Source organism: Lepus europaeus, chromosome 22 (genome assembly GCF_033115175.1).
Source record: "Lepus europaeus isolate LE1 chromosome 22, mLepTim1.pri, whole genome shotgun sequence".
NCBI lineage: Eukaryota > Metazoa > Chordata > Mammalia > Lagomorpha > Leporidae > Lepus > Lepus europaeus.
In genome coordinates this window covers 8363357-8498517 of record NC_084848.1, presented here as the reverse complement: position 1 = coordinate 8498517, position 135161 = coordinate 8363357, and the positions used below count along the sequence as shown (strand labels likewise).

Sequence of the window (135161 nt, the reverse complement as noted above, 5' to 3'; positions counted from 1 at the left end):
CCCCTTGCCTGCTCTGTGGGCTCAGGCCAGCGGGCCTGGGCTCCGTCTCTGCCCCTTGTCGGCTCGCTGCCCATCAGGTAGGGCTCCGCCCACCTTCCGGCTCTTGTGCTGTGTGATGGGGACACTCAGGAGGAGGTGGCCAGGAGAGGAGAGTGGGGCCCCTTCCTGGCTCAGAGAACAGAGAGCTGTGCTGCTGCCTGCCCCGGCCCCCTGCTCGGCTGCGGGAACCACTGGGACCTATGCTACAAACCACCCAGGAGCCGGCGTGGGCCAGCAGTGGTCCTCTGCGGGTGATGGAGGCCGCCCTCGTCATCCCCAGTTTCTCCCGAACTGTCTCCACCTACAGGACCCACATTTAATTTTTTTCTTCATTTATAGCCAGAAATTCTTATGAGGATGTACATCCACTTAACAGCCAACAGACTACTACCCCACACCTGTCTTCTAAGCTGTGCAGTGGACCAAGTCTCTCCCTCATAGGCTTGTGGGAAGAAATGTGCTTGTGCGTGTGAGTGTATGTGTGTGCGCGTGTGCAGGTGTGCGCACATGTGTGTGTGAGAGTGTATGAGAGGGCTTCAGAAAATTCATGGGAAAACAAAATGAAAAGATCATGTCCATGTTCCATCGGCTCTTTGAAGCCTCTCAAATACATGCGTGTACACGTGCACACGTGTGTGTTCGTACAAAGGCACACGTGTGAACATGTGTGTGCATGAGCACAAGTGATGCTAGAGTAAAATCGGCGGGCTTATTACAAAGTGCAGAACATCCTAAAATCTCAATGGCAACTTCTCCTCCCACGAGTGCTTTTCTGACATGTCTACTCTCTTGTCTTGTTCTGCCGTTACCCTAGAATCCGGCCCCAGCTGGGATGGCGTGCAGGGCAGACTTGGAGTCCCCGGTATTCCAGATGCAGTTGAAGAACTGATGGCAGCATGGCTTCCAAGAGAGGTTCCCTCAGACACGTCAGGTGACCCCGCGCACCCATCACCCATGGTCCAGGGCCGGAGGTGAGCAGCAAGGCAAAGGTTGGCTGCCCCAGAAACTGGGTGAATGCCGAGCCCCCCCCCCCATGTGGTGCCCAGCACGGGAGCCCAGACTCAGGGACCTCCCCGAGCTCGGGGCTGGGGTGGGGAGGCGGAGCCGCCCACAACAGCATCTGAGCTGTGTGGCTGGTGCTCCACACGCCCACCCCTCCCTGCCCCCAGGAAGGAATCTGGGGTGGAGGATTCCACTCAGAGTCACCAAGAGGTCAGGCCTGGGCAGGTGTAGAGCAGGCCTGGGCGGGTGTCGTCCTGGTTTCTGAGCAGGCTCCCCTCCCCGCTGCCTCCGAGGCCCACCAGCTGCCCAACACGGGGATCCCAGCCAGGCAGCCCGCGTCGAGGGATCCACAGAGCACCTACCGTGTACTAGCGCAGCCCCTTTGTGTTGGGGGAGGGGGAGCAGGGCTGAGGAAGGGAACAGCCAAATGGGTCGTTCTCGGGCGTGGGGCCTGCAGGGACGTTGGCCAGGCTGACCCGGCGGCAGGCGGAAGTGGCAGAGGCAGACCGGACAGGGCGTGGGCATCAAGGCCTGTGGAGTCCATTAAGGCTGTGGGGTCCAGGTGAACCTGCTGGGAAACTGGAACCTGCAGGACGAGGACAGACCGCTGGGAAGCAGGGAGCAGTTGGACCCTGGGAAAGCCAGGAAGAGTGACCCAAGGGGAGGCAGGCCGGGGAGCCCAGGCCAGGCTGGGGGTGTGTGTGCGAGCAGAGTGCCAAGGGCCCGAGTGGCCACTCAGGCGGGCGGGCGTCCTGCTCCCTTCCCCTGCAGGCTGGCAGCAATGCCCTGGGCCGTGGCACAGGCTGGCAGCAATGCCCGGGCCGTGCTGGCTGCCAAAGTGCTATAGCCACAGCTCTCGTTCGTGGTCTCAGAGCTGTTGGCTACAACGGCAATTCAGAACCGGAGGCTGGGGCCTTGTTGGTTTTCTGGCTATAGGAACCTCAGTCTTTGTGTATGTAGAATGGGCCTACATGCTGGCACGGTGGCTCAGTGGGTTAAGCTGCCACTGATGCTGGCATCTTCTACTGGAGCGCTGGTTGGAGTCCTAGCTGCCCTGCGTCTGATCTGGCTGCCTGCTAATGTACCTGGGAAAGCAATAGAGAATGCCCAAGTGCGTGGGTCCCTGCCGCCTACATGGGAAACCAGGATGGAGTTCCAGGCTTCAGACTGGCCCAGCCCTGGCCTCTGGGGCCATCTGGGGAGGGAACCAGTGAATGGAAGATCTCTCTATCTCTCTGTCTCCCACCCTCTCTCCCTGTCATTTTGCTTTTCAAATAATAAATAAATGAATAAATCTTATTTTTTAAAGATTTGTTTTTTGAGAGGTCGAGTTACAGAGGCCGAGAGAGAGAGAGAGAGATTTTCCATCCTCTGGTTCACTCTCCCAGTTGGCTGCAATGGCTGGAGCTATACTGATCTGAAGCCAGGAGCCAGGAGCTTCTTCTGGGTCTCCCACATGGGTGCAGGGGCCCATGTGATTGGGCCATCTTCTACTGCTTTCCCAGGCCATAGCAGAGAGCTGGATCAGAAGTGGAGCAGCTGGGATTGAACCGGCGCTCATCTGGGATGCCGGCACTGTAGGTGGTGACTTTACCTGCTACACCACACGAATAAATCTTATTTTTAAAAATCTTTTAAAAATGAATCTAATCTTACCCAACTTGTAAAGTTTCTGTGAAAAAGAATATATATTAGCTCTAGGATATATAATAGCATGTCAAAGTGCCCTGGCCTGCAGGAATACGGATGCAGAAGAAAATAAGACAAAGAGATCGAGAGGCAGGAAGTCAAAGCCCCCTCCGCATGTGCACGCGTGCGCACACACACACACACACACTTGCAAGGTTTCTATGCACAGGCCACGTCCTGACGTGTGAGGTCTCCCCCTCTCTGTCCTGCACTCACGGTCCATGTGGTCATTGTCCTGTCTGTGCATGCTGTCGAGGTGTGATACCCCATGGGACCGGCACATCCATGCTTCCTTTCATGGGGTCTGGCTTCTGTGTCGTTCCCGGGGCTTCTATGTCACTCCCAACCTAACCTTACTTATTATCTTAGGTTCTTTATATGGGAAGCTTTTCAGCATTTTATACTAAGATCTCTCCAGGGTAACCTAGGATCTTGCTCAAGATTACTTTGTTTTTTATTTATTTATTTATTTATTTGAGAGGTAGAGTTACAGACAGTGAGAGAGACAGGCAGAGAGAAAAGTCCTCCCTCCATTGGTTCATTCCCCAAATGGCCGCAACGGCCGGAGCTACGCCGATCCGAAGCCAGGAGTTGGTGCCTCCCCCTCCCGATCTCCCATGCAGGTGCAGGGCCCAAGCACTTGGGCCATCCTCCACTGCCCTCCCGGGCCACAACAGAGAGCTGGACTGGAAGAGGAGCAGCCAGGACAGAATCCGGCGCCTATATGGGATGCCAGCGCCGCAGGCAGAGGATCAACCTAGCGCCAGCCCCTCAAGATTACTCTAGAGTGTTAATTTTCTCCTGAATTGTTTATTTAAATCATTTGTTGATTTATAATTACCTATTAAGTTCCCCAGTTGGAGCTTGGACTCAGTGAATAGTTAGTTTTTCATTAACTCAGTTTTTTATTTTTAATTAATTAATTAATTAATTTTCATTTTATTTGAAAAGCAGAGAGACAGTGAGAGATCTTCCATTTGCTGGTTCACTCCCCCACCCCCCAAATTTTCTGCAATGACCAGGGCTGGGCAAAGCCGAAGCCGAAGCCAAAGCCAGGAGCCAGAAGCCAGGAGCCAGGAGCTCCGTCCAGGCCTTCCACGTGGGTGGCAGGGACTCCTATATCTGAGCCACCATCTGTTGCCTTTTGCATTAGCAGGAAGCTGCACTGGAGGTGGAGTGGCTACGACTCAACCCCGGGTACCGTGAGACGGATGCAGGATCCCAGGCCGGTCCTGTGAGACGGATGCCGCAGCTGGGCCCGGGGGTTAACAGCCTCCGCCTCGCTGCTCCGAGACAAGGCAGGATGTGTTCTGATGTGAGCTGGGCTCTGCAGCCTCTCACACTCAGGATCAGTGGTCCCCGTGGCTGCCTGTGGTGAGCATCAGTTGTGAATTTTGCAAACAACACGAGGGAGAAGTCACCAGGAAACGTGGAGATTACAACCTGGGACGGCGCTGGAATCACTCGCTCTCGCTCGCTCGCTCGCGCTCTCCATGCTACTGTCCGGCGGACATTTGGTTGGTTCTGCTCTGGGCTGGTGCCTAAAGCCACCTGGGATACTTCCCCAGATGTCCTTGTGAATCCACACACTCGCCTCTGTCGGGGACAGACCCTGAGGCCTGATTGGTGGGTCACGGGGTAAGCAAAAATCTCTCCAGAGCGTTTTTGTCAGTTTGCCCCTCCCCTCCGCCCACCCCGCCCAGTGTAAGAGTCGCACCTGCCCCGCACCTGCTGCTGTCATCTAGGTCACTGCAGCCGTCCAGGTGGGAGTGCAGTGGGGTCTGGTGGAGGTTTGCTTTGCATACTACCGATGACTGATGACCTGGGCACCTTTTTAGATCCTTTCATCCAAATACCTTTTTTGGTAAAGTATCTGTTTAAGACTTTTCCAGAGGCCGGCGCTGTGGCTTAGCAGGTGAGGCCTGCAGTGCTGGCATCCCATATGGGCGCCAGTTCGAGTCCTGGCTGCTCCACTTCTGATCCAGCTCTCTGCCATGGCCTGGGAAAGCAGCGGAAGATGGCCCCCAAGTCCTGCGTGGGAGACCCGGAAGAGGTCCTGGCTCCTGCTTTCGATTCAACGCAGCTCTGGCCATTGTGGCCCATGGGGAGTGAACCAGCGGATGGAAGACCTCTCTCTCTCTACCTCTCCTCTCCCTCTGTAACTCTGACTTTCAAATTAATAAACAAATCTTTTAAAAAAAAAAAAGACATCCAATTTTTTTTTTTTATTTGAAAGGCAGAGAGAGAGCTTCCATCCACTGGTTCACTCCCCTCATGGCTGCAACAGCCAGGGCTGGGCCAGGCCAAAGCCAGGAGCTAGGAGCTCCATCCAGGTCTCCCACATGGGTGCAGGAGCCCAGGCACTTGGGCCATCCTCTGAGGCTTCCCCAGATGCAGTAGTGGGGATCAAAAGCAGAAGAGCAAGGGCTGGAAGAAGCACTCCAAATGGGATGCAAGCATCATATGCAGTGGCTTAACTGTGCCATGAAGTCCACGCCCACGATTTCTTAAGTTCAGTGTTGTAGTTGGAGTGACCCAGGGTCACGGTCATTTTCCCCACTGAATGTCCAGCAAAGGGCCACCTTTTCCCACTGATGCAGTGGTGCCTCTGCCCGGAGCTGGGGCCCTCCTTGGGTGGGTCTGCTCCCTGGCGGATTTGTCTGTCTCTGTGCCAATGCCCAGCTGGCTCCACTGCCCGCCTATCTTTCTTGACAGCTGGCAGTATGAGAAGGCTGTGTGTAGAGGTTCTGGATGCTTCCCCTGTGCCCGGGAGGGGCTCACTTAGGGCGGGGACTCTGAGCATAACCCCCGAGAGAGGCTCTCAGCAGCTCCCTCAGGGGCCTGCGTTGCAATATACCAGGTTAAGCTACCACCCCAGTGCCCAGGGTCTCACATCTGAGCACTGGTTCGAGTCCCACCCACTCTCCTTCCCATCTGGCTCTGCACTCGTGATCCTGGGAAGGCAGTGGAAGATGGCCCAAGTGCTTGGGCCCTGGACAGAGCTCTAGGCTCCTGACCTCAGCCTGGTCCAGCCGTCCCTTGTGGCTGCTTGGAGAGTGAACAAGTGGATGGAAGATTCTCTCTCTCTCCCTTGCTCTCGCTCTTTCAAATAAATAAATCTTAAAGCAAAGTCAGAGCTCCCCTACCCAAGCTTTCTTCCCCATCAACTAAATCAAAATCTGCAGGGAGTGGGGATGCTCAGAGCATGGATCTCTGAAATCTCCCGGCTGATTCCATCACGTGGCCAGGACCTGGATGCCTGCCTTTGGGCTATTCCCACACTGCTGTTAAGGACCTGGAAACTCAGTCTCCATTCGAGTTTCTAGAGCTGTTAGATCATTTACTCACTTTCTTTAGGGGAAAGCCTCTCTCTTTTTAAGATCCATTTATTTATTTATTTATTTATTTATTTGAAAGTCAGAGTTACAGAGAGAGAGGGTGAGGGAGAGAGAGAGAATCTTCTATCCACTGGTTCACTCCCCAAACAGCCACAATGGACTGGGCTGGATCAGGCCAAAGCCAGGAGTTAGAAACTCCATCTGGGTCTCCCATGTGGGTGCAGGACCCCAAGCACGTGGGCCATCTTCTGCTGCTTTCTCAGGTGCATTAGCAGGCGGCTGGATCGGAAGTGGAGCAGCCAGGACACGAACCGGCACCCATATGGGATGCGGCGTTGCAGGCGGTGGCTCGGCCTGCTGTGCCACAACACTGGCCCCAGGCTGCAGCCTCTTGGATGCACGTACAGGCTCCTGCCTTCATTTTTCACCCTGGCCTCTCCCTGCGTGTCTCCGCCGTGGCAGTCTGTCCTGGAGCAAAACGTGTCTAGGGCAGAGGCAGGTGTGGGCCTCAGACTCACGGGCCTCACCCTGTCATTAGTGGGCCGGATTTTTCCGGTCCAAACCCGGGACGCCGATTCTGGGTCAGGTCCGCCTTGCTGGCTCTCACACGCCACCTCTGCGGCCTCAGCCCTGCTCAGACCCCTGCCCACCCGTCCTTCCTGCCTGCAGCCCCTTGGTGAACAGAGCCGGCCGGCCAGGCCTCCCGGCTCGGGTCTGCTGCCACGCAGCGCGCAGGCAGGCCTTGCTCCCCGGGCTGCGGGCGGACGCCGGTCAGGAGCTCTCTGCAGCAGCTCCAAAGCCCCATCTCTCCACGGCCTCCGTGGTCTGGGCCGTGACCGTACCAGGTGGTGGCTGAAGCAGCTTTGGGGAGTGAGCCAGGAGCACCTCTTTCCCAGAAGCCCCCGGGTCACCTGCTGTGCAGAGCCCAAGAGCAGCAGCCCCACGGAAGGAAAAGCCCACGCGTGTGTGTCCCAGGGCCCGCGTGGTGCTGTGGTGGCACAGTAGCCATTAGGAAGCACCACTATCTGGGCAAGGAATATTCCAGCGATTTTCTGCCCACTGGTGTTCATGGCAGGCTCACGGGGCTCGGCGCTCCTCCACGCCAGGCTGTCTGAGGCGTCGGGAGATCTCAGACATCACCAGCCTCCTTGTGTGTGCTGCGACCAAAGGTGACAGTCGCATGTGACGCTCAATCTTTAAAAATTAATTCTAAATTAATTCGATCTTTAAAAATTAAATTAAAAATAAATTCTAAATTCCTGCTCCTGAAAGTTTGGAAAAAAAATACAGAAACATAAGGAGGAAAAAAGCCAGAAGTGAAGCGCAGGCCACCTACCCTGCAGCAGGGCAAACCTGCGGGAGACAGTGACTTTGTCAAGCGCTCCCAAACGCTGAAGCGCGCGGCAGGCTCCGCCGGGGCCGACCAGAAACTGCAGTCCGTCCTCTGCCCCTGTTGCCCCAGGACTCACCGGAGCTAAGGGGTAGAGCTGACATTTGGGGCGCATGCGAAGCAGAAAAGGAGGAGGCGAGGGGTAAAGAGGAAGGGCCCCCAGGAACTGCAGTGCACAGCCGCACCCCTCCCCAGAGGCGGCGGCGCGGAACTTGGGCAAGGTCGGGCTCTGCGCGGAGCTTGGGCAAGGTCGGGCTCGGGCTGGTCCCTAGCAGAGGGTTCCAGCCTCAGACCCAGGCAGCAGTTGGGAAACAGCAGTTGCAACAGATCTGAGTGGACTGCATTAGGGAAGCCCCCGCCCAGCGGGCGCGGCCGGCACATATCTCCCCCAGGGAGGCAGCGCAGCCAGCTCCTTGGAACCTCGGCCGCTGGCCCCCGCAGGCCGGCTGCTCCTGCTGGCCTTTGCTCCGCGCCTCCAGGACGCCATGGCGGCCTAGCGCATAAAGCGAGACCGGCAGACCCGGTGGGCCGGCAGGCGACTTCTCCCGCATGCGCTGAGTACCAGCTTCTGATCGAGGCAGGACCCGGTGCCGAGGTGGGTGTAGCAAACGATTCCGGGGGAGTTTCTGGTTCTGGGGAACCCCTGGGGTTCGCTGGGCATCTTTGGGGAGACTTGCATTCCCTTCCAGGACTAATGTCTGGTTTTTGTTCTAGAGGAGAGAGTGGGGGGTGTGTGGGAATGGGGTGGTCTTGGGAGATGAGACAGCCCCGCTCCACCACTGACTGAGCTCTGGCCGGAGTCAGCCTGGCCCGCGTGGGCTGTTTGTGTATCTACCCCTTCCCAGGACCAGGGCTGTACCCACCCACTCGCGGCAGCACGGAGAGGGAGGCTGGACCCCCTGGTCCCCGCCTGTTGGCACAGTCGCCATCAGGGCCCCGCTCTGGGCTGTCACTAAAGCACTCGTGCCCTTGCCTCCTGCTTGAGCCCTCTGGGTCTTGGTGTCCCCCTTAGTGGTGCAAGAGGAAGCCATTGGAGAGAAGGGCATCGGGCCAGGCGAGGAGCTGGGGATTCTTGAGGGCTGGACACGTCCAGGGGGCAGCGGTGAGCGTGGCCTCCCAGGAGTGCGAGCTCTGGGCTCTGCTCCAGAGTCGAGGCCCATTGCCAGCCCAGGGTGCAAGTGCCCAGCCTGGCGCCCAGCAAGGACTCCAAGGAGTCCTTAGCCTGAAGGCTCTCTCACTGTCCACTCTGCCTGTCAAAAAAAAAAAAAGCCTGAAGGCAGAGACCCACAGGGTGAATCAGAGCTTCTGTGGGGCATCTAATGTTTTGATCCCGTCGGTCTGAGGAGGGGTCACAGCAGCTTCCCTGGTGGGTCAGCTGTGTCACAGCTGTGGGGGTGGAGAGGGAACCCTCAGGACGGCCATGCATGGGGCCTCTGAGGTGCACAGTGGAAGGCGCCGGGCATCGCGCCCAGCTCCATGGCACCCTGTGTGTTCCATCGCTTTGCGTTACGCTTCCCCCGACTGCTGGCTGCAGGTGGGAAGCACTTTCTAGAATAGCGAGTATTGTCACTGAGAACACTTGTACCTGTGGGTTCTCAGTCTGTGGCTTCGACCAAAGGGAGCACGATTTTATCTGGGGGAAAATAATTGTTCAGGTTGTTCCCTGAACAGCGCAGCCTAATCACTCCGTCCACAGCACGTAGATGCTGTCAGGTTCTGTAAGTCACCGGGAGGAGGGAGAGTCTACATGAAGAGGTGTGCCGGCTCCACGCAGGCACTTCCTCACTTCATGGAAGGGGCCTTCGCACCTGCTGTCTGGGCATCTCCCGGGTCCTGCAGGCAACCCCGTGGATTCAGGATTCGTTATAACTGCTGCCTCCTCTCACGGGCACTCTGGGAAGGGATTCCAGTGACTCAGGGTTTCAGAACAGAGCCTTCGGGGAGGCAGGGAGAGGGGCTGCCCAGGGACCCCGCCCCCCTGGGACCACCTCCGGTGACTTGAGGTCACCGGTGCTGCTTGTCCGGGGCTTCTCACCTGGCTGGGGTCTGTCTTCAGGAGGAAGGAAGAGGAGGAAACTGTTTTCTCCAACAAGTAGGGAGCCTGGGACCAGAGCTGTCAGAGCCAAACTGAAATGCCGGGGTCGTAGCTTTATCGGCCCATGGGTTCCCCACAGGGCTCAGTTTCTGTCTTGCTCTCTTCTCGATTTTATTTTCATTTGATGAATTACTTTTATTCTGCATGACCACCAGATACACACATTGCGACCTACAGAAACCAACCCAGAATTGCCCAACGCCGGAGAGCAAGCTGGCAACTGATTGGGAAATAACCAGTCACTCAGCTATTTTAATTGATGGAATAAAAAAGTAGCCTGCTCAGGTATCTAAGCCATCTGACAAATTTGGGTTAATTTAGGGCCTGTGTTGACAGGTGGAGAAGCCCAGGATGGGACCGGTGTTGGCACGGGGATGGGATGGGGGGAGGGGAGCTGCGGTGAACAGCCAGCAGCGGTAGAGTTCAGAAAATGCTTCTGGGGTAGAACTGTTGGCAGTTCCCTTCCCTGCTCTGGCTCTGCCCGCCCTGCTGACTGCTGGGCACGGCCTACGTCAGCTCACCTAACAGCCGTGCACCCCCGCTGGCTGGCAGACCCGCCGTTGAGAACGCGCTATCAGCTCCTCGAGTGACGCACCTCAGCTCCTCCATGGCTTTTAATCCAGGCAGCCTTTGTAAACCTCCAGCCCACGGAGCCCGGAGAGTGCGTCCTGTCCATTGTCTGGTTCTTTGTGTGTGTATTGGAAGCATCCTGCGTGAATCTCTCTTGTATAGCCTATTCTCACCCAGGCTTCCTTTTGCATCACCAGTGATTTTTAATTTTTATCAGCAGTCGTTAGGCGTGCAGGCTGCTTAGAGAACACCTTGGTTCAGATGGGACAAGTCCTTTCCAGAGTGTCGTGTGGCCGTGAAGGGGAGGGGTCAGAGCGCCGGACTCCTGGTCACTTGTAGTCCTGGCCTTGGGGGGGGGGGGGATTCTGGCATGTGTGAAGATGCTTTTGGCTTTGGGTGCTGACCATGGAAAAGTCTAGAAGTAGGGCAGGCTCTGGGTTCAGCTTTCGCAGCAACCCTGGCTCCTGTGTCTCTGCAAAGCCCTGTTTGCCCCACCTCCTGCTATGGCTTCGTCTTAGTGACTTTCCTGGTAGCCGCCTTAGTCCATGGCTTCCATTCTTCCTCCCTAAGGACTCCCAGCATTCCAGCCAGCAGCCCTGAAATTCACCCCCCCAGGTCCCTTGAGTCCTGGGGCTTGCCCCGATTGGGCTGGTTCTGTCTCTGGACTCAGTCACCAGCAGGGAGCTGAGATCGCTGTCCACAAGTCAGCCCCTCCCTGAAGCTGCGCATGGGCCCCTCCCTGTTCCTAGGGCACACGGGCTGCCAGAGGGCGGGGCTGACCACTGTGGGCAGAAAGGAGGGGAAGGGACCTGTTGTTGGGAAGCGGGATAGGAGAATGGGTGCTTGGAGCACACTGGGCAGTGGCCACAGTCCCGTGAACTCCTTGAAGTCCTGTGTCAGCCGTGACAAAGCTGCATCTACTGTGCCTTGCTTCCAAGGGTAGAGGCACAAAGAATTCGGGGGTGGGGGCCACTGCGAGGTCCAGGCCAGTGCAAGGTGATCCACCTGTTCATTCAGCCCGCTGGGAGGGGCCTGCTCGGTGGCAGGCGCTGGGGATGGGCAGCAGTGGGCCTTGTGGGTTTGTAGGGGGTTTAGTGGGAGTGGACCCTGCTCGTTTGTAGCCCGGGTCCCTTCCGTTGGTGGCGCAGTGAGGTTTGGCTGCTAAGAGCTCAAGACTGCCCTCCCCACTCCAGGAAACCGTCCTGAGCTCAGAGGGCCTCATGGCCTGGGAAGTCCTATACCGCGTCCTGCATCCCGGTGGCAAATCACAGTCCACAGCTGGCTGATTGCCCTCCAGACTCCTGGCCCTGCGGTCAGAGCGAGGCTGATACTACCTGGGACTGCAACCTGGCTTGGCTCCTTCGCTTCCTGTCCTGCTTCGCTCCTGTCCACACGGGCTGCTTCTAAGGCCACACCCTCCACACACCCGAATCCGGACAGGTTGGCCCTGGGCAACCTCATCTAAAGCAGTGGGAGCAGCCTTCACTGTTGAAGGGCTCACTCTGTTCCGTGGACTCCAGACGTGGAAAGGTGCCAACGACAGGGAGGGAAAACATAATGAGTGATGCAACCAGACAGAGAAACCTGCCTGGTTTTGCCTATAAGTTGGTCTAAAAGTCCCTGGCATCATCAAGCCTGGTGAGAGACAGCATCCTGGCTCTTCAGCAGACCATGCACCTGTCCACTCTCTGTGGCGCTAAGGGCGGGGATCAAGAGAAGAGAGTACTTGGTCTGCCCAGGGCTCGAGGTGCTGATGGGAGGTGTCCCAGCCGAGAGCGTGGTGGGAGCAGCACCCAGGAGTCAGACTTGGCTTTTTTTTTTTTTTTTTTTGACAGGCAGAGTGGATAGTGAGAGAGAGACAGAGAGAAAGGTCTTCCTTTTTGCCGTTGGTTCACCCTCCAATGGCCGCTGCAGCTGGCACATCTCACTGATCCGAAGCCAGGAGCCAGGTGCTTCTCCTGGTCTCCCATGCAGGTGCAGGGCCCAAGCACTTGGGCCATCCTCCACTGCCTTCCCGGGCCACAGCAGAGAGCTGGCCTGGAAGAGGGGCAACGGGGATAGAATCCGGCGCCCCAACCGGGACTAGAACCCGGGGTGCTGGCGCCGCAAGGCGGAGGATTAGCCTGTTAAGCCACAGCGCCGGCCAGACTTGGCTTTTGACATCATCCTGCTCCCTCCCTGGCAGGGCTGTGGGGAAGGAGTCTCGGCCCGCGGGCACATGCCACTTAGAGACCGATGATCTTAGATGAAGGGCTTGATTGTGGCAAATCCATCAGAATCCTTTTGGCTACAAGGAAAAACAAAAAAGAAAGAAAGAACTCAAAGCAGCCAACACTAAAAGGGAAATTTGTTAGCTCTTAAGACTTGGGAAATGGAGTGGTGGGTTAGTCTGTTTCTCATTGCTATAGCAAAACAGCATAACTTTAGAAAGGAAAGCGGTGTATTTAGCTCGCGGTCCCGGAGGTTCAAGGGCACTGCCCCCGCCTCTGCTCGCCTCTGTGCAGCCTCATCGGGGGTGGAGTGAGGGCAGCAGCAGTCTGGGAGAGGAAGAGGGTGTTCGCAGACAGACGGGAAGGCAGACGGCGGCCGGGGCTCAGGCTTGCTCCAGGACAACTCGCTCCCACCAGAACTAACCCAGGCTCCTGCGAGAGCTTCCTGGGTCTCTGCTGCGAGACGCTCTCCCCAAACAGCCAACTTCCACCGCCCCACCCCCACATGGCGGCCCGAGGCAGGCCTCCAGCGCGTGAAGCTGGGAGGACGTTCCATCCAAGCCAAGACTGCGGGCATCAGGCAAAGGCTGGCCCAGGGGCTCCAAAGATGTCGTCAGAAGTGCCTGTTCATCTCTCTGTCTGTCTCTCTCTACCCCCTCCTCTCCTTCCTTGAGTGGAAGTGGGGGCCACGATCAGCCTCAGGGCTGCATCGCTAACCCAGTCACCCACAGTTAGAGGCTTCGCCTTGCCTAGGAGAGGTGCTGATTGACCTGAGTTTGTTTGGGGATCTCTTGCTCCTTGGCCTGGGCCATTGAGGCCCAGCAGAGGGAGGGGAGCAGCTTCGTGGGGGAGGGGATCGAGACGCCATCACCTTAAGACAGGGGAGGGTGCGGGACAAGGGCTGTCCTCTGTGTCCAGGCCTGTCCTAGGTGAAACGAGGACACTCCTGTCCAGTCCCTGCTGTCACGAATGCCCCGGCACCTGGAAACCGCAGTGCCCCGCACGTGTCGGTGGGGACACGGCTTCTTCCCACGCAGCAGGCAGGGGCTGGAGCGAGTGAGGCAGGGGCAACGGCGCTCCTGGGTGCTTCTTTTCCGCTAACCTCAGGTCTGCCACTCAGCAGGAACATCTCCAAGGACGATGAACCTGACCCTGAGCCTGGGCCTGTTTCTGGCCGGCGTCCTCTCCGTGAAGGGCTTTCTGAAGCCCAGCCTCCATGGACAGAGCTTCGGATCTGTGAGCCAGGCCCAGGGGTGGCGGAGCAAGAGGATAGCCCAGGAGCTTGCCCGGCGCAACATGGATTTCGGCTTCAAGCTGCTCAAAAAGCTAGCCTCCAACAACCCCGGCCGGAACATCTTCTTCTCCCCCTTGAGCGTCTCCACGGCCTTCTCCATGCTGTGTCTGGGGGCCCAGGACTCCACCCTGGCGGAGATCAAAGAGGGCTTCAACTTCAGGGAGGTGCCCGAGAGAGACCTGCACGAGGGCTTCCACTACCTCCTGGGCAGGCTGAACCAGGAGAAGCGCGACATCAAGCTGCGAGTCGGAAACTCACTGTTCATGGACCGGAGGCTGCAGCCCCAGCAGAAGTTCCTGAGGGAGACCAAGAACCTGTACGAGGCGGAAACGGTCCCCACCGACTTCCAGAACCTGGAGCTGGCGCAGAAGCAGATCAATGAGTACGTGAGTGAGAAGACGCAGGGCAGAATCAGCCACCTCATCCGGAACATAGAGCCTGGCACGGTGATGCTTCTCACCAACTACATTTTCTTTCGAGGTAAGGCTCGGGCATGGTGGCACGGGAGGCAGGACGACCAGCAGAACGGGTTTACAGATCCGAGGCTGGCCGTGTGCTTGCTCCGGGACCTCAGGTTCATCTGTAGCAAGCTCTCGGAGCGCCATGCTTCCGTCTGTAAGACCAGTGCCGCGACACAGCATGTAGCAGGCAGTTACCGGGACTCACGGGGAACAGGCTGGGAGCTTGGCCACATCTCCATCCTTCTCCCTGCTTGCTTTCTCGCCGATGATCCTAACGCCACGGGGGTCCTGCACGGGGCCGTGGCACTCTTGTCTGTGTCTGAAGTGAGGAAAGTGAAATGCAGAGAGAGAGGCTCATTGAGCTACTCCTACTTACCAAGCCAGCCAACGAGAGAGGAACAGGTCCCCTCTTCCCCTGGGGCCTCAGGCCGGTGCATAGTCCACCAGGCCACGGAATGCGCAGGTTGTTGAGGACTCCTGGGGCGGGGCGGGGGGGGGGGGGGCTTTGGTTTCTTTATCAGATTTTGTCGATCGCCCAGATCTGAGGGACAGGGACTGGAAAAGAGGGGGGAACACCCCCATACTTAAACTTCATCTCCCACCACTGCAGATGCGCTCACACACCACCCGTGTACACAAAAGTTGGCCAAAACAGGTGAGAATCAGGACAAAGCCCCTCGACTTAGGTGCCCATTCCTCACTCTCATGGGCTGGCTTTGTCAGTAGGAGTAGCTCACTGCAAAGCTCACTGCTGAACCATCAGCCCCACAGCCCTGAGTATGGGAGTTCAGATCTCCTGGAATCCGCAGGGCGATGGGTGCTATGGAGGAAGAAGTGATCATGAGAACCTGAGGCCTTAAGTCCCTGCAGAGCGCACAGGGGGTAGCTTGCAGTCCCCCCAAGTCTCTGTGTTCCCCGGACCACAGCAGGAGCCACAGCGGAAACCACGGAACTGAGGGCGACTGGCATCCACGCAGCACTCTCTATGCACGGCTCCGAGCCACGCCGCCTCATCCCGACTCAGAGCAGCCCTGTCAGGGTGCCCATCCGGCCAATAAGGGTGCTGAGGCCAGGGCCATTAAAATGTTTCTCCAAGATCCTTCTTTCAAAACAGAGAAGCCGAGTTTAAACTCGGGGACCTAGCACTCAGGGTTCTGTGTTGGCAGTTTGGAGGTAGCAGGTTTGCGAAGACACAGGTCTGAGTTCATGCCCAGTGGGATCAAAGTATCCTTGTGGTCAGAAAGGGGACGTCTGGGTGCCTTTCAGCAAGCTCCAGGGCAGCCTGTTCCATTAACGTCAGGCACCTTCACTCATGCAAGGCCCGGTAACCCCCCATCGCTGTGATGCATCCTCTGTTGTTAGGGTAAGACCTGTGGGCTTTCCCAGCCCCAAGGACACCTGGGTTTAGGGCTCTCGACTGCTCCCCTCTCAGCCCAGCAGCCTGGCCTTGGCTTCTCCAGGGACCGACGGATGGGTCTGAGTCCCCGCCACCTGGAGTCCTCAGGTCACTGCATGAGAACAGGGGCTCCCGGAGTCCTGGCCTGACGCCCCTTGCCCTGCATCTGGGTGGCCAGTGGAATGGGGTCACCTCTTTTCCCCCCGGACGCTTGCGTCACTCTGCCCTTCTTCACTCCTAAGCCAGGTGGCTACGTGAATTTGATCCCAAAGCGACAAAACAGGAAGATTTCACAGTGAGCAGGAACAGGTCGGTGCAGGTGCCCATGATGTTCCGTGGGGGCTTGTACGACGTGGGCCGGGATGAGCAGCTGGCCAGCACCGTCCTGGAGATGCCCTACGAGGGGAACATCACGGCCACCTTCATACTCCCCGACGAAGGCAAACTGAAGCTCCTGGAGGAAGGCTTGCACGTGGACATCTTCGCCAAGTGGAAGAAGCTGATGTCGCGGAGGTAAGAGGGCGCCCTGCACAGGCAGCGTCTGCCTCTGCCTCCCTCTCCCTTTGCCTCCTCCACCCACAGTCACCGAGTGCTTCCCTCTCGGCCAAACCCTCTTCTGGGCTCCATGGGGAACTTGCGCTGTGGGCCATAGACTGGGCAGCAAGCCATAGGTGGCCCGTGACCTCTTGCTTCCTGAGGGGGTTGCATGGAAACAGTGAGAGCACAGTGGATGGAGTCTCGGGGTAAGGTGGTGGTCAGGGAGGGCTTCGCAGAGGAGGTGGGATTTGAATTAGAACTTCCAGGCCATATAGAAGGGAGAGGAGGGACCTTAGGCAAAGGAGATTGCAAGGATAAACGTTTGGGGTGTTGAAGGGAGCCGGGAGCTGTTCATTGTGACTGGAGTGGTGTTTTCCATGGTGCTGCCACAACCAGTGAGTGAGACGTGTCCCAAGGAAGTGACACTGCTGGTGAGCGCAAGACCAAAGCCATAGGGGCTTTTCCCTGAAGACATGAAATAAGAGCCGATTTCAGGCGAGCCTACAGAATCCCTCACAGGCACTTGCCTGCTCATAGATTTTCTTTGAAAATTAAGGGCTGGTGTTGGAGGTAAGCCCTGGGGACTTGGTCAGCACAGGTGATCCCAGAGCCTTGCAAGGGCCTGGCACAGTGCCGGGGCTACGGCAGCCGGGAGGGCTGGGGTGAGCTGGAGAGGGCAGTTTCCACTTGGGCAGGGACAGTGTCTGGATTCCGCCTGCCTGCTCCGTGCCTTCTCACCCTTCCTCACCCTCGCTGTGCCCCTGTGCTGTGAGGCGCCCAGGGGAGTCCAGGAGAGCTGGCGATGGCACTGGGCCTGAGCTGAGCCGCGTTCACACGGCCACACCCTGACGTCTCTGAGACCCAGAGTCAGCTGCAGGCTCAGAAACCGAAGCTTCTACCCGTGAATGCTTCCGATGAAGTCCCGGGGGGAGGCGGGGAGAGGGCAGGGGGAGGCGGGAGAGGGCAGGGGGAGGCGGGGAGAGGGCAGGGGAAGGCGGGGAGAGGGCAGGAGCTACATGGCAGGGCGTCCCAAGGTGGCTGCTGTCCCTTGAGCCCTGCACGCACCCTCTGTCCTCCCTGTTCCCAGAGCCGGCGGAGTCTGGCCCTGGGACAGGCGGAGGGGACTGGGTTCTAAGCTCGGCTGAGACCAGCTCTTGTCTGTGACATGTGGCCCCTGGGTGGCTGAGGAGTGTGGCAGATGAAGAGAAGTCAGAAAGTGACAAGAGTGCCAGGCCCTTCTCTCTGCTTCACCCAGAAGTCCCAGTTGGTGCATCTTGGCCCAAGATTGCATCTCCTCTAGTGCTGTGGTTACGTGGCTACAGAACCTCTGGCTGGTTTGCTGGAGCCCAGCATCCGATTGTTCCCCTCCCCCACCTCCGGTTATTTCTGTTCATGAATTCATGGCAGGCGCCTAGACCAATACCTGGTGGTCAGTAGGCTTTTGGCAAGGCTTGCTGAATGAATGAATGAATGAATGAATGAACAGGTAGATTTTGGCGTTGGACCTACCGAGGGTACTTTAGGGCTGAAGGAGATTCCTGGGAAGGAGGGCAGCGAGGGAACAAACATGGGAAAGAGACCAAGCGCTGAGCCGTGGGCAGCTTGGTCAATAGAGATGGACGAGGAGGTGGGGCTGGCCAGGGGCGACCTCAAGGCACTGGACTTGGGTTGGTGTGCACCAAGTAAAGGGGTCAGCTGCCCCCTGCTGCTGGCCATTGGCTGTAGAGAGCTGGAGGTCAGTGGCCACCCTGGAGAGAGGTGCTTTGCTAGAACATTGAGGTCAGAGGTCTGACTGGAGTGGCTTGTGGCGAAAATGAGAGACAATGCAGAAAGCTCTAGAGAATTCTGCTAGAACAGGAAGAAATGAAGCGGGCTGAAACCTGAGGGGTGACTTGGGCGAAAGAGATTTTTCGCTTTGTTTGGAAGACAGAGGTAATTCCAGCACGTGGTCCGCTCTTAAGAATGGTCAAACCCTTGCCAACTACAAACAGCACGGGAGACAGAGAGTGAGCGGGGCAGGAAGGAGGTCCTTGGATGGGTGAGAGGAAAGGGAAGCCAAGGTGGACACTGGGCACGTGGTTAAGACACCTGCCGTTGGAGGGACTGGGTTCGAGTCCTGGCTCCACTTCCAGGTCCAGCTCCTTACTAATGCACACCCTGGGACACAGCAGCTGAGGGCTCAAGTACATGTTTCCCCGCCACCCATGTGTCTAGCCCATACGGCTAAGTTCCAAACTCCTGGCTTTGGCCTGGCCCAGCCCTGGCTTGTTATAGGACAAGCAGATGGGATCTCTCTCTGCCTCTCTCTCTACATGTCTCCTTGCTTTCCAAAAAAAATGTTTTTAAATGAAGAAATGGTGTCCAGGACCAGGCGGACAGGAATCCGGGGCCAGCAGGTGCCTCAGGGATGCCTGGTCTAGGCTCTGGGCCCAGAGGACAGGAAACTGCAAGTCCCAGGGCCAGGAGGGCGCTGGCTGCTCATTGCCCACCTGCTAAGTGCCTCCCGAACATTCACTCTCCTCCTCTGTTAGGGCCGTGGGTGCTTGACGGTCACTCTTATTTTCACCCAGTGGCCTAGAGCACTAAGGTCATCCAGCCCCGGGATGGAGCTGAAAGCAGCTCTGCCCGGCTCCAGGCCTCGGGCCCTGCTGCTCCAGCATCAGGGCTGCTGGGGCAGAGTGGGCTCTTGGCCATGCCTGCCACGGGGGAATCTCCAGCGACTACGGCCAAGGGGTCCTGGGGTGGCAGACATGTGGGTGCACCTCCTGTGGATGAGGGCTGGGCAGGTGTGCTGGGGGTGGGGACAGAATGCAGAGGGCACCAGGTGTTTGGATCCCGGGGTTCCAGGGCCCAGGGGCCTCTCCCCGTTCTGTGGCTAGAGAGAGAAGACCTGAGGCTTCTGGGGCTGGGAGAGCAAAGCTCATCGTTGATCCTGGAGCCTGGCCCAGAAAACGGCAGGTGCCCCCTGCTCACACGTGTTCCCTCCAACCTGCCAGGGTGGTGGACGTGTCTGTGCCCAAGCTCCACATCCAAGGCACCTACGACCTGAAGAAGACACTGTCACACCTGGGCATCACCAAGATCTTTGAAGAGCATGGGGACCTCGCCAGGATCGTCCCGCATCACAGCCTGAAAGTGGGCCAGGTGAGCCCTCCCCACCCCGAACACCGGGGGCCTCCCCACGGCCGGGGCCAGACCCACAGTCACAGCCACGGTCCGAGCAAGGATCCCCCCCATCAGCAGGCCAGCCTCGAATCCACCCCTGGCCCGGACCAGCAACCCGCCCCAGTCCTCTTGCTCCCAGTCTTGAACACTGGGGAAAGCTCCTGCTGCTATTTCGGAAGCTGATTCAATGCAGCAAGCATTGATCAGGGCCCAGCTCATGGATCGGACCGAGGGCCGCTCTGGGCCTGACTCAGAGCCTCTCTCAAAGGCCACGGGCTTCTTAGTAAGTCGTAAACATGATGAGGAGATGAGCAAGCAAAGGCCCTGGGGCCAGGCAGAGCACCTGTCTGACTGGGAAGACAAGACAGGACCATGGAAGGGAGGGCTCCAGACAGAGACACCCAGGAATGTCAAGTTCAGATAACAGCGGATTTTTTTTTTAGTATACTAAGTACATCCCAGGCATTGCATGGGACAGGTTTTCACAAAAATATACTCATTGTTTGTCTTGAGTCCAACTTTGGGTGCCCTGTCTAGCAGCCCTGCCCTGGGCATACGAGGGCATGGGGAGGGAAGACAGCTCGGCAGGCAGACCTGGGTGTGGGTGGTGTCCTCAAGTGTGGGGAGCGCCATGGCTGGGGGCTGGAGGTGTGGACCTGGTGTGCTCCCCGGGTAGGGTGGGGGGGAGGGGCAGGTTCAAGCACACCTGGACCTGGGATGAGGCCAGGCTGCCCAGCCCAGCCCAGCCAGCCGCGCTGGATCCGGGGCAGCTTCAGCATTTGTCTTCCCCTTTGCGAGAGGAAGAAAGCAGTTAGCAGCTCCTTAGGGCGCTGAGTTTTCCTGCACAGACTTGCTGCCCGCCGTGCGTGCCAGCTCCCCTCCCTGCAGGCCGGCGGAGCTCAGTGGCTCCTTGCTTCCCTGTAATGGGTGTGCTGGCTGCCGCCGTAGGCCACTGCTGACAGTCACCCTGGTAGAGCTCCCTGAACTACGTTCTCATCGCTGGATTTCTTGGAAGGATTCTGATCACCTGGCCACAGGTGTTGCCTCTGAGGTGGCTCTGGTGCCTGAGTTGTCTCGAACAGGCAACCTGGGGCCCTGCTGCCTCTTAAGCACCTGTTGGGCGGTGATGGACGTGGGCCCGGGCTGCAGCTGCCTCCCTCCCATCTGGCAAAGCTCGGCAGAGCCCAGCCAGGACCCTTGTCGGAGCTTCCCCCAAATTCACAGGAAGTTGAGCCACGCCTGCTCCATGTCCCCCAGAGCTGGTGTGCCCATGAACCCTCAGCAATGACAGTGGAAGAGCCAAGAGTCCAGGTGGCTGGCAGCAGCCAGGTCACTCCCGTGCTGTCCCCCCCATCTGGGCCGTGGCCTCCGAGCGGCTTGGCGGGCACTGACGCGTGCTTGTTCCTGCAGGCGGTGCACAAGGCCGAGCTGCAGATGGACGAGAAGGGCACGGAGGGGGCCGCGGGCTCCGGAGCAGAGACGCTACCCATGGAGACGCCGCTAAGCGTCAGGATGAACCATCCCTTCCTGATGATGATTTACGAGAAGGTCACACCTTCCATGATCTTCTTGGCAAGGGTTGCCGACCCCAGCAAGTAATCAAGGAGGGGTTTCTGTGGGCTGTGGACCCCAACTGCAGCTTGGGCCCGAGTGGGGTGCATCTGCTGGGGATCAAGGCTCACTCACATTCAGATTCGATCCCGTGCCGTCGCCAGCTGCAGAAACCACCCAATGACGTCATCGCTGGCTCTCTGGGCTTCTCGCTTGCTCTCCTTCCAATGCCACTCCAAGGTCAGGATCTGTCGCCGCCCACCCCTCCCCTGATGGAGTTCTCTTCCCTGGGCAGGCTGAGGGCTTTTGTGATTTAATAAACAAGCTCTCCTGCCCCCCAAGTCTGCTGGCTGATAGGGGGTAGCCTGGGTGGGTGGGGGTGCTGTGAGTCACAGCAAAGGTTCCTGGGGTTGGAGAGAGGCCCGGGTTCAAATCTCAGGACGAGAGATCCTGGGGGGAGCCACATGGCCTCTCCTGGAGTAGCAGCTGGGGCTCACTTCTAGCTGTTTCAGGTGCAGGAAGGAGGCCCCGGGGCCCCTGTCTTCCTGCCAAAGGCAGGCGCTTTGCTTCGAACCTGCTGACAAAGGAGGCCCCTGCAGGGTCTGCCTCTGACCACCAGAGGGCCCTGGGCGCTGGTGGGGTTGCTTCAGGGACCAGGGTGGGGTGGGCCCCCTGGAGGGTTCCTTTGGGTCCTGCAATGACTTTTTCCTGTGCTGGGAAAGGGGGGACTTCTTCCGGTGCTGGGAGAGGAGGGCATCCCAGCTGGCTTGGCCTGAAGAAGCCTGAGCCGGCGCAGCTGGCGTGGAGTTGCTGTGTAGCCCTTCTGGCCCCTGGGCCCTCTGGTTCTGGTCACAGCCGCCCTGTGGGCAGCCAGTGGGGGCGGCCAGTGGGGGCAGCCAGTGCCAGATGTGGGAACTGAGGCCCAGGCAGGTGGAGCAGCTTCCTATGGCCTCGTGGGAGCCACCAGCAGCCGTGCCCAGTGCCCCTGCTAAGGGGTGGGAAGGGGGGACCCCCTCCCGGCCTGGGCTCGTCTCCAGGTTCCCCTCAGCAAGTCCTGTCCAGCGATGGCCTCGTGCTCCCCTTCCCCCACCCTCAGGCTCCCCAGGGCCCTGCACCACAGTCCGCAGCCTGGTGGGGAGGAGGAAGGGCTAAGTGTGGGTGCCGGAGTCCTGGACTAAGCGTGGGACTGGGATACGGAACCCCGACAAAGCTCTGCTTTGAGAGAGCGGGCGCGGGGCACGAGAGTGAGGCCCTGCACCAGGGCCACAGATGCGGGCAGAAGGCAGGGACCCCGGCCAAGCGCTTCACTGCCATCACTGTGTCCCCGGCCCTGGCCGAGGGAAGGTGTGGGGCAGACACCAGAGGACACAGGCGCCGTGAGTGGTGGTCTCAAGTGTGCGACTCGCCCTGGGGACACGGTATAGCCACAGCAGCCAAGCAGCGGCTGAGTGAGCTGGGCGCAAGATAGCGCACTGCACCTGCTGAAAGGAGCCAGGACATGTACGAGCCGGGGCCGGGGAGCTCTGGGGGTTCCGGGAGATCACAGGGACCCCACGCCCGGCTGTTGGTGGCTTCCACCTGCCCTGCCTGGCTTGCATCGACTGGGCCAGCTGTCTTCTAACGAGCTGCTCTCCAGACAGTCCATGGAGACCTCAGCATCATCCAGGTGGCCGGCCAAGAGAGCGTCCATGCGTGGGGGTGTCTGGTGGGTCCGAAGGGCCTTCACCCTGCGTTCAGCAGTGAATCAGGGAGCTGCCATGCCTGACTGCTTGTTTTTTTTTAATTTTTATTATTTTATTTATTTTTATTATTTATTTGGGCCATCTTCTGCTATCCCGGGTCATAGCAGAGAGCTGGACAGGAAGTAAGCAGCCGGGTCTCGAACCGGCGCCCATATGGGATGCCGGCACTTCAGGCCAGGGCGTTAACCCACTGCGCCACAGAGTCGGCCCCTGCGCTGCTTGTTGATACAAACAGCTGTGGCCTCTGCCCTTCCTGGGCTCCTGGGCGGGGGAAGCAGTGGTGCTCACTGAAAGATGACCACAGCTCACACGAGGCAGCCGCCACGCCCTGCTATCGCACAGTGCAGCTGAAGGATCTGATCCAGTGTAGGGCCCCGAGGACGTGACACTGCGGCCAGTTCCAAAGGCCAGGAACCCACTGTGGCTGTTAATGCCAAGTGCCCGGCTGGGAGCTCTCCAGGGTGTTCGGAGCACATACGTCCTAGTTGGTCTTCCAGATTGAAGTTAGGCCTGCATTCCTGTGCTTTTTCACCTTTCTTTGGTTAACTCTGTTTTTAAAATGACTGTTGCACATCTTCAGTATTTTTCAATATGACTTCCTACCTTACAGCCATGTTTTCATTCTTTGCTACAAAAATAAATTCTGGTTTGAAAAGGAAAAAAAAAAAAAAAAACCACACACACACACACACACACAAAGAAAAAGTTGGGATGGGAGTAGAGGGAGACTCACCAGGCAGCAGGCATAGAACATGCAAAGGCCCTGAGGTGGGAGGTGGCATGGATCAGGAAGTAAAGTGAGATTGACGTTGTCAGAGCAACCATGTAAGGCGGGAGGGGGTGGGTCGTGAGGCTGGAGAGGGAGGTGGAGCCTCCTGGGCCCCAGGGGCGACGTTGGCCTTGAGCTGGAGAAGTGATGGGTCACAAGTGTCGCACTGGAGAACGACTCAAACCTACCTGTGAGTTTTAGGTGTGTCCGTCTGATAGCAGATGGGGGGCATCCTTGTGCCCCCGCACCTAGACCATGCACGCCACGGAGCGCAGGCTCAACGTGTTTGCCCAAAACAAAGACTGCTGCTACTGCCTCACCCTTGTCCGGACACCCTGGTCCAAAGTTCCCCTCTCTGGGAAGAAAGGCACATGCCTGCTGCCTTGGCCTGCGGGGGCGTGGCTGTGCCCACAGGGGTGTGGCTCTGCCTGCAGGGGCGTGGCTGTAGGCAGGCAGTGGGGGTGGGGGTGGCTCTGCCTGCAGGGACGTGGTTGTGCTCCCAGGTGTGGCTCTGTCTGCGGGGGCGTGGCTTGCAGTGGGGGCATGGCTGTGCCTGCCTCTGCAGGTGGGGCCACCCTGCCACCTCGCTGCCCCACCCTACCCAAGCACTATCCTTGTTCCCCCTACCCTCCCACCCCAACTCCCACGGCTTCCTTCCACAAGGTTAACTCCCACTTCTGAAGCTTCCCAGGCCACGTGTTTGTGGACCGAATGACCTCACAAACAAACGAGGGGATACATGAATGGATTTTGCCTTTGATGTAGCCCACGCTTGGCTGGATGCCTATCAAAGCTGGTGCTCTGGGAGTGCCCTCGCCAACCCCCGACCTTGAACACTCCAGGTGGGTGCCACCTCTCCACCTCCTGATCAGGAAACTGAGCTGGGTAGCTTGCCCTAAGTCCCACAGATGGACCGCAGAGCTAGGACCCGGCGCAAATCCCAGCACAGTTTTGGCTGGCGTTTGTCCATCCACCCAGTTGCCCACCCATGTGTTTATCCAGCAAATGTATGCTGAGTGTCCACTCTGCGCCAGGGACTGGCCCAGGGGCCTGAGACACCTCAGTGAACAAAGCGGACAGAGATCCTAACCCTCGTGGGGGTTTCAGGTAGGAAAGAGAGGAGGTCAGCAAGCAGCAGGTACACGAAAGAAGTGAGAGCATTGAGAGGAGCAGGTTGGGGAGCCTGGGGGTGCCGGGAGTGTCGGCGAGGGTCGGGGTTGAAGGTGACACTCGTCACTAGGAACAGCTCTTGTGGTTCTGCTCTCCATGGTCCGTGATGCACGTGGCCCTGGGATGCCCGTGCACATGTGGACTTGGTGACTAGGAAGGGGACGAGCCTCACCCAAGAAGCCGGACCCTGCACACACGATGCAGACAACCTCTGTCTCGCTTCTCAGGGTGGAGTTGGGGGAGCTGCCTTTTGGCTTCTTCCAGCACTCAGGGAGTGCCAGGAGTCTGGTCTCCTGTCTGCCCCAACTCAGCCCAAAATGTGGCCTGCCCTGCAGCCGCTGCCGTGGCCTCGCACTAGAAGGGGCAGGCAGATGTGTTAGCAAGGGAGGTTGCAGGCAGGAACCGCAGCTCTCGTCCTTGCTTCTCAGACATGACTGTGGCTGGGCAAATACCTTCTCCTCCCGGGCTCTGTTCCCCACGGCACCAACGATGGAGCTGCCCTGGGTGACCCCAAAGCTCCTTCTACCTTGGGTCCTCATGGACAGACAAAGCTGGCTGTGAAGTGTCATCCACGTGGTCACTCCCCATGCATTCCTCTGTTCAACAAATAAACATGTATCAGGCAGCTGCTGCCAGCCAGGCAGCCCATGTGCCTTTGGGGCGCCGGGCATGCAGGGTGCGGGGTTGTGTGACCCACTGCCTCCATGTCTCCAGTGGCCCGTTCAGGCCCTGCCCGGCCAGGTCAGCCCAGGTTCACAGCAGCAGCTCAAAGCCAAGGCCTCCTTCTCTGTGGGCAGCCAATCCCCATTAATGCTCCATTCCCAGGATTCCATTCGTGCCCCAGCCAAGCTGGTGCCTGTGGCTGGATCCTCATCGCTTTGGTAGGGGCTGCTCCTCCACCAGCAAGCCCACCGTCAGCTGACGATGCCACAGAGCAGAGTGCACCGAAGCCGCCTGGCCCAGCTTCAGCCCACTGCAGTGTGTGGGCGCCCCGCCTTCAGCCCGGGGACCGGCCGAGCTCTGCGGCATCAGGCCCTCGTGCCCGTCTCCCTAGCCGTGCAGAGGGTCACAATCCCAAGTTTGAAGTCCAGTTTCTGCAGTGAGCAGATCACCTTCACACCTTCCTAAAGTTGCAAAACTAAGTGACTAAGTGGAAACTATCGTGAATCGTGGTGGTGTGTTTTTAATGAAGTGCTACCTTTAAATCGGCTCAAGCTTTAAAAAAAAAAAAACCAGCATTTCAGTTATATACGGAAACCATTAAAATTGGCCACAAATAGAAAGTAAAACGCACACACGAAAAATCAATTCTGTGATTGAGTTTTGCCAAGTCGGTTGCCTGCCACAGACTTTGCTAAGAGGACAGCACGACGACAAGGTGGCAAAGGAGAGACCGGAAAGACAGGACGACACCTGGAGGAGGCAGGACGGGCCCCATCCTGGCGGGAAGCTGCCTGAGGCTGTGAGGCTCCGGGAAGTCACTGCCCTTGATCCCAGGTCTTGGGCCAAGGTCACGGTAACGCGTTCCTGACCTCTGAGCTCAGCGGGTCTTTTCTTCCGCTGCTGCTTTTTAACTAAGCCTTGACATTTCAACGCTGGACATCGAGAAACCCGGAGAAGACAGCACATGGAGCTCCCGGGCGGCCTTTGTCAGCTTACGTCACAGCAGCATCGTCCATGACCTTGGGCCATTTGTCGCAGCCAAGGACCAAGGACAGCCCGGTGTCAGGTTTCAGCACAGCGGAAGCATCCTGGGCCCAGCCAGTTCTTTGTCTGGTGAGAAGCCTGTCGTGGCGCGGCTCTGGCCTCTCACTCTCCATGAAGTGAGCAATGGGGCAGAAGCATAAGGATGTGTGCAGAAGGCAAGAGAGCCTGCAGCCAGGAAGAGTCCAGAAAGGTCTGGGAGTAGCAGGAGAGGCTCCACGAGGAGGACAACTCGGGACGAGGCTCCACTAATTTATTTTTCTTTTGGGTAGGGGGAGAGAGGAGGAATGGTTCCATCCACTGATTCACTGCTCAGATGCCTGCAGCAGCTGGGGCTGGGGGGGAAGGGGCTGCAGCCAGGAGCCAATACTCAGTCTGGGTCTCGTGTGGGTGGCAGGGACCCAAGTGCTTGAGCCATCGCCCAAAGGCTCCCAGCATGTGCACCGGCAGGAAGCTGGAATCAGAACAGGAAGCTGAGCCAGGATCCGCATGGGTGCCCTAACCAGCATCTAGACTGCTGGGCCAAACGCCAGCCCAGGGTTCTGCCTGCCACCAGGGGGCGCCAAGTCCCGTTCTGTTGTTGATCTGGGAGGGTTGGGCCTGTGAATCTTGGGAGAGACTTGGGGTTTCCAGGAATGAGGAGTTCAGAGTTGGAGGTGATCCCAAGGGCTTGTCTCTGGGGCGAGGACAGAGGGAGGAAGTGCTCGGCATTCCACCCTCCCAGGGTTTAGCTTCCGCTGAAAATTCTGATCCAGTAGTGGCAGAGGGGCCCCGGGGACTTGAATTTTAATAAGAACCCAGTTAACCAAGCTTGGGAAAACCCGAACTCCTGCAGGATGCCTCCGTGTGTTTCATCACCGGCAAAGCCTTCACCGAAGTCCGGGTGTGGCTGAGTCAACAGGGCCTGGCCCCAGGGTCCCCAGGGTGCCGCCCACCACCCTCCCCCCTCCACTTCACAGTTTCCTTCCATTCTTCTCTCTGCATTCTCCCCGATGGATCCCCGTCTCTGCCCTCGAGGAAGTCTAGGGCGTCCACACAGTGAGAAGGCGAATGGCTGCGGTTTGCACAGAGAGGATCTGGGGGACACCCAGTCATGTGGGACACTCGTGTGGGCACCAACAGCCCGGCAAGGACTCTGGGGAGGGTGCCCAGGCACACGGAGAATCATGCGTGAGCGCCCAGAGCAGCGGGGCAAGGGCGGGTCTGAGCTCACTCCATCCTACAGTGCTTAGTGGGCTTTTACGTAGGTACAGTTCCCAGAAAGTCATAGATCTCTGTGGCTATGATTTCTTCCAAGCCTGTTCTGTTCCCCCTCTCCTTTTCTGGGCTAATACTCATGGGCATACATGATGGACCACTTGACCTTGTCCAGCAGCTCCCTGGGGCTGTGCTATTTTTTCCCAGCTTGCAGCCTTCAGCTTGCATGGTTCTTATTATATTTGTTTAAAGATTTGTTTATTTATTTTCAAGAGAGAGAGAGAGAGAGAGAGAGAGAGAGAGAATGTCTTCCATCTGCTGGTTTGCTACCCAAATGGTTGCATTGGCCAGCTGGATGAGGCCAAAGCCAGGAGCCAATAGCTTCATCTGAGTTTTCCACATGGATGCAGGGGTCCAAGCACTTGGGCCATCTTTTGCTGCTGTCCCAGGTCATAAACAGAGAGCTGGATTGGAAGTGGAGCAACTGGGACTTGAACCATCACCCATATGGGATGTTGGCACTGCAGGCAGAGGCTTAACTTTCCATTTAAAAAAAAGATTTATTTTATTTATTTGAAAGAGTTACAGAGAGAGAGAGAGAGAGAGTCTTCCATCCACTGGTTCACTCCTCAAATGACCACAATGACTAGAGCTGGGCCGATCCAAAGCCAGGAGCCAGGAGCTTCTTCTGGGTCTCCCACATGGGTGGAGGGGCCCAAGCACTTGGGCCATCTTCTGCAGCTTTCCCAGGTGCATTAGCAGTAAGCTGAATTGGAAGTGGAGCAACTGGGACTCGAACCAGCGTCCATATGGGATGCCAGCACTGCAAGTTGGGGCTTTAATCCACTGCGGCACAATGCCAGCCCTGGAGGCTTAACCTCCTATGCCACAGCACCGGTCTTTTTATTATGTTTTTAAGGTCACTGGTCTTTCCTTCTCCACTACTAAATTTGCTTTTAAACCTAGTCACTGAATTTTCATTTCAGATATTTAATGTCTCATCTCTAAAATTTCAATTTGGTTAATTTTTTTAAAGATTTATTTATTTATTTGAAAGTCAGAGAGAGAGAGAGAGAGAGAGAGAGATGTCGGTCTTCCATCCAATGGTGCCCTCCCCAGATGGCTGCAATGGCCAGAACTGCACCATTCTGAAGCCAGGAGCCTCTTCCAGGTCTCCCACATGGGTGCAGGGGCCCAAGGACTTGGACCATCTTCTACTGCTTTCTCAGGCCTTAGTAGAGAGCAGGATGGGAAGTAGAGCAGCCGGGTCTCACACCGGCACTTCAGGCCAGGACATTAACCCACTGTGCCACAGAGCCAGCCCCTGGTTAATTTTTATAGTTTAGATTTTTCTTGCATTATATTAAAATTTTCCTTGCTTAAGCATATGTTAAGTAGATGTTTTAGAGACTTTATCTGATAAATCTCAGTTATGTATGGGTCTCGTGGTCATGAGTCACATTTTCCTGTTGTTACAATGTCTAGTGATTTTTAATTGTATGCTGGGCATCAGGTGTTATAATTTGGTTGCCTGGCTTTTCCTGTCTTCCATTGGTCTTTTGATCTTTGCTTTGACAGGTGAGTAAGTTACTTACAGATCTGTTTGATCCTATCAAGGCATGCTTTAAAGTTAGTTTGGCCCCAGTGCTAAGCTTTGGCCCTCCTGGGTATTTGCTGACTGGTCCCCATCACTCCCTTCTGGGCCATCGTAATCTGTACATCTCCCCATGTTTCGTGAGCTCTGGGAATTGTTCTGCTGACGTTTTTGTGGTTGTTTTTGTGGTTGAGTTGCCTGTCCTGGGGCATGCTTTGTGTGTTTTGTTGACCAGCAGCCATACTTAATTTTTCTTTGCTTATGCAGAGCTTGGTTCTCAGCTTTGTCCCCATGGAGACCCATTTGCACATTTCTGAAGATCCCCTCTCCTCCACTCTTGATGCACACTTGTAGCTTCCCCAGCTTTCTCCAACTCTGATGTTTTTCTCTTCTATCCAGAAAATGCCAATCATAAGCTTAACCCATTTGTTTCTCTTCTCTGCCTCTTGTCCAGTGTTTGAACTGTCTCATGTTTTCCAGGGTGTCAATCATTTCATATATTTGGTTTGAATTTCTAGCTTATTAATGTTTATAAGTCCATTATCAGTTACTTTATTTCAGGCAAAAAGTATAAGTCAGCTCCCAGTTTACATACGTGTGTGCATATGTGTACTTGTGTTAACTGTCACCATACTTAAGATACAGAATTTTTCATCACCCTAAAAGCATCCCTCTTGCTCATTTCCCATCAGTGTCACCCCTCAGAGGCAGACTACTCACTTCTGTTGAATCATTTCTTCAGCAAGTGCCCAGCTGAGTCCCGAGAGTTGGCCACAAAGGGTGTACAGGGAGAACAAGGCAGACAAAATCCCTGATTCACTGTTCAGGGTCACAAATAAATGTGAAATTGTGACAATGGTAAGTGTTTCTCTAAGAGGTTGATGGAGCTATGAAAATAATTCATAAGAGTTGTCCATATCTGGCTGGTCGAAGAGAGTTTCCATAAGGAAGTGACATAACCTAGGGACTAAGCAACGCATAGGAATAAATGGGGGGGAAAGTTGGGTGAAGGCAATGGGAAGAATCCTCTAGGAACAGCGTATAACAGTCACACGTGTGGCTCCTAGAAATGAGTGGAACGTTCCAACTCAGAAGCCAACAGCAAGGGGCTTTGTGATTCGTGATGCCGCCGGAGGGGCCGGCAGAGCCCAGGTCACTCACGCACGCTGAGCGGAAGACCCCAGGGTTTACTGTTGGAAACAGGAAGCTATCGGAACACCTTCAACAGGTAAGTGCCACAGTCAGGTATGAGTTCTGAACAACCCCACTCGCCACCACGGGCACAGTGACAGTGACTTGCAGGACCTGGTAGGAGGTTTGTGCTATAGTCCAGACAAGAGGCAGCGAGCACATGGGAACCTGCTGGTGGTCGGAGCAGAGAAAAGTGGGTGGCTGCTGTTAGATAGTGAACTTGACAAGTCTGGGGATGGGTTGACCTGGGGACTGAAGAAGGAGGTAAACGCGTGACTGCTGGGCTGGAACAACCAGGGAATGGTGCTGCTAGCGATGCAAGAGTTGGAAGCCTCATCTGTTGTGACTATCGCTGGGGGGGTGGCGCTTGGGACAGTGTGGGTTCATTTGGGTCATATTGTGTCTAAGAGTTCTTTGTGCTGTTGGGAGGAGACTACAGGTAGGCAATTAGAGATAGGGACCAGCCTGGAGACTAAAAATAACAATCTCTTGGTAATGGAGCTGTGGGTGTGATGAGATCAGGAGGAGAGAAGAGATTAAAGTGAGGAGAGAGCAACTGCTGGGTGCAGAGCCAGGCGACATACAAGGACTGGGCAGGAGGAGAGGAGCCCCCAGAGGTGCGTAAGGAGAGGCAGACAGGAGGGAGAAACCCAGGGGAGTGTGGAGGCGCAGAGCCACGCCAGAAGCCAGGTGTGGGTTTCCGTGCCGCACGCTGCTGCCAGTCACTTCCCCGAGAACCCGGACAGCTGTGTTGGCTTGGGTAACACCTGGGTCACGTTTCTATGGACACAGACGCCTGGCAGGAGCAGACCAGGGAGGGAGGAGTGGGAGGTGAGGCCAGAGAGGCCAGGAACACGTAGCTCTTGAGGACTGGGCCACAGTGGGAGGAGGACGGAGACGGATGAGCCAGGCAACGGGAGGGTGGAGGAGCTTCCTCTGGCTGTGCTGTTCTTGGTGGCCGACTGTGCGAGACTGGGCCAGGCTGTGATGAGAAGCCCACAGCCAAGGCCGCAGAAAGGGAGGTGGAAGGTGCAGAGGTGGTGGGAAGGGGGTGCTCCACAAAGCATAGGGGGCACCATGGCCTTGCAGGGAGGAGCAGAGGGAGAGGAGGGGTGGGAGAGGGCAACGGGCCCGGGAGAAGGAGCTGAGGGTCTCTTTCCTGGGAGGTAGGTTGTCTGCTGGAGGCCATGTGTGTGTGTGTATATATATACATGTACACACATACACACCTGTGTGGCAGAGGGAGGCATTCATGTTAAAGACACGGGGAGGCTGCCATGTTCCTCACAGTTGATGGGAGAGTGGGTGGGTCACGTGTCTACAGGCACCTAAAGGTGCTGACTGGGGATTCCCAGTGGCCACATTGCCTTGCTGATCCACCTGCCGGGGCACGCCTGGAAAGGAGGGGCAATAGGTGGTTTCTACTGTTTGGAGCTGTCACAAATACACGCAGGGCACTGGAGCCAGGTGAAGCCTCTGACACCCAGGTTGGGTAGGAGGCTAATAAAGACGGGAGGGTGTGGGGAACTGGGAAGGCAGGGCCGTGGGAAGCTTGAGGCTGAAGCAGCGGGGGTCGGGGCCCCTGGAGAAGGCTGGACAGTGCAGCTCAGTGGAGCAGGGTGGGGATGGGAGGGAGTGAGCGATGTGCAGCTTCGCCCTGGGCAGCTCAGGATGCCTGCGTGCGTGGAGCTGGGAGACTCGGGCAGGCCAGTGGACCGAAGGCCAGGCAGCTGGGAGGGAGGGGCCCTGAGGGGCGGCCCTGGAGGGCAGCGTGTCCTTGTCAGCTGGACGGGCCGAGCACACGGGCAGGATGCGTGCACACATCAGTCCCCTGCCAAGAGAGGGGCTGAGGGCCTCTGCAGGGCTGGGAGCCAGGGGCTGCCCTGGAGGACAGGAGTTGGGGTTGGGGGGAGGTGAGGGCGGGGGGAACTGAATTGTAGAAGCTGCTTGGGAGTGAGACAGGGGTCCCCGAGCAGCTGCTTGGGAGAGTCTGTGAGAGAAGCCCTCCCAAGTGAGTCAGTCCCCTGCATCAATCCCCTGCCCTGGGGGAGGAGAACAGGCCAGGGCCAACACAGCACACACACCCCCTGCATGACCCTCACCGAGCCCCAGCCACCTCCCGCCCACCTCTCCAGTGCACAGCTTGCCTCTCACAGGACCTTCCCGGCCTGCAGGGCTGCCTGGCTCCTGCCCCCCTCCTGCCTGGCTCCTGCCCCCCTCCTGCCTCCCTCCTGCCCCCTCCTGCCCCCTCCTGCCTCCCTCCTGCCTCCCTCCTGCCCTCCTCCTGCCTCCCTCCTGCCCCCTCCTGCCCCCTCCTGCCCTCCTCCTGCCTCCCTCCTGCCCCCTCCTGCCCCCTCCTGCCCCCTCCTGCCTCCCTCCTGCCCCCTCCTGCCTCCCTCCTGCCTCCCTCCTGCCCCCCTCCTGCCCCTTCCTGCCCCTTCCTGCCCCCTCCTGCCCCCTCCTGCCTCCCTCCTGCCCCCTCCTGCCCCCTCCTGCCTCCCTCCTGCCCCCCTCCTGCCTCCCTCCTGCCCCCCTCCTGCCTCCCTCCTGCCCCCCTCCTGCCTCCCTCCTGCCTCCCTCCTGCCTCCCTCCTGCCCCCTCCTGCCCCCTCCTGCCTCCCTCCTGCCCCCTCCTGCCCCCTCCTGCCTCCCTCCTGCCTCCCTCCTGCCCCCCTCCTGCCCCTTCCTGCCCCTTCCTGCCCCCTCCTGCCCCCTCCTGCCTCCCTCCTGCCCCCTCCTGCCCCCTCCTGCCTCCCTCCTGCCCCCCTCCTGCCTCCCTCCTGCCCCCCTCCTGCCTCCCTCCTGCCTCCCTCCTGCCCCCCTCCTGCCTCCCTCCTGCCCCCTCCTGCCCCCTCCTGCCCCCTCCTGCCCTCCTCCTGCCTCCCTCCTGCCCCCTCCTGCCCCCTCCTGCCTCCCTCCTGCCCCCTCCTGCCCCCTCCTGCCTCCCTCCTGCCTCCCTCCTGCCCCCTCCTGCCCCCTCCTGCCCCCCTCCTGCCTCCCTCCTGCCCCCTCCTGCCCCCTCCTGCCTCCCTCCTGCCCCCCTCCTGCCCCCTCCTGCCCCACGGGCGGTTCTCAGCCTAAGCTGCTCTCTGCCTCGCCTTGCTGACCTTGCTCAGGGCTCAGTCCACGTGCACCTGCTCAGAAGGCTGTGCTGTCATGGCACAGCAGGTGCGCTCAAACCCGCCCTCACCCACCACACACACTCCCCACACCAGGGGAACTTGCTAAGTGTCCACCTTCCCTGGGAACTGTTTCAGGGCGAGGGCCTGCCCCTCCGATCCCCACTGTGGCCGCAGCTCCTCAGGCAGTGCCTGCACGAGTCTGTGCTCTGCCCAACCCAGTGACCAAACGCGTGAGTTCTGCCGGCACGGGTGGACACGCGTATGTAACCAGGAATTCAAGCAGAGCCAAGCTCAGGAGCAAGGGGACAGAGAGGAGAGTGATGACATCACAGCGGGATACAGCAATGGGCAGTGGGGCCAGTGAGGGGAGGGGTCAGCACCCAGAGGCCACGTGACCTATGGAGGGTTTCTCCTCGGGCCCTGGGGAGGTGGTCTCTGGGAAGCAGGACTGGAGGAGGTCCTGGAGGAAACTGGAGTTGAGGAAACATGACCAGAGGGAGGGAGGTGGCTCCTGAAGCCTCTGGCTTGGCCAGGGGAGGGCTGAGAAGAGTCCAGAGTGAAGTCGGGCCAAGGGTGGAGAGAGGGAGGGGCTTGAGACGTCTCAGGGCAGAGGATGTGTGTGTGGTGGTGGGGGAGGAAGGACCTGTGGGGTGGGGGGAGGACTGTGGGGGTGGAGGGCCTGTGGGGAGGGAGGAAGAACCTGTGGGGTGGGGGGAGGAAGGACCTGTGGGGTGGGGGGAGGACCTGTGGCGGGAGGAAGGACTCATGGGGGGGAGGACCTGCCTGTGAGGGGAAGGACCTATGGGGGGAGGATCTGTGGGGGGGAGGACTTGTTGGGGGGGAGGGTGCATGGGGTAGGAGGACCTGTGGGGGGGGAGGATGCATGGGGTGGGAGGACCTGTGGGGGGGGGAGGACCTGTGGGGTGGGGGGAGGAAGAACGGGTAGGGAGGAGGCTGCCAGAGCGCAGGTCCACTTGGATGACCGCGTGGGTGACACGGCCATCTCAGAGGCACGGGTGGGTGGAGTCGGAGGTCAGGCTAGAAGATGCTGATGGAGTCCAGTGTGTGGGCAGTAGACAAAATGTCTTCAGAAAGTTCATAGGAAATCTATATTATACAGGAAAAAAAAAGCTATATGTATGTGGATTTCCAAGCTTTTTGCACCAAGGTAAGCTTGCATATTTTAATTTCATTTCCCACAAACTTTCTGAAGTCCCTTTGTATGTGAGCGCAGCTTAGAGACAAAACTACGAAGCAAAATCATACAATCCGATAAATGGAGACAGAGAGACAGCACCAGCTCTGCAACAGGACTGTCCATTCTCCCAGAGACTCCTGATATGGTTCTTCTAACCCTAACCCTATCTGGTGCGGTAAACTGTAACTCAGCTTCCATGTTTAGTTCCCACGAGGAGATTGTTGGGAAAGCGGTTGTGAGCCTGCCCTGCCCCATCAGTAGCCCATCTGACAAAGGTGATGGCACAGAACGGACGTCACAGAGGCCACCTGCCCGTCATGACTGTCGCACTCGGCTACAAGCCCAGCCCCAGTCCCACTGGATTTCTGCCTGCCCTCGCGCTCTGCGTCCTGCACAAAGGAACAGTTACCACAGATCTGGCTCTGCCCATCTTCATGGGCTTTACTTTTATTCTAGAATTGGGCAGCAATCCGGACCAGACCAGTTCGGAATACTGCACCCTCCCACAGAGGCAGGTAATATCTGTAACACCCTACAGAAGATGCAAGTGCCCTACAGAGACAGATTGCAGCTGATTGGTTACAGCTCATATCTGTTTGAGCGGTTGGCTGCTTGTGATTGGCCGATGCACAGCTACTTGTCACACATGTGAGATACGCTCTGTTTGCATATTGAGGAAGGTGGTAGTTCACCATGTAGTGAGAAACCTAAAAGCCAAACTTAAAACAGGTATGGCGGCACCTGCAGGTGAAATCCCACGGAACAACCTGGAATTCCACTGGTGCCCAAATGTGGCTGGACGGGCTGGAACGGGGAGCGGGCAGCATGGCCAGGGCTGCCGCAGCTCGTCGGCATCAGGGTCCCTGGAGGGTCTCAGCACCAGGACAGCTGTCTGTGCTGCCTTTCCCCCTCTTGGGAGACACAAAGCCACCTGTGGCTGGGGATGGCGGCCAGGGTGAAAAGCAGTGATCAGACCTACACGAAAGAGGGTAAAGCGTGCTTGGATTCCTGCCTGCCGGGGTTGAGAGCTTGCCATCGGGTGTCACGTTTTGTTCCTTCAAGATGAAGCCACCGAAGCAGGAGCAGCAGAGGGTGGGGTTTGGGATTTGAGACCTGACTTGGAACCAGCCGTGACTGGGGCCCCTCAGGGGCCTGGGGTCTCATTTAAGAACAGAGACAACAGCTGCAGCTACTTAGGATGGAGGGAGGGTCTAAGAGAACTGGCTCTGCTCACTTTCCTGCCTGTCATTTTGCTAACGCTGTGGGGGTCGGGGCAGGGTCGGGGGTCCCTGGTTCAGGGGCTGAACCCTCAGCTTTCCTCCACCCACCCAATGGTTCTCTCTCCTGCAGATCAAGTTCCAAGATGGTGTCTTCCTTTTATGGGGTTCTCTTCGTTGTTGGCTTCTGTGCCGCCATCAGCTGTGTGCCCCCATCCGACAGCTCCAGGGGAGGATGCCCCCACCCTTCCTCCACGAAGAGCACCCCCGCTTCCCAGGTGTCTTCCAACAGCGCCAACTTCGCCTTCCGCCTGTACAGGAGGCTGCTTGCAGAGAGCCCAGGCCAAAATGTTGTCTTCTCGCCCGTGAGCGTCTCCAGTTCCCTAGCCATGCTGTCCCTGGGTGCCCGCTCAGCCACAAAGACCCAGGTCCTGGAGAGCCTGGGCTTCAACATCACGGTCATTTCGGAAGCCAGCATCCACCGGGGCTTCCAGGAGCTCCTCCTCTCTCTGCAAGTCTCCAGCAGCGACCTGGGCTTGCGGATGGGGAGCGCCCTGTTCATCAGCCAGGACCTGCAGCTCCAGGCGCCCTTCTTGGCCGACCTCAGGAGGTTGTACGAGTCGACTGTGTTTCCCGTGGATTTCTCCAACTCTGCGGTGGCTCAGCAGAGGATCAACAGCTACGTGAAGAGGGAGACCCGGGGGAAGGTTGTGGACGTGGTTCACGACCTGAACCCTCTGACCACCATGGTCCTGGTGAACCACATTTTCTTCAAAGGTAGGGATCCAGGGGGTGACTGGGGTTCTGTTTTGTGTAGTCAAATACATGGGGAGGGCTCATGGGAGGGCCTGGGCTCTGATTAGCTTTGCAGCCAGCTGGCCACATGGCTTCGAGTAGCTTGTGCCGAGTTAGCACTCACTGGGGCCCCATGCAACTTTGCCTTTGGGTAGACAGATTAAGTGGCCTGTCCAGTTAGCCATGGCCATAGTGCACAGACAGGCGTGCCATGTTGGTGTTGATTGGCATCCCCTAGTGCCTTGCGGTGTGGACCCTCTTCCTGGGCTCACTGATTGCCCTCTGAGAGCACGTGATTGGACCAGGAGTTCCCCACAACCCACTGTGCCAGCCTCTCCTGTAACATTTCCTGCGTTCACTTTAAGTGTTAGGTAGGCCTGTGGCTGCTGCTTCGCTGTATCTTCTTAGAAATAGACCTTGTTTCCATGTCTATGTCCTTTGGTTCTTTGGTTTCTCCATACTGCCATCTTTTGTGTTAAAGAAGTATTCACTAGCTTAACACTTTCATTACTTTCTTTTCGCAATATACCTGAGTTATTTTCTTAGTGGTTACCAGGGGGATTATAATTAACATCTTAACTTATAATAATCTGGTTCCCATTAAAAGCAACTTCATGTCAGTCTCCCACAAAACTTTTACTGCTAAGTAGCTATATTCTCCCTCCATCCCCTTCTGGCTGTTGTCACAAATAACGTCTTCACACACTGTGTGTGCCTTTGACACAGATTTGTCTTTTAGATCAGGGGAAAATAACAAACAAAAAATTCTTTACACTTTCTAAAAATATTTTTATTATTTGGAAGGCAGAGTTACAGAGAGGCAGAGGGAGGGAGTGAGAGAAAGAGAGAGAGAGAGAGAGAGGTCTTCCATCTACTGGTTCACTCTCCAAATGGCCACAATGGCCAGAGATGGGCTGATTGGAACCCAGGAGCCAGGAGCTTCTTCCCGGTCTCCCATGTGGGTGCAGGGGCCCAAGCACTTGGGTCATCTTCCACTGCTTTCCCAGGCCATAGCAGAGACCTGGATCAGAAGTGGAGCAGCCAGGAATCAAACTGGCGCCCATATGGGATGCCAGGACTGCAGACAACGACTTTACCCACTGCGCCACAGTGCCAGCCCCTGCACTGTTTGTTTTTAGCTACTCAAGTTCCTTTGCTGGTTTCTTTCTTTCTGTGGGTTAAGCTCCTGTTTAGTGTTGACTCATTTCAACTTGAAGGAGGCTGGAATTTCTCAGAGCCCCAGGGAACGTCTTGTTCGTTTCCTTTTAAAACCTGGGTTACGCCACGGCCAGCCCTATGTTTCCATCTATCAGCCAGGCGGTCACGAAGTTCAAACACTTGCCTGTTGCTGTTTTTTACAAATACTCCTGCAGGGCCAGGAAGAAGGTGTTTGGCGCTGGATGGATTCCAGGCAGAAGTGGCATTGGGATTGTGCAGACCCACCGGGCAGGGCGATAGCACAGAGTATTCAGTGCCGAGACCTGGACGTGGCTCAGCGCTGCTGCTCCCCCTCGGCACCAGGGGGCAGGCTGCTGCTTGCCAAGGCTGACTCTGAGTGTGGAGGACTGCAGGGGGCCAGCCAAGCGGCACAGGCACACTGCTCCCATCGAGAGCCAGCTGTTGGCTTGCATGTCCAGATTTCTGGAAAAAATTCACCCTTTTCCTGCTTGTGGTTGGGAAGGGGGACCAAGCCGAGGCGCCCACTCTGTCATCTTTGCTGATCCTGCCCCAGTCTGTCCTCCTAAAGACTCTGGCCGGTGTGTTGTTGGCCCTAAAGGTCATTCCTGCCTCGGGCGTCTGCTTGTAATTGCTTTCCACAAATGCTCCCTGGGGACAGGATTTGCGCACTGGCTGAGCTCCAAAAGAGATCCTATACGGGCAGCTTTGCAGGTGACGTAGTCCCAGGACTCACTAGCCAGGTCGCACCATGAGAAGTCTGCAAATGCGGCTTTCAGGGAGCCCCAGCCCCACGTTTCCCTCTGGTGGCTTCCAGTCGCCGGGGTTTCCTTGGAAACGTGGACTTCGATGAGCACAGTGGGACAGCGGGGTGTGGGATTAGGATGAGTGCAGAGGCAGCCGTTGGCTATAGTCATCGGGTTCACTTCCGGAGCTCTGACAAGTCGCCGTTGGCAATGGTTGTTACGGGAAAGCGAGTTTCTGGAGGGCCTGGCTGCAGCGTGGATGCTGTGTTCGCCTCACTCACTGCACACTTACTCTCCTCTCTCCTTGTGTTAGCCAAGTGGACACAGCCTTTTAACCCCGCAGACACGAACATAAGTTGCCCATTCTTGGTGGGCGGCCGGACCCCTGTGCACGTGCCCATGATGCAGCAGGTGGAGATGTTTGGATTTGGGGTGGATCCGGAGCTGAACTGCTCCGTGCTGCAGATGCGCTACAAGGGGGACGCCGTGGCCTTCTTCATCCTCCCTGCAAAGGGCAGGATGCGACAGCTGGAAGCGGCCTTGTCAGCCAGGAGGCTGAGGAAGTGGAGCCGCTCGCTCCCGAGCAGGTGAGCCTCCGTGTTAATTTGCTGGGTGATGGCGTTCAGCCAAGTGTGGTGAAAGCTGTTGAGTGATCACCCCTGCAGACCGGGCACAGGCTGCGTGCTGGCCAGCGTTCAGCAGATCCCTGGTGCTGGGCTTGCTCTCTTCCAGAGCTGCAGGGTGGCGTGGCTGGGATCGGCTGGCCCTTGAAGAGCTGCCCACAATGCCTGGAGGAAGAGCAAAGTCTCCCGGGACTGCCACCTGGAAGTAGACGGAAACACCGTGAGCTGTGACCTCACCTTTCCCCCTCCCTTCTCTGCAGGTGGGTTCACGTGTTCATCCCCAGATTTTCCATCTCTGCCTCCTATGACCTGGAGACCATCCTCCCGAAGCTGGGTATCCACAACGCCTTCAACAAAAACGCCGACTTTTCTGGAATTACAAAAAGACACTCCCTGCAGGTCTCCAAAGTGAGTTGATTGGGAGAACATTTGCAAGGGCGCCTGAGCTGGACTAGCCTGGGGAAATTGGCTGTCTCAGTTCACAGATCAGGAAACAGAGTCAAGCAGTTTCTCCGGGGCAGAGGAAGGGCCGAGCCCTGTGGCTGCCTGGCCTGCGACTCCATGGCCCACATCCCTCTGGTGCACAGAACCTTGTATCTCGCTCCAAACAGTGCTCTGAGAACAGGAGCCGCTCCTGGTCCAATCCCTGCTGCAGACAAGCAGGTGCCCTGGGCGTTTTGTAAAAGGTTTATTTGAAAGGCAGATACGGAAAGAGAGGGAAAGACACACAGAGAGGGGTTTTTCCATCCACTGGTTCACTCCCCAGATGGCCACAATGGCCCAGGTTGTCAGGCCAAAGCCAGGAGCTTCATCCGGGTCTCCCACGTGGGTGGCCGGGACCCAAGTACTTAGGCCATGCTCTGCTGCTTTCCCAGCACATTAGCAGGGAGCAGGATTGGAGTGGAGCAGCCGGGACATGCACGGTGCCCGTATGGGACGCCAGCACCTCGGCGACAGCTTTACTCTCTCTGTCACAGCACTGGCCTCTCTCCTCGGCATTTGACTGCCTTCCTCCCTACAGTTTAGGTCCTCACGCAGAGGTCACAGGCCATTTGCATCCTGTAATTGTGTTGCTCTTTGTACCCTCTGATTTGTTGTTGAGGGTGGGGGTGGGGAGGGAGGGGGGTGAGGGCGGGGAGGGAGGGGGGTGGAGGAGAGAGAGAACCTCTAAAACAGTGTATGAATGTTAGGTCGAAAAGTCTAGATTTCTGATCCTTTAGAAATAAACCCTCACGACCACGGTGAGCCCATCTCCTTCATGGCAGTGATGGCTCCGGCTGAGCCACGCTCACCCTTGCCAGCCAGTGGTGTCCTTGTGCTGTTCCGAGTGTACCACGCTTGTACAGGGACCCTCCAGGGGTTACCTCCTGGCCTCTGTGCTCACACGGGTAAGGTCTGGACCCCGACCGAATATTTTATTTTGATCATAGATCATAATGGTCAAGAGCGGTCTTGGGACCCTGGAAGGGGCTTTGTCACTGGTTTCCAGGGAAGGAATGCAGAGAGAGCCCACTGGGATACGATAACAGAGTGGACATCTCCCCAAGGAGACTGTGGAAATCAAGGCCTGTGCCCATGGGCCTGTCTCAGCCTCCCTGGAGCTTCAGAGTGCATGAACCTCAGGCTAAGAATCTCCCCCCAAGAAGGCAAAGTAGGGGTTCGGCCTCCAGTGGTGCCAATCCGTGTCTGCCACGCAGCCATGCAGCCATTAGTGCAGCAAGCCAGGGCGCGAGCATTTGTGCACCAGGATCTCCTTTAATTCTCGCGATAACCAGGCAGGATGCGTGGAAATGTCACCACCTTGGTGGACTCGGAAGCAGAAGCACAGGGCACACACAGCGTTTTTGCAGCAGTATGTGGCAGAACTGAGACCCCCATTCAGCTCTGTCTGGTCTGCGTTTGTAATTATTCCCCTCCGTGCACAAAGACCAGAGGGCCAGGAGCCTGCACTTGCTGCAATCTACCGAGCAAACCCAGTGCCAGGCATTTGGTGTACGTGAACTTGAAGGCTCTCGAGGCAGGTGTCACTATTCGTAGACAAGGTAAGTGAAGGGCGCGCTGTGGGACCCTCTGATGTCTGCTTTCCCTCGGCAGGCCACCCACAAGGCTGTCCTTGACGTCAGCGAGGAGGGCACCGAGGCCGCGGCGGCCACCAGCACCAAGCTCACGGTCCGCTCCAAGGACGGCCCCTCCTCCGTCTTTCTCCTGGACAGACCCTTCCTGATGGCCATCATAAGCAAAGCCACGGACGCGATTCTCTTCCTGGGGAAAGTGGAGAACCCCACTCAGCCCTAGGTGGGCAGTGCCCTGCTGACGCTGGCTCATCGCGGCTGCACAGGAAGTAGCCAGCGACGCTGCCTGCTGCCGCCTGCTGGTCCGCAGGCCCACCTCACCCCGGGGCAGCTGGATCCGCTGGTGGGGACCCCACTTCCGAGGCTCAGCCGGGGAACTGTCAGCAGAAACTCTGGCCCTGAGGTGAAGCCTGGGAGCTCTGGTCAGGATCCCGGCTTCGTGGCACAGTAGATACACTCATAGCTCCTGGATTGCAGACTGACAGTAATAAATTCAATAAACCTAACGTGCGTGTTCAGCTGGCCACAGGGCTCCCACACCCCTGCAGCATCCATGTCTGGAAGGGTGCCTGGATGCCATCCTAGGACATCTCAGTGGCTGCTGTATGGATCTGTCCCACAAAAACTTATCAAACACGTAATGTCTGCAAGGAGTGAGTTAGGTGAACCAGGTCCCCGGCCTGCGGGGCCCAGACGAGATGACCGACCATCCCGCGATCATAGGACCCAACCCATAAAGCAATGAGTGGGATGATTGGGAGAGAGTATCAGGAAGGCAAGGGGGTGTGAGTTGGAGCGGGCAGGCACACAGGGGGACAGTGCGGAGGCCGTGTGGCTGGAGTGTCCCTTGCCACAGATGGGGCGGTCAGATGACAGAAGGTGCTGGTCAATGTGGCAGAGAAAATGCCCAGGGCTGTGTGCAGCTGTGGGAGAGCCCAGGGCTGGTTTCCCACCTCACACACATGCAGCCCTCCTGCGGGTTTGCAGGGACAATGCTCTTGCTCCCTTACTCTCTGTCCTGAGAGCCACACGTGGTGCCAGGGACCGTGGGGCAGCCACGCGTTCTGAGCTGTCTCCTCTCCCTACCCCCGTCTCTGCTGTGCGCCTCCTTCCCCCTTCACCTCTCCCGGCCAGGGGGCATCTCCTGAGCCTCCAGCCAGTCTGTGCTCCTGGCAGACCCAAAGACCCTTTCCAGGGGGTTGCACGTAGGATGGACCGAGCCTCCACCTGCTCTTTGCCACGCCCGTTCATGTGGGAGAGAGCGCAGCAGCAGGGAGCTAGGCTGGAAGGGAGCCTCCTCCCTCCCTCACTTCATTTTCCAAATCAAGGGGCAGGGCTCAGAGGGTGCGGACCACCAACCTGGGCTGCAGGTTGGATTAGGACCAGAGCCTAAGCCTGGGTATCAGGGGCTCCAACTGCCTGTTCCCTGGGCCCAGCCTTGTTGTCTCCACAGTGCCCTGCCCTCAGCCCCCCTGCTCCATAAAGGTCACCACGGTCACCAGTCATCCTGCCTCCATGGAGCGTACTGGGCCAGGCAGGACCCTGCTCACGGGGTGTTCTTTAGGCAGGCACGGGGGCAGGGCAGGCATGCAGAACTGGCTAAGGATGCTTTGTAGTTCATGGTTAGCCCTTCCTAGTAACCATCAGGGGCCCCCGTGGCTGGGATGGGCAAGAGCTGTCAGCACCTCCTCTCAGCTTGCTCCCAGGTGGCACAGAGTGCCGCCTGCCGGGACTGCCGCCAGCCAGCAGGTGCAGGAGTGGTCACAGGACACATTCTGTGGCTGGCTGAATGTTCTTCCCCTCTCTGTGTTCAAGTTGTCTATCTTCTGCAATTGTTTTTATTGTATTATTTATTTCTTTGATGGGCAACTGGAGACCTCTGACAGGCTCATTCAAGTCCCTAAATGCTTGCAACAGTTAGGTCTGAACCAAGCCACAGCCAGGAGCTGGGAATGCAATCCAGGTCTGCCATGTGGGTGGCAGTGACCAAAGTCCTTGAGCCATCACCTGCTGCCTCCCAAGGTCTGCTGTAGCAGGAAGCTGGAATTGGGAGCCGGAGGCAGGACTCAAACCCAGGCACCTGGCGTGGGACACAGGCGCCTGAGCTGCTGGGCTAAATGCTCACCCGTGCTTTTGTTTTTGAAGTGTACCTTGCATTTGTTTTGAAGTGCGTTTTAATCAGGAATAAGATGACGAGCACATGGAAACGTGCCTTGGAAAGAAGGATTTATTACTGGATGATCCCGAAAGAAGACAGGCCACGCCCCACAGCGCCACGTGTAGGAGCACTCCAGTTGGTCAGGAGGCAGGAGCCTGGCCAGAGTCCTGGAGTTCCAGTGGTGGGAGGGAGCTGGAAGGAAGTGGCTGGAGGATTTGTAAAATGACAGAGATGCTGGGGGGGCGGGGGGCAGTCAACAGCTTGGGCCATTAATTTGGCCATGATTTCAAGCTGCAACATCCCGGGTTACAGCATATCAAGCATGGTTGTTACCGTGTGGCTGAGAAGTCTCGCTCAAGACAGAAGGGAGGGTGTTTTATTACCTCTTCAGCTTCTGGGGCTGACCTGGTGCCTCGGTTGCTAAGGAACTGCCCCTAGATTGTCAGTGAAGCAATGATGGGGCCGGCGCTGGGGTGGCGTCCTATATGGGCGCTGGTTCGAGTCCTGGCTGCTATTAATGTGCTTGACAAAGCAGTGGAAGATACCCAAGTGCTTGGGTACCTGCTGCCCACGTGGGAGACCCAGACAGAGTTCCAGGTTCTTGCCTTTGGCTCTGGCCTGGCCCAACCCCAGTCACTGTAGTCATTTGGAGAGCGAACCACCAAATGGAAGATGTCTCTCTCTCTGTGACTCTGCCTTTCAAATAAATCATTCTTAGCAAAATAAAAGCAATGGCCACCCCCTTGGTGGCTATGCTGGGCAGAGTGCAGCAGACATTGTTGGCAGAGCCTCTGGGACACCTGGTGCCAGGGGTGTCCCCTGCCTGTCCCCTGCCCAGGCCAGGATGAGTTCATCTTCTGGTGCACATTGGAAGGCCAAGTGCTGAAGTCCTGGTCTTGCGTGGCGAGAAGGTATATTGCACAGAGACCAGGGGGGAGTCAGGAGTGGTGCTCAAAGGTGACCGGTGATCCAGGTCCTGGGGCAGTTCTGGTGGATCAGGTAGGAGGGAGCTGGTGTGCAGAAAATGCTGGCAGGTTCTGGTGGGAGGGGCCTGGAAACAGGTCAGCGAGGGAAGACTCTTGATCAGTGATGCAATTGCTGAAGATGAGGGAGCTTCCTGGGTGGCCTGGCCCAAGGGTTCTCGTGAAGTCACAAGGGCAACCCCCTGGAGAAGGCTTTCGTCCCTCTAGAAGCAGCTTGAAGAGCCCAAAGCCATGGATATGCAGGACCAGATGCGGACTGGACACTGCCAGCCCCAGAGGCTCGTCCCGGGGAAGCTGTGCCGGGTTGCACACCCCCAGCGCCCCTGCCTCCTCCGCAGTGGACGAGCGGCTGTCTCCGAGGGATTTAGGGTAAAAGATGGAGGCCACTGTGTCAGAGAGGGCTAAGGCTCTTGCTTTGTTTTTAAATTTTTAAACAAAGTTATCTATTGAAAATGGGAGGGAGGGGCAGGGAGAGAGAAGAGAGAGACAGAGAGGACACTTCTACCTGCTTGTTCACTTCTCAAATCTGTGATGGCCCAGGCTGCACCAAGGCCAGAGCTGGGAGCTGGGAGCTGGGCGCTCCCTCCAGGTCTCCACGTGGGTGGCAAGGACTCAGTCTTGAGCCATCACCGCTGTCTCCCAGGTCCACGTTAGCAGGAAGCTGGGGTTGGGGTTGAAACCCAGGTCTGTGATGCGGCTCACACGTGTGTTAACCACTTGGCCAAGGGCCCACCCCAAGCTTTTATTTTGTGGTGAGCTCTCCTTATATGATTTAATAATTATTGTTTTTAGATTATTGTAAATACATGCTGTTTGCAAAAAATCTATGAAAAAGAAAAAAACCATGAAAATCACCTCGATTTCATCACCAAGAGATGCTTCATAAGCAAGCATTCGCTTAGCTCAGGCTGCACCCTGGCCACGCAGTCTGGGGAGACGTGGGGGAGCCTGCCCTGGCCACTTAGTCTGGGGAGATGTGGGGATCCCACCCTGGCCATGCAGTCTGGGGAGATGTCGGGGAACCCACCTTGGCCATGCACTGTGGGGAGACGTGGGGGAGCTCACCCTGGTCACACGCTGTGTGTAGATGTCATCGAGCCTGCCCTGGCCATGCAGTCTGGGGAGAGACGTGGGGGAGCCTGCCCTGGCCACACACTGTGGGGAGATGTGGGAGAGCCCACCCTGGCCACGCAGTCTGGGGACACATGGGAGAGCCTGCCCTGGCCACACACTGTGGGGAGATGTGGGAGAGCTCAGCCTGGCCACATAGTCTGGGGAGACGTGGGGAACCCACCCTGGCCACGCACTGTGTGGAGACGTGGTGGAGCCTGCCCTGGCCACACGCTCCGGCTGCCTGGGAGAGCCAAGGTTTCAGCGTGGGGAGGGGGGGCTGCTCTGTTGGATGACTTCCTCCATCTGCTGCTGTTCCGCACAGTGATTGCACATCTCCCCCGTGGCAGTGGGGTGCGGAGAGGTTGGTGCGGTGCTGAGGGCTGGGCTGGGTGGGCTCGGGTGTCCTCTGAGAGCGCCCACCACCCACGTCCTGAGATGCACTCCTCCTCTGTAGTGGGACCCTCCAGTCTCTAGTGTTCTCATGGTGAGAGCCACCCAGGGTCCCCAGTGCAGCAGCAGACCAGCCTTGGCCCCGGGCCGCACCCACGTCACCACTGTCCTTCTGTGTGCGGGACAGACGGTGGCCGCTGCAGGGCTGGGCGCAGGGCCCTTCCTGTCTGCCGGTCAGTTCTGGAGCCGCCCTGGCAAATATTGACCAGCTCGGCGCTCTTCTGACCCCGCTGTCCTGCCGGCTGGAGGCCACACAGTGCTGCAGGTCCTGGCCCACTCAGGGGCTTCTCCGTGAGCCTGTGAGTACTCTGAGGGCTGTGTCTGTGAGTGCTGGGAAGATCGTGAGTACTGCGCCTATGAGTACTGTGCCTGTGAGTGTCCTGAGTATTGTGTGTACTGTGTGCCTGTGAGTATTGTCAGTACCATGGGTACTGTGAGTGCTGTGCCTGTGAGTACTCTGGGTACTGTGGGCACTCTGTGCCTGTGAGTACTGTCAGTACCATGGGTACTGTGAGTGCTGTGTCTGTGAGTGCTCTGAGAACGGTCAGTACCATGGGGTTGTGAGTGTCCTGAGTAATGTGGGTACTGTGAGTAATGTGTCTGTGGGTGCTGTGAGTACTCTGGGTACTGTGTGCCTGTGAGTACTGTCAGTACCATGGGTACTGTGAGTGCTGTGTCTGTGAGTGCTCTGAGTATGGTCAGTACCGTGGGGTTGTGAGTGTCCTGAGTAATGTGGGTACTGTGAGTAATGTGTCTGTGGGTGCTGTGAGTACTCTGGGTACTGTGTGACTGTGAGTACTGTCAGTACCATGGGTACTGTGAGTGCTGTGTCTGTGAGTGCTGTGTCTGTGAGTGTCCTGAGTATGGTCAGTACCGTGGGGTTGTGAGTGTCCTGAGTAATGTGGGTACTGTGAGTAATGTGTCTGTGGGTGCTGTGAGTACTCTGGGTACTGTGGGCACTCTGTGCCTGTGAGTACTGTCAGTACCATGGGTACTGTGAGTGCTGTGCCTGTGAGTGCTCTGGGTACTGTGTACCTGTGAGTACTGTCAGTACTATGGGTACTGTGAGTGCTGTGTCTCTGAGTACTGTGGGTACTGTGTGCCTGTGAGTGTCCTGAGTAATGCGGGTACTGTGAGTACTGTGTCTGAGTACTGTGCATACTCTGGGTACTGTGCTGCACCCAAAACCCAATCAGGGCACAGAACTCGTGTCCTCCTTCTCTTTCAGTCTCTTTCCCTCCCAGTCTTTCTCCATCTCAGTGTCTCTCTCTCTCTCTCTCTCTCTCTCTCTCTCTCAATCTCTGAACCTGCCTTTCCCAATCTCTCTCTCTCGCTCGCTCTCACTTTGGCTGTAGGGATGTGCGAAGTGAATCCCCTGAAAAACAACAAAAAACAGCCATGTACTGCCTCCTCCAGATCTTAAAATAGGAACTTGAGGTTTCCATAACCGTGTATGAGAAACCTGGCCTTGTGAACACGGAGAGAGAACCCCGAGTATTCCGGGAGGTAGACCAGCAAGCAGGACGAGACGGAGGGGCAGCCCAGGGCCGAGCAGCATGCGGCTGCAGAGGACTTGTCAGGACCCTGGGTGGGGAGGTCGCACTGGGCTGGGGTCTGCGATTCGAGTCCCGCTCCTGCCTCTGGTCCCGACCCCGAGCCTCTGTCTCCCAACACGACACACACTAACCCCTGTGTCTTTGGGTCCTTCTAAGGATTCAATAACTGAAAGTCAGCCTTTCTCTAAAAGGGCTCTCTGGCCTGTGGGCAGAAGCATTCTGCACTGTGTGGGAATGCTCTGGGCCTTCCAGAACCTTCCCGCACCCAAGTCTCACCCACGAAAGCACCAGCAGCAGCCTTGGCTCCCCCTGCCCCTTCCCCCGCATTTGAGACCCGGTGATGTGAGGTATCTAAGATCCCCATCAACTTAATGAGCCCTTAGTTCAAGGGACTGCTTCCCGCCATGGAGAGCGCTCCCAGTGTCCCCCGGCATCTTTCAGGAAAGGCATTCAGAATGGGGCCAGGCCTCATCACACCCCCACCACAGCAGAAATGGGAGGAAACACCATCCCAGCCTGCCGCCGTGCCCAGGGCTCTCCGCGCTGCCTGCCACTTAATCCTTCAAGGGCCTCAGCACCCAGAGCAAGCACGGTCATCTGCATTTTGCAAAAGGAGACACCTTTGGTCAGCCGCAAACACTGAGTGACCGCTCGGCCTTGGCTCAAAGCCAGGCCCCTGGCTCATGATTTGCTCATCACTGGGGCTGGATTCTGGCCGTCCTCAGGGGTGCGGCAGGAAGGCAAGGGTGGCGAATCCTTGGAACACCCCGGCGAGGGTTCCATCACAGTCGCGTCCTTGTGCAGGGTTAGACCAGTTGTTCAAGTATCCTGCGTCTTCCAGATTCTCCACCAAAGGACGCATCTAAGTGACCCACACCAGCCGTGCTGGGGAGGGAGGACGTGGCCTGGAGGGTGCCCGAAGTACTTTGGCCAGCAAGCAAGCGTGTTTCAACAGAACAGATAACGAGGTCGCATGCGTCCCTCCCGGTCCTGGCCTTTGCTGTGGGCAGGGGACTTGGATGCCCCGGGCTGAAGGCCAGCTGCCAAAACCGACCCTCTCCCCCTGCACAGGGTTCGGGGGCCACTGGCAGGGCAACCAGTTCTCCAGTTGCTCCGAGCCACAGATGTTACAGAACAAGCTAGCAACAAGGATCCCGTGGCCAGCAGCGGTCAGCCGCCAGGCGGGGGGACACCCGGAGGGTCAATGGCCAGGGGAGCAGGAGGACGATGCTGCTCTGACTGAAGACGTCCAGGATCTAGGGGACAAAGCAGACATGTGTGACGCCATGGGAGAGGGCCCTGAGCGGGGAAGGAGGGCGCTAGCCACAGGCAGGCTGAGCAGAGAGGAGTGCTGTCCACCTGCAGGTCCCCCAGGCTGGGTCTCGCTCCCAGGACTCCTCTCGTGCCGCCCTCCAGGCTCCTCTGGCCCATTCTACACCTTAAAGCCGGAGGGATATGCGTTTGCTTGCGAGGGCTGCCTTAGCACACTGCCACACGCTGAGTGGCTTCCACAACAGCCCTTTCTGGAGCTCCAAGTCCAAGACCAAGGTGCCAGCAGGGTTGGTCCCTTCTGAGTTGTGTGAGGGAGCATCCGTTCCCAGCCTGGCTCCCAGCCCTGGGGCCTGCTGCCCGCCTGCTCCTCTGCCTGCTGCAGCCTCACCGGCCTGCATCTTCGCTCTCCCCGTGGGCGTCTCTGTGCCCCAATTTCCCCTCTGGACGAGGACACGCATCACATGCTGCGGGGACCTCCCCTGGTCCCTCCTGATTAATTACACCTGCGGTGACCCTGGTTCCAAACAAGACCACAGTGGGAGGCCCTGGGGCTTGGGACTCCAGCTGATGGGCTTTGGCCAGGCACAGTTCAGCCAGGGACAGACATCATCCCTCCATCCGTGCCTCAGTGGTTTCAGCCGCTGCACATGGCAATGTCTGTGGCTCTGGATGACAGAGGCTTGATGGAAATGGAGTCACCCGCCCTCTCCGGGGCTTCCCCATATCACTGCATCACTGTCCGTTCTCCACGTGGTCCGGGTGCTCAGCCATCACGTCCACTAATGAAAGACCCAAGAAGCAGCGGGCACCCTCCCCCTTCGGCTTCAGCGATCCCAATCCTTCCCTTATAATGGGCAAGGTCACAGTTCATGGCCGAGCCTGGGTGCAAGAGGCCAGCATCCCTCACTGTCACAGTGGCCAGGACCCTTGCTCCAAGGCGTTCGTCTGTGTGTAATCACACGTATGTGGTCGCTGTGCCAGCCAAGCTGGCTCTCGTCTCCACGAAGTCAGGAATCACGCTTCCTTCTTTAGGGTGTATTCATTTTTTATATGAAAGGCAAAGTGACAGAGAGGGAGACAGACAGACAGACAGACAGACACACAGGTCTTCTATCTGCTGGTTCACTCCCCGAATGCCTGCAACAGCCTGGACGAGGCCAGGCTAACGCTGGGAGACTGGAGCTCCATCTGGGTCTTCCACACGGGAGGCAGGGACCCAAGCACTAGAGCCGTCACGCACTGCCTCCCTGGGTGCTCATTACCAGGAAGCTGGATTGAAAGTGGAGCAGCCAGGACTCCAATCAGACACTCAGAGTGAATGCAGGTGTCCCACGGGCAGCTCTCGCACCGCAGAGCAGTGCCGGCCCCGGTACCTTCTCCCCTCTGAATACTTAGTCCCCAGGGCACTTCTTGGACCAGACAGATCCTTGAGAGTTGTAAATGATTGAAATAACTCCTGGAAGGAACCAGAAAAGAAAGAGAAAGCAAGGGAGGAGGAGGGGTGCTCACCGGCGTGTGGGGAGCTGAAGGGGTGCTGCTCTTGCTGAAGCCTTGGGAAGAAGTGACTGGGGTACTAGGCCCTCCCCCACCCCCTGGTCCCCCAGTGCACCCCACAGCACCCTGTACAGTTTGAGGGGTGGGGCTTATTGCATAATCAGTGAGGAGCCATGAAGTCGTTTATGGAAAAGAGTGATGCGTTCACCATCTTGTTCCCAGAGGATGGGGCCCGCCTGGCTGTGGCTGCTGGGTGCAGGGATCCTGGCCTCTGCCCACGGAGATAAGGGTCCGGCGGTGGCCCCGGCCCTGAGCAGCCAGCTCTCAGAACCCGCCCCTGCCTACCTCAAAGTCACGCCCACCATCACCAACTTCGCTTTGCGTTTGTACAAGCGACTCGCAGCAGACACGGCCGGGAACCTCCTCTTCTCCCCAGTGAGCATCGCCAGCACCCTGGCCATGCTGTCTCTCGGGGCCCGCCCCGACGCCCCGGCGCAGGTCCTGGAGGGCCTGGGCTTTAACCTCACCGAGACCCCCGAGGCCGACGTCCACCAGGGCTTCCAGAGCCTCATCCATACCCTGCAGCTGCCCAGCCCCAAACTTGAGCTAAAACTGGGCAACTCCTTGTTCCTGGACCAGCAGCTGAAGCCCCGGCAGCACTTCCTGGACAGCGCCAGGGAGCTGTACGGAGCGTTCGCCTTTTCTGCCAACTTCACGGACTCCGCCAGCACGGGGAGGCAGATCAACGACTACGTGAGGACACAGACGTACGGGCGAGTGCGGGACTGCCTGCAGGACTTCCACCACGACACGCTCGCCGTGCTGCTCAACCACATCTTCTTCAAAGGTGAGGCCTCGCACATGCAGAGCCCTGCCCCTCCCAGGCAAGGAAGTGCTCTCGCTCAGCGGGCGGATCGGGTGGGGAGGAGGCAGCGAGTGGACAGGTGCAAGGGGAAAAGAGGCCGCTGGGGATTCGGAGAACTGACTCGGATTCAGTCTCGCCAGTGCCTTCCCCGTCACGGTGCAGGGAGCCCAGGGGAGCCAGGGGAGTGCCGGGGCTGCAGTGGGACTGGACGGAGGACTGCAGGCTCTATCCAGGGACACTCAGAACTGCAGGGTTGTTTTTGTTAAGATTTTTTACAAATGTATTTATTTATTTGAGAAGTAGAGTTACAGAGAGATGGAGAGACAGAGAGAGAGGTCTTCCATCCACTGGTTCACTCTCTAAATGGCTGCAATGGCCAGAACTGGCTGATCCAAAGCCAGGAGCCAGGAGCTTCTTTAGGTCTGCCAGGTGGATGCAGGGACCCAAGGACTTGGGCCATCTTCTGCTTCCTGTGCTTTCCCAGGCCACAGGCAAGGAGCTGAATCAGAACAGGAGCTGCCAGGACTTGAACCAGTGCCCCAATGGGATGTTGGTGCCACAGGTGGAGGCTTAGCCCACTGTGCCTCAGCGCCAGCCCCAGAACTATGGTGTGAAGCAGTCACAACTGTTCAGAAAGATCAGTCTGGCTGCGGTCTGGAAAATTCTTTAGAGAGGCGTGGGAGTGAGAGAGAAGAGGGAGAGTTAGGTGGTTCTCTAAGTGGACCAAGGTGAGCATGAGGGGGGCTGCGATTGCAGCTCTGGCTTCAGAGTAGCATCTTGGTCATCAGCAGGATGTGGGCATGAGGGACAGGGTGACTGGCCCCCTTCTCCTGTCACCAGCGTCCTCAGGGGCTATAGTGGGGCAGATGAAGAGACACAGAGAAGACACTACACAGGCGGATGAGGCCATAATCAGCAGGCTCTGTATTCCTGAGCATCTGTGTTTCACGTTGCATTTTGCTGCCCGCGTTCTTTCTCCAGTTTGTTCTCTGAGGACTTAGGGGTGGGCAAGTGAGGAAGACGCCCTTGCCCTGCTGTGTAGCAGGCTGTGGTCTGGGAGCGGCCGGGCAGAGATGATGCACCTGCTGCTTGCAGGCACCCTGGCTGTGAAATGGAGCTGCTTAACTAAGTCGCCAAGACTACATTTCCTCATTCCTAATATGGAGATGGTTGCCTTGTTCCTTATTCTCTTTGTGATGATGTAGAGACAGCGCCTCCCACCGGAAGGAGCTTAGTGACAGGGAGCATCCGTGCTCCGTCCTCCCTGATGCTTGCATTCCCAAGAGAAAGTCAGTCGCCCAGGCGTGTGGCTTTCTGGCTGTGCGTCCAGACGTGCTCTCTGGGAACAAGTTCTCAAAGTTTGCAGGGTTTTGTGTCCTAAGCCAAGTGGAAGCATCCCTTCGACCGCTACCAGACCCGGAAGAAGGAGAGCTTCTTTGTGGACGAGAGGACCTCGGTCCACGTCCCCATGATGCGCCAGAAGGAGATGCACCGGTTCCTCTACGACCCGGAGCTGGCTTGCACCGTCCTGCAGATCGAGTACAGCGGGAACGCCCTGCTGCTGCTGGTCCTCCCAGACCCCGGGAAAATGGAGCAGGTGGAGGCGGCTGTGCGGCCCGAGACCCTGAGCAGGTGGAGCCGGCTCTTCCTGCCCAGGTGAGTGCGCAGGCCGAAGGGCTCAGGTGGACCTCGCCCAGAGGGCAGTGTCCAGCTGTGGCTGCCGCCCCGCCCTCCGCTCCCACTGTGGTCACCCCTCTGGGCCTCAGATTTTCCAGCCATTAAGTAAGGGCACGGTCCCTACCTCGCTGTGTAACAAAGTGCAGCCACAAAGATCAGCTCAAGGACAACGGCTGCATAATTGTGACACCCTCGGGAGAGCGGAAAGGCGCCTCCTCTTTTAATTCAAACATCAAAACATTACATATCAAGAAGAGCCCCATGAAAACTCAAAGTGCAGGTTTTGTGTGCACCCCAAGCTGCTCTGCATCTCCCCAGCTTCCGTTTTGTGGCCCGGTCACTGCAATTCCAGCAGCTTCTGGTCCACCTACACCCCTGCACGAGATGCCGCACCTACACCCCTGCACGAGATAGCCTCTTCCCGGGTGCAGCTTCCTTTATGGGGTGCTCTGGTTTAATGCCGCACCTACACCCCTGCACGAGATAGCCTCTTCCTGGGGTGCAGCTTCCTTTATGGGGTGCTCTGGTTTAATGCCGCACCTACACCCCTGCACGAGATAGCCTCTTCCTGGGGTACAGCTTCCTTTATGGGGTGCTCTGGTTTAATGCTGGCTCCTGAGTTCTCGTTGTCACTTGTTCACTATACACGACCCCCAAATGGCACGGCACGAGCCAACCATGTCTCTTGGTTTTCTGTGGGTTGACCGGGCTCAGCTGAGGCCCAGGGGTAAGATGGTGGCTGGGTTCCTGGCTGGGCTGGGCTGGGCTGTCTGGAAGAGGCCTGGGCTGAGCTGACTTCCGTCTCCCCGTGCAGCATCTCCACAGGCTAGCTCGGGCACAGCAGTCCAGGGTCCCAGCTACTGCCTGGCTCATCAGGGCTCTGAAGGGAAGTGCTGCAAAAGACAGGAAGTTCTCACTCTCGCTCTCTGAAGGCCTGGGCCTAGAGTAGCCCAGTGTCACTTCTGCCATAGTGTGTCGGCCAGAGCGGTCACAGGACCCACCCAGATGCAGGAGGGGGGTCACGAATGCCCCTCGAAGGCCCTCTCAATCCTCCCCTTGAAGGCACAGCCTCAGCTCATGCCCACAGGGGTCTTCTCGAGGGTCCTACCCACACTGGGTCCCAGGGGTGGAGAGAGGGGGTTTTGGATTTGGGCAGAGATTAAAGCATTAAGCAAAAGAGACCGGGTCCGGGGGAGAGGCCAGGATGTACGGGCTTATCCCTGGGACCTGGGCTCTGCATAGCCTTTGCTGGCTGCTGGCTCCAGCTGCTCCCAGCCCCACCGTCTCCGGCTCCTTGGAGGTGACCCTACTCTTTCTGGCCATGACAGAACGGAGTGTCACAGAATCTTCTGGACTAGTAGATTCCCCCTCATTTCTTCTCACGTTGAATTTCCAAAAGCAAAACCAACCCAAGTGACGCTTCTAAATCGTCCTGACACGGAGTGCTGCGTGTCCCCGAGGTTCCGACTCGGCCAGGCTTCCTCCAGGAAGTTGTGTCCCCTGCACCCTGTTCATTAGTCATTCACGTTGGTTAAGTGCCTACTGTGTGTCGGCCTCCTGAACACCTACTGGGTGTTGAGCGCTTACCACACTCTGCTCCATTAGACTCAATTCGACACCCGTCTGCCCGTCAATGGCCTGGGCCCCGCCCACACGAGGGGTGCCAGGGGCAGTTTCAGACAAGTCAAGGCATTCTTCCGCCTCTCTTAGCCTCTGGGCTCCCGTGCTGCCCGGGAGCATCCCTGGCCATGACAGCAGTTCTCTAGGCTGAATTCAAATGGCGAGTCTGAGTTCAGCAGAGGCAGCCATGTCCAAGTTGGTTAGGAACTCATCAGGCGCGGGGGTGCCCAACGGTAGTTGGGGAGAAGACTACTCCCCGGAAGACAGGACAGACCTGCTCCGGGCCAGGAGCAGCGTCCGACTTCACCCAAGGACTGCGGTGAGCCGAGGGCCACCCGGAGGCGATGGGGGCTGAGCCCATCAGACATCCTGGCTCCACAGCGCTGCAGTGCTCACCCCTGTACCACTTTGCAAAGGAGGGAACAGACGCTCCGGCAGGCGGGAGGCGATGGTGGCTTGTCCTGGGGTCGCCAGTAGATGGGCTCGGGATACAGTTCAGAGGTGGAGCCAGTGAACCAAGCAGGGAAGTGGGAAAATAGTAGCGTATTTACGGCTGATGCTCATTATGGGATTCGATCCGTCCAGCCAGCGCGCGACACCCAAAAGCCCCGCGTAAAAGCAACGAAGAGGCTGAAGACACACAGGTGTGCCAGACCTCTCCTGAGTGCGGAGAGTAGGGCTCTCTGGGCCCGGGGAGTGGGATGCCCTGCTGTGCAGGCAGTGGCGTGGGAAGCCCACCGATCAGCCCTCAGGCCAGGAGACGCCCCTCCCCCAGAGCAGACTTAATGAAGCAGCACCGTGTCTCTGTCTCACCCCGTCTCCAGTCTGTTGGATTTGCATTTGCCTCGGTTTTCAATTTCTGGAACATATAACCTGGAAGAGATCCTTCCCAAAATCGGTCTCCCCAATGTCTTGGGTCTGGAAGCCGACTTGTCGGGCATCACGGGGCAGCTCAACACGACCTTCTCCAGGGTAAGGAGGTGAACGCGGACGGTGCGGCCGGGGGCGCCAGGTCCTTCTCTTCCCACACAGGTGTGTGAGAGTCAGGTGCCCCATTCTCTTTCCCATTTTGCTTCCTTCATGCCATCTCCTTCAAGGCTTGTTTTTCACGCACAGTTCCCTGTCCATCTCCCCTGCTTTTGGACCTCCACATTCTACAGAGCAGGAATAGGGGATTCTGTCCACTTGGGAAACACCATGGAGCGAGCGTTTCCCCAGGGGAGGGAGGGCTTTGTCTTGTCCCTGGTGCTTCCTCCAGGGCAGCCGTGCAGCCGCACCGTTGTACTGTCGAGGGCACTGGAGCACGAGCGAGCCGCGCAGCGCCCACAGCTCACTGCTTCTCTACCATTCCTCTTCCAGGACGGAGGCGAGGCAGCACCTGGGCCACAGATCTGTTTCTCACGGGGGATAAAGGAGAGGCCTCACTTGGGACACACCCCTCCCACGACAGGGGAAACAAGGAAACACGTGCGAGGGCTGTTAGCATTCTCCCCACCTGGGACCTATGCCATGGCTACGCACGTGCCACTGGCCAACCCAGGTCCCCTAATCAAGACGCTTGTCACCAAGGAGGGGCTGCGTCCCCCCACCCCCCAGTCCTGTGGTGGAATGGGCAAGGCTTGAAGGGAGGGGGGAGTGACTATTTGGGAAGAGTGATGCAGTCTCCAAGCGAGAGGCAGCAAAGGCCCCGAGGTTTGCTTTCCCTTTGGGGTTCAGGGTGGTGTTGGACGTTGCCATTTGAGCCACGGTTGGGGGCTTCCTAAGAGAGGTGTTTTGTCATTTATTTGGGAAAGGCAGTCAAGGGCTTGATGTGCAGCCAAGGCAATAGGGAGATGATCGTGTGTGTGTGCGTGTCTGCACGCGTGTGTTCACGTGTGCTTGTCTGTGTGTGTGCATATGTTGGGATGCTGGATCAGAGGGAAAAGAAGTAGTTTAGCTTTTGAAGGGATTTCTTTCAGGACGACTTCCACTGCTAGGTTTACCGTTTCACAGAGCTTCTCAGAGGTGAAAGAGCCGGCAGGGTCAATGTCCATCCCGCTTCCGCCTCCTTTCTTTCAGGGCACTGAGGGAAGGTCGGTTCTAGAAAGGGGAGCAGGGAGCAGGGCAGGTGTCACGGCTGCGCCTCGTATGGCCTGGGACGCCCCAGCCCATATCAGAGTGCCGGGTGCAGATCCTGCCTCTGCCGCCAATTCCAGCTCCCTGCTCACGCACACCCCGGAAGGCAGCAGGTGCCGGCTCGAGGGGAACTCAGATGGAGCCCTGGGCACCTGGGTTTAGCTTGGCCCTGGTTTTTGTGGGCATTTGGACAGTGAACCAGTGGGTGGCAGCTTTCTCTGTCCCCCTCTCTCTATATGTATCTCTGTCTCTCAAATGCACCTATGAATGTTTTAAGGAAGATGGGGCCAGGGAGGAGTCCCTTGCCTGGAGGCGATGGAGGCTGAGCCCATCGGACATCCTGGCTCCACTGAGCTTGCCTGGGCCCGTGACTTGGTCTGAGCAAGACAAGGACCTGACGTGCAGGGGCGCTAGGTGCAGCTCCTAGCAGAAGGTGATAGCCTGGCCTGTGCCACGTGAGCCGGGCTTGAGCAGTGCTTGTAGAACCTGCCGCTGGCCTCTGCAGCCCGGGGCACACCCAGGCAGCTCTGCTCAGGCCCTTTGCCTCCCGTTAGAGTGATGGGCACAGTCAGGGCGAGCTCTGGGAACCTGGAGGAGGGAAAGTTTGGAGAGAGGGGGCTGGAGGAGGCAGGCGGGGCCACAGGGGCCCACCAGGGGGCGCTGTCTCCACCTCTCCGGTGCTGCAGAAGGCAGCAGCTGCCCCTTGCAGTCCCCTGAACTGATGCTGGCTCCGTCCCTCTTCTCTCTGCTTCCAGGTGTCGCACAAGGCGGTGGTGGACATGAATGAGAAGGGCACCGAGGCAGGGGCTGCCACAGGCGTCCTCTCCCAGCCCCCAGCCCTCAGTGCACCATCGGCACCGGCTTCGCATTTCAACAGGCCCTTCCTGCTGCTCCTCTGGGAGACGACCACACAGAGCTTGCTGCTCCTGGGCAAGATCGTCAACCCGGCTGCAGGGTGACCGGGGTGGGAGGCCAGGGCCTGACTCGCTTATCTCTCCCCCTGCCAAACGGAAGGCCAGCGCCAGCCTGCGGCGCGGGGCTGCACCAGAGCAGGGAGTCTAATAAAGCTGGCCTTGGGCTCTGTGCACGCCGGGGAGCGGTGTTTGCAAGGGAGGGGCCAGCGTCCAGGGCCGGACAGGACCCACACTGTGATCATCTCACGTCTGACGTCAGCTGGCTGGCAGAGGGAGAGACAACAGGAGCCCTTGTGTTATGGCCTCCTGGGAGACGCCCACCACGGCCACCACTGCAGCAGACGTTTGCTGAGCGTCCCTTGGGTAAGGGGCCCAGCAAATAGCACAGGGAACATCGGGTGCAGTGGCTGCTCTGGAGTGGCAGCCCAGGGAGGCTGTCCTGAGGTGGCATGGCCCAGACGTCAGGGGCTAGAGATGGGGCTGGGCCTGGAGCCAGGGCTGCAGACCACGTCCCATGAAGAGGGCGGGTACAGGATGGGCCAGCACAAGGGAGATTGGCAGGAAGAGAGCATCGGAGCCCAGGGCGACCTCAACAGAGGGAGACGGAGGATGACTGGCATGGGCAGAAGCATGGGCAGCCCTGTGAACTTGGAAGGCAGGCCCCACTGGGCCAGGCAGCCTCTGCAGGGGGTCTGCAGCTCCTCCAAGTGGGTCCCTCCATCTGAAGTCTCTCTGAAACTAGTGGGAGAGGCAGAAGGGACCTTGCCCAGGTGCATGCCATGGGCACGCCAAGGCCTTCTGAGCTCGCCATTGTGTGAGATGCCCCTGGGCTGATACGCTTTGGCTCTCCAGGCAGCAGAGAGAAGGGGTTTTGCTTGGTCTTTATTCACAGAGGTGTTAAATAGCAGTCTGCTCCAAAGATTGTAGGAGGGCAGGGAGCTAGAGACACCTGTCCCACGCGGATTCACAGCCCTGCCTCTCCCAGTTCCCAGGGGTGAGGTACGAGCATGGCACCAAAGAACAGCGGGAGGCCAAGGTTTGGTATGCAGTGGCTGTGACCTTGAGCCAAGGTCATTCACAAAACCTTGGTCATCTGACATATCCCTGAGACCCCAACCCAAATCTTGGCTCTTACCGCTCAGATGATCTACAGTAGGAAGCCAGTGGCAGGTGGGGGATGGACAGGGCGTGATTCGGAGATGTGCCAGCAAGCAGGGTGAAAGGGTTGTTTGCCGCAGCACCTGTAAGGAAGCAAGTGCGCCCCCTGGCGTTAGGGAGGAGGGGATCCAGACTGCCTCCACGGCTCTGGCAGCACCGACTCCCCCTGTACTTACATGGAGGTGGCAGGAAGTGACTGAGCCACTAGAACAGTGCGCAGCATGGATGAGGAGAGAGAGACCGCGAGAAGAGCCCAGGGACTCTGCTCCCACAGACAGAAGGGTCCCCCACAGGCAGCTCATGAGCCTCTGATTGGGAACGTCCATGAAAGGTTCCGGCCACTACAGGGTTAAGTGATGATGCCTCTGTGGTAGGGTGAACTCTGTTTGAGGGAAGTGTCCGGGTCCCCGTTCCCGGGATGGCTCAGCCTAGGTCTCAGCACACGCCTTTCGATAGAGAGAGGCAATGAGAGGAAAAGATGTGGGCCCCACGGCCACCGCCCGGCATCCAGGGCTGGCCCTGCCCTGCTGGTAACAAGGGCCACTGATGCACGCTAGAAACAGTCTGTGGCCCACAGGTGCCAGGGGAAAGACAGGGCTCCCAGGTAAACTTGAATTTTAGATCGACAACAAATAATCAATCGTTCAGTGTAAGCACACCCCACGCAATATTGGTGTTACACTAAAAACATCTGTTGTGTGTCTCATGTTCAAGTTAACAGAGTGTCGTATTTTTCCCTGCTAACCCTGGCGACCCGGGGAGGGGTCTGCACAGCTGGCAGCAAGGGGGTGTGGAAAGGAAGTCCCACAAAGCCGGAGGTCAGCCTGCCCAGGGCATCTGGGCACCCCGAGGAGCCATGTGGGTCAAAGCAGGGTTCAGGCCAGAGCCCACTTGCGAGCCAGCTCCCTGCTGAAGCACCTGGGAAGCAGCAGCAGATGGCCCAAGGGCTTGAGTCCTTGCTCCTATGGGGGCGACCCGGATGGAGATCCCGGCTCCTGACTCTGGCCTGACCCAGCCCCAACTTCTGTAGCCATTTGGGGAGCGAACCAGCTGATGGAAGTCCTCTCCCCACCCCCTCTGTACTCGGGCTTACAGCTAAATATATAAACACATCTTCCTGAAAGGAAGTTCAGAGGAGAAATCTCAGGTTGAGCCGTGTCGGGATCCTGCTGTCTGTGGTGTGAATGAGTCCACACTGGCCGAGAGATACAGCCACACGGCTCGGTGGTAGCCATCGCCGCGGCAGACGCCAGGCCGCTGTCCAAACTGAGTGAGGCCAGAGGCCCCAGCTGAGAGGCTGCTGACCACAGACCGCGTGAGCCTGGCTTGAACCGCCTGGTTGAGTGGTTGTGCAGGAGGTGACTGACAGTGACACACCCTGGTGGTGTCTGTGTGTGTACATATGTGAGTGTGTGTGCGTGCAGGTGTGTGAGTGTGGGTGTGCGTGCGTGTGTATACATGTGTGTATGTGTGCATACATACGTGTGTGCATGGGTGCATGGGTGTGTGTGCATGTGTGTGTATGTGTGAGTGTGTGAGTGTGTGTGAGCGCGAGTAGGAACTTGCAGAGGAGAGAGCTGCGTGGCTCCAGGGGATACTGAGTGCCAGGTTCATCTGCGGCCGCCCCCCCACCTCCTCAGGGCCTGGAGCAGCAGGTGCTGAGCACCTGCCCCGTGCCTGTCCCAGGGAGCCCGGCAGCCCCAAGCCCCGCTGTCCAAACCTACTCGTCTGGCTGCTTCCCAGGAACTGTTTCCGGGCGTCCCCGGTTCCCGTCGTGCAGGCAGATCGCACGGTGTGCGTTCCAGGAGCCGAATTGCGCAGTTGCTGGGTGGCTCAGAGCTTCTGTCTCTTACCGGACAGGCAGAGGACAGTGGCAGCCATAGCAAGGCTTGTGGGACTGAACGAGAGAAAGCACACGGAGTGTTGGCAAGGGGCCTGACGCGCACTCAGCGCTCCCAGGATTTGCTGTTCAGCTCATTAGTAAAATGAGGCTTTAAGATTTCCATTCTGGGGCCAGCACTGTGGCATACGGGTAAAGCCACCATCTGCAGTGCCAGCATCCCATATGGGGGCCAGTTCGAGTCCCGGCTGCTCCACTTCCAATCCAGTTCTCTGCTATGGCCTGGGAAAGCAGTAGAAGATGACCCAAGTCCTTGGCCCCTGCACCCATGTGGGAGACCTGGAAGAAGCTCCTGGCTTTTGGCTTCGGATCGGCACAGCTCTGGCTGTTGCAGCCAACTAGGGAGTGAAACAGTGGACAGAAGACCTCTCTCTCTCTCTCTCTGCCTCGTCTTCTTTCTCTGTGTAAACCTGACTTTCAAATAAATAAATAAATCTTTTAAAAAAAAGACTCCCATTCCACAGAAGGCAACAGAGGCACAGAAAGTGCAAAGAACTTGCTGCAGTCACATAGTAAACAGGGAGCTGGGCTGTCAGGACAGGTGCACTTACACACATGCACACACGTGTGCACACAGACAGTACACGCATAGCACACGCACACACCCACACAAACATGCACACATAACACACACATACACATGATACACACGTCCATGTATGATATGTACTATACATGTATGTGCACACAGGTGCACATGCATTAAAGCACACATGCATAGATACATACACGCGTGTGCACACAAATGCACAGATACCCATATGTGCACTCATGCATGTACTCTGGGGCTGGTAATTGTACAACCATTATTTCCTTTTTTAAAATATTTATTTATTTTATTTGAAAGGCACAGTAACCGAAGGGCAGAGGCAGAGGGAGAGGGAGAGAGAGGTCTTCCATCCACTGTTTCACTCCCCAGATGGCTGCAACAGCCAGAGCTGTGCCGATCCAAAGCCAGGAGCCAGGAGCTTCTTCCAGGTCTCCCACATGGGTGCAGGGGCCCAAGGACTTGGGTCATCTTCTACTGCTTTCCCAGGCCATAGCAGAGAGCTGGATCGGAAGTGGAGCAGCTGGGACTCGAATGGGCACCCATATGGGATGCTGGCACTGCAGGCGGCGGCTTTACCCGCTAGGCCACAGCGCTGGCCCCCATCCATTACATCTTTTCTCCTGGCCCCACCCCCTCCACAAGTCTGCAGTGACGCTGGTGGCCTCCTATGAGGCCCAGAATACAAAGGTAAAAATCCAACAAAAATGATTGAAAACTCTGATAAAATAAGCTGCCAGCAGTTTAGAACAAGCTCTAATGTATTTAAATGTTTTTTATTTGAATATTATACTTTATTCTTACATTTTACAGAAAATCAGTGTCAGAAAAACACTGTAAAGTGTGGAATGTGATTTTAGCTCAGAGAATTCCAGAGGAGCTCCTGAAATGCCCCTGGGTCTGCGCCCGCAGAGGGCTTGCTCTGGCTGATCTGGACGGCAAACTGTCGTCTTCAGAAGGGAGATCCGCCCCCACGCAGCCCCCTCTGCTTGCCTGGCCCTCACCCCAGTTCTCTGAGCTATTCTTGCTTCTGACGGCTCCGTTCCAGGACCTTGCCCACAAGTATGACACACATCACCCAGATAGTGAGCCTGGTCTGGCTCCTGTTCGCAAGTCCTGTCCACCTCGAGGTGGGTCCTCAGCCAGTGGCACGTGGCCACTGCAAGGGCGTAGCCTCAGCTCCCTGAACCGGAGCCTCGGCCTGTGTCCTGGGCTCTCCCCCAGGCCACTCACCATGCACCAGCCCCCCGCGAGGGGGTAACGCAGCCAAAGGGTTCGACTCTCAGCGTAGGTGGGAGTTTTGCTCCACCATAACCTCGCCTTTCGGGAACAACCAGTGTTCAGAGTTTGGTTAAAAACTAATGAACTCACAAGAGCAAACAACGAATGACAAGCCAGAATTAAGCAAATAAAATAAACCCACCATTTCCGATCATGAGAGAAGAAGTAACTGGAATTAACCTTCCCACTGAGGACAGCGCATGTCTGAATTAACTACATCTTCCTTAAAGCATTGAAAAGCTCATGGAACGATGAGCTTTTTTTTTGGGTAAGTTCCCAGCGAGGACAAACATTTAGGAAAGTGCGCTGGTGACCTGCCGGTGCAGAAGAGCCCGGTGCTTACACAAAACAAAGAAGTCGCGTACTGACAGCTGAAAGCGTGGCAAACCCTGGAACATGCGCTTCGCTGGAGGACATGCCCAGATGCTGGGTGAAGACCCCCAGCAAGTGCCGGTGCAATCCCACGCACAGGGAGCTGGCAGGTGCAGGCTGACACAGCACATCGGTGGCGGCCTGGGATGCGGCGGCTACACCAGAGAACGTTAGCAGGTGGGGAGGGGTCTTGGCTCTGTGCTCATTCTACTGATGTGGTGAGAGAATTTTGGACAGCATTCTTCTGATGAAATGCAATCTTTGAAGATCAAAGCGGGACACATGTCAGAAACACTGCTCTGGGCCCCGAGTGCTAGGATGGAGATGCGCAGGGCCCAGAGGGAGGCAGGGAGGCTGTGACAACCCCAGTGGTGACCCAGGGAGAGCTGCCAGCTCTCTGCTGGGGTTTTACCTGCGTGAGCTCCCAGGGGTCCCGCACACACCCTGAAGAGGTCCGTGTTATCACCACCGTGTTTTCCAGAGAGAAAACTCAGGCTTGGGGAGGCCGTGTAACTTGGCAAGACAACCACGCCCGCTGATACCTGCAGCTGAGGCTCAGACAACCATCCACTGGAAACCTCATGCAGTCGTCCAGATGGGACTTGATGAAGACAGCAAAAGCGAGCGTGTGGAGGAGGAGATGGACAAGAGAGAAGCGGAGGGTGGAACGCCCCGACTGTGGGGGGCCGGGAGGCCGGGGGGCTCTGGGTCTCTGGCTTGTGCAGAGGGGTGGAAGCAGAGCTGCTCGTGGACATGTCAAACTCAACAAGAGGCTGGGGTCGGGGAGCTGGGGCTCAGCTCCTGACCACTCTGCGCTAGGTAGTCGGAAATGCGTTTATCACAGGCCTAGCAGCTGGATTACATCCCACACTGCAAATGCTCCCCACCACGCACTGAGCTCAGTTTATCTGTCGCTGAGAGTCCAGGTGCCGGTGGCTGGTTATTTTTATAGTGTTTAATCCAACAGCCTATGAAGGCCCTCCAAAAAGTGCATGGAAAATGGAATGAAAACATAAGTTGGTTTGGATGCTAAATTTTTTTTTTTTTTTGAAATCTAGGCGTAAAAAGAGTCTTCAAAAAGTTCATGGAAATGCATATTATGAAAAAACTATGCAAGAATTTCAAACTTTTTTGTACTAAATTAAAATTACCTTTGAAATTTTGATTTGAAAGGGAGAGTTGGAGAGACAGACCGATGAGGGAGCTCCCATCAGCTTGTCCATTCCCTCAACGCCCACAGTGGCTGAGCCTGGAGCCTGGAGCCATCAACTATGTCATAGGAAACAACTAGAAAACCTTGACTAAAAGAAAATTCTTGGGTCTGGCACTGTGGCGCACAGGTTAAAGCCCTGGCCTGCAGCACCGGCATCCCATATGGGTGCCAGTTCGAGTCCCAGCCGATCTACTTCCGAAACAGCTCTCTGCTATGGCCTGGGAAAGCAGTAGAAGATGGCCCAAGTCCTTGGGCTCCTTCCCCTGCACAGGAGACCCGGAAGAAGCTCCTGGCTCCTGGCTTCAGATCAGCTCAGCTCTGGCCATTGCGGCCGTTTGGGGAGTGAACCAGCGGATGGAAGACCTCTCTCTCTCTGGCTCTACCTCTCTCTCTCTGTCTTTCAAATAAATAAATCTTAAAAAAAAATTCTTAAAAGCAATCTTAATTACCTGGACATTGTAAGACCCCTTAAGCAGGCGTCCCACAAACTGGACCCCAGAAACACAGACTCCACTCCAATCGATGCAAAGGCAAGAGGAAAGTTTATTTCATTTGCAAATGGGCCATCTCAGCAGCACCCTCTAGTAAGGTGCAGAGAGAGAGCGGCCTCGAACAATAGCTTTACAGAGTATTTAAAACTAAAAACCACAGTATTAGCATACTTAATTGTGTTACAATTCTATTGGGCAAGCTACAGGTTACTAGCATTTTATTGGGTAAGTTAATGGTTGCTAGGTAAGGGGCTTGGGATGGGGGTCACGGGCAGTTTCTTCTTATCAGCTGAAGCAAGCAAGGACGAGGATGGCAGTAAAACAGTAAACCCTTGGTATGTCACAAGATAAAGGGTTGGAGACTTTTCGTTCTTCTTTGTTCTCTAAAAATAACACATGTTTTGCAAGCCTAGCCATTATACAGAAGCAAAAAATGCGGTTAGCGTTAACCTTAGTTTCTCCATCTTGTCTCAGTCACAGAACCTTGTTGTAACTCTTTTCCGGGCTCCTGCAAGTGTTATCGCGTGAGACAGTTACACAGAGCAGTTTCACAAGGCAGTTTCCCAAGGTTATTCTGCAAGCAGGTGGAGACACAGTTATCTTAAGAAATGGCTACTGTCAGCAGCCAAACTTTTTTAACCCTTGCTAAAATTATTTTAATATTTACTTTTAGCAGGGGTCTTATAGACATGAGCAGGAAAAACAAAGCTCTCGGCTGCCCAGTGCATGTAAAAGGTGAGAGCTCGGTTTTGACAGCTGTGTGGCTGCGGGGGGTGGGGCAGAAGCCCACCGGCGGGCAGCTGTGTGCCTGTGTTTCTCCATGCAGAGGAGCCACGTTGTTCCTTAGATCTTACCTGGGCATCTCTGCCCACCACGTGACACATGCACCAACACAGAACAGGCGTGCAATCAGCCTTAGCCAGCGCCTTGCCACGGGTCACAGGGGCAGAGCCTGGCCAAGAACAAGCCTCTGTGGGAGGGTGGGATGCCGGTGGTCTGCAGGGGACGTGGAAGGGGACCCCCTGGTGGTGCACAGAATCTGGCACCGGGTGGCTGGAGCCAGCAGGCCTTCTCTCCACATGTCGCGTCGCGGTCCTCACCAGCCTGGTTCCCGACATCCTTTGCTTTCTGTTTCCCTGAGCCTTCCGGCACAGGGAGGTCTTTCATGCAGGCAGCATGGGTGGGAACCACTGGAGACACCCCAGTTCCCCCTTGAAGCCCGGCGTGGTGATGCGCCCTGCGCCAGGACCCACAGACCTGGCAGGGAGGGTGGAACTGAGCCACTGACTCTGGCCCTGGGCCCTCGACATTTGTAAAATCCCTTGGGCTGGGTTCCCTGGTGCTGGTGGTTAGCAATCAAGGAAGGTGTGGACTTGTCGCCCGCTAACACCTTGAGCAGCCCGCAGTCTCTGTCAGGACTCTCTTCCTGGATACCTAAAGCTTCCGGGGCACTTGGTATTAGCGAAGTTACTTTTCGTGCTTTTAGTTACATTCCGGGGAGAGGCCCTCACCAGCCGCCCTGAACTGCCCACACCCCTCTGCAAGGGCAGTGCCTGGGGGGACGGGCAGAGAGTGTCCAGAGGCCGCCTTCCTCAGCTGCTGAGGTCTCTGCCCCCGGAGGAGCTCAGTCAAGCCTCATTACGCTCCCACGCGATGTGCGATGCAGGCCTGCGTGTACCCGTGCTCGCCTCTGCTGTGACGACAAGGACTCCCCTCCTGCATTTTCATTTCCCCTAAAATAAAAGATGCTCTTCTCCCCTTGTCCTGGGAGCTACAGCCTTGGAACGATACCCCGTGGTCTTTATATTTGGTGCAAATGAGTGGCTCTCTATGACTTTCTGTGATGCCTACTTTCGGTGGAGGCTGGATTTCCATGCACCGAGAAGGTCGCTCTGGCTGAGTAGCTCCTCGACAAAGTCCGTGACAGGCTGGGCCAAGGAGCCAGGGGGCTCTGGAGCTGGCTGGTGCCGCTTGCTGAGTTCACTGGCAGCCAAACCAGACGCCGGGAGGTCCGGAGAGCAATGCCTCTGTCCCTTCCACTGCGCCCTTCCCCACCACGTCTCCAGAGAACTGGGCCCACTGTGCCCAGGCAGGGAGGCATTTAAATGTCGTGTGCTTGATTCATGTGTGAGTGTGTGTGTGCATGCGTGTGCATGTACGTGCTAAGCGTGTGAAACTCTCTGCGCTGCCTCACGGCCTGTTTCAGGACAGGTCTAGCCTGCGAAGCCCAGGGGATGGAGACTGCCAGTGTTCACGGGATTCACGCAGGTCAGGGGTGCGCCTGGCTGTAGACCAAAGGTCTCTGTGCAAGAACTCTTCAGATTACGACTTCCTATTGGGAGAACACGGGAGACGCTGTGTGGTGGAATGAGAAGGCCATGCCAAGATGGCCGCTGGCAAGCGATTGTCAGTTACTCAGGAATGGCTTTGAAACCCACCTAGCAACGGAGCCTGCCTGGCAACAGGCTGTGATTGGATGGCTTTGGAAACTGCCTGGCAACAGGCTGTGATTGGTTGGGGCATAGACCACCCCTTGACCGGATTAGCTGGTCTTGGCTATATAAGCTGCTGTACTAACTGAAATAAACGAGTCTGTGGGAGTCCTTGATGTACAAATTTTTTGTTAAAAAAAAAAAGATTCTGAAAGACTGGAATTTTTCGCGTCCCTGTGGCTGGCAGATATGTGGTTTGTTTCTGATGACGACAGTGTAATGAGCCCATTGCAGGGGGACATTGCGCTGGCGGTTTTGGTCGATTATTCCTGTGTTTGGGTGTGCCCACATTCCTGCGCAATCCAAAATCATGGAAACCTGCTGCAAGACTTCCCTGAGCTCTAGATGAACAAACTGCTTGTTGGAAGCAAAGTCACAGCTCAGAGGGGTTCCACCCTAGGTGCTGGACGACCAGCATGGTTGTCACAGGGAGTGACCCACCGAGGCCGGGGTCCCCAGAGCAGGCAGGCGGTGTGAGCAGAGTTAGAGCTGCTGAACACGCCGCCGCCGGGGAGCGGTTGGCGGGCAGGACAGTGGCCGTGTGGCCTGCAGTCAGAGGCATGCTCACACCTGCACTGTCTTCTCCGTGAGGCTGAGCTTTCTCCCCATGATCCAGCGGCTTTCCCAGGTGCGTGATTTGCATTTCTGGGCAGAGCTGGGAGCCTGCACTGCCCTTAGCTTTGGGACTTGCCTAGTGCCCTGGGACCACCCTCTACAGTGACTAAATATGAGGCCTAACACTAAACAGGGGCCTTGGTGGTACTGTGGTTGCACCTGAAAGGTGTTCTTTAGATGCACAGACGTTGGATTCCAGCATCTTCCTATATCAACGAGGCTAACAGAGCCATGCTTGAAACCAGTCCATGGGGATTCCCACCTCCAGGGAGACCTCCAGGATACGTCTCTGGTGCAAACTGCAAGAGGACGTGTGAACCAGGAGCTGTACCAGGGCCAAGGCTAAATAAAGTGTGGCCTGGCCCTAGTGTACCCCATGTTCGTGTGGTGATGCAAACCCAGAAAACAGGGAATGTTGGGGGGTCTCCGGGGCAAACCTCCGATGACCACGTAAACCCCGGAGAAGCGCTCGGCTGCCCATCTGCAGAGCGAAAAGACACCGTGGGCTCACCACGGCACAGCAACGCCAGCGGCGCTGCCCGGGAGACCGAACTAACCCATCGCCTGGAGGACAAGTGCTGCGCACGCGCACGAGGGAGACCGCGCCCGGCCATCGAACCCAGCTCTCCGCCCAGCCCTGGCAGCAGCACGTTCATGGAAAACGGAAGCAAAGGGTAACTTTATGTTTCTGAAGTCCATGCATAGCTTCTGTTCCGTGCATTTTACCCAAGCTTGAAGAAGGCCCCTTGCACATGCCGATGCCAGCGTGTCCCATGGTCCCCCAGCCAGGAAGCCACCGAGCAGGGTCCTAGCCCGCGCTGCCCGGCTCCGTCGTGGACGCTTCTCCACTCCATCAGGCGCCTCCTGAGGATCTGGGTAACAGAGCTCCCCGGAGGTCACCTTCTTAAAAGACCCTGAAGGAAACTGCGTGCTTAGACAGTGCACCTTCTGTTTGGTCATAGCACACAAAAGCTCCCGTTCTTCGGAAGGCCACCTGTTCTTGTGCAGACACGAACAGTACACGAGACTCCGGAGAACAGGTCTCGGCGGCCCCACCACTAAATCCGCATTCCAGGAGCGTACTGGTTTGTCTCCTTCCAGAACCTTCCATGCACAGGTTCCACTTTCTGTACGTATAGGCTGATACCCTACAGCTGCACCGTGAGCTGCTTTGCTCTCTTCCTTCTTAGTGTTCAAACCAAAATACCAACAGAGAGGGCACAAAAGAAAGAGAAAGGAAGCCAGCATTTATTGAGTGTCTACTGTATGCCCATCCTCTCCATGCATTCATTTATTCCACCTTAACCGGCCTCAGACCTTAGAACTCTGTCTCCACGTATGGGTGAGGACTGCGAAGCTGCTAGGGGTGAAGTTACTTGTCCACTGAGAACCAGGCGTGGCTCTGATTGTCCCCAAAGTCCCTACTGCTCCAGGAAGTGTCGGGGCCATCACTTTCCCAGAGTGCTGTGTAAAAGGGAGGAGAGCCCCCCACCCTGAAAGCCCCGCAGGGGTTGGGGCTGGCTAACATGTCTGAGTGTGCGGGGCCTTTGCCCTCAGCCCTGGTGGGTGTGGCCTTGAGCGTCCTGGAGAGTCCCTGGGTGGGGGCCACTCCCCAACCTGCTCCCTCCGCTCCCCCGCCCAGATGCACGACTTCCAGGGTAGGAACCCTTGTTCCCCGTCGAGGCCACAAGTGCAGGACCCAGAAAGCGCCATGCTCCTTGTTTGCTCTGCAGGCCTCATGGCCAGCGGCAGTGTGGACACGGCTGGTGTTTGCCCAGTTGCTCAACGCTGTGCGACATAGCGGTCACACACCCCAGGCACCGAATCAGCGCCACCACAGTGGAAACCATCGGTTCCTCTCCATACTCCTAGTTGATTGTTTTCCGGATCCCGGCCGTTTCACAGCATCACTGAACTTGTACTTGCCTGCTGGTGATGGGAAGACAGCACCCACTCAGTTCCCGGAACACGGGGGGAGGGGAGGCAGCACATGGAGCGAGACAGTTCACAACTGGTGCTGCAGGCTGGCTCCACTGCCTCTCTGGGCGTGCACCACCCCACCCCAGGGGAGAGAGGAGGCCAAGGCTCTGGGCTCGCCACGGCTGACGGTAGCCTGGGCGTTGGTCTCTCCTGCAGTTCCTGGAACCCCTGCCAGACAACAGAGCAAGGGGAGGGCAGAGCAGAGAGAGAGAGAGGAGGAGAAAGAGAGAGAGGGAGAGAGAGAGAGGAACACCGCACAGAGTGTCGTGCTCTGCTCTGGAGCCAAGACAGATTCACACCCAGACTCACACCTTACCCTGACACCGTGACACCGAGTGGGCACCGAGCCAGCCGCCGCTGCAGGCAGATGGGCCGACTGTGGCCCTGCTCGACGTGGACATGGGCGTTCTCCCACGAGCGGCGTGGGGGCGCTGCAGACGCGGGCAGCTGCTCGGAGGAGGCTCTGGGCTGTGGAGCTGTGCTCAAGCAGTGAGACGCAGAGTCGCGTCCTGCGTTGTCCCATCCGCGCGCCATTCTAGAAGAGGCGAGACCTCTCAACAGAGACAGTGCCCAGAACTGAGGACCCCAGGGCCTTCCTGGGTGGGTGGATTTGCCCTCTGTCCTGCTCAGAGAGGTGGTGCCCAGGTGTGCATTTAGGGTGCGGGATTTAGCCGCATGTGCATAGCGCCTCAGGGGAGAAAGATCAGCAGGAAGGAAGTAGGGAAGAGACCGCGGCAAAAACGCCATGGTGCAGGGAGGTGGGGGAGGGTGGGCTCCCCCATGACCCCACTTGCAGAGGAGCTGTGAGAAGCCTTTCTGTAGAGCTGCTGGGGTCACAAGAGCTGATGACAACTGGTTAACAGAGTGCCCGGCGGCTGGCGGCCGCTCAGCAAATGGGCTGCTTTGGCTAGGATTTCGCTGCTCAGCTCCAGGGCAGAGAGGCCAAGGTCACAGGTCCAAAACCGACCAGGCTGAGCCAGAGGAGGGGCCACAGGGAGAGCAGGAGCAGAGTGCAGTGGGGCAGGATGCCAACCCTTCCCCCTCAGCGGCAGCTTGTGGTTACAGCTCCGGCCTGGCTCTGGCCCCTTCTAGAAGGGGGTTCAGCTGTGCTGGGGGCTCTGGCTGTGGAGGCCCTGGGCAACCTGCTACCCTCTCTCCCCACCAGTCTTGCTTGTGGCTCAGAGAACAGAGGAACTTGCGTGTGTTTTTATCTAAGAGGACGCACGCGCCATGTGGATTTTCAGTGTCCTAAATGCTTTCTCCAGTCCTACCTTGCACACAGAAGCCTCCATGTCTGCTCTCCTGGGTCAACTCCGGTCACCAAGCGGCCTTGTGTCCCCTGCTTTGTGCACAGTACTAAGGCAGAGGGATGGGAGAAACACAGCCCCTGACCCGGGGTGGTGCTGCCGGGCCCTGGAGTCCCACGGCCTGGTCAGATGCTCCCTCTGCAGAGGCAGCCCTGTGATGCCACCATCGCCAGGGACACCACCATCCCATGTGAGTGCCACTTAGAGTCCCGGCTGCTCTATTTCCCATCTGGTTCCCCACTAGTGAGCCTGAGAAGGCAGCGCAAGATGGCCCAAGTGCATAGGTCCCTGCCAGCCATGTGGGAGACCCTCATGAAGTTTCAGGGTCCTGGTGTTGGCCTGGCCCTGCCCCAGCCATTGGCCATGTGGAGAATGAACTAGCAGATGGAAGAGTCTCTCTCTGTCTCTCCCTCTCGCTCTGTAACTCCGCCTTTCAAATAAACAGATCATTATTCAAAGAAAGAGAATCTCCCCTCCAGCCCCTCCCAGCCCGCGGTGAGCTAGCTGGGGTACTTGACCTCTGCACCTCAGTTGTCTCCTATGTGACATGGGAGGAAGTGCAATCGTCTAGGCTTGATGTAAAGATGAGCTCACGTGTGTGTGGAGTCCAGAGCATCTGCTGTGTGCTGTGCCCTCACTGACTGCCAGCTGTCATAGCGTGATGAGGGAGTGGACAGCCAGAGGGACGAAGGGGGACTGCACTCCTGGTAAGCGCCATGGCAGCTTCCTGGGCCTTGGCTCCCTCATCTGTGCCCAGGAGCTGGGTCCCGGTGCAGGGGATCCTAGAGTTCATGACCATCAGGAGGGCAGCGGTCGCCGACAGCTCTCAGCCAGATGGAGACAGTGACGTGACCCATGTGGGGGGCAGTTTTGGGGATCTGCTTTGGACAATGACAGCAGCCAGAGACTCCTCAAAACCAAGCAAACAGAAGCTTTCAGAGTCAACATGACAAAGCAAGGTCAAGGGCAACCCTTCCAGCCCAGCTGGGTTGAGCAAGTTCCAGAAACTCTGTCGTTGCAACTGGAGCCACCCACACAGGGCCTGCACTCCCCGTCACGGGCCCCAGGCCTGCTGGTCATTCCGGAAGGAGCCTCGCAAGCCCTGCTCTCTCCCTCACTGGAACACAGCCACTGACGCCACTGCCCTGAGGCAGCTGAGGGGTCAAAGCTACAAAGTGATGCTTCTGGAAAAGTCAGCAGGGGTGGGGATCACAAACAGTGCTCCTGCTGGTCTGGGAGGGCCAATGTGACCTTCAACAAGGCCATCACAGCTACAGTTACACAGGGCACGAGGGGTCCCTGAGAGCTCACATGCCTGTTGGCCATGGTGGTCCAGAACCTCTAGAGTGAGGTTCAGGATAAGCGAGCTTGGCTGTCATGAACCTCAGTGCCTTCATTTCAGTGCGTCCCGAGGCGTCTTTCCTGCCTCCTGCTCCCAGCATGGCCACGTTGTGTGGATTTGCCTCATGTTTCTGCAGCTGACCGAGGAGGAGAATTAGAAGCAGGAGACACACACCCTCCCGGGAACTCTGCCAGTGGCTCCAGCTGAGGCCCACCCTCTCTTCCTGAGCAGCCTCGTGTCCTACCCACCTGGCCAGAGCCCCTCGCACGCCTGACCCCCAACTCCCTTCCTGGCTACAAACCCCAGTCCACCCATGGTCCCCCATCTCTCGGCAGGGGCAGGGTCTCCCAGTGGCCCTCTGCTCACGTCCAGCCCACTGGGTCGCCCCAGGATGCACTTGCTCCCAGCTGCTGCCGTCCACAATTGCAGGAGAAACCAGTGGAGGGGCACTGTTTCCCCACAGGGCACCCAGTCCACCCAACTGCGCATAGGTGCCCCGTCCCTCTCCAGGGGGTCTCTCCTGGCTTGCTTTCTCGGGTCCTCGCAGCCATACAACCAGTGACGGTGCCCAGGGTACACAGGGGCTGAGCATGGAAACCAACACCCTCAAGAGCAGAGACCCAAACCCGGCTGCCCAGCACCATGTCCTGCAGAGAGTCAGGCCTGGGACACTCAACCTCACAGCCTCCCTGGCTCTTGCGGGGCACCTGGAGGTGGCCCTGCCCCCTCTCTCTGCAGCTGGCCCTGGGATTCCACCAGGAAGGTGACATCGTTGTTCCTAGGATCCTCAAAGCCTGTGCCACTGTTCCTCCTGCCGGGCTCAGAGCTCAGGTGCCTCGTCCTGGGACTCACAGCCAGGACACGGCAGGCACAGCAGGCGACACACAGGACTGCCTGGGCCAGGAAGAACCACCAGTGTCCACCCGGCAAAGGGCAGGGCCCTTCCTGCCTCAGCTCCCGCCCCTCCTGGCCCTGTCATCCGCACCACAGGGGCCTCCTTCCCCCCGGGCAGGCAGAGAGCAGAGCTGTGGTCAGGCACGCAGGCCTGGGCGATGCAGCCCTCAGAGGCCCAGAGCTGTAAAGGAGGAGAGCGGCAGGGGACAGGGAAGCATGGCTGACCCTCAGCGTGACCCAGGCCCAGGTGGAGGAGCTGCGAGTCCCCTTTGGGGAGAGCGGGAGAGGGGCCCAGTGTAGGAGGTGAGAGAGCCGTTGTGCAGATGGGAGTACTGAGGCCCAGGGGGGCAGGCCTCTGCTCCTCCACAGCTAGCCACTCCCTGCACTGGGAGCAGCTGAGGGTCCTAGTTCCCAGAAGAAAGATCCCCCTGGCCAGCTCAGGGGAAAGACAGGGACCCTGAAGGCAGAGGACGGAGCTGGGCACGGGGGAGCAGTGGGGAGAGGGTGCTGAGCCACTTCCTGTAAGGCAGGTGGACAGGGGGAGCAGGTGCTGAGTGAGGGAATACCCACAGGAAGGCTCCTGATCACCGCCCAGCTTGTTCCAGGTGACCCCAGCGGTATCCATTGACCTGGCGACAACTGGCACTGAGCTCTGAGTAGACCTTGGACCACTTCTCCAATTAGGTGTGTGCTACCTACCAATGTGGTACTAGGAGGCACAGAGAGGTTAAGTGACTGGACAGAGGTCACACAGATGCGACTGGGTCCCCTTGTCTGAACATGGGTGCTAGTGAATTCCCAGGGCCACCCTCAGATGGGACTGCGGGAGGAGAGGGGGAGCAAAGCCAAACGTCCTCATCAGCCAACACCTGTCGGTGCAGCAGGAGCCCAGCGCCTGGCCACCGAGCAGCCCAGAGGCCACTGCAGTCCATTTAGGTTGTTACAGGGACTCGAATCAAGGGGGCCAGTTGGCCGCGACTCTGCACCTCCCCCAGCCACAGCACTGCTCCCCAAGGCCGCGAGGAAATTCAAGCCATGCGTGGGTCACAGGGGCCTTCCGGGAGCCAGAAGCAGGAACTGCCAGAGAGCGAGCATCATTGGCTCCGAGCATCCCGGAGTGGGAAGGGGACGGCCACACAGGCTCACAGATCAAATAAAGAGCCCCCTGGGTGGGTCATGGCACCCTAGGTGCTCCCTGTGTTCCCAGAAGCCAGGCTTGGGGTGGGGCTCGCGATCAGCTCAGGTGCAGGGGAAAACGCCCCCAGGATCAGAGAGGAAGCAGCACCGATCTCCTCTTCAGATTTACTCTCTGGCCCCTAGCCCATCCCCGGGCCACGGTGCCAGGCTGACATGGCCACGCCTGGCAGTCATGCCCCAGTCCCCATTCTGGGGGACATGAACGGTCGGTACCTAAGGCTGGCTTGCTAACGTTGGAAGAGCAGCCTCTCGACTGAGCCTCAGTCTCCCTCTCTGTCAGAGGGGCTGGGACTCCATTCCACCCACCACAGCTGCAATGGGTCTTCCACAGAGGGCGCGCGGGGCGGCTGGTTCATAGGTTTCTCGCTCCTGATGGGGCGGCCACGGAGGGTTTCCGGTAAGAGCACACAGCCAGCTGGGTGATGCTGTCCCAGAGACCGTCGGACGCATGCCATCCACCCCGCGGTTGACATGCCAGCTCCAGTGATCCCCTGGGGGATATGGAGCCGAGAGCTACGTGCTGTCCAGGCCGAGCTCAATACAGTGGGTGGGCATCCCAGTGCCCGGCCAGTGGACTTAGCTCCTGTTTGCTCCTCCGATAACTGGCGTGACCTTCGTTAATATTTACCTGCAGCTGCCCCATCCCCCGCTGTGATCATGGCTTAAATACGGACAAGGACAAGGACAGGGCTCCGTCTCCCCATCCTTGCTCCTTCCACCGGCCCTGGACACTGGGTCCTCGTAAGTATGCTCCCTGGGGAGGGCTCTGGGGGGCCGGCAGGGCCGGCGGGGAGGGGCCGCTGGGCTGTGCTCCCAGCACTGGCTGTCCTGTCACCATAGTAACAGCAGCCCCCAAGGTCCTTTCCCCAAGCCTGCCCAGTGCGTCCCAGCTCTGTAAGCGAAGTGGAGGAGGGCAGCAGGCCCCATGGTCTTGGGGCCCCAGGAGGAGCGACCTGGCCAGGAGGAGCTGTGCTGTCCTTCCCACAGCCCCGGGGTCTGCCCAGGGCTTCCGCACATCCTTGCCGTTTCTGCAAACGAGGGTGGTAAGACGGACACAGAGGCAGGGAGCAGCCTCGGCTCACACCCTCCTTCCTCTGCGGACACAGCCAGGGGGCTCAGAATGGGCCCTCCCCCCACATCATGGCGGGCCTAGAGCACAGAGGAGGACCTGAAGCCCCCACAAGCGGCACTCACGTCCAGGGTTTGAGTGGCAGGTCTGGGCACTCACTCGGGGCCAGGCCACATCTAAGCTCAGTGCATGTATTATTAAGATTATTTATTTGGTAGGCAGAGGGAGAGGCAGGGAGAGAAGAGCAATAGAGAGAGATGAGAGGAGGAACGGATGGGGGGGAGAGAGAGAGAGAGAGAGAGAGAGAGAGAGAGAGAGACTCCCATCTGCTGGCTCTCTCCATGATGCCTGCAATAGCGGGGGCAGGGCTGGGAGCCGGGAGGTGACTGCAGTCTCCCACGTGGGTGTCAGGGAACTGATTAACTTCAGTTGTCACAACTGCTGCTCCAGGAAGCTGGAGACAGGAGCTGAGCTCGGATCAAACCCAGGCCCCTGGCATGGACATGGGCTTTCTGAGCCGGATCTGAACCCTGCACCCCGTGCCCACACCCCAGGGCACGTACTGCTGCATTTCAGACTCACAACGGCCTGGGAGGTGCAAGACTGACCTCAGACCCGCTCTGACCTTCACAGAGCCTGAGGCCCCAGGACCCAGCTGTCCGGTCCTTCCTGAGAAAACCAGACTGGTGCCAGGATTCTAAAAGATGACTCACTTAAGTGAAAGAGTTACAGAGAGAGACAGACAGAGATCTTCCCTCTGCTGGTTACTCCCCAAGAGGCTGTAAAGGCCAGGGCTGGGGCCAGGCTTCCTCTGGGCGCCAGGAGCCCAACCACTTGGGCCATCCTCTGCTGCTTTTCTAGGCACATTAGCAGGGAGCTGGGTTGGAAACCGAGCAAACTTAACCTCCTGGGCCACTTCTCCGGCCCTGATCCCAGCGTTGTCCCTGAGTCTCTGTGGGGTCTTGTCCACCCGAGGGCCCTCTCTTGGCCTCAGAGCCTCCACTGTAAAAGGAAGAAACCAGATAGCCTGGGGCACCCAGGATGGGGTGGGGAATGCCATTGTCCAGGCAGTAGGTCTGCCCACCCCTCCCCATGCAATCTTTCCCCCCCTCTTTGGAGCCCAGCAGTTTCTGGAGTAGGAGGGCGCCTCAGCCCACCCCACACCTCAGTGGGAGTGCTGGGCACCTCCCCCAGGAGCCCTGTGTGAGAGCATGGAGGGCCTGGGGTCGCCTCTGCCCACCTGCACAGCTGGGCAGAGCAAGGCCCAGGGGATGCTGGCCAATGCCCAGTGGAAAGTTGTGTGGCTGGCGGGGAGCTGCAGCCTCTAGCCAAAGGCCACCGGGAAAAGCTGGCGTCCGCCCTGTTAGACTCAGCTCCCCCTGGTAACTGAGCCCTGCAGAGGTGGGGATTTCCATCCGGCCTGGAGACGGCACCACCATCCAGGCGGGTGGTGTCAGGGAAACCTGAGGTGGTGGAAATACACAGAAAGGATCCCTGTGCCTTCTTCTCCACCCCGCGCCCCCCCCCCACCCCCCCGCCGGGCTGGCCACTGTAGGAGACGCAGACACCCACGGGTTGTACAAATTTGGTCTGCACTGCCAGAGACCCTGTGCAAGTCTGCTGGCCACGCCCCTCAGCATGGCGTCAGTGGGTGGCCTCCGGCAGGCATCACGGGCCCCGACTCAGGGCTTGGCGCCCCTTCTCTCCCACAGGACAATGCCGCCCTCAGTCTCTCGGGCGCTCCTCCTGCTGGCCGTCCTGGGCTGCCTGCTGCCCGGCTTCCTGGCCAACGAGGCCCAGGAGACAGCCGTTTCCAGCCATGAGCAGGACCCCCCAGCCTGCCACAGGATCGCCCCGAGCCTGGCCGAGTTCGCCCTCAGCCTGTACCGCGAGGTGGCCCGCGAGTCCAACACCACCAATATCTTCTTCTCCCCGGTGAGCATCGCCCTGGCCTTTGCCATGCTCTCCTTGGGGGCCAAGGGGGACACCCACACCCAGGTCCTGGAGGGCCTGAAGTTCAACCTCACGGAGACGGCCGAGGCGCAGATCCACGACGGCTTCCGGCACCTCCTGCTCACCGTCAACAGGCCCGACAGCGAGCTGCAGCTGGCCGCCGGCAACGCCCTGGTCGTCCATGAGAACCTGAAGCTGCAGCACAAGTTTCTGGAAGACGCCAAGAACCTGTACCACTCCGAAGCCTTCCTCGTCAACTTCAGTGACCCCGAGCACGCCAAGACCAAGATCAACAGCTACGTGGAGAAGGGGACCCGAGGGAAGATCCTGGAGCTGGTGAAGGAGCTGGACCCCCGCACACTCCTTGCTCTGGTGAATTACGTTTTCTTCAAAGGTGAGGATGCCCAGCAGCTCAGCAGGTGCCCATGGAAACCCCCAGAACAGACGCCGGGGCCCGTCCTTGGGCTGTCCTGGTAGCGCCTGATGTAGGCTGGACGGCGCGGCGTGGCCCGGGTCCCCTGCTTTCCCACACACCACACTGCATCCCATCAACCACAGGGAATAGGGGCTCAGTGCTCAGCACCATGGGCTTCCCTGCAGGACTCTCAGAGCCCTCACTGGGGTGAGAGCTCCCCTCGCCCCCCAGCCGCCCTCCTGCCTCCAAGTGCTCAACACGGCAGAGGTTGGGGCCCACAGGGTGCTCTGAGGCTGTTCCCACTGTGCCAGGGAGAGCTCAGGGTCAAGACCAGGGCCAAGCCCTCCCGCGGGGCTCCCTCCCTGCACAGTGCTGTGGCCAGGGCCGGCACAGCTGAGCTCCCAGCTCCAGTGAGACCTAGAACGGGGCTCGGCCTCCCCAGCCATCAGCTCCACCCACTTGAGAGAAAGGAGGGTCCTAGGGTCCCTGGGCTCCTGCCCCTTGGCTGTCTTCATGGCGGTGTCCTCTTTTATTATACAGGGGGAGGCTGCTGGTGCACCTGTATTGCCCCTGTAGTTCCCATGACAAGGACTTAGGAGCAGCACCCAGAGTGCTCGCCCTGGGTGATGAGTGGAGCCCCAAGACAACAACTTCCAGCGCTCAGACTGGTGCAGGCAGGAGCTTGTTCATCCTCCTCCAGGCTCTGGTTCACCGGGAGATGCCTCCTAGCCTCCTAGCGCAGGCTTCACCCGGACACAGAAGCAGCATCAGGGGTTCCCGTGAGAGAGAAACAGACATCCATGCAGGAGCGTGGCACCCTTGACACGCATGGGTCAGGGGAGCAACAGAAGGGATAAGGGTGGGACAGGGAGAGAGAGCACCTGAGTAGCACAGCCAGGAGTGGTCTAAGGTGAGAGGGAAAAAGAGAGCGAGCGAGCGAGCGAGCGAGAGCTCTCCTCGTTTTTGGCCTCCTTTATGAATGGGGGAGGGATTTCCACAAGGGTGCAGCCACCTGGGAATTGTCTGCCACCTCCATGGATCCCTCATGGAGCTTAGTGTCCATATTGTCATGGCGTCTCCCTTCTAGGTCCTGGATGAAGCAGGTGCATTCTGTGAAAGGCGTTGTTTTGATTGACAGGTTGAGGGATAGTGTTACATTGTAGCTTTCAAGGATTTGGGGCTCACACCACATTCCAGCCAGGCTTAAATACACACATAACCCAGGCTCGCTTGCGCGCTCTCTCTTACTCTCTCCTTCTCCCTCTTTGCCTTCTTTGCTCCTTCCCTCCAGTCTGCCGGGTTTCCCCCAGTAACCCCTTTCCTTACTCCGGTGTTTGGTGTTTTGTGGCGGCCTTACCCGGGTGCCGTGATGCGGATCCAGGCTCCCCCAGTGACTGCTCTCCCTTCGGGGATCTCTGAGCTGCTCTGGTCCTGGATTTCTGTCAGTCACAAAGCACACCCCGGAACTCCTTCCACGCCACTGAACGCCCTGCGAATCCACCCACACCAGCCTTCCCAATTCTGAGGTAAGACGCAGAACAGGACATTCCCACGGCGACTTCTACTTCGAGTTGTGGTTCTACTCCTGTCTGCTTGTCTGAAAGTCCTAGTATGAGGTGCTAACCGCAACTCCGAAAGGCTTTCGGTCTCTACGGACGCTGTGTCCGGGCAACAGTGGGCGTGGGTGACGACTCGACCTCCTGTTTCCCTTCTACAGGCTGAGCCCTGGGCTCCAGTGGGTGCTTGGGTGACGACCCCGCCCTCTGCTCCTGTATCCTCTCGGTAGTCAGATGGCCAGGATTCAAGGGTGCTTGCTGTCCACCGATCTGACTCTACAGGTCGCAATGGGAACTTTCTCTTCCCACGTTCCGTCTGATTCTCCTCTTGGCGGCCTCCTAATTGCCACTCAGATTGGCTCCAGCTCACAAACATGGATGCCTCATCTTTCTCTGAAATCGGGCATGGCCCATGTATGACCTTAACAGTCAGCCAAAGTGGCCCCTCCAGGATACGTTTGACCCTGATAGCATTCAAGATCTTTATCTCTTCTGAGCGAGTGGGGAAACGGAAGGAGATCCCACATGTTCAAGCTTTTTCTATCTTCTGTCTAAACCTGCCGTGTGTACTTCCTGCTCTCCGTCCAGGTCCTCTTGGCCTCCAAAGTTTCCACCAGAGGTCAAGGGCCTGAGCTGAAACTCTGCCCTCTGTGTCCGCGGCCCTAGCTCCTCACTGTCTCTGCTCCCTGTAGCTCCCCCTCCCACCCAGGAATTACGACTTTATCTCCGAGCCAGGCCTGGTCCACAGTCTACTCCCCCTGTCTTGTCAATGATCCTCCAGCAAGTTTGGGAATGGCCATTTCCATAATTTCACTCTCCAGCCCTCATCCTCCAACTGGTCTCTGCCCCTCCCTCCCCTGTTCCAGTTTCACCATAGAATAGCAAGGGAGTGGTAATCCCAGCCTTCTGAGCGCCCTGCTTATTGAGAAACTAGTCAGGTAGCCCACCCTTCCAATGGCTCTTTGTTTTATCCTGAGCAAGCCAGACAGGAAATCAGGTCTTTTGACCTCCATTCTTGCCTTGAGCATTGGCTTCCGGCCCAAGGTCAGAACAGCCTTGCAGCTGCCTGAAGCACTTTTCAGAGGCAGTGCCAGGACTGACTATGACTTCATGGGCCTGAGTTGTTCTTAGGAGAAATAAGGCAACTGTAACTAGACACTGCGTTTGAAGAAATGTCTCTCTTTGAATCTAGGAAGATCAAATAAAGCTATTTTCCCACACACTGGCCAAAAAAATAAATAAATAAACACATAACCCAGACACCAAAGGCACAGTGCCTGTGCTCTGGGGGGCAGAGCTCTGGATTTTCCCTCTGGTCTTAGTTGTCCTCGCCCATGTCCTTCCATCCCTGTGGATGCTGATGTGAGCCCCTTTCTCAGATGAGGCTGAGGCTCGGCGAGGTCACACACACCCAACGCCCGCCCGGCCCCCAGCTGGTGCTCAGCTCCCTCTGCCCTCCCCGCCTCCCCAGGGAAGTGGGAGAAGCCCTTCGAGCCCGAGAACACCAAGGAAGAGGGCTTCCACGTGGACACCACGAGCACAGTGCGGGTGCCCATGATGTCGCGCCTCGGCCGCTATAACGTGTTCCACTGCAGCACGCTGGCCAGCACGGTGCTGCTCATGGACTACAAGGGCAACGCCACGGCCCTCTTCCTCCTGCCGGACCAAGGCAAGCTGCAGCACCTGGAGGACACGCTCACCACCGAGCTCATCGCCAAGTTCCTGGCAAAAAGCAACCCCAGGTGACTCCCCGCCCACAGCGGCCCGGGACCCTCGGGACCTCTGGCCTCACTGGGAGCGAGGCCATGGCCAGCGGTCGGGGCTGGGGAGGGTGGACCCCATGGGCTTTGTGCCACCGCTGAGGCAGGTGCTCAGTACGGTGGCAGCAGCCAGGCTGTGTGAAAGGGACAGTGACCAGGGTGAGGAGGTCAAGGCCATGTCCTTGGGAACCCCCCCCCCCCCCCCCAGCATGCACAAGACCACTTTCCAACATCCAGTGCCCAATGTAGTGACAGTAACAGCAGCACAGGCTACGGCAGAACCAAGGAGGGCTTCCTGGCACAGTGGCAGCTGAGTGTGGGGTCCAAGCACAGATGTCCCTGGTGGGCAGGGGAAGAGGCCCAGCAGAGCAAAGGACCAGCGTGGGAGAGGCCGGGACCTGTGTGCAGAGAGCTGGTGTGCTGTGACGTCACTCGAGTGCTCTCCTGACTGAGCAGGGAAGGGCACCAGGCATGCCCAACATCAATGCAGAACCGTGTTGGGAACCGTGCCCGTGCCCTGCCAAGCTGCTGCCCACTGTGCCCTCAAGACACAAACGACCAAACAAGCAGGGCTGAGGGTCAAAGCCGATTGGATGCCATCAGCCCTCTGCCCCGCCCCACCCTGCCCAAGGTCCCTGCACCCAGGTTGAGAACAGGGGCCTAGGAGCAGCCGTGGCCACAACTGGTCTTAGAGCCCCAGTACCCATCTGCCCGCCCTCCCAGGACTGAACCTGCTCCCTACAACCAGAGCTGAGCCCTATGCCTGCCGGTCCACTCTCCTCCCCCACGAGACAGCTGTCTCTCAGCACCTGCCACCGCCAGCCATGTTCCCCTGGGAGCCAGGCACTGGGCAGTCCTGGGGGGGACACCAACTCTGCAGGGCAGCATGAGATGCTCTTCCAGGGACACCCTGGATTTGCCTGAGGGCTTCTCAGGGGAGGTGGCTTTCCAGGGGCTGGCAGGACAGTGGGCCCTGTGGGTGCTGACACTCTGATACCTGCTGCAATGGGGGCTACAAGGACAATGACCGAGTCAGCGTCCCTGTGGGTGTGGGGGAGGGGCCGCGCTAAGTAGGAGACACCAGGAGGAAAGAACACAGTGCCCACGCTGGGCCCTGAGGATGGGAGCAAGGAATGAGAAGTTTTCATTTTCTTCCCTGCTCAACAGCACTGTCACGGTCCATTTTCCCAAACTCTCCATTTCTGGAACCTACGATCTGAAACCCCTCCTGGGCAAACTGGGCATCACCCAGGTCTTCAGCGACAACGCAGACCTCTCGGGGATCACGGAACAGGCGGCTCTAAAGGTCTCCAAGGTGAGGCCCCCAGGGACCAGGCTGCACACTGATGTCTGGGGCCCGAGATGGGGAGAGGCAGGGCCCGGGCAGGAGATGGGGACAGCCCGAGACGCACACCAGGTCAGACCTGGCTGCTCCCGGGGCCCACTTGATGCACTGGGACGGGAAGTGTCAGGGGACAGATTTCAGGAGGGGGCTTCATGCAAGGAGACCCCCTGAGCTTGGGTCAGCGACCCCTGGCTCAGCGTGCCCATGGCCTTCTCGTCTGGGCCTCGATTTCCCTGCCCTGACAGAGGTCAGTCAGTGATTCCAAAGCACGACCTGGCCCCTTCCCTCTGTGCCATGGGGCTGTGTTGCTGTCACGTCTGAACATGAGAGAGTTCAGCTACGGGTGACGGCTGCTCAGTGACATTGCAGGACCAGTGACCAAGTGGAGCTCAGAGGCTGCACACGGAGGGGACAGAACGGCACTGTGAGTGCCACCCCACAGCCCTTCTGCCCAAGGACCTGAAAATTGTAGAGAATGGAGTGTGGTGGGGGCACATAGAGGGGACAAGGCCATCGTGCCCTGCTGAGATTGGGGTGCAGCCAGGGGGCTGGGCAGGTGGGTAAGGAATGAGGGGACGGTGGGATGGCCTCAGATGAGAGAGAGAGAGAAGTGTGGGAGCCCCAGGGTGGAGGGATAGGACAGGGCAGCCCTGGCCAGCAGCAGAAAAGCCCACGTGAGCCGCTCCTGGGTGCGCCGTCCACCTGGTCCCTGTCCAGGCCTGGGTGGGGCTGGCACAGGCTCAGCTCTCGGCTCTGCTTCTGTGCCTCCAGGCCCTGCACAAGGCGGTACTGACCATCGACGAGAGAGGGACCGAAGCTGCTGGGACGACTGTCCTGGAGATCATACCCATGTCTATGCCCGAGACCGTCACTTTCAACAGGCCCTTCCTCTTTGTCATCTACAGTCACGAGGTCAAGAGTCCCCTCTTCGTGGGAAAAGTGGTGGATCCCACCCAACACTAACAGCACCCCCCCACCCCAGCACATTAAAGCTCTGAGCTGCCCTCCCCAGGTGCAGCCCCTCACCTGTGGTCTCTGAGTGTCCCTCTGGGCCCTGGGCTTGTGTGTGGACTCCAGGTCACAGCCCTGTCTCGGGAGCCCTCTGACGCCTCCCTAAGAGGGTGTGGTTCCAGGGATGGCACCCCACAGCCCACCCATGTGACATCACCGCTCGCCCACTCCTGGCAATGCACGTGGACGTGACGCTCGGGGCTGATTCACATAGCACTGAGTGCTTTAACCAAAGTTGGGGAACCACCTGAATTTCACCTTTCTGTCTTTGGTGCTTACCAACAACCGCTCCCCAAACAAGGCCAGGCTCTCCTGAAGTCACTCACTCGAGACCACCAGTGCCCACAGCGCTGAGCCTCGTTGGTCAGCCGGAACCATGCCAGACCCGAGGGGCTGGGGGCCTGGATTCAGGTTCAGAATCCACCACTCCCCAGTTGGCCAGGCCTCTGCAGGTGCACTGCTGAGCATGGCCAGAGTTTAGGGAGGAGAGTGAAGAGCAGATCGGCCAGCAGAGGGCGCCCGCACACAGGTGGCCTGGACCCATCACCCCCAGAAGCCCAGGGGCCTCGCTGGATCTCCTGCCAATGCTCAGATGCTGTCTCAGAACACAGTGAACACTTTCTGTGAAACATCGAAGAAGCAGAATGTGTGCTACCTCGTCTTCCTCCTCTAACAGCGACCAGGGAACAAAGCCAGACAGGGTGTGAAGGGGGAGAAGCGATGTTTTTTCTTTGGTCCACGAACCCCTGCCTCAAACACCTTCTGAGATGTTGCAAGGCAGCTGCCTTTGGTTCCCAGGGGTGTGAGCAGTAAAGCCTGGGATGCGATCGAGGGCCGGGAAGCGTTCTGTCCCTGTAACCTGAGCCGCCCACGCAGGGCCTGCACCTCCCATAAGGGGCCCCAGGGTCCTTCCAGGTCCTCTGACCCCAGCCACGGTGAGCATTGCACACCAGGCCTGCTGGTCATTCTGGAGGAGCCTTGTAGCCCTGCTCTCTCACTCCCCACACCACAGCAACTGACGCCCAGCCCTGAGGAACTGGTGGGATCAACGCTACAAAGTGATGCTTGGGAAAAAGTCAGCAGGGGTGAGGATCACAAACAGTGCTCCTGCCTGCCCGGGAGGGACTGATGACCTTCAACAAGGACATCACAGATAGAGTTACACAAGGCACGAGGGGTCCCTGAGAGCTCACATGCCTGTTGGCCGTGGTGGTCCAGAACCTCTAGAGTGAGGTTCAAGGATAAGTGAGGTTGGCTGTAATGAACCTCAGTGCCTTCATTTCAGCGCGTCCCGAGGCGTCTTTCCTGCCTTCTGCTCCCAGCATGGCCACGTTGTGTGGATTTGCCTCATGTTTCTGCAGCTGACCGAGGAGAAGTGGAACAGCTGGGCCCCACACCGTCGCGGGAACTCCGACAGTAGATCCAGCTGCCCTGAGGCCCATCCTCACCTCCTGAGTAGTTTGCGTCCTACCCACCTGGCCAGAGCCCCTCGCATGCCTGACCCCCAACTCCCTTCCTGGCTGCATCCCCAGTCCACCCATGGTCCCCCATCTCTAGGCAGGGGCAGGGTCTCCCAGTGGCCCTCTGCTCACATCCAGCCCAAGGGGTCGCCCCAGGATGCACTTGCTCCCAGCTGCTGCCGTCCACAATTGCAGGAGAAACCAGTGGAGGGGCACTGTTTCCCCACAGGGCACCCAGCCCATCCGACTGCACATAGGTGCCCCGTCCCTCTCCAGGGGGTCTCTCCTGGCTTGCTTTCTCGGGTCCTCGCAGCCATACAACCAGTGATGGTGCCCAGGGTACACAGGGGCTGAGCATGGAGCCCGACACCCTCAAGAGCAGAGACCCAAACCCGGCTGCCCAGCGCCATGTCCTGCAGAGAGTCAGGCCTGGGACACTCAACCTCACAGCCTCCCTGGCTCCTGTGGGGCACCTGGAGGTGGCCCTGCCCCCTCTCTCTGCAGCTGGCCCTGGGGTTCCACCAGGAAGGTGACATCGTTGCTCCTAGGGCCTCACAGGCCGTGAAGCCTGTGCCACTGTTCCTCCTGCCGGGCTCAGAGCTCAGGCGCCTCGTCCTGGGACTCACAGCCAGGACACGGCAGGCACAGCAGGCGACACACAGGACTGCCTGGGCCAGGAAGAACCACCAGTGTCCACCCGGCAAAGGGCAGGGCCCTTCCTGCCTCAGCTCCCGCCCCTCCTGGCCCTGTCGTCCGCACCACAGGGGCCTCCTTCCCCCCGGGCAGGCAGAGAGCAGAGCTGTGGTCAGGCACGCAGGCCTGGGCGATGCAGCCCTCAGAGGCCCAGAGCTGTAAAGGAGGAGAGCGGCAGGGGACGGGGAAGCATGGCTGACCCTCAGCGTGACCCAGGCCCAGGTGGAGGGGCTGCGAGTCCCCTTTGGGGAGAGCGGGAGAGGGGCCCAGTGTAGGAGGTGAGAGAGCCGTTGTGCAGATGGGAGTACTGAGGCCCAGGGGGGCAGGCCTCTGCTCCTCCACAGCTAGCCACTCCCTGCACTGGGAGCAGCTGAGGGTCCTAGTTCCCAGAAGAAAGATCCCCCTGGCCAGCTCAGGGGAAAGACAGGGACCCTGAAGGCAGAGGACGGAGCTGGGCACGGGGGAGCAGTGGGGAGAGGGTGCTGAGCCACTTCCTGTAAGGCAGGTATATGGGGGGATGCTGAGTGAGGGAATACCCACAGGAAGGCTCCTGATCACCGCCCAGCTTGTTCCAGGTGACCCCAGCGGTATCCATTGACCTGGCGACAACTGGCACTGAGCTCTGCGTAGACCTTGGACCACTTCTCCAATTAGATGTGTGCTACCTACCAATGTGGTACTAGGAGGCACAGAGAGGTTAAGTGACTGGACAGAGGTCACACAGATGCGACTGGGTCCCCTTGTCTGAACATGGGTGCTAGAGAATTCCCAGGGCCACCCCCAGATGGGACTGCAGGAGGAGAGGGGGAGCAAAGCCAAACGTCCTCATCAGCCAACACCTGTCGGTGCAGCAGGAGCCCAGCGCCTGGCCACCGAGCAGCCCAGAGGCCACTGCAGTCCATTTAGGTTGTTACAGGGACTCGAATCAAGGGGGCCAGTTGGCCGCGACTCTGCACCTCCCCCAGCCACAGCACTGCTCCCCAAGGCCGCGAGGAAATTCAAGCCATGCGTGGGTCACAGGGGCCTTCCAGGAGCCAGGAGCAGGAACTGCCAGAGAGCGAGCATCATGGGCTCTGAGCATCCCGGAGTGGGGAGGGGACGGCCACACAGGCTCACAGATCAAATAAAGAGCCCCTGGGTGGGTCATGGCACCCTAGGTGCTCCCTGTGTTCCCAGAAGCCAGGCTTGGGGTGGGGCTCGCGATCAGCACAGGTGCAGGGGAAAACGCCCCCAGGATCAGAGAGGAAGCAGCACCGATCTCCTCTTCGGATTTACTCTCTGGCCCCTAGCCCATCCCTGGGCTACGGTGCCAGGCTGACATGGCCACGCCTGGCAGTCATGCCCCAGTCCCCATTCTGGGGGACATGAACGGTCGGTACCTAAGGCTGGCTTGGTAACGTTGGAAGAGCAGCCTCTCGACTGAGCCTCAGTCTCCCTCTCTGTCAGACGGGCTCAGACTCCATTCCACCCACCACAGCTGCAATGGGTCTTCCACAGAGGGCGCGCGGGGCGGCTGGTTCATAGGTTTCTCGCTCCTGATGGGGCGGCCATGCAGGGTTTCCGGTAAGAGCACACAGCCAGCTGGGTGATGCTATCTCAGAGACCGTCGGACGAAAGCCACCCACCCCGCGGTTGACATGCCAGCTCCAGTGATCCCCTGGGGGATATGGAGCCGAGAGCTACGTGCTGTCCAGGCCGAGCTCAATACAGTGGGTGGGCATCCCAGTTCTCGGCCAGTGGACTTAGCTCCTGTTTGCTCCTCCGATAACATGCGTGACCTTCGTTAATATTTACCTGCAGCTGCCCCATCCCCCGCTGTGATCATGGCTTAAATACGGACAAGGACAAGGACAGGGCTCCGTCTCCCCATCCTTGCTCCTTCCACCGGCCCTGGACACTGGGTCCTCGTAAGTATGCTCCCTGGGGAGGGTTCTGGGGGGCCGGCAGGGCCGGTGGGGAGGGGCCGCTGGGCTGTGCTCCCAGCACTGGCTGTCCTGTCACCATAGTAACAGCAGCCCCCAAGGTCCTTTCCCCAAGCCTGCCCAGTGCGTCCCAGCTCTGTAAGCGAAGTGGAGGAGGGCAGCAGGCCCCACGGTCCTGGGGCCCCAGGAGGAGCGACCTGGGCAGGAGGAGCAGTGCTGTCCTTCCCACAGCCCCGGGGTCTGCCCAGGGCTTCCGCACATCCTTGCCGTTTCTGCAAACGAGGGTGGTAAGACGGACACAGAGGCAGGGAGCAGCCTCGGCTCACACCCTCCTTCCTCTCCGGACACAGCCAGGGGCTCAGAATGGGCCCTCCCCCCACATCATGGCGGGCCTAGAGCACAGAGGAGGACCTGAAGCCCCCACAAGCGGCACTCACGTCCAGGGTTTGAGTGGCAGGTCCTGGGTACTCACTCGGGGCCAGGCCACGTCTAAGCTCAGTGCATGTATTATTAAGATTATTTATTTGGTAGGCAGAGGGAGAGGCAGGGAGAGAAGGAGCAATAGAGAGAGATGAGAGGAGGAACGGGTAGGGGGGAGAGAGAGAGAGAGAGAGAGAGAGACTCCCATCTGCTGGCTCTCTCCATGATGCCTGCAATAGCGGGGGCGGGGCTGGGAGCCGGGAGGTAACTGCAGTCTCCCACGTGGGTGTCAGGGAACTGATTAACTTCAGTTGTCACAACTGCTGCTCCAGGAAGCTGGAGACAGGAGCTGAGCTCGGATCAAACCCAGGCCCCTGACATGGACATGGGCTTTCTGAGCCGGATCTGAACCCTGCACCCCGTACCCACACCCCAGGGCACGTACTGCTGCATTTCAGACTCACAACGGCCTGGGAGGTGCAAGACTGACCTCAGACCTGCTCTGACCTTCACAGAGCCTGAGGCCCCAGGACCCAGCTGTCCGGTCCTTCCTGAGAAAGCCAGACTGGTGCCAGGATTCTAAAAGATGACTCACTTAAGTGAAAGAGTTACAGAGAGAGACAGACAGAGATCTTCCCTCTGCTGGTTACTCCCCAAGAGGCTGCAAAGGCCAGGGCTGGGGCCAGGCTGAAACTTCCTCTGGGCGCCAGGAGCCCAACCACTTGGGCCATCCTCTGCTGCTTTTCTAGGCACATTAGCAGGGAGCTGGGTTGGAAACCGAGCAAACTTAACCTCCTGGGCCACTTCTCCGGCCCTGATCCCAGCGTTGTCCCTGAGTCTCTGTGGGGTCTTGTCCACCCGAGGGCCCTCTCTTGGCCTCAGAGCCTCCACTGTAAAAGGAAGAAACCAGATAGCCTGGGGCACCCAGGATGGGGTGGGGAATAATGTGGTTGTCCAGGCAGCAGGTCTGCCCACCCCTCCCCATGCAATCTTTCCCCCCCTCTTTGGAGCCCAGCAGTTCCTGGAGTAGGAGGGCGTCTCAGCCCACCCCACCCCTCAGTGGGAGTGCTGGGCACCTCCCCCAGGAGCCCTGTGTGAGAGCATGGAGGGCCTGGGGTCGCCTCCGCCCAACCTGCACAGCTGGGCAGAGCAAGGCCCAGGGGATGCTGGCCAATGCCCAGTGGAAAGTTGTGTGGCTGGCGGGGAGCTGCAGCCTCTAGCCAAAGGCCACCGGGAGAAGCTGGCATCCGCCCTGTTAGGCTCAGCTCCCCCTGGTAACTGAGCCCTGCAGAGGTGGGATTTCCATCCGGCCTGGAGACGGCACCACCATCCAGGTGGGTGGTGTCAGGGAAACCTGAGGCGGTGGAAATACACAGAAAGGATCCCTGTGCCTTCTTCTCCACCCCGCGCCCCCCCCCACCCCCCCGCCGGGCTGGCCACTGTAGGAGACGCAGACACCCACGGGTTGTACAAATTTGGTCTGCACTGCCAGAGACCCTGTGCAAGTCTGCTGGCCACGCCCCTCAGCATGGCGTCAGTGGGTGGCCTCCGGCAGGCATCACGGGCCCCGACTCAGGGCTTGGCGCCCCTTCTCTCCCACAGGACAATGCCGCCCTCTGTCTCTCGGGCGCTCCTCCTGCTGGCCGTCCTGGGCTGCCTGCTGCCCGGCTTCCTGGCCAACGAGGCCCAGGAGACAGCCGTTTCCAGCCATGAGCAGGACCCCCCAGCCTGCCACAGGATCGCCCCGAGCCTGGCCGAGTTCGCCCTCAGCCTGTACCGCGAGGTGGCCCGCGAGTCCAACACCACCAATATCTTCTTCTCCCCGGTGAGCATCGCCCTGGCCTTTGCCATGCTCTCCTTGGGGGCCAAGGGGGACACCCACACCCAGGTCCTGGAGGGCCTGAAGTTCAACCTCACGGAGACGGCCGAGGCGCAGATCCACGACGGCTTCCGGCACCTCCTGCTCACCGTCAACAGGCCCGACAGCGAGCTGCAGCTGGCCGCCGGCAACGCCCTGGTCGTCCATGAGAACCTGAAGCTGCAGCACAAGTTTCTGGAAGACGCCAAGAACCTGTACCACTCCGAAGCCTTCCTCGTCAACTTCAGTGACCCCGAGCACGCCAAGACCAAGATCAACAGCTACGTGGAGAAGGGGACCCGAGGGAAGATCCTGGAGCTGGTGAAGGAGCTGGACCCCCGCACACTCCTTGCTCTGGTGAATTACGTTTTCTTCAAAGGTGAGGATGCCCAGCAGCTCAGCAGGTGCCCATGGAAACCCCCAGAACAGACGCCGGGGCCCGTCCTTGGGCTGTCCTGGTAGCGCCTGATGTAGGCTGGACGGCGCGGCGTGGCCCGGGTCCCCTGCTTTCCCACACACCACACTGCATCCCATCAACCACAGGGAATAGGGGCTCAGTGCTCAGCACCATGGGCTTCCCTGCAGGACTCTCAGAGCCCTCACTGGGGTGAGAGCTCCCCTCGCCCCCCAGCCGCCCTCCTGCCTCCAAGTGCTCAACACGGCAGAGGTTGGGGCCCACAGGGTGCTCTGAGGCTGTTCCCACTGTGCCAGGGAGAGCTCAGGGTCAAGACCAGGGCCAAGCCCTCCCGCGGGGCTCCCTCCCTGCACAGTGCTGTGGCCAGGGCCGGCACAGCTGAGCTCCCAGCTCCAGTGAGACCTAGAACGGGGCTCGGCCTCCCCAGCCATCAGCTCCACCCACTTGAGAGAAAGGAGGGTCCTAGGGTCCCTGGGCTCCTGCCCCTTGGCTGTCTTCATGGCGGGGTCCTCTTTTGTTACACAGGGGGAGGCTGCTGGTGCACCTGTATTGCCCCTGTAGTTCCCATGACAAGGACTTAGGAGCAGCACCCAGAGTGCTCGCCCTGGGTGATGAGTGGAGCCCCAAGACAACAACTTCCAGCGCTCAGACTGGTGCAGGCAGGAGCTTGTTCATCCTCCTCCAGGCTCTGGTTCACTGGGAGATGCCTCCTAGCCTCCTAGCGCAGGCTTCACCCGGACACAGAAGCAGCATCAGGGGTTCCCGTGAGAGAGAAACAGACATCCATGCAGGAGTGTGGCACCCTTGACATGCATGGGTCAGGGGAGCAACAGAAGGGATAAGGGTGGGACAAGGAGAGAGAGCACCTTCAGGAGTGGTCTAAGGTGAGAGGGAAAAAGAGAGCGAGCGAGCGAGCGAGCGAGAGCTCTCCTCGTTTTTGGCCTCCTTTATGAATGGGGGAGGGATTTCCACAAGGGTGCAGCCACCTGGGAATTGTCTGCCACCTCCATGGATCCCTCATGGAGCTTAGTGTCCATATTGTCATGGCGTCTCCCTTCTAGGTCCTGGATGAAGCAGGTGCATTCTGTGAAAGGCGTTGTTTTGATTGACAGGTTGAGGGATAGTGTTACATTGTAGCTTTCAAGGATTTGGGGCTCACACCACATTCCAGCCAGGCTTAAATACACACATAACCCAGGCTCGCTTGCGCGCTCTCTCTTACTCTCTCCTTCTCCCTCTTTGCCTTCTTTGCTCCTTCCCTCCAGTCTGCCGGGTTTCCCCCAGTAACCCCTTTCCTTACTCCGGTGTTTGGTGTTTTGTGGCGGCCTTACCCGGGTGCCGTGATGCGGATCCAGGCTCCCCCAGTGACTGCTCTCCCTTCGGGGATCTCTGAGCTGCTCTGGTCCTGGATTTCTGTCAGTCACAAAGCACACCCCGGAACTCCTTCCACGCCACTGAACGCCCTGCGAATCCACCCACACCAGCCTTCCCAATTCTGAGGTAAGACGCAGAACAGGACATTCCCACGGCGACTTCTACTTCGAGTTGTGGTTCTACTCCTGTCTGCTTGTCTGAAAGTCCTAGTATGAGGTGCTAACCGCAACTCCGAAAGGCTTTCGGTCTCTACGGACGCTGTGTCCGGGCAACAGTGGGCGTGGGTGACGACTCGACCTCCTGTTTCCCTTCTACAGGCTGAGCCCTGGGCTCCAGTGGGTGCTTGGGTGACGACCCCGCCCTCTGCTCCTGTATCCTCTCGGTAGTCAGATGGCCAGGATTCAAGGGTGCTTGCTGTCCACCGATCTGACTCTACAGGTCGCAATGGGAACTTTCTCTTCCCACGTTCCGTCTGATTCTCCTCTTGGCAGCCTCCTAATTGCCACTCAGATTGGCTCCAGCTCACAAACATGGATGCCTCATCTTTCTCTGAAATCGGGCATGGCCCATGTATGACCTTAACAGTCAGCCAAAGTGGCCCCTCCAGGATACGTTTGACCCTGATAGCATTCAAGATCTTTATCTCTTCTGAGCGAGTGGGGAAACGGAAGGAGATCCCACATGTTCAAGCTTTTTCTATCTTCTGTCTAAACCTGCCGTGTGTACTTCCTGCTCTCCGTCCAGGTCCTCTTGGCCTCCAAAGTTTCCACCAGAGGTCAAGGGCCTGAGCTGAAACTCTGCCCTCTGTGTCCGCGGCCCTAGCTCCTCACTGTCTCTGCTCCCTGTAGCTCCCCCTCCCACCCAGGAATTACGACTTTATCTCCGAGCCAGGCCTGGTCCACAGTCTGCTCCCCCAGTCTTGTCAATGATCCTCCAGCAAGTTTGGGAATGGCCATTTCCATAATTTCACTCTCCAGCCCTCATCCTCCAACTGGTCTCTGCCCCTCCCTCCCCTGTTCCAGTTTCACCATAGAATAGCAAGGGAGTGGTAATCCCAGCCTTCTGAGCGCCCTGCTTATTGAGAAACAAGTCAGGTAGCCCACTCTTCCAATGGCTCTTTGTTTTATCCTGAGCAAGCCAGACAGGAAATCAGGTCTTTTGACCTCCATTCTTGCCTTGGAGCATTGGCTTCCGGCCCAAGGTCAGAACAGCCTTGCAGCTGCCTGAAGCACTTTTCAGAGGCAGTGCCAGGACTGACTATGACTTCATGGGCCTGAGTTGTTCTTAGGAGAAATAAGGCAACTGTAACTAGACACTGTGTTTGAAGAAATGTCTCTCTTTGAATCTAGGAAGATCAAATAAAGCTATTTTCCCACACACTGGCCAAAAAAATAAATAAATAAACACATAACCCAGACACCAAAGGCACAGTGCCTGTGCTCTGGGGGGCAGAGCTCTGGATTTTCCCTCTGGTCTTAGTTGTCCTCGCCCATGTCCTTCCATCCCTGTGGATGCTGATGTGAGCCCCTTTCTCAGATGAGGCTGAGGCTCGGCGAGGTCACACGCACCCAACGCCCGCCCGGCCCCCAGCTGGTGCTCAGCTCCCTCTGCCCTCCCCGCCTCCCCAGGGAAGTGGGAGAAGCCCTTCGAGCCCGAGAACACCAAGGAAGAGGACTTCCACGTGGACACCACGAGCACAGTGCGGGTGCCCATGATGTCGCGCCTCGGCCGCTATAACGTGTTCCACTGCAGCACGCTGGCCAGCACGGTGCTGCTCATGGACTACAAGGGCAACGCCACGGCCCTCTTCCTCCTGCCGGACCAAGGCAAGCTGCAGCACCTGGAGGACACGCTCACCACCGAGCTCATCGCCAAGTTCCTGGCAAAAAGCAACCCCAGGTGACTCCCCGCCCACAGCGGCCCGGGACCCTCGGGACCTCTGGCCTCACTGGGAGCGAGGCCATGGCCAGCGGTCGGGGCTGGGGAGGGTGGACCCCATGGGCTTTGTGCCACCGCTGAGGCAGGTGCTCAGTACGGTGGCAGCAGCCAGGCTGTGTGAAAGGGACAGTGACCAGGGTGAGGAGGTCAAGGCCATGTCCTTGGGATCCCCCCCGCCCCCAGCATGCACAAGACCACTTTCCAACATCCAGTGCCCAATGTAGTGACAGTAACAGCAGCACAGGCTACGGCAGAACCAAGGAGGGCTTCCTGGCACGGTGGCAGCTGAGTGTGGGGTCCAAGCACAGATGTCCCTGGTGGGCAGGGGAAGAGGCCCAGCAGAGCAAAGGACCAGCGTGGGAGAGGCCGGGACCTGTGTGCAGAGAGCTGGTGTGCTGTGACGTCACTCGAGTGCTCTCCTGACTGAGCAGGGAAGGGCACCAGGCATGCCCAACATCCATGCAGAACCATGTTGGGAACCGTGCCCGTGCCCTGCCAAGCTGCTGCCCACTGTGCCCTCAAGACACAAACGACCAAACAAGCAGGGCTGAGGGTCAAAGCCGATTGGATGCCATCAGCCCTCTGCCCCGCCCCACCCTGCCCAAGGTCCCTGCACCCAGGTTGAGAACAGGGGCCTAGGAGCAGCCGTGGCCACAACTGGTCTTAGAGCCCCAGTACCCATCTGCCCGCCCTCCCAGGACTGAACCTGCTCCCTACAACCAGAGCTGAGCCCTATGCCTGCCGGTCCACTCTCCTCCCCCACGAGACAGCTGTCTCTCAGCACCTGCCACCGCCAGCCATGTTCCCCTGGGAGCCAGGCACTGGGCAGTCCTGGGGGGGACACCAACTCTGCAGGGCAGCATGAGATGCTCTTCCAGGGACACCCTGGATTTGCCTGAGGGCTTCTCAGGGGAGGTGGCTTTCCAGGGGCTGGCAGGACAGTGGGCCCTGTGGGTGCTGACACTCTGATACCTGCTGCAATGGGGGCTACAAGGACAATGACCGAGTCAGCGTCCCTGTGGGTGTGGGGGAGGGGCCGCGCTAAGTAGGAGACACCAGGAGGAAAGAACACAGTGCCCACGCTGGGCCCTGAGGATGGGAGCAAGGAATGAGAAGTTTTCATTTTCTTCCCTGCTCAACAGCACTGTCACGGTCCATTTTCCCAAACTCTCCATTTCTGGAACCTACGATCTGAAACCCCTCCTGGGCAAACTGGGCATCACCCAGGTCTTCAGCGACAACGCAGACCTCTCGGGGATCACGGAACAGGCGGCTCTAAAGGTCTCCAAGGTGAGGCCCCCAGGGACCAGGCTGCACACTGATGTCTGGGGCCCGAGATGGGGAGAGGCAGGGCCCGGGCAGGAGATGGGGACAGCCCGAGACGCACACCAGGTCAGACCTGGCTGCTCCCGGGGCCCACTTGATGCACTGGGACGGGAAGTGTCAGGGGACAGATTTCAGGAGGGGGCTTCATGCAAGGAGACCCCCTGAGCTTGGGTCAGCGACCCCTGGCTCAGCGTGCCCATGGCCTTCTCGTCTGGGCCTCGATTTCCCTGCCCTGACAGAGGTCAGTCAGTGATTCCAAAGCACGACCTGGCCCCTTCCCTCTGTGCCATGGGGCTGTGTTGCTGTCACGTCTGAACATGAGAGAGTTCAGCTACGGGTGACGGCTGCTCAGTGACATTGCAGGACCAGTGACCAAGTGGAGCTCAGAGGCTGCACACGGAGGGGACAGAACGGCACTGTGAGTGCCACCCCACAGCCCTTCTGCCCAAGGACCTGAAAATTGTAGAGAATGGAGTGTGGTGGGGGCACATAGAGGGGACAAGGCCATCGTGCCCTGCTGAGATTGGGGTGCAGCCAGGGGGCTGGGCAGGTGGGTAAGGAATGAGGGGACGGTGGGATGGCCTCAGATGAGAGAGAGAGAGAAGTGTGGGAGCCCCAGGGTGGAGGGATAGGACAGGGCAGCCCTGGCCAGCAGCAGAAAAGCCCACGTGAGCCGCTCCTGGGTGCGCCGTCCACCTGGTCCCTGTCCAGGCCTGGGTGGGGCTGGCACAGGCTCAGCTCTCGGCTCTGCTTCTGTGCCTCCAGGCCCTGCACAAGGCGGTACTGACCATCGACGAGAGAGGGACCGAAGCTGCTGGGACGACTGTCCTGGAGATCATACCCATGTCTATGCCCGAGACCGTCACTTTCAACAGGCCCTTCCTCTTTGTCATCTACAGTCACGAGGTCAAGAGTCCCCTCTTCGTGGGAAAAGTGGTGGATCCCACCCAACACTAACAGCACCCCCCCACCCCAGCACATTAAAGCTCTGAGCTGCCCTCCCCAGGTGCAGCCCCTCACCTGTGGTCTCTGAGTGTCCCTCTGGGCCCTGGGCTTGTGTGTGGACTCCAGGTCACAGCCCTGTCTCGGGAGCCCTCTGACGCCTCCCTAAGAGGGTGTGGTTCCAGGGATGGCACCCCACAGCCCACCCATGTGACATCACCGCTCGCCCACTCCTGGCAATGCACGTGGACGTGACGCTCGGGGCTGATTCACATGGCACTGAGTGCTTTAACCAAAGTTGGGGAACCACCTGAATTTCACCTTTCTGTCTTTGGTGCTTACCAACAACCGCTCCCCAAACAAGGCCAGGCTCTCCTGAAGTCACTCACTCGAGACCACCAGTGCCCACAGCGCTGAGCCTCGTTGGTCAGCCGGAACCATGCCAGACCCGAGGGGCTGGGGGCCTGGATTCAGGTTCAGAATCCACCACTCCCCAGTTGGCCAGGCCTCTGCAGGTGCACTGCTGAGCATGGCCAGAGTTTAGGGAGGAGAGTGAAGAGCAGATCGGCCAGCAGAGGGCGCCCGCACACAGGTGGCCTGGACCCATCACCCCCAGAAGCCCAGGGGCCTCGCTGGATCTCCTGCCAATGCTCAGATGCTGTCTCAGAACACAGTGAACACTTTCTGTGAAACATCGAAGAAGCAGAATGTGTGCTACCTCGTCTTCCTCCTCTAACAGCGACCAGGGAACAAAGCCAGACAGGGTGTGAAGGGGGAGAAGCGATGTTTTTTCTTTGGTCCACGAACCCCTGCCTCAAACACCTTCTGAGATGTTGCAAGGCAGCTGCCTTTGGTTCCCAGGGGTGTGAGCAGTAAAGCCTGGGATGCGATCGAGGGCCGGGAAGCGTTCTGTCCCTGTAACCTGAGCCGCCCACGCAGGGCCTGCACCTCCCATAAGGGGCCCCAGGGTCCTTCCAGGTCCTCTGACCCCAGCCACGGTGAGCGTTGCACACCAGGCCTGCTGGTCATTCTGGAGGAGCCTTGTAGCCCTGCTCTCTCACTCCCCACACCACAGCAACTGACGCCCAGCCCTGAGGAACTGGTGGGATCAACGCTACAAAGTGATGCTTGGGAAAAAGTCAGCAGGGGTGAGGATCACAAACAGTGCTCCTGCCTGCCCGGGAGGGACTGATGACCTTCAACAAGGACATCGCAGATAGAGTTACACAAGGCATGAGGGGTCCTTGAGAGCTCACGTGCCTGTTGGCCGTGGTGGTCCAGAACCTCTAGAGTGAGGTTCAAGGATAAGTGAGGTTGGCTGTCATGAACCTCAGTGCCTTCATTTCAGCGCGTCCCGAGGCGTCTTTCCTGCCTCCTGCTCCCAGCATGGCCACGTTGTGTGGATTTGCCTCATTTTTCTGCAGCTGACCGAGGAGGAGAAGTGGAACAGCTGGGCCCCACACCGTCGCGGGAACTCCGACAGTAGATCCAGCTGCCCTGAGGCCCATCCTCACCTCCTGAGTAGTTTGCGTCCTACCCACCTGGCCAGAGCCCCTCGCATGCCTGACCCCCAACTCCCTTCCTGGCTGCATCCCCAGTCCACCCATGGTCCCCCATCTCTCGGCAGGGGCAGGGTCTCCCAGTGGCCCTCTGCTCACGTCCAGCCCAAGGGGTCGCCCCAGGATGCACTTGCTCCCAGCAGCTGCCGTCCACAATTGCAGCAGAAACCAGTGGAGGGGCACTGTTTCCCCACAGGGCACCCAGCCCATCCGACTGCACATAGGTGCCCCGTCCCTCTCCAGGGGGTCTCTCCTGGCTTGCTTTCTCGGGTCCTCGCAGCCATACATCCAGTGACGGTGCCCAGGGTACACAGGGGCTGAGCATGGAGCCCAACACCGTCAAGAGCAGAGACCCAAACCCGGCTGCCCAGCGCCATGTCCTACTGTCAGCCAGGCCTGGGACACTCAACCTCACAGCCTCCCTGGCTCTTGCGGGGCACCTGGAGGTGGCCCTGCCCCCTCTCTCTGCAGCTGGCCCTGGGATTCCACCAGGAAGGTGACATCGTTGCTCCTAGGGCCTCACAGGCCGTGAAGCCTGTTGCCACTGTTCCTCCTGCCGGGCTCAGAGCTCAGGCGCCTCGTCCTGGGACTCACAGCCAGGACACGGCAGGCACAGCAGGCGACACACAGGACTGCCTGGGCCAGGAAGAACCACCAGTGTCCACCCGGCAAAGGGCAGGGCCCTTCCTGCCTCAGCTCCCGCCCCTCCTGGCCCTGTCATCCGCACCACAGGGGCCTCCTTCCCCCGGGCAGGCAGAGAGCAGAGCTGTGGTCAGGCACGCAGGCCTGGGCGATGCAGCCCTCAGAGGCCCAGAGCTGTAAAGGAGGAGAGCGGCAGGGGACAGGGAAGCATGGCTGACCCTCAGCGTGACCCAGGCCCAGGTGGAGGGGCTGCGAGTCCCCTTTGGGGAGAGCGGGAGAGGGGCCCAGTGTAGGAGGTGAGAGAGCCGTTGTACAGATGGGAGTACTGAGGCCCAGGGGGGCAGGCCTCTGCTCCTCCACAGCTAGCCACTCCCTGTACTGGGAGCAGCTAGAGGAATAGTTCCCAGGGGAAGCATCCCCTGGCCATTCAGGGGAAAGACAGGGACCCTGAAGGCAGAGGACGGAGCTGGGCATGGGGGAGCAGTGGGGAGAGGGTGCTGAGCCACTTCCTGTAAGGCAGGTGGACAGGGGGAGCAGGTGCTGAGTGAGGGAATACCCACAGGAAGGCTCCTGATGACCGCCCAGCTTGCTCCAGGTGACCCCAGCGGTATCCATTGACCTGGCGACAACTGGCACCGGGTTCAGAGTAGACCTTGGACCACTTCTCCAATAAGGTGTGTGCTACCTACCAATGTGGTACTAGGAGGCACAGAGAGGTTAAGTGACTGGGCAGAGGTCGCACAGCAGTGAGTGGGTCCCTTCTGGGAAGGCCTTGCTGGCCACGACTCTGCACCTCCCCCCAACCACAGCACTGCACCCCAAGGCCGCGAGGAAATTCAAGCCATGTGTGGGTCACAGGGGCCTTCCAGGAGCCAGGAGCAGGAACTGCCAGAGAGCGAGCATCATGGGCTCCGAGCATCCAGGAGTGGGGAGGGGACGGCCACACAGGCTCACAGATCAAATAAAGAGCCCCTGGGTGGGTCATGGCACCCTAGGTGCTCCCTGTGTTCCCAGAAGCCAGGCTTGGGGTGGGGCTCGCGATCAGCACAGGGTCAGGGGAAAACGCCCCCAGGATCAGAGAGGAAGCAGCACCGATCTCCTCTTCGGATTTACTCTCTGGCCCCTAGCCTGTCCCCGGGCCACGGTGCCAGGCTGACATGGCCACGCCTGGCAGTCATGCCCCAGTCCCCATTCTGGGGGACATGAACGGTCGGTACCTAAGGCTGGCTTGCTAACGTTGGAAGAGCAGCCTCTCGACTGAGCCTCAGTCTCCCTCTCTGTCAGACGGGCTCAGACTCCATTCCACCCACCACAGCTGCACTGGGTCTTCCACAGAGGGCGCCTGGGGGCGGCTGGCTCATACTCAGGTCATCTCGCTCCTGATGTGGCGGCCACGGAGGGTTTCCGGTAAGAGCACACAGCCAGCTGGGTGATGCTGTCCCAGAGACCGTCGGACGCATGCCACCCACCCCGCGGTTGATGTGCCAGCTCCAGTGACCCCCTTGGGGATATGGAGCCGAGAGCTACGTGCTGTCCAGGCTGAGCTCACCCATGGTGGGTGGGTGGCCCAGTGCCCAGCCAGTGGACTTAGCTCCTGTTTGCTCCTCCGATAACTGGCGTGACCTTCGTTAATATTCACCTGCAGCCGCCCCATCCCTCTCTGTGATCATTGCTTAAATACGGACAAGGACAAGGACAGGGCTCCGTCTCCCCATCCTTGCTCCTTCCACCGGCCCTGGACACTGGGTCCTCGTAAGTATGCTCGCTGGGGAGGGTTCTGGGGGGCCGGCAGGGCCGGTGGGGAGGGGCCGCTGGGCTGTGCTCCCAGCACTGGCTGTCCTGTCACCATAGTAACAGCAGCCCCCAAGGTCCTTTCCCCAAGCCTGCCCAGTGCGTCCCAGCTCTGTAAGCGAAGTGGAGGAGGGCAGCAGGCCCCATGGTCCTGGGGCCCCAGGATGAGCGACCTGGGCAGGAGGAGCTGTGCTGTCCTTCCCACAGCCCTGGGGTCTGCCCAGGGCTTCCGCACATCCTTGCGTTTCTGCAAACGAGGGTGGTAAGACGGACACAGAGGCAGGGAGCAGCCTCGGCTCACACCCTCCTTCCTCTGCGGATACAGCCAGGGGGCTCAGAATGGGCCCTCCCCCCACATCATGGCGGGCCTAGAGCACAGAGGAGGACCTGAAGCCCCCACAAGCGGCACTCACGTCCAGGGTTTGAGTGGCAGGTCCTGGGTACTCACTCGGGGCCAGGCCACGTCTAAGCTCAGTGCATGTATTATTAAGATTATTTATTTGGTAGGCAGAGGGAGAGGCAGGGAGAGAAGGAGCAATAGAGAGAGATGAGAGGAGGAACGGGTAGGGGGGAGAGAGAGAGGAGAGAGAGAGAGAGTGAGAAGGAGAGAGAGAGAGAAGGAGAGAGAGAGAGACAGAGGGAGGGAGAGAGAGACAGAGGGAGGGAGAGAGGAACTCTCATTGCTGGCTCACTCCACAGTTGCCCGCGATAACTGGGGCTGGGCTGGCTTCTGGGAACTTGATCTTTGTCTCCCAGGTGGGTTGCAGTCTGGATTGGGCCAGCTAACAGGCCGGCATATTTTTAAAAAAAATTTTTTTTTTTTATTTTCTGACAGGCAGAGTGGACAGTGAGAGAGAGAGACAGAGAGAAAGGTCTTCCTTTTGCCGTTGGTTCACCCTCCAATGGCCGCCGCGGCTGGCGCATCTCGCTGATCCGATGGCAGGAGCCAGGTGCTTCTCCTGGTCTCCCATGCGGGTGCAGGGCCCAAGCACTTGGGCCATCCTCCACTGCACTTCCCTGGCCACAGCAGAGAGCTGGCCTGGAAGAGGGGCAACCGGGACAGAATCCGGCGCCCCGACCGGGACTAGAACCTGGTGTGCCGGCGCCGCAAGGCGGAGGATTAGCCCAGTGAGCTGTGGCGCCACAGGCCGGCATATTTAGAGTTGGATTTCACTTCGTGCTGAAGTCGCTGCCCTAAACACCGCCCTTGGCCTGGTTGCTCACTCTGTGCTCCTGGGAGGGAGCAGTGTGAAACCAGGCAAGGGGCGGCTCACCCCTAGCACCCCCACCCCACTTCCCTGCCCCCTCCTGAGATTCAGGATCAGCGCTGTGCCCGCTGCCCTCTGCAGTCTGGATTTAAAGCCCAGCCTCTGCGTCTGTGGCCCCAGCTGCTCCCCCAGCTGCTTCTCTGCTCCACTTGGTTTCCCCCGCTGTCACCTGGGAAGGCAGGATGGGAGGGCGAGGCCGCCCAGCCTCAGGCCCCGAGGTTATGTGGAGGGAGCAGACTGGGAGATGAAATGCACACAGCACCACAGGCAGGACTGACCTCAGATCCCGCCCTGAACTTGGCAGAGCCTGAGTCCCGAGGACCTGGCTGCCCCGGTCCTTTGAGAGAAACCAGACTGGTGCCAGGATACTAAAGGCTGACTCACTTATGTGAAAGTCAGAGTTATAGAGACAGACAGACAGACAGAGATCTTCCCAATGCTGGTTACTCCCCGAAAGGCCTCATAGGCTAGGGCTGGGCCAGGCCGAAACTTCCTCTGGGTGGCAGGAGCCCAAGTACTTGGACCATCCTCTGCTGCTTTCCTGGCACGTTAGCAGGGAGCTGGATTGGAAACAGAGCAGCTGGGACTCGAACCGGCACTCAGAAGGGTTGCTGGCATCACAGGCAGCAGCTTAACCTGCTGGGCCTCAACACCGGCCTCTGGCGCCAGCTTTGTCCCTGAGTCTCTGTGGGTCTTGTCCAGACCAGGGCCCTCTCTTGGCCTCAGAGCCTCCACTGTAAAAGGAAGAAACCAGATAGCCTGGGGCACCCAGGATGGGGTGGGGAATAATGTGGTTGTCCAGGCAGTAGGTCTGCCCACCCCTCCCCATGCCAATCTTTTCCCCTCTTCAGAGCTGAGTAGGAGGGCCACTCGGCCCACCCCATCCCCTCCCCTTGGAGTCCTGGGCACCTCCCCCAGGAGCCCGGTGTGAGAGCATGGAGGGCCTGGGGTTGCCTCCGCCCAACCCTGCACAGCTGGGCAGAGCAAGGCCCAGGGGATGCTCGCCGATGACCAGTGGAAAGTTGTGTGGCTGGTGGGGAGCTGCAGCCTCCAGCCCAAAGGCCACCGGGAAAAGCTGGCGTCCGCCCGGTTAGGCTCAGCTCCCCCTGGTAACTGAGCCCTGCAGAGGTGGGGATTTCCATCCGGCCTGGAGACGGCACCACCATCCAGGCGGGTGGTGTCAGGGAAACCTAAGGCAGTGGAAATATACAGAAGAGATCCCTGTGCCTTCTCCCCCCACAACCCCGGGCTGGCCACTGTAGGAGACACAGACACGTGTTGTGCAACTGCGGTCCGCTCTATTTGCATCATCTTTATCCACGGAGACCAGGAAGAGGGTGGAGGAAGAGAAGCTAGCTTGTGTTTTTCTTGTTGTTTTAGCAGGAACAAACTTACAGAGGCCCCGGGCTTGGGATGGGGCAGGAGACACTCACATCTCAGGCTCAGCTCTGTCAGCTCTTGCTGTCGGATCCCCGCTCCGAGGCCTCCGCTCTCTGTCTCCTATCAAGGCGGCACCTTTAGTTAGGACCTGCAGACAACTCAGGGTCTGCAGGTGCATCTCAGCTTCTGTGGACAGAGCAGGCTGTAGGCTTCAGGGCTGCAGGATCTTGGAAGGGAGACCTGCGGGGGCAGGGCAGGCTCTGGCTGACCCAAACTTGACCACGCACACAGCCTGCTCTCTGGTTCACCATGGGCCTTTCCAGGCCCTGGGTCTCGCTCCCAGCACAGAACACACATGCTCACCCTCCTGTCGCCTGAAACCTTTGCACTGACAGCACCGGCGGCCTCTCCCTCGAGAGCCTGCGTTCAGATCCCTCCCATGCAGGGGGTGCTGTCTCCACTCATGTCACTGATTCTCCCACTTCCTGTGCGAGGCACAACACGACCCTGGGCAGCTGCCAGAAACAGAGCCTGCACAGAGCTCATGTCCATCTGAAGCTACAATGATGGTCTCTACCCCTCTCCCCACCCCTCCCGCAATTAAAGGAGAGAGGGACGTCTCTGCTGATCCCCATGGTGCTAGCCCAGGAGGGGACACTGCTGACAGGATGGAAGGAAGCTGGCTGCAGAGAATCAGCCATTCTGGGGCTGGGACAGCCTCGGCTCTCAGGAAGACCAGCAGGGGTGAAGCTACCTGTGGCTGCCAGGGCCTAAGCACAGCTCTGCCAGGGTCTGGCCGGGGGCCACCGTATCAGCTGCTTCCCTGGCCCCTAAATGCTGGGGCAGATGGAAGCCCTCGAGGCTGATCACCTGCAAGTGAGTCTGGATCCCAGTCTGGCCCAGTCCCTTGAGAACTGTGCAGGGGTTCCCGACTTGACCTGTGCCTCAGTTTCCTCCTTGGTAGAGTGGGGGAAGTGGACTTGTACCTCCAGGCCACTGTGGCTATAAGTGGGGCTAGCAGGGACGCTGGCAGGGACCCAGCCTGTCGGGGCATGATCACGCTCTGCCCCTGGCTTGCTCACCGCCCCTGGACTCGGTCCCGCCGGCACTGGGCTTCAGTTCTCTCATCAGTCAGCGGGGAACAGCAGTGCCAGCCCACACATATCAGGACAGGCAGCAGGGAGTCAGAACTCGCAACAGCCCAGGACACAGCAGCCTGTCTTCCTGACCTTTCCCCGGCAGTGACGTGGGGAGCGCTGGGCACCGCCTGGGCCCCTGTGCATGTCTGCTGGCCACGCCCCTCAGCATGGCGTCAGTGGGTGGCCTCCGGCAGGCATCACGGGCCCCGACTCAGGGCTTGGTGCCCCTTCTCTCCCACAGGACAATGCCGCCCTCTGTCTCTCGGGCGCTCCTCCTGCTGGCCAGCCTGGGCTGCCTGCTGCCCGGCTTCCTGGCCAACGAGGCCCAGGAGACAGCCGTTTCCAGCCATGAGCTGGACCCCCCAGCCTGCCACAGGATCGCCCCGAGCCTGGCCGAGTTCGCCCTCAGCCTGTACCGCGAGGTGGCCCGCGAGTCCAACACCACCAATATCTTCTTCTCCCCGGTGAGCATCGCCCTGGCCTTTGCCATGCTCTCCTTGGGGGCCAAGGGGGACACCCACACCCAGGTCCTGGAGGGCCTGAAGTTCAACCTCACGGAGACGGCCGAGGCGCAGATCCACGACGGCTTCCGGCACCTCCTGCTCACCGTCAACAGGCCCGACAGCGAGCTGCAGCTGGCCGCCGGCAACGCCCTGGTCGTCCACGAGAACCTGAAGCTGCAGCACAAGTTTCTGGAAGACGCCAAGAACCTGTACCACTCCGAAGCCTTCCTCGTCAACTTCAGTGACCCCGAGCACGCCAAGACCAAGATCAACAGCTACGTGGAGAAGGGGACCCGAGGGAAGATCCTGGATCTGGTGAAAGAGCTGGACCCCCGCACACTCCTTGCTCTGGTGAATTACGTTTTCTTCAAAGGTGAGGATGCACAGCAGCTCAGCAGGTGCCCATGGAAACCCCCAGAACAGATGCCGGGGCCCGTCCTTGGGCTTTCCTGGTAGCGCCTGATGTAGGCTGGACGGCGCGGCGTGGCCCGGGTCCCCTAGTTTCCCACACACCACACTGCATCCCATCAACCACAGGGAATAGGGGCTCAGTGCTCAGCACCATGGGCTTCCCTGCAGGACTCTCAGAGCCCTCACTGGGGTGAGAGCTCCCCTCGCCCCCCAGCGAGCCCTCACTGGGGTGAGAGCTCCCCTCGCCCCCCAGCCGCCCTCCTGCCTCCAAGTGCTCAACACGGCAGAGGTTGGGGCCCACAGGGTGCTCTGAGGCTGTTCCCACTGTGCCAGGGAGAGCTCAGGGTCAAGACCAGGGCCAAGCCCTCCCGCGGGGCTCCCTCCCTGCACAGTGCTGTGGCCAGGGCCGGCACAGCTGAGCTCCCAGCTCCAGTGAGACCTAGCACGGGGCTCAGCCTCCCCAGCCATCAGCTCCACCCACTTGAGAGAAAGGAGGGTCCTAGGGTCCCTGGGCTCCTGCCCCTTGGCTGTCTTCATGGCGGTGTCCTCTTTTATTATACAGGGGGAGGCTGCTGGTGCACCTGTATTGCCCCTGTAGTTCCCATGACAAGGACTTAGGAGCAGCACCCAGAGTGCTCGCCCTGGGTGACGACTGCCCGCCCCAAGAGGTTCACTTACAGCACTCAGACTGGTGGGGACAGGAGCTTATTTTTCCCCCTCCAGGCTCCAGTTCATCGGGAGACGCCTCCTAGCCTCCTAGCACAGGCTTCATGTGGGCACAGACAGCATCAGGGGTTCCCGTGAGAGAGAAAGAGACATCCAGGCAGGAGCGTGGCACCGTGACTCGCGTGGGTAAAGGGAGACCTGGATGGGAGAAGAAGTAGAATAGAAAGAGAGCACTTGAGTAGCACCTTCAGGAGTGATCTAAGGTGAGAGGAAAAGAGAGAGAGAGACAGAGGGAAGGAGAGAGAGAGCTCTCCCCGTTGTTGGCCTCTTTTTCGAGGTGGGGGGGATTTCCACAAGTGTGCAGCCACCTGGGAATTGTCTGCCACCTCCAGGGATCCCTCCTGGAGCTTAGTGTCCATATTGTCATGGCGTCTCCCTTTTAGGTCCAGGATGAAGCAGGTGCATTCTGTGAAAGAGGGTGTTTTGACTGACAAGTAGAGCGATAGTGTTACATTGTAGCTTTCAAGGATTTGGGGCTCACACCACATCCCAGCAGGCTTATTTAAACACAAAACCCAGACACCAAAGGCACAGTGCCTGTGCTCTGGGGGGCAGAGCTCTGGATTTTCCCTCTGGTCTTAGTTGTCCTCGCCCATGTCCTTCCATCCCTGTGGATGCTGATGTGAGCCCCTTTCTCAGATGAGGCTGAGGCTCGGCGAGGTCACACACACCCAACGCCCGCCCGGCCCCCAGCTGGTGCTCAGCTCCCTCTGCCCTCCCCGCCTCCCCAGGGAAGTGGGAGAAGCCCTTCGAGCCCGAGAACACCAAGGAAGAGGACTTCCACGTGGACACCACGAGCACGGTGCGGGTGCCCATGATGTCGCGCCTCGGCCGCTATAATGTGTTCCACTGCAGCACGCTGGCCAGCACGGTGCTGCTCATGGACTACAAGGGCAACGCCACGGCCCTCTTCCTCCTGCCCGACCAGGGCAAGCTGCAGCACCTGGAGGACACGCTCACCACCGAGCTCATCGCCAAGTTCCTGGCAAAAAGCAACCCCAGGTGACTCCCCGCCCACAGCGGTCCAGGACCCTCGGGACCACTGGCCTCACTGGGAGCGAGGCCATGGCCAGCGGTCGGGGCTGGGGAGGGTGGACCCCATGGGCTTTGTGCCATCGCTGAGGCAGGTGCTCAGTACGGTGGCAGCAGCCAGCCTGTGTGAAAGGGACAGTGACCAGGGTGAGGAGGTCAAGGCCATGTCCTTGGGATTCCCTCCCCGCCAGCATGCACAAGACCACTTTCCAACATCCGTGCCCAATATAGTGACAGTAACAGCAGCACAGGCTACAGCAGAACCGAGGAGGGCTTCCTGGCAGGGTGGCAGCTGAGTGTGGGGTCCAAGCACAGATGTCCCTGGTGGGCAGGGGAAGAGGCCCAGCAGAGCAAAGGGACAGCGTGGGAGAGACCAGGACCTGTGTGCAGAGAGCTGGTGTGCTGTGATGTCACTCGAGTGCTCTCCTGACCCAGCAGGGAGGGGCCCCAGCTCGCCCAACTCCCACGCAGAATTGTGCCTGGGAATCCTGCCCGTGCCCTGCCACGCTGCTGCCCGCCGTGCCCAGTAAAACACACGTGACCACACATGCATGGCTGAGGGTCAACGCTGAATGGATGCCCTCAGCCCTCTGCCCCGCCCCACCACTGCCCGAGGTCCCTGCACCAGGGATGAGAACACGGCCCCAGGAGCAGCCGCGGCCGGAACTCATCACAGAGCACCAGTGCCCATCTGCCCGCCCACCAAGGCCTGCACCTGCTCCCCACAACCAGACCTGAGCCCTAAGCCTGCTGGGTCCACTCTCCTCCTCCACGAGACAGCTGTCACTCAGCACCTGCCACCGCCAGCCACGTTCCCCTGGGAGCCAGGCACCAGGGAGTCCCGGGGTGGGGGGCAGCATGAGATGCTCTTCCAGGGACACCCTGTATCTGCCTGGAGGGCTTCTCAGGGGAGGTGGCTTTCCAGGGGCTGGCAGGACAGTGGGCCCTGTGGGTGCTGACACTCTGACACCTGCTGCAATGGGGGCTACGAGGACAATGACCGAGTCAGCGTCCCTGTGGGTGTGGGGGAGGGGCTGAGCTAAATAGGAGAAACCAGGAGGAAAGAACACAGTGCCCACGCTGGGCCCCAGAGGACGGGAGCAAGGATGAGACATTTTCATTGTCTTCCCCACACGACAGGTCTGTCATAGTCCGCTTTCCCAAACTCTCCATTTCTGGAACCTACGATCTGAAACCCCTCCTGGGCAAGCTGGGCATCAGCCACGTCTTCAGCGACAACGCGGACCTCTCGGGGATCACGGAACAGGCAGCTCTGAAGGTCTCCAAGGTGAGGCCCACAGGGACCAGACTGCACACTGATGTCTGGGGCTCAGATGATGTCTAGGGCCTGGGCAGAAGACTGGGGACAGCCCGAGACGCACACCAGGTCAGACCTGGCTGCTCCCGGGGCCCACTTGATGCACTGGGACGGGAAGTGTCAGGGGACAGATTTCAGGAGGGGGCTCCATGCTAGGAGCCCCACTGAGCTTGGGTCAGTGACCCCTGGCTCAGCGTGCCCATAGCCTTCTCGTCTGGGCCTCAATTTCCCTGTCCAGACACAGAGGTCAGAGTTAGTGACTCCAAAGCACGACCTGGCCCCTTCCCTCTGTGCCATGGGGCGGCGTTGCTGTCACCACGTCTGAACATGAGAGAGTTCAGCTACGGGTGACAGCTGCTCAGTGACATTGCGGGACCAGTGACCAAGTGGAGCTCAGTTAGAGGCTGCACACGGTGGGGACAGAACGGCACTGCGATTCCACCCCACAGCCCTTGTGCCCAAGGACCTGAAAATCGTAATGAGAACAGAGTGCGGTGGGGGCACACAGAGGGGACAAGGCCATCGTCCCCTGTTGAGGCTGGGGTGCAGTGAGGGGGATGGGGGTGCGGGTCAGGAACAGAGGGGATGATGTGACAGCCCCAGACAAGAGAGAGAGAAGTGTGGGAGCCCTCAAGGTGGAGGGATGGACAGGGCAGCCCCGGCCAGCGACAGAAAAGACCACGTGTGCTGCTCCTGGGTGTGCTGTCCACCTGGGTCCCTGTCCAGGCCTGGGTGGGGCCGGCACAGGCTCAGCTCATGGCTCTGCTTCTGTGCCTCCAGGCCCTGCACAAGGCAGTATTGACCATCGACGAGAGAGGGACCGAAGCTGCCGGGGCCACAGTTCTGGGGATCATGCCAGTGTCTCTACCCCAAAGTGTCATTTTTGACAGGCCCTTTCTCTTTGTCATCTACAGTCACGAGGTCAAGAGTCCCCTCTTTGTGGGGAAAGTGGTGGATCCCACTCAACACTAACAGCACCCCCCCACACCCCAGCACATTAAAGCTCTGAGCTGCCCTCCCCAGGTGCAGCCCCTCACCTGTGGTCTCTGAGTGTCCCTCTGGGTCCTGAGCTTGTGTGTGGACTCCAGGTCACAGCCTTGTCTCGGGAGCCCTCTGACGCCTCCCCAAGAGGGTGTGGTTCCAGGGAAGTCACCCCACAGCCCACCCCTGTGACATCACCGCCCGCCCACTCCTGGCTGTGCACGTGGACGTGACGCTCGGGGCTGATTCACATGGCACTGAGTGCTTTAACCAAAGTTGGGGAACCTGAATTTCACCTTTCTGTCTTTGGTGCTTACCAACAACCGCTCCCCAAACAAGGCCAGGCTCTCCTGAAGTCACTCACTCGAGACCACCAGTGCCCACAGCGCTGAGCCTCGTTGGTCAGCCGGAACCATGCCAGACCCGAGGGGCTGGGGGCCTGGATTCAGCTTCAGAATCCACCACTCCCCAGTTGGCCAGGCCTCTGCAGGTGCACTGCTGAGCATGGCCAGAGTTTAGGGAGGAGAGTGAAGAGCAGATCGGCCAGCAGGGGGCGCCCGCACACAGGTGGCCTGGACCCATCACCCCCAGAAGCCCAGGGGCCTCACTGGATCTCCTGCCAATGCTCAGATGCTGTGTCAGAACACAGCGATCATTTTCTGTGAAACATCGAAGAAGCAGAATGTGTGCTACCTCATCTTCCTCCTCTAACAGCGACCAGGGAACAAAGCCAGACAGGGTGTGAAGGGGGAGAAGTGATGCTTTTTCTTTGGTCCGCAGCAGCACCTGCCTCAAACACCTTCTGAGATGTTCCAAGGCAGCTGCCTTTGGTTCCCAGGGGTGTGAGCAGTAAAGCCTGGGATGCGACCGAGGGCCGGGAAGCGTTCTGTCCCTGTAACCTGAGCTGCCCACGCAGGGCCTGCACCTCCCATAAGGGGCCCCAGGGTCCTTCCAGGTCCTCCGAACCCCAGCCACAGCGAGCGTTGCACACCAGGCCTGCTGGCCATAATGGACGAGCCTCATCATCCTGCTCCCTCCCTCTCGGGAACATGGCCACTGACGCCCAGCCCTGAGGCTTTTTGAGGGGTCAAAGCTACAAAGAGATGCTTCTAGAAAACTCAGCAGGGGTGGGGATCACAAACAGTGCTCATGTGACCTTCAACAAGGACATCACAGCTACAGTTCCACAGGGCACGTGGTGTCCCTGAGAGCTCACGTGCCTGTTGGCCGTGGTGGTCCAGAACCTCTAGAGTGAGGTTCAGGATAAGCAAGCTTGGCTGTAATGAACCTCAGTGCCTTCATTTCAGCGCATCCCGAGGCGTCTTTCCTGCCTTCTGCTCCCAGCATGGCCACGTTGTGTGGATTTGCCTCATGTTTCTGCAGCTGAGCAAGGAGGAGAATTAGAAGCAGGAGACCCCACACCCTCCCGGGAACTCCGCCAGTGGCTCCAGCTGAGGCCCACCCTCTCCACCTGAGCAGCCTTGTGTCCTACCCACCTGGCCAGAGCCCCTCGCACGCCTGACCCCCAACTCCCTTTCTGGCTGTAGACCCCAGTCTACCCATGGTCCCCCATTTCTAGGCAGGGCCCATGCAGGGGCAGGGTCTCCCCGTGGCCCTCTGCTCACATCCAGCCAACTGGGTCGCCCCAGGATGCACTTGCTCCCAGCAGCTGCTGTCGACAATTGCAGGAGAAACCAGTGGAGGCTTTCCCAAGAGGGCACATCGGCCTGGGAGCACCCAGTCCATGCGACTGCACACAGGCACCCCGTCCCTCTCCAGGGGGTCTCTCCTGGCTCGCTTTCTTGGGTCCTCCCAGCCATACACCCAGAGACAGTTCCCAGGGTAGACAGGGGCTGAGCATGGAGCCCGACAGCCTCAAGGGCAGGGACCCAAACCCGGCTGCCCAGCGCCACGTCCTGCAGAGAGCCAGGCCTGGGACACTCAACCTCACAGCCTCCCTGGCTCTTGCGGGGCACCTGGAGGTGGCCCTGCCCCCTCTCTCTGCAGCTGGCCCTGGGATTCCACCAGGAAGGTGACACTGTCGTTCTTAGGACTCCCCAATGCCTGTGCCACTGTTCCTCCTGCCGGGCTCAGAGCTCAGGCACCTCGTCCTGGGACTCACAGCCAGGACACGGCCGGCACAGCAGGCGACACACAGGACTGCCTGGGCCAGGAAGAACCACCAGTGTCCACCCGGCAAAGGGCAGGGCCCTTCCTGCCTCAGCTCCCGCCCCTCCTGGCCCTGTCATCCACACCACAGGGGCCTCCTTCCCCCCGGGCAGGCAGAGAGCAGAGCTGTGGTCAGGCACGCAGGCCTGGGCGATGCAGCCCTCAGAGGCCCAGAGCTGTAAAGGAGGAGAGCGGCAGGGGGCAGGGAAGCATGGCTGACCCTCAGCGTGACCCAGGCCCAGGTGGAGGGGCTGCGAGTCCCCTTTGGGGAGACAGGAGAGGGGACACCTGCAGTCCACCCAGTGTAGCAGGTAGAGAGCCGTTGTGCAAATGGGGGTACAGAGATCCGGGGGGCAGACATCTGCTCCTCCATAGCTAGCTGCTCACTGCACTGGAAGTAGCTGAGGGGTGCAGTTCCAGGGGAAGCATCCCCCGGCAGCTCAGGGGAAAGACCAAGGTCCTTGAAGGCAGAGGATGGAGCTGGGCACGAGGGAGCAGTGGGGAGAGGGTGCTGAGCCACTTCCTGTAAGGCAGGTGTATGGGGGGGGGGGGGGCTGAGTGAGGGAATACCCGCAGGAAGGCTCCTGATCACCGCCCAGCTTGCTTCATGTGACCACAGAGGGAGCTGTGGGCTTGGCTGGACATTGGACCAAGGCACCAGTAAGGTGTGTACACCTACTTTCGTGGTACCAGAGAGGTTAAGTGACTGGACAGAGGTCACACAGATGCGACTGGGTCCCCTGGTCTGAACTCGTGTGCTAGAGAATTCCCAGGGCCACCCCCAGATGGCACTGCGGGAGGAGAGGGGGAGCAAAGCCAAACTCGTCCTCATCAGCCAACACCTGTCGGTGCAGCAGGAGCCCAGCGCCTGGGCACCGAGCAGCCCAGAGGCCACTGCAGTCCATTTAGGTTGTTACAGGGACTCGAATCAAGGGGGCCAGATGGCCGCGACTCTGCACCTCCCCCAGCCACAGCACTGCTCCCCAAGGCCGCGAGGAAATTCAAGCCATGCGTGGGTCACAGGGGCCTTCCAGGAGCCAGGAGCAGGAACTGCCAGAGAGTGAGCATCATTGGCTCCGAGCATCCCGGAGTGGGGAGGGGACGGCCACACAGGCTCACGGATCAAATAAAGAGCCCCTGGGTGGGTCATGGCACCCTAGGTGCTCCCTGTGTTCCCAGAAGCCAGGCTTGGGGTGGGGCTCGCGATCAGCTCAGGTGCAGGGGAAAACGCCCCCAGGATCAGAGAGGAAGCAGCACCGATCTCCTCTTCGGATTTACTCTCTGGCCCCTAGCCCATCCCTGGGCCACGGTGCCAGGCTGACATGGCCACGCCTGGCAGTCATGCCCCAGTCCCCATTCTGGGGGACATGAACGGTCGGTACCTAAGACTGGCTTGCTAACGTTGGAAGAGCAGCCTGTCCACTGAGCCTCTGTCTCCCTCTCTGTCAGACGGGCTCAGACTCCATTCCACCCACCACAGCTGCACTGGGTCTTCCACAGAGGGCGCCTGGGGGCGGCTGGCTCATACTCAGATCATCTCGCTCCTGATGGGGCGGCCACGGAGGGTTTCCAGTGAGAGCACACAGCCAGCTGGGTGATGCTGTCCCAGAGACCATCGGACGAAAGCCACCCACCCCGCGGTTGACATGCCAGCTCCAGTGACCCCCTGGGGGATATGGAGCCGAGAGCTACGTGCTGTCCAGGCTGAGCTCACCCATGGTGGGTGGGTGGCCCAGTGCCCGGCCAGTGGACTTAGCTCCTGTTTGCTCCTCCGATAACTGGCGTGACCTTGGTTAATATTCACCTGCAGCTGCCCCATCCCTCTCTGTGATCATGGCTTAAATACGGACAAGGACAAGGACAGGGCTCCGTCTCCCCATCCTTGCTCCTTCCACCGGCCCTGGACACTGGGTCCTCGTAAGTATGCTCGCTGCGGAGGGCTCTGGGGGGCCGGCGGGGCTGGCGGGGAGGGGCCGCTGGGCTGTGCTCCCAGCACTGGCTGTCCTGTCACCATAGTAACAGCAGCCCCCAAGGTCCTTTCCCCAAGCCTGCCCAGTGCGTCCCAGCTCTGCAAGCGAAGTGGAGGAGGGCAGCAGGCCCCACGGTCCTGGGGCCCCAGGAGGAGCAACACGGGCAGGAGGGTGCCTCAGCCCACCCCACCCCTCAGTGGGAGTCCTGGACCCTCCCCCAGGAGCCCGGTGTGACTACATGGAGGGCCTGGGGTCACCTCCTCGCAACCCTGCACAGCTGGGCGGAGCAAGGCCCAGGGGATGCTCGCCGATGCCCAGTGGAAAGTTGTGTGGCTGGCGGGGAGCTGCAGCCTCCAGCCCAAAGGCCACCGGGAAAAGCTGGCGTCTGCCCTGTTAGGCTCAGCTCCCCCCTAGTAACTGAGCCCTGCAGAGGTAGGGATTTCCATCCGGCCTGGAGATAGCACCACCATCCAGGTGGGTGGTATCAGGGAAACCTAAGGCGGTGGAAATACACAGAAGTGATCCCTGTGCCTTCTCCCCCCCCTCCACCGGGCTGGCCACTGTAGGAGACACAGACACGCCCACGGGTTGTACAAATTTGGTCTGCACTGCCAGAGACCCTGTGCAAGTCTGCTGGCCACGCCCCTCAGCATGGCGTCAGTGGGTGGCCTCAGGCAGGCATCACGGCCCTGACTCAGGGCTTGGCGCCCCTTCTCTCCCACAGGACAATGCCGCCCTCTGTCTCTCGGGCGCTCCTCCTGCTGGCCGGCCTGGGCTGCCTGCTGCCCGGCTTCCTGGCCAACGAGGCCCAGGAGACAGCTGTTTCCAGCCATGAGCTGGACCCCCCAGCCTGCCACAGGATCGCCCCGAGCCTGGCCGAGTTCGCCCTCAGCCTGTACCGCGAGGTGGCCCGCGAGTCCAACACCACCAATATCTTCTTCTGCCCGGTGAGCATCGCCCTGGCCTTTGCCATGCTCTCCTTGGGGGCCAAGGGGGACACCCACACCCAGGTCCTGGAGGGCCTGAAGTTCAACCTCACGGAGACGGCCGAGGCGCAGATCCACGACGGCTTCCGGCACCTCCTGCTCACCGTCAACAGGCCCGACAGCGAGCTGCAGCTGGCCGCCGGCAACGCCCTGGTCGTCCACGAGAACCTGAAGCTGCAGCACAAGTTTCTGGAAGACGCCAAGAACCTGTACCACTCCGAAGCCTTCCTCGTCAACTTCGGTGACCCCGAGCACGCCAAGACCAAGATCAACAGCTACGTGGAGAAGGGGACCCGAGGGAAGATCCTGGATCTGGTGAAAGAGCTGGACCCCCGCACACTCCTTGCTCTGGTGAATTACGTTTTCTTCAAAGGTGAGGATGCCCAGCAGCTCAGCAGGTGCCCATGGAAACCCCCAGAACAGACGCCGGGGCCCGTCCTTGGGCTTTCCTGGTAACGCCTGATGTAGGCTGGACGGCGCGGCGCGGCCCGGGGCCCCTAGTTTCCCACACACCAGCACTGCATCCCATCAACCACAGGGAATAGGGGCTCAGTGCTCAGCACCATGGGCTTCCCTGCAGGACTCTCAGAGCCCTCATTGGGTGAGAGCTCCCCTCGCCTCCCAGCCGCCCTCCTGCCTCGGAGTGCTCAACATGGCAGAGGTTGGGGCCCACAGGGTGCTCTGAGGCCCCTCCCACTGTGCCAGGGAGAGCTCAGGGTCAAGGCCAGGGCCAAGCCCTCCCGCGGGGCTCCCTCCCTGCACAGTCCTGCAGTGCAGGGCCCCAGGCTGGGACCGGCACAGCTGAGCTCCCAGCTCCACTGAGACCTAGCACGGGGCTCGGCCTCCCCAGCCATCACTGCTCCCTCCAGCGAGGAAGGAAGATGCTAGGGTCCCTGGGGCACCTGCCTCTCTGCTGTCTTCATGTGGGGTCCTCTTGGTATCACTCAAGGGGAGGCTGCCTGTGCACCTTCATTGTCACTGTAGCTCCCAGGACAGGGACTTAGGAGCAGCACCCAGAGTGCTCGTCCTGGGTGATGACTGCCTGCCCCAAGACGTTCACTTGCAGTACTCAGACTGGTGGGGGGGCAGTAGCTTGTTTATCCTCCTCCAGGCTCTGGTCTCACCAGGAGACGCCTCCTAGACTCCTAGCTCAGGCTGCGCCTGCATGCACAGACAGCATCAGGGGTTCCCGTGAGAGAGAAAAGAGACATCCACGCAGGAGCGTGGGACCTGTCACACAAGGGTCAGGGGAGCACCCGGAGAGAGAAATGATGGGACAGGGAGAGAGAGCACCTGAGTATCACCACCAGCATGGTCTAGGATGAAAGAGAGAGAGAGAGGAGATAGAGAGAGAGCTCTCCCCATTGTTGGCCTCTTTTACGAGGTGGGGGGGATTTCCACAAGTGTGCAGCCACCTGGGAACTGTCTGCCACCTCCAGGGATCCCTCCTGGAGCTTAGTGTCCATATTGTCATGGCGTCTCCCTTTTAGGTCCAGGATGAAGCAAGTGCATTCTTGTAAAGAGGGTGTTTTGATTGACAAGTAGAGCGATAGTGTTGCATTGTAGCTTTCAAGGATTTGGGGCTCACCCCACATCCCAGCAGGCTTATTTAAACACAAAACCCAGACCCCAAAGGCACAGTGCCTGTGCTCTGGGGGGCAGAGCTCTGGATTTTCCCTCTGGTCTTAGTTGTCCTCGCCCATGTCCTTCCATCCCTGTGGATGCTGATGTGAGCCCCTTTCTCAGATGAGGCTGAGGCTCGGCAGGGTCACACACACCCAACGCCCGCCCGGCCCCCAGCTGGTGCTCACCTCCCTCTGCCCTCCCCGCCTCCCCAGGGAAGTGGGAGAAGCCCTTCGAGCCTAACAACACCAAGGAAGAGGACTTCCACGTGGACGCCACGAGCACGGTGCGGGTGCCCATGATGTCGCGCCTCGGCCGCTATAACGTGTTCCACTGCAGCACGCTGGCCAGCACGGTGCTGCTCATGGACTACAAGGGCAACGCCACGGCCCTCTTCCTCCTGCCCGACCAGGGCAAGCTGCAGCACCTGGAGGACACGCTCACCACCGAGCTCATCGCCAAGTTCCTGGCAAAAAGAAACCCCAGGTGACTCCCCGCCCACAGCGGCCCGGGACCCTCGGGACCACTGGCCTCACTGGGAGCGAGGCCATGGCCAGCAGTTGTGGGTGGGGAGGGTGGACCCCATGGGCTTTGTGCCACCGCTGAGGCAGGTGCTCAGTACAGGCGGCAGTAGCCAGGCTGTGTGAAAGGGACAGTGACCAGGGTGAGGAGGTCAAGGCCATGTCCTTGGGATTCCCTCCCCGCCAGCATGCACAAGACCACTTTCCAACATCCAGTGCCCAATGTAGTGACAGTAACAGCAGCACAGGCTACGGCAGAACCAAGGAGGGCTTCCTGGCAGGGTGGCAGCTGAGTGTGGGGTCCAAGCACAGATGTCCCTGGTGGGCAGGGGAAGAGGCCCAGCAGAGCAAAGGGACAGCGTGGGAGAGACCGGGACCCGTCTGCAGAGCTGGCATCGCTGTGACGTCACTCGAGTGCTCTCCTGGCCCCAGGAGAGAAGGGCACCAGGCATGCCCAACATCCATGCAGAATTGTGCCTGGGAACCCTGCCCGTCCCCTGCCACGCTGCTGCCCGCTGTGCCCAGTGAGACACACGTGACCACACACGCAGGGCTGAGGGTCAACGCCATTGGACGCCTTCAGCCCTCTGCCCCGCCCCACCCTGCCCAAGGTCCCTGCACCCAGGTTGAGAACAGGGGCCTAGGAGCAGCCGTGGCCACAACTGGTCTTAGAGCCCCAGTACCCATCTGCCCGCCCTCCCAGGACTGAACCTGCTCCCTACAACCAGAGCTGAGCCCTATGCCTGCCAGGTCCACTCTCCTCCCCCACGAGACAGCTGTCACTCAGCACCTGCCACCGCCAGCCATGTTCCCCTGGGAGCCAGGCACCAGGGAGTCCTCGGCTGTGGGGGCACCAACACTGCAGGGCAGCATGAGATGCTCTTCCAGGGACACCCTGGATCTGCCTGAGGGCTTCTCAGGGGAGGTGGCTTTCCAGGGGCTGGCAGGACAGTGGGCCCTGTGGGTGCTGCCACTCTGACACCTGCTGCAATGGGGGCTACAAGGACAATGACCGAGTCAGCGTCCCTGTGGGTGTGGGGGAGGGGCTGAGCTAAGTAGGAGAAACCAGGAGGAAAGAACACAGTGCCCACGCTGGGCCCTGAGGACGGGAGCAAGGATGAGACGTTTTCATTGTCTTCCCCACACGACAGGTCTGTCATAGTCCGTTTTCCCAAACTCTCCATTTCTGGAACCTACGATCTGAAACCCCTCCTGGGCAAGCTGGGCATCACCCAGGTCTTCAGCGACAACGCGGACCTGTCGGGGATCACGGAACAGGTGGCTCTGAAGGTCTTCAAGGTGAGGCCCCCAGGGACCAGGCTGCACACTGATGTCTGGGGCTCAGATGATGTCTAGGGCCTGGGCAGAAGACTGGGGACAGCCCAAGACGCACACCAGGTCAGACCTGGCAGCTCCCGGGGCCCACTTGATGCACTGGGACGGGAAGTGTCAGGGGACAGATTTCAGGAGGGGGCTTCATGCAAGGAGCCCCCCTGAGCTTGGGTCAGTGACCCCTGGCTCAGCGTGCCCATGTCCTTCTTGTCTGGGCCTCGATTTCCCTGCCCTGACAGAGGTCAGAGTCGATGAATCCAAAGCTCGGCCTGGCCCCTTCCCTCTGTGCCATGGGGCTGTGTTGCTGTCACGTCTGAACATGAGAGAGTTCAGCTACGGGTGACAGCTGCTCAGTGACATTGTGGGACCAGTGACCAAGTGGAGCTCAGTTAGAGGCTGCAAATGGAGGGGACATAACGGCACTGTGAGTGCCACCCCATAGCCCTTGTGCCCAAGGACCTAAAAATTGTAGAGAATGGTGTGTGGTGGAGGCACTCAGCGGGGACAAGGCCATCGTCCCCTGTTGAGGCTGGGGTGCAGCCAGGGGGATGGGGGTGCAGGTCAGGAATGGCCTCAGACAAGAAGAGAGAGAGAAGTGTGGGAGCCCCCAGGGTGGAGGGATGGGACAGGGCAGCCCTGGCCAGCAGCAGAAAAGCCCACGTGAGCCACTCCTGGGTGCGCCGTCCACCTGGTCCCTTTCCAGACCTGGGTGGGGCCGGCACAGGCTCAGTTCGCGGCTCTGCTTCTCTGCCTCCAGGCCCTGCACAAGGCGGTGCTGACCATCGACGAGAGAGGGACCGAAGCTGCCGGGGCCTCAGTTGTGGAGCTCATACCAGAATCCGTGCCCGAGAGCGTCACTTTGGACAGTCCCTTCCTCTTTGTCATCTACAGTCATGAGATCAAGAGTCCCCTCTTCGTGGGGAAAGTGGTGGATCCCACTCAACACTAACAGCACCCCCCCACCCCAGCACATTAAAGCTCTGAGCTGCCCTCCCCGGATACAGCCCCTCACCTGTGGTCTCTGAGTGTCCCTCTGGGCCCTGGGCTTGTGTGTGGACTCCAGGTCACAGCCCTGTCTCGGGAGCCCTCTGACGCCTCCCCAAGAGGGTGTGGTTCCAGGGATGGCACCCCCAACTCACCCCCGTGACATCACTGCCCACTAACTCCTGGCCATGCACATGGTTGTGAAGCCCGGGGCTGTGTCCCAGGTTAGGGCTCTCCCCAGCAAGGCCGCTGCCCCCTGCCGACATCCAGTGCTCCTGTCCGTGACATCAGTACCAACACAGGCTGTGCTAGGACCAGGAGCAAAGAGCTGGGCTTCCTGGGCAGAGGCTGGAGCTGAGGGTGACGTCCCAGCACAGAGGGTCCCTGGGGGAATGTGGGAGGTGCCTCACTGAGAGGCCCAGGGAAGGAGCAGCCAGGGCGAGTGTAGACAGCTGCCCCTTCTCTGCCAATTCCCTCCTAGGGATCACTGCCTCCCCGGGGTCAGTAGCACCTGAGGATGCCCCCACAGCAATGCTCATGTGTGCAAAGAAGCGTGCCCATGCTCCACTGTGTCACGCATGCTGGGCGCTGTAGACACACACGGCACACATGCAGGGGTGAGGCTAAAGTAAGGATGCGAGGGTGCAGGCCTCTTCCCCGCCCCACCCCTGCCTGAGGTCCCCGCACCCGAGATGAAAACAGAGAACAAGAATAGGCTGTGCTGAGTGCAGTCTGCGCACTCTCCATTGCGAAGCAGCGTGGGGAGACAGCAGCATCACACAAAGCTAGACCCGAAGCCGAGCCAGCGCACCAGACTGCCAGCTGAAGGGAACAGCAGATTCAGGGAAAATCCTTTCGCTAGGAATGCCACAACTACAGACAAGGAGAAACTTGGTTGTCAGATGAGCCAACACCAACAAAGAGGCAGGAGCACAAAGGGGCAGGGTAACATGACACCTGCTAAGAGTGCAATACCCCTGGAGCAATAGACTCACAGAGAGAGTGGATGAAATGCCAGGTAAAGAATTCAAAGAATGGGACCCGCGCTGTGGCATAGCTGCCTGCAGTGTGGATCCTATGTGGGCACCGGTTCCAGATGCTGCTGCACTTCTTCCCATCCAGCCTACTGCTATGGCCTGGGAAGGCAGCAGAAGATGGCCCAAGTGCTTGGGCCCCTGCACCTGCGTGAAAGACACAGAAGAGGTTCCTGGCTCCTGGCTGCGGATCAGTGCAGCTCTGGCCATTGCAGCCATCTGGGGTGTGAACCAGCAATGGAAAACCTCTCTTTCTCTGCCTCTGCCTCTCCTAACTCTGCCTTTCAAAGAAATAAATAAATCTTAAAAAGAATTCAAAGACTGACTAGTGGGAAGCTCAACAAGATATAAGAGTGCAGTGGGCGGGAGGTTCACGAAAATTAAGACAACAAAATCCTGACACATATGGGAAACTCAGCACACAGAAATCTGGATCAAGAACCAAACAGATCTTGCAAAGGAAGAACTCATTACATCGAAGAAAAAATGCAGTCGAAAGGCTCACGATAGACCAGATAAAGCAGAAGAAAAACTATGTGAACTTTAAAGTCAGGCCTTTTGAAATATCCCAGGCCAACAAAAAACACATTTTCAAAGATTTATTTTATTTATTTGAAAGGCAGAATGAGAGAGAGAGAGAGAGAGAGAGAGAGAGAGAGAGAGAGATCTTTCATCAACTGGCTCACTCCTCAAATGAGCACAGCAGCTGGGGCTGGAGCAGGGCCAGGCTGAAGCCAGAAGCTTCACCAGGATCTCCCAGGTGGGTGCAGAGGCCCAAGCATTGGGACCACTTTCTACTGCTTTCCTAGGCCATTAGCTGGGAGCTGGATCGGAAGCGGAGCAGCCGGGACTTAATTCAGTGCCTGTGTGTGATGCTGGTGACACAGGCAGTGGCTTAACCTGTTACACCATAATGCTGGGTCCCCTCCCCAAAAACATTTTAACATAAAATAATGAAAACAGCCTCTGAGACAGCCACCAGTGAGTGAGTGCATGTTGACATTTGGATGCTGTCTGAAGACAAAAAAGTAAAGGCATAGATACCCCGTGAATGAAAGAAGAGCTGGAAGGTCCCTACCTGGGCAATCGTGGACATCAGGGCGAGAGGCCCACAGGGACTTGGACAGCCAGGACGGGCGGAGGTTCTCACCGTGAGCATCTCATCTAACCCGAGTGTCTCTGCTGGACTCAACGGCCCATGCACAGCACAGGAGGGAACTCTAGACTCTGCAGGAGAAACGTGCCCGGTCACTGCAAAGGGATGCCCCGCTAAATCAGAGCAGCAGTCCTGGGAGTCCCTGCCCTGCTCTGCACGGGGGCGGAGTGGGGGAGACACTCGGGCCAGGCTCTGTGCTCAGCCAGGTCGGCAGAGTCCTGGCCTCACTCACCCATGCAGGCAGTGCAAGACCCTCGCCTCACCGCGTGGAACTCTGGAAGTACGGGCTCTGCCCTGCAAGGGGCGCCACCTTCACCAAGTGGAACCGAGTCTGAACCAGGAGGCACAGGTGGCACACCGACTCCCCTCCCAGCAGCTCCTGGGTCCTGGCGTTTGTGCCGTCAGCAACCACACAGACACCTGCTCCGTCCAGGGGAGGGAGAGAATGAGAGGCAGGTTCCCTTGCTCTGATGCTAGCTGGGAGGGAGGGAGGCCTGCCTGGGGTTGGGTGTTCTCAAACTGTGTAGCCAGCAGAGCTCATGGCCGGGCCCAGAGCCAGGATCGGCTTCTGCAGGGATCTGAGCCCACTCTCAGGGGGCGCATGGTGACTCCTGGGGAGATGTCAGAGAAAAGCACTGTCCCCAAGCAAGCTGCCCCTGGCCAGGACACAGGCGCCCCAGGAGGACTGGATCCTCACCGTGGTGTCTGTGAACAGACAGAGACAGTGGCTGTGTGCCCTGGGCAGGGTCCTGCCCTTCTCTGGGCACAGAGTCGTCTTCCGTAAGATGGGACAGGAGGACGGAGTTAAGACTTCCAGGATGACTTAAAGCCGCGGTTTTTAATTTCTCCAAAGTCCCTATCCCAGCCGTGCCCAGCCCAGAGCTCACGTTGGGGTCCAGGTGTCGGTGCAGCCCAGGGGGCCTCGGCCTCACCTGCTGCCTGTGTCTGAAGCCGGCTGACCACGACGGTTCCCCAGAGCCCAGTTTCCTGAAGGAATAAACCCCAAGCTCCACAGCACCTGAGCAGGGACAGAGCTAAGGTTTCCACCATCCTCTCCATTCTTCCTTCTAGTGGCCGGCACCTGGGCAGCAAGGAGGGGTGGTCACCCAAGGTCAGAGATGCCCGGAGCAGGCCCTGGGTGGTTGTGGTCCTCGCATCACTGCTGCTGGCTTCGCACTAACCACTGGCGTCAGCATGGAGGGAACGGTTAAAGGAACTGGAGGCAGAAGGTGCGTAGCAGGGACGTGAGGACAGGAAGCCCCGTCCAGCCCGGTGACCGTGTCACCAGGATGGGCAGAGCCCCTGTGTGCCTCACACAATGGCTGTGGGGTGAGGAGACTGGTGCCTGTGCTGGCCACAACCAGCATGTCCCAGGGCTGTTCCCTGGCAGGAGTCAAGGCCACCTGTCCAAACCAATGTGCTGGCCGTTCAGGGCTATCTGGGAACACAAGGTACGCACCGTGATGAACAATCAGAGATGACGGGATTCTAGAAATTTCGCTCTGCTACCTGAACAGAGCACAAAGGGAACACACAAAACCAGGAAGGTGCATTCCATAAAGCACTTTTTTTGTTGAATTGGCTGCGATGTCCTCACAGTGCATTCTGGGAAGTATTTGTGGGATGCCGTCCTTCTCCGGTCGCTTGCCACATGAACGTACCAGGATGCTAAGGCCAGCACGTCAGCCTAGATGCACCTCTGCCTTCCCCTTACCGAGTCGCCCTCAGTCTGTGCCTCAGTGTCCTGGGCTGCAAGATGCACAGAGGGTGTAACTCCGGGCTCCTCACAGTTTAATATACAAAGGGGCGTTTCTAGTGCTAATGCTTGCAGACCCTCAAACAGGCATCAAGACTGTGGGTTCCAAAAGGAATCACTGGGCAAGCTTCCCCCATCTCTTTCTTCCCATGGCCAGAAGATTAGCAAGACATAGACGCCCGACCTGGGCACAAAGAAGACCAGCCTGAGCTAGGAGGCAGACCACTGGGCGTCTCCCCCAGCGCTGCCTGACCCTGGCTTTGGGGCCGCGCCTCAACCAGCTGCAGCCTCAGCTCTCAGCCTTCGGCATCCCCGCCTGCATCACAGTGGCCTTGTCTGACGCCGGCTTCCCCGGTGCCTCCACTCTGGCTGGGAGCCAGGAGCACATGGGGATGGGACTCGGTCTGTCTTAACACTAACTCTCTACATGGGCCGGAGGGGCACAGACCCGGCAGAGCAGGAGCAGCGCTGAGGGCCTGTGGCTGCCATTGCAGACGCCAAGGATTTAAAGAGAAAATTATCCAATCCCAGTTCTGGGAGACCCAGAGTCTGGAATCAGGAGGAGTCTGTAAGGGGTCAGTGGCTCACTGCTGGGGTAGACTCTCGTACATTGGCAGAGGGGGTGACAAAGGGCTCCCAGGCGTCCCATACTTACTGGTGGCCTGGCACCTGGGGTTCCGCAGGACTAAGCCACTTCAGAGCAGGAAAGCCAGGCCCTGGGAGGCGATCAGCCCCGGGCAGCACCCACCTGGCCATGGGCTGGAGCTGTGCCAGGCTCATTTCAGGACAGACGTCCTGGTCACACGGGAACTGAGTGTCCCCACACCCCCTGGACAGCGCTATAAGTCCCCGAAGGCCGTGCCTGAGTGTGGGACACCAGCACCGCTGGTCCAGCCCCACGGGCCTCCTGTGCACCTGCAGGTTCTGCTGAGCCTCCTGAGCTGCCGTGGGGGTGAGTGCTGGGCCCACTCCACACAGGGGAAACTGAGGCACACAGAGCTGTAGCTCCTGTGGGCAGAGCCAGGACTGAGCATGGGCAGCCAGGCCTCGGCCACGGCCCTGGGCAGTCATGTGGGAGTCACTGGGCAGCTCCCGGCACACAGGGTATGACACAGGCAGGTGCTGGGGTGGGGGTAATTGACTGCTCCTTGCCCTCCTGCTCCCGCCCCGCCTGTGCTCAGACCCAGCCTGTGTCCTCCTGAGCCTCACCCATGTCCCTCCCACCTGCAGGGTCCGGAGGAGTACCCCCACCACAGCCCCTCCCTGTGGGTCCCTTCAGGGGCTCCTCCTTGGAGTCCTTTCTCCCCCAGCCGAGCCACAGTCCTAGACCTCGGTTTGTGGATTCCTGATCCCCGCCCTGCCCTGACTCCCTGGAGGAGAAAGGGGGCCCTCTTACCTCCGGCCCACGGTGGCCGGTTACCCAGAATCCCACAGGATGCCCGGGTCCTCTCACTTCTGCTTCGTCCACCCTCCTGCCACAGGGGCCCTGCCCTTGACCTCCTGGCCACAGCAGCCGCCTGCAAGGGAGCGGTGTGCCCGTTACTGCTCAGTTAGCCCGGCTGCCTCTCCCGCCGCCTGCCCTCTGCCTGTCTGGGTTCGTGCCCGTTCACCTTGAAGGCTTGGAGTTGACAACATTCTCTTCTCAGAACCAGTGTAAGGTTTGACTCCACATTTATTTCTCCGGATGCAACCAGCACAGAAAGGAGGGCAGAGGAGGGCGCAGTGTTTGTCTGGGTCACGGCTGCTCTGGGATTGGTGGGATTCCTGCAGGTCTCCATGAACCCTCCTCCCCGCACACCTGCTTTCCTGGAGACACCAGCAGGTCCCTGCCCCCGTCAGTGCTGGCTGTGGCGGGGACACAGGTGGTGGCCAGGACGGCCACGCGCTGCTGGCAGGAATCTCAGCTCATGTGCAGGGCCGGGAGCCCAGGCCCCACGGGGCGCACCCAGGAAGCTGCAGGGACAGCGGCTCCCAGAAAGGGTTCAGTGGGCACAGCACTGAGCTCCGGGGCTCTGAGCCCCACGGTGAGGGTGAGAGGATCGGCTGGGGCCTCCTCCAGGCCTGACCCAGCAGGCCAGGGGGGAAAACCACAGGGCCCCAAACAGGGCCCTGCTCCAGGAAGAAGGGGCGTGCACCCCCACTACCTGGCTCCCGGGGACTCTTTGGCCCAGGGAAGTGAATGGAGTTGGGTCTCCCATGACCCAAGCCTGCTCTGAACAGAGGGTAGCACTGGGCCAGGCAGGGAGCAGGGGACTCCCCCGTCAGCCATTGGGTCCTGAGCCCTTGCATGGATGGGCCAGGAGGTCCTCAGTGATGCTGGGAGACAGTGTCACTGCCATCCAGGGAGCAGGGCTCCTGCCCGGCCCACACTGCACAGGACAGCCCCGCCCCACCCAGCACAGCCACACCCGGCCCCACAGTGCGATCTGCAGGACCAGCTGAGCAGCAGGTGCAGCCTCAGCACCAGCAGGTGCACAGGGGATGAGCTGAACACGGGGCACCCAAGCAAAAGCTGGCGGTGCAACCGGCCCCAGCCTGACCTGCTGGGTGGCCTTGAGCAAACTGCTGAGTCACGCTGAGCCTCTGCAGTGGAGACGCTGAGTCATACTTGGAGATGAGAGGCAGAGTCCGTGAGAGCCTCAGGGCCAGGGCTGCCCCGGGTTCTGGCTGCGCCATGGCTGGAGGATGCCGGCCCTCTGGGCGGTCCACAGTGGCCATCAGTGCGGCCCCAGTGACTTTTCTGAGGCCTGGACGTCCTTCCTGGGCCTGACCTGACCCAGGAGAGCCCTGGGCAAGTCCCCTCTGCCTGCTGTGCTGCAGCGTCCTCTGTCGTACCCCGGGGTGGGACACCGGCCCGTCAAGGCCAATGCAGGAGTGAGCGGAGCTGCGCAGGGCATGGACTCCGGGCCCAGCTGTGGCTGTGAGGTTCCGGCTTTGCCTGGACCTGCCTGCTGCCCTCGGGCATCGCCCACCCTCTGGGCTTTGCTTCCTCATCAGCCAGGGCAGCACAGCGGTGTGAGCACTGGCAGAGTGTGCGGGCGGCAGCGAGTCCAGGTCCCTGAGAGCCAGGGCGGTGCTGGGCAGGAGGTGAGCAGACGCCCAGGTGGTCGAGTCCAGTTCTTTAATGATGATATCTCAGTCCCTTTTCTTCTATTCCTCCCATGATACTTGGCACATTAGAGAAAAATTGGTTGATTTTTGCTGGTGGTTCTGGTCCGAGGTGATGGTACTCTTGGTGGCAGAGTCCCAGGTGAGACAGGGGGAGTCCTGTGTTCCTGCGACTCCCTGTGTCTGTGCGTCTCCCTGTGTTCCTGGGTCTCCCTGTGTCCTGTGACTCCCTGTGTCCTGTGTCTCCCTGTGTCCGTGTGTCTCCCTGTGTCCGTGTGTCTCCCTGTGTTCCTGCATCTCCCTGTGTCCTGTGACTCCCTGTGTCCTGTGTCTCCCTGTGTCCGTGTGTCTCCCTGTGTCCGTGTGTCTCCCTGTGTCCGTGTGTCTCCCTGTGTCTGTGTTTCTCCCTGTGTCCATGTGTCTCCCTGTGTCCGTGTTTCTCCCTGTGTCCATGTGTCTCCCTGTGTCCGTGTTTCTCCCTGTGTCCATGTGTCTCCCTGTGCCCGTGTTTCTCCCTGTGTTCCTGCATCTCCCTGTGTCTGTGTGTCTCCCTGTGTCCGTGTGTCTCCCTGTCTGTGTTTCTCCCTGTGTCTGTGTTTCTCCCTGTGTCCATGTGTCTCCCTGTGTCCGTGTGTCTCCCTGTGTCCGTGTTTCTCCCTGTGTTCCTGCATCTCCCTGTGTCCGTGTGTCTCCCTGTGTCCGTGTGTCTCCCTGTGTCTGTGTTTCTCCCTGTGTCCATGTGTCTCCCTGTGTCCGTGTTTCTCCCTGTGTTCCTGCGTCTCCCTGTGTTCCTGCGTCTCCCTGTGTCCGTGTGTCTCCCTGTGTCCGTGTGTCTCCCTGTGTCCATGCGTCACCCTGTGTTCCTGCGTCTCCCTGTGTCCGTGTGTCTCCCTGTGTCCGTGTGTCTCCCTGTGTCTGTGTTTCTCCCTGTGTCTGTGTTTCTCCCTGTGTCCATGTGTCTCCCTGTGTCCGTGTTTCTCCCTGTGTTCCTGCGTCTCCCTGTGTTCCTGCGTCTCCCTGTGTCCGTGTGTCTCCCTGTGTCCGTGTGTCTCCCTGTGTCCGTGTGTCTCCCTGTGTTCCTGCGTCTCCCTGTGTCCGTGTTTCTCCCTGTGTCCATGTGTCTCCCTGTGCCCGTGTTTCTCCCTGTGTTCCTGCATCTCCCTGTGTCCGTGTGTCTCCCTGTGTCCGTGTGTCTCCCTGTGTCTGTGTTTCTCCCTGTGTCCATGTGTCTCCCTGTGTCCGTGTTTCTCCCTGTGTTCCTGCGTCTCCCTGTGTTCCTGCGTCTCCCTGTGTCCGTGTGTCTCCCTGTGTCCGTGTGTCTCCCTGTGTCCATGCGTCACCCTGTGTTCCTGCGTCTCCCTGTGTCCGTGTGTCTCCCTGTGTCCGTGTGTCTCCCTGTGTCTGTGTTTCTCCCTGTGTCTGTGTTTCTCCCTGTGTCCATGTGTCTCCCTGTGTCCGTGTTTCTCCCTGTGTTCCTGCGTCTCCCTGTGTTCCTGCGTCTCCCTGTGTCCGTGTGTCTCCCTGTGTCCGTGTGTCTCCCTGTGTCCATGCGTCACCCTGTGTTCCTGCGTCTCCCTGTGTCCGTGTGTCTCCCTGTGTCCGTGTGTCTCCCTGTGTCTGTGTTTCTCCCTGTGTCTGTGTTTCTCCCTGTGTCCATGTGTCTCCCTGTGTCCGTGTTTCTCCCTGTGTTCCTGCGTCTCCCTGTGTTCCTGCGTCTCCCTGTGTCCGTGTGTCTCCCTGTGTCCGTGTGTCTCCCTGTGTCCATGCGTCACCCTGTGTTCCTGCGTCTCCCTGTGTCCGTGTTTCTCCCTGTGTCCATGTGTCTCCCTGTGCCCGTGTTTCTCCCTGTGTTCCTGCATCTCCCTGTGTCCATGTGTCTCCCTGTGTCCGTGTGTCTCCCTGTGTCTGTGTTTCTCCCTGTGTCCATGTGTCTCCCTGTGTCCGTGTTTCTCCCTGTGTTCCTGCGTCTCCCTGTGTTCCTGCGTCTCCCTGTGTCCGTGTGTCTCCCTGTGTCCGTGTGTCTCCCTGTGTCCATGTGTCTCCCTGTGCCCGTGTTTCTCCCTGTGTTCCTGCATCTCCCTGTGTCCGTGTGTCTCCCTGTGTCCGTGTGTCTCCCTGTGTCTGTGTTTCTCCCTGTGTCCATGTGTCTCCCTGTGTCCGTGTTTCTCCCTGTGTTCCTGCGTCTCCCTGTGTTCCTGCGTCTCCCTGTGTCCGTGTGTCTCCCTGTGTCCGTGTGTCTCCCTGTGTCCATGCGTCACCCTGTGTTCCTGCGTCTCCCTGTGTCCGTGTGTCTCCCTGTGTCCGTGTGTCTCCCTGTGTCTGTGTTTCTCCCTGTGTCTGTGTTTCTCCCTGTGTCCATGTGTCTCCCTGTGTCCGTGTTTCTCCCTGTGTTCCTGCGTCTCCCTGTGTTCCTGCGTCTCCCTGTGTCCGTGTGTCTCCCTGTGTCCGTGTGTCTCCCTGTGTCCATGCGTCACCCTGTGTTCCTGCGTCTCCCTGTGTCCGTGTTTCTCCCTGTGTCCATGTGTCTCCCTGTGCCCGTGTTTCTCCCTGTGTTCCTGCATCTCCCTGTGTCCATGTGTCTCCCTGTGTCCGTGTGTCTCCCTGTGTCTGTGTTTCTCCCTGTGTCCATGTGTCTCCCTGTGTCCGTGTTTCTCCCTGTGTTCCTGCGTCTCCCTGTGTTCCTGCGTCTCCCTGTGTCCGTGTGTCTCCCTGTGTCCGTGTGTCTCCCTGTGTCCATGTGTCTCCCTGTGCCCGTGTTTCTCCCTGTGTTCCTGCATCTCCCTGTGTCCGTGTGTCTCCCTGTGTCCGTGTGTCTCCCTGTGTCTGTGTTTCTCCCTGTGTCCATGTGTCTCCCTGTGTCCGTGTTTCTCCCTGTGTTCCTGCGTCTCCCTGTGTTCCTGCGTCTCCCTGTGTCCGTGTGTCTCCCTGTGTCCGTGTGTCTCCCTGTGTCTGTGTTTCTCCCTGTGTCTGTGTTTCTCCCTGTGTCCATGTGTCTCCCTGTGTCCGTGTTTCTCCCTGTGTTCCTGCGTCTCCCTGTGTTCCTGCGTCTCCCTGTGTCCGTGTGTCTCCCTGTGTCCGTGTGTCTCCCTGTGTCCATGCGTCACCCTGTGTTCCTGCGTCTCCCTGTGTCCGTGTGTCTCCCTGTGTCCGTGTGTCTCCCTGTGTCTGTGTTTCTCCCTGTGTCTGTGTTTCTCCCTGTGTCCATGTGTCTCCCTGTGTCCGTGTTTCTCCCTGTGTTCCTGCGTCTCCCTGTGTTCCTGCGTCTCCCTGTGTCCGTGTGTCTCCCTGTGTCCGTGTGTCTCCCTGTGTCCATGCGTCACCCTGTGTTCCTGCGTCTCCCTGTGTCCGTGTTTCTCCCTGTGTCCATGTGTCTCCCTGTGCCCGTGTTTCTCCCTGTGTTCCTGCATCTCCCTGTGTCCATGTGTCTCCCTGTGTCCGTGTGTCTCCCTGTGTCTGTGTTTCTCCCTGTGTCCATGTGTCTCCCTGTGTCCGTGTTTCTCCCTGTGTTCCTGCGTCTCCCTGTGTTCCTGCGTCTCCCTGTGTCCGTGTGTCTCCCTGTGTCCGTGTGTCTCCCTGTGTCCATGTGTCTCCCTGTGCCCGTGTTTCTCCCTGTGTTCCTGCATCTCCCTGTGTCCGTGTGTCTCCCTGTGTCCGTGTGTCTCCCTGTGTCTGTGTTTCTCCCTGTGTCCATGTGTCTCCCTGTGTCCGTGTTTCTCCCTGTGTTCCTGCGTCTCCCTGTGTTCCTGCGTCTCCCTGTGTCCGTGTGTCTCCCTGTGTCCGTGTGTCTCCCTGTGTCCATGCGTCACCCTGTGTTCCTGCGTCTCCCTGTGTCCGTGTGTCTCCCTGTGTCCGTGTGTCTCCCTGTGTCTGTGTTTCTCCCTGTGTCTGTGTTTCTCCCTGTGTCCATGTGTCTCCCTGTGTCCGTGTTTCTCCCTGTGTTCCTGCGTCTCCCTGTGTTCCTGCGTCTCCCTGTGTCCGTGTGTCTCCCTGTGTCCGTGTGTCTCCCTGTGTCCATGCGTCACCCTGTGTTCCTGCGTCTCCCTGTGTCCGTGTTTCTCCCTGTGTCCATGTGTCTCCCTGTGCCCGTGTTTCTCCCTGTGTTCCTGCATCTCCCTGTGTCCATGTGTCTCCCTGTGTCCGTGTGTCTCCCTGTGTCTGTGTTTCTCCCTGTGTCCATGTGTCTCCCTGTGTCCGTGTTTCTCCCTGTGTTCCTGCGTCTCCCTGTGTTCCTGCGTCTCCCTGTGTCCGTGTGTCTCCCTGTGTCCGTGTGTCTCCCTGTGTCCATGTGTCTCCCTGTGCCCGTGTTTCTCCCTGTGTTCCTGCATCTCCCTGTGTCCGTGTGTCTCCCTGTGTCCGTGTGTCTCCCTGTGTCTGTGTTTCTCCCTGTGTCCATGTGTCTCCCTGTGTCCGTGTTTCTCCCTGTGTTCCTGCGTCTCCCTGTGTTCCTGCGTCTCCCTGTGTCCGTGTGTCTCCCTGTGTCCGTGTGTCTCCCTGTGTCCATGCGTCACCCTGTGTTCCTGCGTCTCCCTGTGTCCGTGTGTCTCCCTGTGTCCGTGTGTCTCCCTGTGTCCATGTGTCTCCCTGTGTCCGTGCGTCACCCTGTGTTCCTGCGTCTCCCTGTGTCCGTGTGTCTCCCTGTGTCCGTGTTTCTCCCTGTGTCTGTGTGTCTCCCTGTGTCCGTGTGTCTCCCTGTGTCCTGTGTCTCCCTGTGTCCGTGTTTCTCCCTGTGTCCGTGTTTCTCCCTGTGTTCCTGGGTGCCCCCGGGGTATGACAGAGGAGCTGCAGCACAGCAGGCAGAGGGGACTTGCCCAGGGCCAGGATTGAGTCTTGGCGGCTCCATGCTGATGGCCGTCCCCTGTGCCACCTACCCCCAAACACCATGGCAGATTGTATTTCTACCCTTGGAGCCACCCACAGTGGGGAGTCAACTCCTACATGAGTTTCAGAGGGGACAAACCTTATTCAAAGACAGGGGGTGATAAAAAGCAATTAGCACCTGGGGACTGTTTGCTGGGACAAGGTCCCTCCTCCATGGTGTCCGTGGAAACCCTGGGCCTTGACTGAGGCCTTGGCACCCCCTTCTCTCTCCTGCAGGACGATGCCACTGCCTGTCCCATGGAGCCTCCTGGCGCTGGCCGCTCTGTGCTGCCTGGTGCCCCGGGCCCAGGCCGAAGGCAGCCTGCAGCAGGATAGTGCTGAGTCCGACGCAGACCACCAGGCCCACCTCACCTGCCACAGCCTGGCCAACGTCATTACTGACCTTGCCTTCGCCATGTACACAGAGCCCTCCTATTGGTCAAACACCAGCAACATCTTATTCTCCCCGCTGAGCATCACAGCCGCCCTAGCCATGCTCTCCCTGGGCGCCTGGGGTGACACTCGCAGCCTGATCCAGGAGACCCTGAAGTTCTACCCCAAGGAGACCCCTGAGGCTCTGATCCACGGGTGCTTCCAGCAGATGATCCACAGGATCCTGCAGACGGGCCACAAGACCCAGCTGCTCACCGGGAGCAGCCTGTTCATGGACAAGGGTCTGAAGCCAGTGGCTACGTTTCTAGAAGGGATCAAGTACTGGTACCACTCCAAAGTCACGACTGTTAACTTCCAGGACACCAAAGCGGCCAGGAAACACATCAACAACTACGTAGAGAAAGAAACAAAGAGAAAAATACTGGACGTGGTTCAGGGTTTGGATAACGCCACGAGGCTCGTCCTGGTGAATTACATATTCTTTCACGGTAAGGCCGGAACGTGAACCCACGCCAGCTCCAGGAAAATTGTCCAAAGGGAGTCTCCCACTGCACTTCTTCAATGTCCCGACAAGGCAGGTGGAGCATGGCAGGGCGTCTTGACGTGGCTGCTTCTGCTGTCCACACCTGAACAATAAAGTGCGTGCAGGTTGGGGAATGAGTGAAGGGCGGTCAGAGCGTCGTCTCCTCGGCAGGACTCTCAGAGCCCTCACTGGGGTGAGAGCTCCCCTCGCCTCCCAGCCGCCCTCCTGCCCACGAGTGCTCAGCACGGCAGAGGTTGGGGCCCACAGGGTGCTCTGAGGCCGCTCCCACTGTCCCAGGGAGAGCTCAGGGTCAAGGCCAGGGCCGTGCCCTCCCCATGGGGCTCCCTCCCTGCACAGTCCTGCAGTGCAGGGCACCAGGATGAGGCCAACACAACTGAGCTGCCAGCTCCACTGAGACCTAGCACGGGGCTTGGCCTCTCCAGCCATCACCTCCCCTCCAGTGAGGAAGGAGGGTCCTGGGGTCCCTGGAGCACCTGCCTCTCTGGCTGTCTTCACAGTGGGGTCCTCTTGGTGTCACTCAGGGGGAGGCTTCCTGGATACCTGCATTGCCCCTGCAGCTCCCAGGACAAGGACTTAGGAGCAGCACCCAGAGTGCTCGCCCTGGGTGACGACTGCCCGCCCAGCAGCAAGGGCCAGGGAGCGCCCGGGAAAGTGTCCCCAAGTACACATGAGGACTTCTGGTTCTTCATTAGGGTTCTTTTGAAGACTTATTTTATTTATTCGAAAGACAGCATAACAGAGACATAGGAGAGAGAGATCTTCCATCTGCTGGTTCACTCCCTAAAAGGTCTCAGTGGCCAGGGCTGGGCCACGCAGAAGCCAGGAGCCAGGAATGCTGTCCAGATCTCCGTGGGAGGCAGGGGCCTCTTGAAGCCTCTTCTGCGGCCTTCTCAGGCACATTAACAGGGAGTTGGATTGGGAGCGGAGCAGCCAGGACTTGAACTTGGGCTGTGGTATGGGATGCTGGCTTCACAAGTGGCGACTTAACCCCCTGTGCCAACCCCTGGCCCCTCTTCAGTTTTTATAACACCACCCCCCCAGGCCAGAAACAGACAGAAAACCCAACCCCACTGTTCTGCCTTCAGAGCCATGCTTCTGCCCGCTGTCAATGTCACCCACACCAGCAGCATCTCACTCTGCCCACTGAGCACCACAGAATCCCATGACCCTCCTGGCTTCAGAGTCCCCCCTGGAGCCACCCCAGGCCTGATCGCTCTGGTTTTAGCCCATTTTGCAGATGGTGAAGCTGAGGATCAAGGAGGTGCATCTCAGAAACAGGGCTCGGGGCTCCTCCCGCCGCCTCAGGTCCCTCAAGGTCCCCTCCCACCTTCCCCCTCCCCAGGGAAATGGATCGACGAAGTGCAGGCGATGCACCCCGTGCAGGAGAACTTCCATGTGCAAAAGAACCGAGCCATCCTGGTGCCCATGGTGAACCACCTGGGCACATTTTACCTGCACCGAGATGAATCCCTGTCCAGCTGGGTGCTGGTGCTGCATGGGGTAGGAGGGGATACCGCCTTCTTCTTCCTGCCTGACCCCAAGAAGATGGGACAGCTGGAGAGGAGACTGACTCGCCAGCACTTTGAAGAGATCCTGAGACACACGGGAACGAGGTGACCTCCCCACCCAGGGCACCCCGGCCTGCCTGGCCCCTGAGCTGTGTCAGGACTGAGCCCACTGGGACATCCAGAGACCGGGGAGGGTGACCTCGTGCTCCCAGCCAGCCAGAGCCCACATCAGAAAGGCAGCCTGTGTCAGAGATCAGAGACCATGGGAGGGGGCCAAGGGCCTGCTCCTGGCGACCTCCCCTCCCGCCCTGGGTGTGGGCCCAGGCCAGCCAAGAGGTGCTGGGACAAGCTAGGAGGCTTGCTGACAAACGTGGCAGCTGAGTGTACGGTCCACGCGCAGATGTCCCTGTGCACAGGGGAAGAGGCCTCACGGAGAGGCCCGGCAGAGCAGGGGCCCAGAGAGCTGGCGCCGCCGTCGTGTCACTCGGGTGACAGGAGCGAACTGCACTTGACACGACACACACCAACAGAGTGCAGATTTGAACAGGAAATGTGCCGGGGATGAGCACAGGGCCCGGGAAGGGCCGCAACTAGAACTGGTCACAGAGCCCCAGTGCCAGTCTGCCCGCCCTCCATGGACCCTCCCAGGGCCCACACCTGCTCCCCACAGACAACCAGAGCTGGGCCCTAAGCCTGCCAGGTCCACTCTCCTCCCCCATGAGACAGCTGTCACTCAGCACCTGCCACTGCCAGCCATGTTCCCCTGAGAGCCAGGCACTGGGGAGGCCCCGGTGGGGGGGGGGCATCAACTCTGCAGGGCAGCATGAGATGCTCTTCCAGCGACACCCTGGATCTGCCTGGGGGGCTTCTCAGGGGAGGTGGCTTTCCAGGGGCTGGCAGGACAGTGGGCCCTGTGGGTGCTGCCACTCTGACACCTGCTGCAATGGGGGCCACGAGGACAATGACCGAGTCAGCGTCCCTGTGGGTGTGGGGGAGGGGCCGCGCTCAGTGGGAGAAAACAAGAGGAAGGAATACAGTGCCCACGCTGGGCCCCAGAGGACGGGAGCAAGGATGAGACGTTTTCATTGTCTTCCCACACGACAGGTCTGCCAGCGTGTTCCTCCCCAGATTCTCCATCTCTGGGACCCACGATCTGAAACCCATCCTGAGCAAACTGGGCATCACCCAGGTCTTCAGCGACAAGGCTGACTTCTCTCGGATCACAAGGGCACCTGTGAAGCTCTCCAAGGTGAGGTCGCCCCACTGACTGGTATCCTGGGGGGCAGGGCCCTAGCAGGAGATGGGGACAGCCCGAGATGCACACCAGGTCAGACCTGGCTGCTCCCAGGGCCCACTTGATGCATTGGGACGGGAAGTGTCGGGGGACAGATTTCAGGAGGGGGCTCCATGCTAGGAGCCCCCCGAGCTTGGGTCAGCAACCCCTGGCTCAGTGTGCCCATGGCCTTCTCGTCTGGACCTCAATTTCCCTGCCCTAACACAGAGATCAGAGTCAGTGACTCAAAGCACATCCTGGCCCCTTCCCTCTGTGCATGGGGCCACGTTACTGTCACGTCTGAACATGAGGGAGTTGAGCTACGGGTGACGGCTGCTCAGTGACATCAGCGGGACCAGTGACCAAGTGGAGCTCAGTTAGAGGCTTCACACGGTGGGGACAGAACGGGCACTGTGAGTGCCACCCCATAGCCCTTGCGCCCAAGGACCTGAAAATCGTAATGAGAACAGAGTGCGATGGAGGCACACAGCGGGGACAAGGCCATCGTCCCCTGCTGAGGCTGGGGTGCAACCAGGAGGCTAGGGGTGTGGGTCAGAAATGGAGGGGAGGGTGGGATGGCCTCAGATGAGAGAGAGAGAAAAGTGTGGGAGGACCCAGGGCAGAGGGTCGGGACAGAGCAGCCCCAGCTAGCAGCAGAAAAGCCCACGTGAACCGCTCCTGGGTGCGCCTTCCACCTGGTCCCTGTCCAGGCCTGGGTGGGGCCGGCACAGGCTCAGCTCATGGCTCTGCTTCTGTGCCTCCAGGCCGTGCACAAGGCGGTGCTAATCATGAATGAGGGATTCACTAAAGTCCGAAAAGCCAATGCCGGGAGCAACAAGGCCAACAACCTCACTGTCAAGTTCAACAGGCCCTTCCTATTCATCCTCAAGGACAATAATATGCACTTTCCCCTCTTCGTGGGAAAAGTGGTGAATCCCACTGCACACTAACAACCCCTCAACTTCAGCCCTGAACCTGGGACCGACCCCAGCCCCACCAGCACATTAAAAGTCTGAGCATCCCTCCCTGAGTCCACCTGCAAACCCCTCCTGCCACGGAGCCCGTGTAGATTCCACTGGCTCGGCGCTGCCTGCGCCCACGTCCATAAGGTCCCTGCACAGCACAGAGCCCTGTGGGCAGGGCTGAGTGTGGTGGAGCCACACCCCGAGGCTCTGAGCCCTTCTCCTCCAGGAATGCTCTGGGCTTTCCAGTGACATGGGGAATCCTTGGAGGACGGCGTGCCTCAGACCGAAGGCCTAGGCCCACTGAATGTCCACATCCTCCTGCTGACCCAGCCAAGCCCACCCTGTAGCTCCGCCCCTGCCAGGGTGGCCCCGCCCACCCCCAGACTGCTCCCACCAATGCCTGCTCAACCCTGGCACTGCGTGATACGTCCCCTGCTAGTCCCCTGGGTCACCTCCCCCCGTATGGCCCCTCCCACTCTCAGGGTATCTCCTGGGAATCGAGGAGGCAGAGTTTCCCAGGAGCCCTTGCTCCCTGGGCTGCACCTGTGCTCAGGCTCTGTCAGGGCCTCTGGGGCCTGGACTCCTGCCCTCCTCAAAGTCACCAGGACCACCAGGTCCCCAAGGCCAGTTCCGCCCTGCCCCTGTCTGCTACCCTGTCACATGACCGTGGTCCCCAGGACAGGGCTGAAGCCGTGACAGGGACTCCTGGCTGTGAGG

General features: G+C 58.9%; 8 protein-coding genes across 11 annotated transcripts; all 8 read left to right on the top strand.

Annotated features, from left to right (window-relative positions):
• Positions 1–7955: 7955 nt before the first annotated feature.
• On the top strand, positions 7956–21032 carry LOC133751509 (serpin A12-like). 2 transcript variants are annotated; one of them, XM_062181580.1, is made up of 5 exons: positions 7956–8053; positions 13457–14107; positions 15727–15997; positions 19018–19165; positions 20597–21032. In XM_062181580.1, the coding sequence occupies exons 2-5, from the start codon at positions 13474–13476 to the stop codon at positions 20783–20785; spliced, it is 1242 nt and encodes a 413-aa protein (XP_062037564.1). In that variant the 5' UTR covers positions 7956–8053; positions 13457–13473; the 3' UTR covers positions 20786–21032. The 2 variants fall into 2 exon arrangements, with proteins under 2 accessions (XP_062037564.1, XP_062037565.1); XM_062181581.1 differs by having other exon boundaries at positions 13454–14107.
• A 14754-nt stretch (positions 21033–35786) lies between these two features.
• SERPINA9 (serpin family A member 9) lies at positions 35787–41275 on the top strand. The gene is made up of 4 exons (XM_062181026.1): positions 35787–36417; positions 38671–38944; positions 39241–39388; positions 41075–41275. The coding sequence occupies exons 1-4, from the start codon at positions 35787–35789 to the stop codon at positions 41273–41275; spliced, it is 1254 nt and encodes a 417-aa protein (XP_062037010.1).
• A 4645-nt stretch (positions 41276–45920) lies between these two features.
• On the top strand, positions 45921–57442 carry SERPINA11 (serpin family A member 11). Of its 3 annotated transcripts, none has more exons than XM_062181468.1 (5): positions 45921–46055; positions 50301–50925; positions 52326–52599; positions 55065–55212; positions 57111–57442. In XM_062181468.1, the coding sequence occupies exons 2-5, from the start codon at positions 50304–50306 to the stop codon at positions 57312–57314; spliced, it is 1248 nt and encodes a 415-aa protein (XP_062037452.1). In that variant the 5' UTR covers positions 45921–46055; positions 50301–50303; the 3' UTR covers positions 57315–57442. The 3 variants fall into 3 exon arrangements, with proteins under 3 accessions (XP_062037452.1, XP_062037454.1, XP_062037453.1); XM_062181470.1 differs by having other exon boundaries at positions 45921–46127; XM_062181469.1 differs by lacking the exon at positions 45921–46055 and adding an exon at positions 46079–46097.
• Positions 57443–74710: 17268 nt separating this feature from the next.
• Positions 74711–83181, top strand: LOC133751496 (alpha-1-antiproteinase F-like). The gene is made up of 5 exons (XM_062181555.1): positions 74711–74799; positions 76840–77474; positions 80523–80793; positions 81979–82126; positions 82928–83181. The coding sequence occupies exons 2-5, from the start codon at positions 76844–76846 to the stop codon at positions 83117–83119; spliced, it is 1242 nt and encodes a 413-aa protein (XP_062037539.1). The 5' UTR covers positions 74711–74799; positions 76840–76843; the 3' UTR covers positions 83120–83181.
• Positions 83182–87138: 3957 nt separating this feature from the next.
• LOC133751653 (alpha-1-antiproteinase F) lies at positions 87139–95592 on the top strand. The gene is made up of 5 exons (XM_062181840.1): positions 87139–87227; positions 89265–89899; positions 92938–93208; positions 94390–94537; positions 95339–95592. Exons 2-5 carry the CDS (start codon positions 89269–89271, stop codon positions 95528–95530), a joined length of 1242 nt encoding a protein of 413 aa, XP_062037824.1. The 5' UTR covers positions 87139–87227; positions 89265–89268; the 3' UTR covers positions 95531–95592.
• Positions 95593–99361: 3769 nt separating this feature from the next.
• LOC133751654 (alpha-1-antiproteinase F-like) lies at positions 99362–108320 on the top strand. The gene is made up of 5 exons (XM_062181841.1): positions 99362–99468; positions 103536–104170; positions 105666–105936; positions 107107–107254; positions 108065–108320. Exons 2-5 carry the CDS (start codon positions 103540–103542, stop codon positions 108254–108256), a joined length of 1242 nt encoding a protein of 413 aa, XP_062037825.1. The 5' UTR covers positions 99362–99468; positions 103536–103539; the 3' UTR covers positions 108257–108320.
• Positions 108321–112268: 3948 nt separating this feature from the next.
• Positions 112269–117877, top strand: LOC133751655 (alpha-1-antiproteinase F-like). Its single transcript, XM_062181842.1, has 5 exons — positions 112269–112351; positions 113129–113763; positions 115229–115499; positions 116686–116833; positions 117624–117877. Exons 2-5 carry the CDS (start codon positions 113133–113135, stop codon positions 117813–117815), a joined length of 1242 nt encoding a protein of 413 aa, XP_062037826.1. The 5' UTR covers positions 112269–112351; positions 113129–113132; the 3' UTR covers positions 117816–117877.
• A 12125-nt stretch (positions 117878–130002) lies between these two features.
• On the top strand, positions 130003–134429 carry LOC133751178 (alpha-1-antitrypsin-related protein-like). Its single transcript, XM_062181025.1, has 4 exons — positions 130003–130642; positions 132041–132311; positions 133311–133455; positions 134244–134429. Exons 1-4 carry the CDS (start codon positions 130003–130005, stop codon positions 134427–134429), a joined length of 1242 nt encoding a protein of 413 aa, XP_062037009.1.
• The last annotated feature ends 732 nt before the right edge of the window (positions 134430–135161 follow it).

Bases quoted from the DNA above. Each gene is read 5' to 3' on its own strand.
- LOC133751509 (XM_062181580.1), top strand. From the start codon at position 13,474: ATGAACCTGACCCTGAGCCTGGGCCTGTTTCTGGCCGGCGTCCTCTCC. The intron at 15,998-19,017 runs GTAAGAGGGCGC...CCAACCTGCCAG, and splicing joins AAGAAGCTGATGTCGCGGAG to GGTGGTGGACGTGTCTGTGC. The intron at 19,166-20,596 runs GTGAGCCCTCCC...TTGTTCCTGCAG, and splicing joins ACAGCCTGAAAGTGGGCCAG to GCGGTGCACAAGGCCGAGCT.
- SERPINA9 (XM_062181026.1), top strand. From the start codon at position 35,787: ATGGTGTCTTCCTTTTATGGGGTTCTCTTCGTTGTTGGCTTCTGTGCC. The intron at 36,418-38,670 runs GTAGGGATCCAG...TCCTTGTGTTAG, and splicing joins GAACCACATTTTCTTCAAAG to CCAAGTGGACACAGCCTTTT. The intron at 38,945-39,240 runs GTGAGCCTCCGT...CCTTCTCTGCAG, and splicing joins AGCCGCTCGCTCCCGAGCAG to GTGGGTTCACGTGTTCATCC.
- SERPINA11 (XM_062181470.1), top strand. The intron at 50,926-52,325 runs GTGAGGCCTCGC...TTGTGTCCTAAG, and splicing joins CAACCACATCTTCTTCAAAG to CCAAGTGGAAGCATCCCTTC. The intron at 52,600-55,064 runs GTGAGTGCGCAG...CCCCGTCTCCAG, and splicing joins AGCCGGCTCTTCCTGCCCAG to TCTGTTGGATTTGCATTTGC.
- LOC133751496 (XM_062181555.1), top strand. From the start codon at position 76,844: ATGCCGCCCTCAGTCTCTCGGGCGCTCCTCCTGCTGGCCGTCCTGGGC. The intron at 77,475-80,522 runs GTGAGGATGCCC...CCGCCTCCCCAG, and splicing joins GAATTACGTTTTCTTCAAAG to GGAAGTGGGAGAAGCCCTTC. The intron at 80,794-81,978 runs GTGACTCCCCGC...CCTGCTCAACAG, and splicing joins CTGGCAAAAAGCAACCCCAG to CACTGTCACGGTCCATTTTC.
- LOC133751653 (XM_062181840.1), top strand. From the start codon at position 89,269: ATGCCGCCCTCTGTCTCTCGGGCGCTCCTCCTGCTGGCCGTCCTGGGC. The intron at 89,900-92,937 runs GTGAGGATGCCC...CCGCCTCCCCAG, and splicing joins GAATTACGTTTTCTTCAAAG to GGAAGTGGGAGAAGCCCTTC. The intron at 94,538-95,338 runs GTGAGGCCCCCA...CTGTGCCTCCAG, and splicing joins CGGCTCTAAAGGTCTCCAAG to GCCCTGCACAAGGCGGTACT.
- LOC133751654 (XM_062181841.1), top strand. From the start codon at position 103,540: ATGCCGCCCTCTGTCTCTCGGGCGCTCCTCCTGCTGGCCAGCCTGGGC. The intron at 104,171-105,665 runs GTGAGGATGCAC...CCGCCTCCCCAG, and splicing joins GAATTACGTTTTCTTCAAAG to GGAAGTGGGAGAAGCCCTTC. The intron at 107,255-108,064 runs GTGAGGCCCACA...CTGTGCCTCCAG, and splicing joins CAGCTCTGAAGGTCTCCAAG to GCCCTGCACAAGGCAGTATT.
- LOC133751655 (XM_062181842.1), top strand. From the start codon at position 113,133: ATGCCGCCCTCTGTCTCTCGGGCGCTCCTCCTGCTGGCCGGCCTGGGC. The intron at 115,500-116,685 runs GTGACTCCCCGC...CCCACACGACAG, and splicing joins CTGGCAAAAAGAAACCCCAG to GTCTGTCATAGTCCGTTTTC. The intron at 116,834-117,623 runs GTGAGGCCCCCA...CTCTGCCTCCAG, and splicing joins TGGCTCTGAAGGTCTTCAAG to GCCCTGCACAAGGCGGTGCT.
- LOC133751178 (XM_062181025.1), top strand. From the start codon at position 130,003: ATGCCACTGCCTGTCCCATGGAGCCTCCTGGCGCTGGCCGCTCTGTGC. The intron at 130,643-132,040 runs GTAAGGCCGGAA...CCCCCTCCCCAG, and splicing joins GAATTACATATTCTTTCACG to GGAAATGGATCGACGAAGTG. The intron at 133,456-134,243 runs GTGAGGTCGCCC...CTGTGCCTCCAG, and splicing joins CACCTGTGAAGCTCTCCAAG to GCCGTGCACAAGGCGGTGCT.